This window comes from Gopherus flavomarginatus, chromosome 1, assembly GCF_025201925.1.
Source record: "Gopherus flavomarginatus isolate rGopFla2 chromosome 1, rGopFla2.mat.asm, whole genome shotgun sequence".
NCBI lineage: Eukaryota > Metazoa > Chordata > Testudines > Testudinidae > Gopherus > Gopherus flavomarginatus.
Window position 1 is genome coordinate 212,681,832 of NC_066617.1, and position 144,179 is coordinate 212,826,010.

Here is a 144,179-nt window from a genome sequence, read left to right on the forward strand (position 1 = left end):
GAGAGATGTGTTTTATTCCAGTGAACCTCAGACATCTAGCTGAAATCTCACTGTAACGGGAGATTAAAGAGACAATAGCAGAAACACCACACTTAGACAGTGAGGGTCCAGAATGCCAAATATCCTTGGCACGTTGTATGGCTTTATTCATGGTATCAAAAGGTTTATTACAGGTCAGGTGCAGATAGATTAATCATGCATGATCGTGTTGCTGTTGCCAGTCCATAGCTGGGCAATGTCCCTTCCTGACAAGAAGTCCGATCTTCAGGGCTCCAAGTGCAAGGACTTTGTTTCTGAGGTGGGCTATCTGACCAAAAAGTGCCAGCAATCTGTATTACTGATAAAATCAAACCAATTTATGCCCAGTAGTCACTACTACCAATGCATATGAAATGCCACAAGTCTCCTGATGGCTTGTTCAAGCAACATTCATATTTCAGATCCATATAAGAGGATTAGAAGTACACAGGTTTGATAAATCTGTACTTTTATATATAATTTCCTTTTTTATTTTAACTCTGACCCTATGCAGATCCTTCACAGCTGATGCTGCTAAATGATTCTCCTTAGGATGTCTGTCTGGCTGTACCAATTGGATAGATGAAATCACCCACTACTTCCACCATTTGTCTGACAACACAGATGTCTTCTATCACAACTTTTGTGCCAACACTCTAGATTTTTGTTCTTGCCCAATAAACCCTTAGCCCAAGGGCAGCTGCCATGTGCTTCTAGTGTGTCTTCAAGGTCGTTTGTTTCATCACTGAAGAGGACAACATCATCTGCATAATGCAGGTCAAGTAAATAAAACTGAACTGATATTTACACCAGTATTTGTGGAAATATGTTAAAAAAGCCAATCCTTTGCAGGGCAGAATAAGACTGGGGGAAGGATGCATCCCTACTTCACCCTAGATCTAGTGTAAAACTTGCCAGATGGTGACCTGCGTCCCTTCCCCTCCGTCCCCCTGCCCATCGCACCCATGCCCCTGACATCTTGAATTAATCTTATGAGGAGTGTCGGGAACAGAACATACTTTCACTTGAGTGTTATTGGTCAATGTCTGTATGCAATGGCAACTGGTCCTCTAGCAACACCTAAGTTAAATATAATGAGGAGACCTTGTGGCACCTTTAGAGATTAATAAATTTAGGAAAAATGGGCCACTCTCTTACCACTTCAGAAGTTATTTTTCCTCCCTTGGTATCCTGCTGTTAACTGTTTTATCTCTTTAGACTGACCTCACACTTGGTAAAGCAACCTCCATCTTTTCATGTATTTATACCTGCTCCTGTATTTTTCACTTCATGCATCCGATGAAGTGGGTTCTAGCCCATGAAAGCTTATGCCCAAATAAATTTGTTAGTCTCTAAGGTGCCACAAGTACTCCTTGTTGTTTTTGCTGATAGACTAACATGGCTGCTACTCTGAAATAAGTAAAATATGTTGATTTTTACTGAAGATAGGGAGAAGATCTGATTATAAATGTAAAGTAAACTCCTCAACATAATTTTGCAGTAAGCAAGGAGACAGATGGCTGATCCTGTCTGCACTGTAGGAAAATGTTAAGAAAAAAACAAACAAAAACACTTTGCAAGTTAGGGTTATATTGTTTCAAGAAAAGCAGGATTTAAAAATGAAGGACAGTAATGTGAAGGCATAGTTATATATTTAGAAACACCAGATCTCATCATAAAGATAAGAACAACAAAAGGCCCTAATGGATTTTGAAATCCTGGTTCTGAATTTTTTAAATTACAGTACAGCTAATAAATAAAAACATGCTAATTTAGTTTAAGATTTTTTTTCAGATGAGGTTTTGCTTTATTAAAGCTCTTTTTAAGGGAGGGTACAAAGAAATGTCCACAAGAAAATTAATTTGTGAATTGATAGGGTAATTAAAGATTTTAAAGAACGACTAGCGCTTAAAAGGAATGAAACAGAGTATTCAATGGAAAGAAAAATGAATATGGAAAATCTCACTCATAACTGACTGAGAAACCTGAGCATAATTCCAAGGTCCTGACCCCTCTGTGTTTAGTATAGAAAGTTTTGGATTAGATTGAGTACATGAGGTGGCATTCAGAATATTTAGAAAATATAGTGTGTAGTATGCAACTATAATGTAGGAAATTAGTTCAGGTCCAGCATGTGGCAGAGGTTGGCTATCTCTGTGTGTGAGAGCTTAAAATCCTCACAGGGGCACTAATACTTAATAACTAAAAGCCTAATCATCCTTCTGAGATCAGTGTGTAGCGGGGAGCATGCACGCCAGTGCAGGAGTCCCTATCTGCATGGTTCCAGAGAGTTGGAACACACTGAACAGGGGGATGGGAAGTGTGTGGAGAGGCACAGGTCCTTTGCAGAGTTATCTCTGGTCTCCACCTCATCACTGAGGATCAGCAGGGCTTTGAGGCACAACTGCTTGCTGCTTCTGAGGAAAGAGGGAACAAAAACTCAGTCGCTATGCAGAAGAATTTGGAAGGTTAATTCACTGAAGAGATCCTCCCAGAGTTGCTTTAATTGATTAACAGATTTTAAAGACAGAAGGGACTGTTGTGATCATCTAGTCTAACTTCCTGTACAGCACAGGCCATAGGACTTCCCTGAATTAATTCCTGTTTGAAATGGAGCATGTCTTTTGTAAAAACAACCTATCTCGATTTAAAAATTTACAGCAATGGAGAATTAAATTGTTCCATGATTAGTTACCCTAGCCATAACAAATATGCAACTTAGTTTTAGTGTGAATTTGCCTAGCTTCAACTTCCAGCCATTGGAGCATGTTATATCTTTGTCTATTAGAAAAAAGAGCCTCCTATTATCAAATTTCTGTTCTCTGTGAGGTATTTATAGATTGTGATCAAATCATCCCTTAATGTTCTCTTTTGCACTAAATAGATAGATTCAAGGAACTCAGTCACTATAAGGTATGGTTGCCTAGCATTTAAATCATCCTTCTGGCTCATCTGTGAACCCTCTCCAATTTGTCAACATCCTTCTTGACTTGTGGACACCAGAACTGGACACTATTCCAGCAACAGTTGCACCAGTACCCACATCTACTCAATATTCCCATATTTATTTATCCAAGGACTGCATTGGCCCTTTTGGGTACACCATCCCAAAGGGAGTGCATGTTCTTGCCTCTGGAGTTCCTCCCTGTGGATTTCTCTGTAAGAGTGGGAAACTGGGCCCAGAGTTTAGTTGCTGGTGCAATTTTTTTGTTCCTGTGACTGGCAATGAGAGAGTAAGACATTAGAATAATCATTGGAGAGATGACAGTCTAACATGCTGAGAAGTGAGACAAATGCCAAAGTGGAAATGCTTCTGATTCCAGTTCAAGATAAATAATTTAGCAACAAACTAATAATAGGTGGCAATGGCTTGTCTAAAAAAAGAGCTATCCTTCAAGACTTGGGTATAAAGTGGAAGATGTGGCTTTGGTAGTTGCTAAGCAGCAGCACCAGTATGATAAAAATGAAAGGTCGCACACTGTGAAAGCATTAGACTTAACTGAGAGGTGAAAACTGTTTCTCTGTGGGAATTTTGTGAGGCAGAGGGAGAAGAGGAGTTTATTTTGTTAATTGGATGCAAATGTATTGTTCCATCAGGAGCACAGCTCTACCCCAATACATTTTATTTAGGACAATATCAGCTTGGTAGCGGTGGCAGGCAGCAATTTCTCTGTCACTCTGTGGTTTGTTCTGCATCTTTAAACTTTACTCCTTAAATTCAAGGCTAAGACTGAGATCACCAAGGCTCTAGTGGGAGGGTGGGAAATGAAAATGGCATTACATAGCAATGAAAGCCCTGAAAGCTCTCTTCTGGCCATTGCTCATAGAACAAGAATAGTATCTCTGGATTGAAAAATTAGACATGGCTCTATCTCAGGGATTGGCAATGTCAACCTTTGGAACGCAGCCTGTCAGGGAAAGCCGCTGGCGGGCCGGGACGGTTTGTTTACCGGCAGCATCGGCAGGTTCGGCCAATCGCAGCTTCCACTGACCTCTGTTTGCTGTTCCAGCCAATGGGGACAGCAGGAAGTAGCGACCAGCACATCCCTCAGTCCGCATCGCTTACCCTGGTAGGCTGTGTGCCAAAGGTTGCTGATTCCTGCTGTATCTGAAGCTTTTCGATTTCCATTTGGCTTGCTTTCTTCCACTCTGTCCCACTTGTCCACAAAGTAGCATTCCCTTCTGCAGCACTCAGAGTTATTTTAGGCTTTTGTTACTCCTAACATTACCCATTTTTTTTCTTAATCTCCATGTCTATCCCCACCTGTGGCCTATCACATACAGCACTCCCCAGCTCCCTTTCATATGACAGAGAGATGAGAATGTGGGAAGAGCTGCAGGCTACTTGAGAGAGGACCAGCTAGGAAGCCTTCTGAAAGCAGCACTCTCACTATCTTCCCCAGTTGCCCAGCCAGTGCTGCCAACTTTTTTGGCATTGCTGTTTACTTCCTGGGCCTTCTGTGGCTGCAACCTCCCTCTCTTGATGGAGACACCTCTGTTGGAGTCTCTGCTGGTAGAAGCTGGCATAGACGCTGGGTCAACTGAGCATTTATTCTGAAACTAGTTGAAGGCAAAGGGTGGCAGTGCCAGGAACCTCTGCTGCTGGGAGAAAGCAGGATACCATGGCAGACAGCATATCTCAGGAAACTTCTTCCAATGTGATTGTGGGGCTACTCTGGAGGGAAACATGCAAAAGAGATAAAAATAATAGGAACTTGGAAACAGCAGTGACTGTGGCCAGTAAGCAGAAAGAGGGTACAGGTATATGTAGTACCCATGACAAAGGAAGAACTGAAATCCTAAACTCCAGCAAAGAAAATTATTCTCACAACATCAAACCAGCCAAGGCCCCATTTACTCCTTTCTGATTACTGGCCACAGCCACAATCATTTCCAGTTTCCTACTACTTCTATCTCTTTTGCCTAGATTTTTCTCCAAATTAGCCCATAGTCACATTTGGGGAAGTTTCCTGAAATGTGGTATCTGCCATTGGTTCCTGAAATCACCTACTGCAGAGGAATTCTAGCACTGCCATATAGATAGCTATAACAAACTGGTGGAAGTTTTAAATAATCAAATTATGGAACTGAGGGGGAAATGAGCCTGCTGATGAAAAACCGAATGATTCAGCGTGTAACATATTTGCATTTACTCACCAATCCATCCATTTTATTTTGTAGGCTGTTTTGTTGAATCTGGTCTAATGTAACTGGGATCTAACTAATATTAAAAATAGTTTGATTATTATGTGTATTACAGTAGTGCTTATAGATTCAACTGAGATTTGGGCCCATTGTTCTGGGCACTCTACAAACACATAATATGAGACAGTCCCTGCCCTGAAGAGCTAGCAATCAAAATAGACAGACAAATAAAGGGTGAGAGTAGAAACAGCTTTTGTAACCTGGAAAGTTACACACTTGTATTTATTTCATATAATATTAACAGGATCCTTATTTTGTTGACTTTTCTAATAACTAATCTGATAAATATGGACAGAGTCCTGTGGCACCTTATAGACTAACAGACGTATTGGAGCATAAGCTTTTGTGGGTGAATGCCCACTTCGTCAGATGCATGTACGAAGTGAGTATTCACCCACAAAAGCTTATGCTTCAATTCGTCTGTTAGTCTATAAGGTGCCACAGGACTCTTTGTCACTTTTTACAGATCCAGACTAACACGGCTACCCCTCTGATACCTGATAAATATGCAAACCAGTTTGTGACACAGATCATTGTATTAAAGTTCTGTGTTCTCAAGAGTTGTATGTGTTTGCATTCACTCATCACTTAATGGGCTTAAATTTAATCCTGTTGGATTTTTGCGTTTAATTAAAAACCAGTCAAATTTAACTGATATTTGGTTGATGAAATATTCAGTTTTGGCTTATTAGTTCTAGATTATATGTTAAATTCTCATATACTTGAATAAAAGTGTTCAGTATCAGCACCTAGCATCTGTATATAATAGTTTCCCTTTTGTTCCAGGTATACTGAGGACTTGGCAATGAGGTTATATTCATTTTATTGCACAATGTTGCCTTGGTGCTGGAATGTGCTTGTCAATTTTTGCTGTGATTGTTTTATTGATCTGACTTTTGAAATTATACATAATGTTCATATATATTTTGTAATATAATAAAGCATCTTTCCTCTAGCACATCTATCTACCTGAAGCAAAGCTGCGACTGACAAAACTAGACTCCCTTGGTTTCAGACTATAAAAAGACAGGGATAGTTACTATGCCTGCATAGAGATTGTCCTGGGACTGTTAGTCTTGGTCTGATGATGAAGTTTAAGCATAAAAATAACCTGTTGCCTGCAGGGGTGGCTTCAGGCACCAGCACAGCAAGCGCATGCCTGGGGCAGCAAGCTGCCGGGGGGCAGCCTACCGGTCACCTTGACGGCAGCGATTTTGGCGGCAATTTGACGGCGGGTATGCTAAAGGCACGGGACCAACGGACCTCCCACGGGTATGCTGCCGAATCTGCGTGACCAGTGGACCTCCCACAGGCATGCCGACAAAGACTGCCTGACCGCCGTACTTGGAGTGGCAAAATACATAGAGCCACCCCTGCTTGCCTGAAACTGTTAAAATCATAGAATGCAATTGTGTTTCTGGAAGACAGAGTGCCTTTAGATGTCCGTGTCTGTTCCCTTGGCTAGCATTCTCTTTTAAAAGTTTCCTTGTGTGTGTGTGATTGGTAAAAAGTATACAGCTAACTGATGAGGGAGAATTCCTTTCTATTGCTATGATTAAAAGCTATGCCAATATTTCCACTACATGCTGTTTTCTCTAAGGCAGTGGTTTTCAACCTGTGGTCCGCAAATTCCTTGGGATCTGCAGACTATGTCTAAGATGTACAAAGGGGTTTGCACTTCCATTTGATATTTTTCAGGGGTCTGCAAATGAAAAAAGGTTAAAAAACCACTGCTCAAAGGGATTTATTTCTCAGCAGTGAAAATTTGCTTCTTCGGTAGCTGAAACTTGCTCTCTGCATATAATCAACAAAGGCTGTAACACACAACAAAAGATGAAGTTTGCTGCACAAGGGACTGCCCCATAAAAAGCAGGAGCTGAGTGGATATGTGATTTTTAAATTGCTTGGTTTAAAAACATTTGAATCTTTCCATACCTAGTCAGGCAAGAAATTGAGTATTTACACAAATGTGAATGATATTCATGAATCAAGTAACTGAAATCTTCCAAAGAACCTCTGCAAATTTGGCCAATAGAATAGTTGTTTGAAATTGACTAGTCAAAATAAATTACCTACCCACCAACTTCTGAATATCTAGTCCAGAATATGAGTTCAGTATGCTTATCCACTGTCTAGTTATTTAGGCCACACTCATGATCACAATATCACAGTGCCTGGCAAAAACAAACACCTCTCCCCTCCTGGTAAGCCCTATTCAAATATTGAAAGCTCTTTGTTACTCTGGTTTCTGTATCTCCTCTCCATCATCCACCCTCCCTTTTTTCTTCTTCCACATGTTTCTTCTTTCTCTTTCCCACATTTCTCCTTTGATAGCTTGTGTTAGTTCAGTCATTCTGGTCTCTGATAGGAGATAGTTAGATAGTTGTGATCCAGCCTACAAGAAAGCCATAAATGGTTAGTAACTTGCTCTGAAAATTTGCCTTTTTCCCCGAATGGTCCTGCTGCAGCATTTTCAAGGACAGTAAATTAAATCAAATTTTTATATGAAATAGGGTATTCTTAGTGTCAAACATCTTATAGAAAGATATGGCTACAAAGTGAATCTCTGATCTATAAAAAGACATATACTGTACAATTAACTTCATCTTGTGGTTAGGATATAATATAAGTATCTATCTAAATCCAAATGCCAAAAGTTGAATATTCAGTGATTTTTGACATTCAAAAACTAAAAGCAAGTGAAGGAAAAGTCACAGGTTTTTCTCTTTCCCAGCCTGATGCCCCAGTTTCTGACAAATCTACTTGCATCATCACCCTTGAGAGGCAGCTTGGCCTTCCAGATGTTGACTTCACCCCTAACTGCCTCACTCTCCCCTTCCCACCTAAATTCTGACATCCCTTCCCCAAGTTCAAGCAAATGCTGATAATCAAAGTGAAAATAAAAAGATCAAAAGTTACAAAAGACTTTCTCTGTATGGGTATCCTGGATATTAACACTGCAGTTTAAGTACTAACTATTAACCTCTTGGTTAAAAAGTAACAAATCTATCAGGTGAGCCAAAAGAAAAACTTCTTCTATCGGAGCCCATAAGAGCTGTGCTAAACTAATCTGAGCTGGATGTTGCTCTCTATAGATTTATAGACTCTCTAGTTAATATTAAATAACCCACCTCTTCCCTTATCCTGAAATCAAAAGTTTCAGAGTTTGCCACCTGCGTGGGTTTACACTGGGAGAGCCAGTTATTTTAGTTCTCTGCTTTCTAATCTGCTCCTTCAGTTTCTGGAGGCATTCATTTATGGTGCATTTCTCTGACAGGCAAAACAGGCATCTGATGCCAATATTTTACAAGGCAAGAGAAGGAAAGTTGTAGTGCATGGTATGGAGGGGACTAGAGAAGGGTAAAAAGAGGAAAGGACAGATACAGAGAATGTCTAGGGAATGACAGAGCAAGCAGACATGGAAGGAAAGGGTGATGTGAGGAACAGGAGAAATACCCAGGTAAAGGAAAAGAGGACAGCAAGATGGTGCACCAGGGAAAGTGAAGACAACCAACGAAAAAATGGACAAGTCAGTAGCACAACTTGACTGCTGAGTTAATTAATACAGTCCCTGGGCTCATGGGGGAGGTATGTGACTTTGTAGGAGGGCTAAGAGAAAAGTTGGTTAAGTTTAATTGCAAGGGGAAGGTAATACTTATGCCATTTGAATTTCTTATATAGAAAAATCCAAGGAAAGGGCCAAATCAAAGACAATCTGCCCATCTATCCACCTTAAGTATTTCTAAAGGACCTTATCATGGTATGTGAGTGCTGAAGTATCCAGGAGTCTTTGCTAGGTGGGAGGGTGAAGCAGTGGGGTCTGCGGATCAGCTCCCACCTGCCCTTTGCAACCTGAGCCCGGAACAGGACACCCTTGGACCAGGGCAGAAGGCTGTAAGGGCCAAGAATTATCATTGATGAGGCTTTATTTGTGGCTAGACTGTAAAGGGCCCTGCATGTCCATCTCAGCTAGTGTTTTCCCCAGGAATTGAAATTGGGGTGGTGTTCGAATTTGCACGGGGGTTGTCAGGGCCGATGAGGGGTGAGATTGTAAGGGTGAAGGTGGGTTGTATGGCACCATAGTAAAAACTGAAAAATGTTTCATGACCATTTTATTAAATTTAACTCATGTTTTTAAATTATCACACAAATTAAAGTTGGCTACTCAAGCCTTCTATGAAGCACTACATCTACATCTTTCTTTGTTTCTTGTTATTATTTTGCACAACTCTGTTAATAAACTTATTGAATGCAATGCGTTCATCTTTGGTGGCTTCCCGTGGGTCTGGTAGTTCCATTCCTTCAATTGATATGCTCATTAGTTCATTTACATGATCAGGCAGAAGGCGACTTCTTTCAGAACAGAAAATTCTATTCAATGATGAAAAACAACGCTCAACTGTAGCTGTTGTGACTGGGAGTAACATGAAATGAATTCCTACCTCTTTCATCCCCGGGAAACATAGCATAAAGATTGGGTCAAACCATTAGGGATGATAAAAAAAGATGTTGAAGTCAAATCTTCATTAATTTGTCATATGATATTCCACTCTGTGTTCAAATACTCTATTCTGTCCTGAGCACACAGCAGCCCCATTGCTGGTACTGCCCCACTACACTCAACTGTCAGTGTTTTATAGGACAGGGATCTGTAAAAGCTACGTAGAGGTTGAGTAGAATTTAGAGGTTGCTGTTGTAGATCGTTAAGAATCAAGTCTCTGTACTTTTTCAGTTGTTTTAACAAACACTTCTTGTCCTCTTCACTTAAGGATTCAATATAAATGCCTTCATTAGTCAACTTCTTGATTGAAGTCTTTGCTTCTTCCAGTGCTTTTTCAATGGATAGCTCTCGGATTGATCCAAATGTAGCTTCTATTGCTGGACAAAGATCTACTACTGTTGTAGCAGATGCCTGCATGGCATTGTGTAATGACCCAAGTGGTTTCAACAGTAGACTTAAAAGAGAGAGAATGGCAATAATCTTCTCTGAACATAGTGGCAAAAGTAATCCACCAGCTTCACTACTGTCATAGTATAATTCCCAATTCTGAACCTTAGCGTCCAAAATATGGGTACTAGCATGAATTCCCCTAAGCTTAATTACCAGCTTAGATCCTGTAGTGCTGCCACCAATCAGGACTTAGAGTAGAGTGCCTGATAAACTTTGGTCTCCCCCAAAACCTTCCCTGGGGACCCCAAGACCCAAATTCCTTGAGTCTCACAAAAAAGGGGAATAAACCATTTCCCTTCCCCCTTCTTTCTTCCTCCCAGCTCCTTTCCGCCCTGGGTACGCTAGGAGATCACCGTGATTCAAACTCCTTGAATCACCACACAGAGAGGAATGATACCTTCCCCCCTCCTCTTTTCCCTTCACCCAGATGCAATCCAGATTCAAACTTCATGCATCTAAAACAAAGAGGAAATTCACTTTTCCCTTCTCCCCCCGCTCTCTTTCCCTTCTCCCCACCAATTCCCTGGTGTACACAGACTCAGTTCCTTTGAGCCTTAACTAGGAGAAAAAAAATCAGACAGGTCTTAAAGCAAAGCTTTTAATAAAAAGAAAGAAAAAAGGTAAAAGTTTCTCTCTGCAATTTAGATGGTAAAAAGTGACAGGGTCTATTAGCTTATAGAAACTAGAAAGAAGCCTCCCCCCCAGCAAAATACAATTTAAAATACTTCCAGCAAACTACACATTTGCAAATAAAGGAAAACAAATAAAAAGACTATACCGCCTTTCTATCTTTGTACTCACAAAATTGGAATAGAAGATTAGAGAGCTTGTAGATAAGTGTGGTCACTCTCAGAGCCCAGAGAGAACAAAGCAAAACCCAAAAAACACAAACAAAGGCTCCCCTCCACCGAGATTTGAAAGTATCTTGTCTCCTGATTGGTCCTGTGGTCAGGTGTTTGGTTCCCTGTTTGTTAACCCTTTACAGGTAAAAGAGACATTAACCCTTAACTATCTGTTTATGACAACTACTTAGATCCATCCCATCTTGGTAGATACTTACCAACGCCAGTAATAACGGCTGGAGTAATTTTAAGACAACAGCCAAGGATTGTTCATGAGAAAGCCAGAGGGTTTTCCCAGGTTGGACTAATTTGAACTTCAGTCCCAGTGTATCTTCTATATTTTCCAAGATATTCAGTCTTTTTGGACTCTTGCTGAAAAATATAATGAAGACATTACATTTATAGCTTTTTAAAAATGTCTTATGAAGAGTCTGCAGCTTGTATTAGTGCTAGTTGGAGTAGATGGCCTCTGCAGTATGTATAGGAGAGATTAGGGTTACACTTTTCTCTGAGCAAAGCTTGTACTCCACCATGTCTTCCAGAGAAGTTTACAGCTCTATGAAATGCACTAGCAGCCATCTGTTTGGGGTCCAATTATAGACTCATAGACTCTAGGACTGGAAGGGACCTCGAGAGGTCATCGAGTCCAGTCCCCTGCCCTCTCGGCAGGACCAAATACTGTCTAGACCATCCCTAATAGACATTTATCTAACCTACTCTTAAATATCTCCAGAGATGGAGATTCCACAACTTCCCTGGGCAATCTATTCCAGTGTTTAACTACCCTGACAGTTAGGAATTTTTTCCTAATGTCCAACCTAAATCTCCCTTGTTGCAGTTTAAGCCCATTGCTTCTTGTTCTATCATTGGAGGCTAAGGTGAACAAGTTTTCTCCCTCCTCCTGATGACACCTTTTTAGATACCTGAAAACTGCTATCATGTCCCCTCTCAGTCTTCTCTTTTCCAAACTAAACAAACCCAGTTCCTTCAGGCTTCCTTCATAGGTCATGTTCTCAAGACCTTTAATCATTCTTGTTGCTCTTCTCTGGACCCTCTCCAATTTCTCCACATCTTTCTTGAAATGCGGTGCCCAGAACTGGACACAATACTCCAGTTGAGGCCTAACCAGCGCAGAGTAAAGCGGAAGAATGACTTCTCGTGTCTTGTTTACAACACACCCGTTAATGCATCCCAGAATCACGTTTGCTTTTTTTGCAACAGTATCACACTGTTGACTCATATTAAGCTTGTGGTCTGCTATGACCCCTAGATCTCTTTCTGCCATACTCTTTCCTAGACAGTTTCTTCCCATTCTGTATCTGTGAAACTGATTGTTCCTTTCTAAGTGGAGCACTTTGCATTTATCTTTATTGAACTTCATCCTGTTTACCTCAGACCATTTCTCCAATTTGTCCAGATCATTTTGAATTTTGACCCTGTCCTCCAAAGCGGTTGCAATCCCTCCCAGTTTGGTATCGTCTGCAAACTTAATAAGCACACTTTCTATGCCAACATCTAAATCGTTGATGAAGATATTGAACAGAGCTGGTCCCAAAACAGACCCCTGCAGAACCCCACTTGATATACCTTTCCAGCAGGACTGGGAGCCATTAATAACTACTCTCTGAGTATGGTTATCCAGCCAGTTATGCACCCACCTTATAGTAGCCCCATCTAAATTGTACTTTCCTAGCTTATCTATAAGAATATCATGCGAGACCATATCAAATGCCTTACTAAAGTCTAGGTATATCACATCCACTGCTTCTCCCTTATCCACAAGGCTCGTTATCCTATCAAAGAATGCTATCAGTTTAGTTTGACACGATCTTTTCTTTACAAATCCATGCTGGCTATTCCCTTTCACCTTACCACCTTCCAAGTGTTTGCAGATGATTTCTTTAATTACCTGCTCCATTATCTTCCCTGGCACAGAAGTTAAACTAACTAGTCTGTAGTTTCCTGGGTTGTTTTTATTTCCCTTTTTATAGATGGGCACTATATTTGCCCCCTTCCAGTCTTCTGGAATCTCCCCCGTCTCCCATGATTTCCCAAAGATAATAGCTAGAGGCTCAGATACCTCCTCTATTAACTCCTTGAGTATTCTAGGATGCATTTCATCAGGCCCTGGTGACTTGCAGGCATCTAACTTTTCTAAGTGATTTTTTACTTGCTCTTTTTTTATTTTATCTTCTAAACCTACCCTCTTCCCGTAAGCATTCACTATATTGGACATTCCTTCAGACTTCTCAGTGAAGACCAAAACAAAGAAGTCATTAAGCATCTCTGCCATTTCCAAGTCTCCCGTTACTGTTTCCCCCTCCTCACTGAGCAGTGGGCCTACCCTGTCCTTGGTTTTCCTCTTGCTTCTAATGTATTGATAAAAAGTCTTCTTGTTTCCCTTTATTCCCATAGCTAGTTTGAGCTCATTTTGTGCCTTTGCCTTTCTAATCTTGCCCTTGCATTCCTGTGTTATTTGCCTATATTCGTCCTTTGTAATCTGACCTAGTTTCCATTTTTTATATGACGCCTTTTTATTTTGTAGGTCACGCAAGATCTCGTAGTTAAGCCAAGGTGGTCTTTTGCCACATTTTCTCTTTCCTAACCATTGGAATAGCTTGCTTTTGGGCCCTTAATAGCATCCCTTTGAAAAACTGCCAACTCTCCTCAGTTGTTTTTCCCCTCAGTCTTGATTCCCATAGGACCTTACCTATCAGCTCTCTGAGCTTACCAAAATCCACCTTCCTGAAATCCATTGTCTCTATTTTGCTGTACTCCCTTCTACCCTTCCTTAGAATTGCAAACTCTATGATTTCACAATCACTTTCACCCAAGCTTCCTTCTACTTTCAAATTCTCAACGAGTTCCTCCCTATTTGTTAAAATCAAGTCTAGAACAGCTTCCCCCCAGTAGCTTTTTCAACTTTCTGAAATAAAAAGTTGTCTGCAATGCAGTCCAGGAACTTATTGGATAGTCTGTGCCCCGCGGTGTTATTTTCCCAACATATATCTGGATAGTTGAAGTCCCCCATCACCACCAAATCTTGGGCTTTGGATGATTTTGTTAGTTGTTTGAAAAAAGCCTCATCCATCTCTTCCACCTGATTAGGTGGCCTGTAGTAGACTCCCAGCATGACATCACCTGTGTTTTTTACCCCTTTTAGCCTAACCCAGAGACTCTCAACACTTCCATCTCCTATGTCCATCTTCACCTCAGTCCAAGTGTGTACATTTTTAATATATAAGGCAACACCTCCTCCCTTTTTCCCGTCTATCCTTCCTGAGCAAACTATACCCATCCACACCAACATTCCAGTCGTGTATATTATCCCACCAAGTTTCAGTAATGCCAACAATGTCATAGTTGTATTTATTTATTAGCACTTCCAGTTCTTCCTGCTTATTACCCACACTTCTTGCATTTGTATATTGGCATCTAACTGACAAGCATTTAACTCTTCTAAGATGTGGGTTGTCACAGATGCAGCCGATTTGTCTTCTATAATTTGAAGATCTAGAAATGCATCTACTGGCCTACCACTTGTTAATGTGGTACAAGATAATGTACACAATGACTTAATACTTGATGCTGATTTGCTGCATTCATCAGCCAGGTATACAATTTTTTTTGAATGTTGTGAAAGAGTTCTTTACTTTTTCAACTGTTGAGTCTTTCACTGTTGCACCACATGCTTCTAGCCAGTCAGTTGAGTTTCTTGCAGAAAGATAGTGAGCATTTGCTGGTCTTGTTTGGAACCAGTGTTCAATTTCAGGATGAACAAGTGACAGTGCACTTAACATTGGCCTCCAGTTTGTAGTGTGTGCTATCCCTTGCTTAAATAGTAAGTATGATGCCCCAGCCACATTTGTTCACATGAACTGTATTGTGTCTCCAGTATTTTTAACAGCCTCATTAACACTCACCTATGTTGTTCTTGGTCAGTGGAGACTCAGAGTTCAGAGGTGCTTTCACATGAGTTTACATCCCAGGCGGGAGGTGGGGGGGGCAAGAAGACACCTTGCTCATTCCTCCAGCTGTTCGCTCTGGCCACTGTTGTTCATTATGCCACCGTTCACTTCATTGCTCTGTTGCCAATGGCTCTGTACCCTCACCTTCTGCTGCCACCTGCCACTGTGACCGCTATGAGTTGGTCTCTTGAGGTTCCACTCAGCTCTCAATGATTTCAGCTGAGCTCTTAGTGGGGGAATCTCACTGCTGGAGCAGACTGAGCCATCTCTACCACAGAAACATTGTCCCACAGCAGGTCTAAGAACTTAGACCTGATTATCAGTGATTTCAGCTGCAGTAGTCACTTAACAAAACAAAAGACTATCTATGGAGCTTAATCAGCTCTATCTTTAAACAGTGGAGAGGGGCAGGTCAAACAGTACCATCAAGCAAAACACCTGTCCCCACCCTCTCTCATGATGCCCTCAATCAGCACAGGCTAAATACAGTCCTACTGCCCTTTATTCATACAATAAGAACAACAACATTTCATTCCCCACCCGTCCCCCCTGCATTCAAGTGATTTGTAACCCAACCCCAGCCAAAATCTATCACTTGGGCAACACAGCACTGTTTGCTGGATACCTAGGTAGATGAGGTGTGAATGTAAATACAATCTAGTCCTGAAGCCTTCCCCCCGCCCCAGCCCCAGCTCATCACTAGCTGTCAGAGAGGGCTCATTTAGACTTCGCTTACAAATCATCATTTGAAATTATTAGGTTGGCCAACATCACTGAAATGAATGGACTGGCATTGTCATAAAAAACAACATCTGTATAAGGAAGCTAGTCTATGTCCATAATTTTCAAATCTATTATACTTTTTCAGATACATGTATTTTATCATACACACTTTAAAAGCAAATCAAGTGTATTAATGTTTCAATTTCAATTCAAATTTTCAAAGTCACTAAATTGGTAACACTGCATGTAACTAATTCACAAAACTGGGGGCGGGGGAAGAGGGGCGGTTGTTGGAACAATTCAGGGGGTATATACGCGGGGGGGATGTAGGGGCATCCCTGATCCCAGCTACAGCAGGTGAGGTGCCCCAGCCAAGGGACAGGACAGCAGCGTATTTCAGCCGCTTGACCATAACCCCTTAGAGAGGGGGTTGCTGGGTGGGAGTGGAGAGCGGGTGGGCTCTCACCTGCCCTTTGCAACCTGAGCCGGGGACGGGACACGCCGGTCTCGCTCTCTGCTCCCCAGCCCCGTCTTGCCCCCCCCGCGCTGCCATTGGCGGGCGGAGCCGGGGGCGCCGCTGTCAGACGCGGCCGGGCAGCCAGGGAGACGAGAGCTGGTCCGAGAGCTAGAGCCGAGGCAGCGCCATGAGCCAGAAATGCGACGTGCTCGTGGTCGGGGCCGGCATCTCAGGTCAGTGCAGCCCCGCTCCGGGCACGCCCCGGGGGATCCCAGCCCGCTCCCTTTGCGCGCGGATGTGGCTGGGAACGGGGCGAGGGCGGAGACACTGGTGCCCTGGCCGGCGGGAGGCAGGTGCCTGTGGCTGGGAGTCTGCTTTCCCGGGGTCAGCCCTGCAGGGAGAGCTGCGGCAGCGGGCAGGGAACTCTGCTTCTGTCGGTGTCATTGCGCGGCGTGGGGCTGGACACTGCCTCCCTCCGCCGCTCCTCTGGGCAGAGCTGACATTTGTCAGCTGGAGGAGCCGCTGCCTTCATCCGCACGGCTCGCCCCCGTCTGGCCTAGCTCCGCGCCACAAGTGCAAGGGGGGCGGGGGTCGACGCTGGGTAGGAGAGCACCTTGTTTAATGGCCCAGCACACGAGCTCATTACCCAAACTAATGTACTAGAATTTAGCTCATTATATGCATATCATCTGAGCACCCAAACCAGCTACAAGCACTTTCTTCATAGCTCAGCTCTTTCAATGGACTAAATTGTGCACTTTGCACAGAAACCAAACTGATTGTGTAGGAATTGCATTTCTGAAACTGGAAAGGCTTATTATTCAGGTTGGCTAGGAAAAAAAACAAGAGAAGAAATCTGGCACCAAATGTTTTCTTGTCACAGGCACCTGATGCAGCAGTGCATTCTGTCAGCAAATAGGGTGATCAGATGTCCCGATTTTACGGGGACAGTCCGAATTTTTGGGTCTTTTTCTTACATAGGCTCCTATTAGCCCCACGCCCTGTCCCGATTTTTCACATTTGCTGTCTGGTCACCCTATCAGCAAACCTAGAATACTTACACAGTTTATCACTTATTAGCTCACTAGAGCTAAGTTAATGTAAATATTACTTTTTGCAAGAATTAATACATGTAGGTAACAAAGAGTATGCTCGCTTTCTTCATGAAAGAAGTATAATTAGAAGATTCATTACCCCTGAAATGTGGCTGTGGTTGAGGTGGAGCATAGGTGAAGGGATGGGATTGCTTCTAGGTTTGCTTTGTCACTGAATTTCAGTAAATATTGCATTACAAAGGAAGTGGAGCATCCATGAGTGAGATGATGATGATGCCTAACACAAGAGCTAATCTGGTATTTATGCAGCTTTTAGTCAAGCACACTCTCACTGCAATTGCTGCAAGGCCAGCAGGATTGAGAGGTCTGCTTTGCCACAGATTTAATAATCAAATTGTTTCTTAACACTGTTATCAACTTCTAGTTACATTTTGAATCAAAATAGCACTCTCCTGTGGCAGGACTCTATAGAACTCAATAAAGAATTGAGAGTTGCCGTGAAAACCACATAGCACTTATTTCTACAAGCTGTCTAAGGAGGGTGACCATCAACTACTCTACCCTCTACCTTCCCACCCCTTCCAGGATTGCATGCTAGTGCTTCCTCATGGATCTGTAATGTGCTACATACAATTTACTTCAGACATTACCTAGGTATTTTTCTAAAAGCAGCTAGTGGCTGCCCCTGTTATGTTGATTGAAGGCGATTGGAGAGCTGTTGGCATGGATCTTATGGATTAATGAAAAACAAAGTTGAAAGTAGAGATGGATGAACTGGCTCTTATGAAATACAGAGCTGGCTCAAGGCTTCTCTTGTTTTCTCAGTCAGACATTTCAGGATTGGCAAAGGGGACCCTCTGGTCAACCTCCAGTGCTCATACCGTCTAGTAGAGACCCGCTGTGGGGTACAGCTTGTTTGACAGTTGTTAATAGACCCCAAGCAATGTTGGACTCACCTTTTGTGCACTCTGAGATGCCTCTGTCAAGGGAAGCCCTGAACATGCAAAAATGTAACTGTAGTGGTGCCCAGGGGCCAGCTAAGTGAATACCATGCTGTACCCTGCAAGGAGTTCTGAACATGAGGAGTAAAGCTTTCCTACAGCAGCAGAGTGAAACATACAGCTGAAAGGGTATTTACCATTGTTAGTATAGTCACTCCCATACTAATAATGCCTGTGTTAAATCTTCAAGCATGACCCATGTGAACTAGTTTTCTTCAGAAGCCTGAGCAGACTCAGCATGAGCCAAGTGCTCGTGCAATTAATAAAATTGTCGTGCTTTCTCTAAACAGCTTGACTTCTTAGTTTTTTCTAAATGTTACAACATAGACTATTCCTGCCTTCTTTGTTTGTTTTACTACCCAATCATGCATTTGTTGCACATGCAAAACTCCCATGTTGTCAACAGAAGTTTTATCTACATAAGGAATGCAGGATTTGTGTCTCATCCACTGATTTCAGTATTGCTGTGAGGAAGCGCAGGTCAGACAGTGCTAATTTTGAAACTTCTGGGATTTTACTTGTTTGGAGGAGTGAAAGGGAAAGTGAAAATGTGAACCGAAAGCCCTGAAAATGGGCTAAATTATTTTAAGATATTCTAAGCATTTGTCCAGAAAAGCTCCTCAGTAGTCCCATTAAAATCAATGGGATTTCTCATGTGTTGAAAGTGAAGTATAGGTTTAAGCCCTCAAATCATCCAGGAACTTATTCCATAACTAGGAATAAATAAATAAATCTGTGCACTTGTTACAAAGCAAATGAGAAAATCTAACTTTTTGTATGACATTTTTATTGCAACTACTTGCTTTTTATATCTTACCCACTTAGGATATTTTTTAACCATCATATTTAAGGGGTGTAATTTACAAATTGGGCTTCTTCCATATGTAGTGTCACTTTCAGAGGCCTTCATAAGTAGTGTTCAATTCATTTAAAAGTTATCTATTTGTACAGACTATTTTTTATGGCAGTTGGCACTAGATTCATTGAAAAAATTATCCAAAGCCAGTTCCGTGATGACTACATTTTTATTAATTATTAAAAGTTCCAAATACTTGATATGTCTGCAGCTTTCTGTTAGCTGATTTTTTTTAAACTGTCAGAAAAAAGAAACCACTAGTATTTTGTTAACTAAGAATGATTCTGAGAATTTGGCTAATTTTTAACTGATACCTTATTTCACGCTGAAAGGCTATTATAGTACATTTTACTGTAGTTTCCAAATGAAACAGATTTCAGTAGCAAGTTTTTAGACAGTGTCAGTGCTATGGGTCCCTTCTGCTTAATGAGTGGAGTTGGAGAGTTCAGCACAACATAAATAGGTTGTTTTAATATAACCTTGTTTTTCATTGTTGCCATGGGAACATTTGTGTGTAATTCCAGTACAGCTTCTGTAATAAATTCTGAAAGAGTGGTCAAAACCCAGGCAGAGACGAGGTTTATACTGTTCAAGCAACGGTTTCCTTCTTTGCTACCTGCAAACAGAAATAAATAACGGGGGTTGCAAGGAACCACTTTGCTTTGTCATAAGGATAAAGTCAGTCCCTCTTGAAAACACTCTACCTTCTCTTGGCCTAATAATGCTAGTCCTACACTCCAGGAGATGTTAGCAAAATAACACACATGCACATCCACAAAGAAAGTGGAACCAAGCAAAATATTAAACACTTCCAATCACTCATTTATCTTCAGTTATTTCCTACCAGCCATCCTCCACCTATGAGTTTTCTATCTAGTTTTGTAAATTCTTGGGGCAGTGACCTTGTGTTTATACTTGTTTGAGAAGCACCTACCACACTTTTGAATGATAAAATAATAGTTATGTCTCTATGCTCCTGTTGAGAACACCAAATAGTCATTTAGTGCCAGTTGCTATGTGGTTGTGTTGGTTCCATTGGGAAATAGAACAGATCAACTTTAAAGCAAGTCACATTACTGAGTCCAGATTTGTCCCCAGTCCAGATTGGATGGGTCATTCCTCCACAAAGGCATTGCCTTCACACTACAGGAATAGCAGCCAAGTCTCTTATTCTTTATTTTTTTCATGTCTTCTGGTGAGACCGGGATCGTTAGACCCACTGAGGCAAAATGCTCAGGAAATCGTCCGTAAAAGTTTGAACTATCCTTGATTTAGCAGTTACAGAAACCAGCAAAAAAGAAGGCAAAATACAGATGGAAATGCATCATTTGCAGTGCTGATCTAGCAATGTGAGCAAACATACAAAACAGATTCCTTCCAATGATGTTTGTTATTTAGATGCGTGCAAATGCTTTAAAAGAATGCCTGTCCATAATGCTCTAGCCACCCTTGACAAGCTGCTCCATTCGTCGTGGCTTCTTCACATCCAGATTTAGATAGGAGAGTCTCAACCTTTAGGGATGGAAAGGATCTGTTAGATCTTAGTCCACGACTTTGCCAGTTCCTTATAATTCAGAGCCATCACTGTCAGTGTCCTCTTAGTAAGGTGAGGAGATTCTAACCCAAGATGCTACTCGCCCAGTTTAATCATTTTTAGGCTCTTTTAGTATAGAAGTTTGTTAAAAAGCAAATAATAAAATGAAACAGCTGGATGATTCAGCTCCTAACTCAGTAATGAAAATCTGCTCTTCTCCATATCCTTCAGGTATAACTACAGTGCAGTGGGAAGCAAGCCTCCCAGCCAGGGTACACAGATGTGCGCTAGCTCTGGCTGAGCTACCACATTACAAAGAATAGGACAGATGTGTTGGAATAGATGGTGGCTTGGGCTTGCCGCCCAAGTCCAAAGCCTGCCTGACACCTTAAGTCTGAGTTTGGGTGGCTAGCCTGAGTCACCGCCTGTGTCACAGCGTCCACACTGCTGTTTAGTGTGTTAGTTTGGGCGAAACTAGCCTGAGTCTGCCTATCTAGCTGGGAGGCTCGTTCCCAGCTAGTGTGTGGACATACCCGTAGAGGCTAAAGAACCTATTGTTGTGGCTTGTTTGAAGATTTCAGGTCATCTCTTAATGCGATTATTAAGCCAACTAAGGAAGCAGAGGAACAGGAGGTATTAGCTCTCTGCCTGTGGGAAGAGGTAACATTCAAAATGCTATGGCTGTTCATCTTGCAGTTTTTAAGGGTAAGATTCTGTTCTGAGGGTAGAACTTCTGCTGAAGTCACTGGAGTTTCTGTGCATGGAGTGACTAAAGAAATGGGCTCTATTCAGGAAGAAACTCTCCTGAATTAAAAATGTATTTGTGAAAGCACCAGGCAGTACATTATATAATGCTGTTCAATATGAAACAAAAATTTCGCACAGGAGGTGTAAGGAAAGCTTAAACTGTCTTGGGGATAGATTTGTCTCTTACTTTAGACTCAGCTGTTTACTACCTGCTGAGAGCCTTCATTTATGTGATACCAGTGGCAATAACTACTTTGCATGTTTTTTTTAATCTCTTCAGAGTGTAACAGTTTCTCTAAATTTCCCAGTAGTGTTTTCAGAACAACCTTCCTTTGCCATTTCTCGCTGTTCAGATTGCTTTAAGAATGAAATTTAGGTGGTTTCTTGGCTTTAAAAGAGGCTGGGTTAAAAGAGATTATAAATCTTTAAGCTAACATCATGGCAGAGGCATCTTTTCTTTCTCAGCATGAGAAACCTGACATGTCCACTTTGTTTAAACCAAAAACTACTGGAAGAAAAAAAATTTAACCAAAATTTTGGATCTATAAGATAATTCTAGATATTTAGAGCATGATGGTACCATGAGACTATCCTCCTCTTTCTCCTAAGACTTGCTTACTGTTTATATGATGCTTGAAGTCATTGTGTACTTGCTATAGCTCTCACTATATCTGTGATCCAATAAAAATGTACTTTATGAAAGCAAGTCAGATGTACTAGAGGTAATATATGATGATGTTCATCCCATTTCTCAGAAGACTTCAGTAGAGGACAACCTGTCACTGTTCAAGGATAAACTAGTGTATGTTGCAGCAGGACTATAGATGATCTAGGCTTATTTACCTCTTTTGTCCTGGAAAGTAATTTAGACTTTCCTGATATCTCACTTAGTGGGGGTGGGAGGTGGGACAATGACATTTTTTGTCATCATTAAATATCTTTGAGAGCAGTATTAATGTAAATATATCCAAAGTATAAATTATAAGATATTTATGCCAGATATTTCACTATTTAAAAACATTAGGGTGGATGAAACAACCTTAAATGGGTGAAGAAGTCCCTGTGAGTGTAGTCCTTCAGAATGTCAATTAGTCCTTCAGAATGCCAATTATGTTTGCTCTGATACCCATTGATCCAGGGAATTTCTAGCATCATTATATTTAATGATTCTCCCTACATCCACATTCCCACTGCTCTCTTTCATCAAAGGTTCTTCTTTGTGTCCTCAGTTACCTTCATTTTCCCTACAAAGTGAAATGAGACTAAATATCTGGAACCTGACATTTGGCCTCTCAATGGATCCTTGTATATTCACAAATACGATGTAGTAACCAGCAATAAACCTTGACAGGAAACAAGACTATTATGTTGTATCAGGATGACTTGGTAATCATTCACATGTCAAACAGGCAAAATATGTGGGCCTGTTAGTGGATTTTGAAAAAGTTTTCCACTATAACTGCAAAAGATATAATGTCTAGAGGCCCAGTTAAATGCATCAGCAGGAAAAGCTTTTATATTATCATCATCATGAGAAAACATTCAGAATATATGACATTATTAGACAATATTCATTGACTCTGCACATAGAAAATAGAAATTACTTCACTTATGATATATTTGGCACCTACATGCTATGGTGATTGGCACTTTTTTTTTTTTTAAAAGAATAAGGTAGAAGACCTACTCTTTGTATGAAGAATTCACTGATGACTCTTTTGGATACACATACTGGAAGAGTCCACATCTTTTGTTTATAATGACTGATGCCAATGTTATGGACTGCAAAAGTGCATAAAGGTAGAGAGATTACACGTGAATTATATAAGGAGGCTTCACATCATCAACCTGTTTAGGCTAAAAGCTTTTAATCAGTCTCACTTCACTTTCAAGGATCAGATAATATAACATTTTATTAAGAATAGACAACTCATCAGTGATGTCTAACATTTATGAAATAGCGGATGAAGCACTATGTGGAATAATCCTTCACTGACAATGGGATAGATTAAATGACATAATTTTTAAATTTCTGTGTTTTTATGCTACTGCATGACAGAAAGACCTTGCATTTCTCAGGTTTAAAGCACCTTTCTGCATTCTTACATATGCTTGACTAGCCAAGTCAACATTATTACTCTGATCCAAATTTGCTAACAGAGCAGGATGGATTGCTTTAAATCAAAGCCAGTCAATAATTTTAATTGTGATTTAAATAAGCAAGCAGGAAACATTGATATAAACAGTTGATTTTATTGTTGTTTTGCAGCTGTACTTTTTAATAATGTTCCTAAAGAAAGGTTCATTCTCTTTGGTTGGTATAATCATTAAAACATGTTTATTTGCAATTCAGTTTAGCCTTTACACTATATTTGGCACTTCTTTTTGCTTACCAAGAAGTTACATTATATTTATATACATTTATTTAAGGAATTATATTGTCCAATATACATTTTATTCAGAGTCTGAATTTTTACATTTCTTACTAAGTTAGAAAATGGTGACTGTTGAATTTCTTATTTATTAGATTTTATTTTTAATTACTTCGGATTTTTGTCAAGCTGCATTTGGATGGAAATTGGCATTCAACTAAAAATGGAGAAAAACAGCATTTTAAAATTGTTTTCTATTACGGTAGTTAAATAAAGCTAGCTTAAAAGTGTTGGATCATTGAGAAGAAAGTTTATCACAATAAATTTTGCATTTAAAACTAACTGATTTATTAAACAAAGGAAATATGTATTGTAGTTGGTGAATCGATGGATTGTTTCTGGTCACCATGGGCCAGATTTTCAGAGGTTTTTGGGTGCCTAAAGATGTAGATGCCTAGTGGGAGTTTTGAAAACACCTAAGCAGGTTAGGTGCCTAACTCTCATTGATTTCAATGGGAGTAACTGATTTTTATCCACATTGAACAGAGGTCATGTGGGTTCAATAAGACCTCTGGTGGGCCATGTGGCCTTTCTATCCGATTTTTTCTTTTCCTTCATCACAATATCTACTCACCACTACAAAGTTAGTATCAGTGTACATACGTATTTTATACCACATGCTCAACTTGTTACCCCTTGGACAACAGTCTCATTCAAATCAAGCCAAGAACTAACCAGTAATATTTATTCCCGATGTTATAAGGACGCTGATCACTAGATGGAGTTTATTTTTAATATTTTCTGAAAGGACATTTTCCTTACACAGCTAAATAGCTTGCAACACGGTACTTTAGTATAATATTAAAGACACACAGTGAAATCCTTGCCATATTGAAGTCAATGGGAGCTTTGCCATTTGCTTCAATGGAAGAGGATTTCACCCACAATGTAGAACAGGAGTCAGCAACCTATGGCATGTGTGCCAAAGGCAGCACGCAAGCTGATTTTCAGTGGCACTCTGCTGCCGGCCTGGGGTCCTGGCCGCCGACCACTGGTCCCAGGGGTTCTGCTGCTGGTCTGGGGTTCCAGCCGCTAGCCTCTTGCCAGCTGGGACCCGGCTGTCTGTCCTGCTCAACCCACTGCTAGCCTGGGATACCAGCCGCCAATCCCACTCAGCTCGCTGCTGGTTTGGGGTTCCGGCCACTGGCCCCCTGCCAGCCGGGGTCCCGGCTGCCGGCCCCGCTCAGCCCGGTGCTGACCTGGGGTACTGGCTGCCAGCTCGGGGCTCTTCTTCTGGCCTCAGCCAGGCTCTCTGCAGCTGTCCCCAGCTGTGGCCCACTGGCCCCAGCCTGGGGCAGTGAGGGGTGCAGATAGGGGTAAGAGGGGGTACAGCTCAGCACCCCCACCTTAAAAATTGTTCCAGGCCACTGTGATATTTTTAAGTCCCGGTTTGTTGCTTTTATCAGGCCACGTGGAATAGTGTACTGCGTTTGACCTTGCGCGTGCCCTCTGTCACCATATTTCCTCCCACTGAGTTGAGGGGGACATTTGACAAAACGTCAGCTCCTAAGAAAGCAAAGTTAGATGTCCGTTCATTTCAGCCTTCTTGGACAGACACATTTGGATATATTCAAAAGAAGGACCGTGCAGTGTGTGATTTCTGTTGTGAAAATATTGTTTTCCGCATATCAAGTGTTCAATGACATTTTGAAACAAAGCACGAGAAAACCTTTCTTGATGAAGCAGACAAGACTGAATCGATCAAAAAGGCAGTAGCAGGATATGAAAAGCAAAGCAATGTTTTTAAATGCTTAAGCGTAAGTAAAAATCAAGCTACACAAGGAACTTACAAGATTGCACAGTGCATTTCAAAAAATGGAAAGCTGTTTACAGATGGGGAATATATAAGAAGTTTTTCTCAGCACTTCAGAGGCTTTGTTCAATGATTTGCCAGATAAAGATGCGATCATATCTAGAATAAAAGAACTGCCTGTCTGCCAGAACAGTTGAGAGATGCATAAGCGAAATGGCAGAAAACATTAACAAAAAGCAGACGGTTGTATTAAAAGACACAACAGTGTTTAGCATTGCAGTTGATGAAAGCGTGGATATAAATGACATTCCACGTTTGGCAGCTGTTGCAAGATATTGTGCTTCCGATGAAATTCAAGAGAAACTTTGTTGCCTAAAACCCCTGCATGGCACAACAAAGAGGGACAATATAGTGGAAAGTTTTGGAAACCATTCTGAAGAACGAGGAGTTGACATCAGAAAAATGTTTTGTGTGACATCAGAAGGTGCTCCTGCTATGGTCAGAAAACAGAAGGGATTTATAAAGTTACTTGAAGATCAAATTGGCCACCTGACAGTCAAATTTGACTGTATCATCCATCAAGAAAACCTGTGTGCTAAAATTTCTAATTCAGAGCTTAATAATGTGATGAATACAGTGGTGCAAATTGTGAATTTCCTTGTTGCTTGATCTGCTTTGACTCACAGACAGTTTCAAGCACTGCTAGAAGAGATGGACAGTGCTTGTAATGACATCCCACTTCACAGCAACATTCGGTGGCTAAGTCGTGGCAAGGTTTTGGTGCGCTTTGTAAACTGTTTTGATGGAATCAAGGCCTTTTTGTCAGAAAAAGGACAAAACTACCCCGAACTGGATGATGTCAAATGACTGTGTAAGCTCATGTTTCTAACTGACATCACTGCTCACCTAAACAAACTTAACCTCTGTCTCCAGGGTGCAGGGCAAATGGTTCTGGATCTTTATGAAGCCTGGAAGGCATTTGTTGTAAAACTAGCAGTTTTTTCTCAGGATATTCGAACTTCTTCTCTCTGCTACTTCCAACACATAAAAGAGCTATCGACACGTTGCACTGTCAGTGTCGATGAGATTGGAATGTGCATGCAAGAACTGGAATCAGAATTTTCTAACAGATTTCAAGACTTCCAGCAATTTGGCCCAATGCTTTCTTTTCTAATTTAAACCTGAAAAGTTCAACGAAAGAGACTTGGATTTATCTGTATTTCAGTAGATGGATGTTGAAGATTTTGAAATGCAGCTCATTCAGTTAAAAAGCTCAGAATTGTGGGCATCAAAGTTTGGAGATCTGCGGAGCGCACTTGAAGCTACTGAGAGAGATCATGGAGCCTCTATTCTGACCTGCTGGATGTCCCTGCTAGAGAAATTTAACTGTTTGAAGAAAATTGTGTTTGCCATGCTTCAGTATTTGGATCCACTTCCCTATGTGAACAGGTGTTTTCACACATGAAATCCGTCCTTTGTCCCCCTTGGAGCCGGTTAACAACTGATCACCCAGAAGCCTGTGTGCAGCTTAATGTATCCAAATACTTGCCAGACACTGGAAAACTCGGAAAGGAAAAGCAGGGGAAAGAATCACACTAAACTGATGATCTGCATTTTAATTTAATTTTAAACGAAGCTTCTTAAACATTTTAAAAACCTTGTTTACTTTACGTACAACAGTAGTTTAGTTATATAATATAGACTTATATAGTGAAACCGTCTTAAAATGTATTACCAGAACGCGAAACCTTAAATTACAGTGAATAAAGGAAGACTTGGCACACCACTTCTAAAAGGTTGCCAACCCCAGTGTAGAAGCATAAAAGTCTGCATCTTTCTAGTGACCTACACTATTTTAAATAACACTTTTAACTGGGTCTCTGCTCTGCAGTAGGCAACTATGTACAAAAAAATGTGTGCGTACATATACGCTGAGCATGTGTTGCAAAACTGGGGAAAGCTAAAACCCACATATTGGGAAATTTATCTGTCAGCCTTCAGACTATAAAAGAGCAAAGGTCAGCAAGATGTGTTCCAAATTCTAGAGCTGAGTTTTATTAGAAAGTAGAGGTAGGCAGAGGAAAGACTGTCTCAACGTTCAGCTTTTTATTTATTAAAGACCCAAATTTCAACACTAATTTTATTTCAGTAGATTTTTCAGACTCTCTGATTCAGCTCTAATTCTGGGCTTTGGTATTAAAGGTCTCCATTTGATCAAGTGGTCAGCAAGTTTGGATTCTCAGTAAAACTACCTTTATTATGGCATGTCTGTGCACAAACATCTTGCATATTTGCAGTCTTTAGAAATTCTAATTGTATTAGGGCTGACACTATGCTAAACGTTTTGGGATTTTTTTTGAGGGGTCTCAGAAATAGTCATAGGTAAATACTGTAGTAACTAATCTGAATGCTGTCTCCAGTGAGGTACATGTGAAGGCAATTTACTTTACCATCTTGGGCACAAATGAGTTCCAACATTGTCCTGTCTCCCTTTCAACTTTCTTTCTCTTCCCTGTTTTCTCTTTTTCTCTTCTCTTAGTTTTTATCAAAACCGCAGAAGTCAAGAGGTCACCAACAGATCCAGTTCTGTGCCTCTGGGAACACCGATCTCTCTTAAATTTCTGGTTAGCAACAATAATTCTGTCAACCCCACTCTTAACTCCCAGACACTTAAGCACTGTGGTTCTCTATGATGTGTTCTCTTTTTGTGTGCAGTTGTAATGCATGTTGTTATGACAGCTGCAGACATCGAGTGCTATATTTATTTATTTTATTTATTTTATATCTGGATTGTAGTAAAGTCTAGAGTTCCTAGTCAAGGTAAGGGCTCCATTTTGCTAGGTGCTGTACAAACACCCTTGCTAGGATTGCCAAAACAGATCTTGTTAGTTTGATAGTCCCCAAGATACAGCTGGTAAGTGGATAGGATGCAGTCCAAAGAGTGGAATTGTGGCCAGAAGCTGAGGTGGCTTGTTTGTTGTGCACATACAGAAAAGAAAACCTGAGCACTGCAGGTTCATGCTGCAATGATGTCTCAGCAGAAATAAACTGCCAATACTTTTATGGTACAATAAACTATTCAGGAGTTTTACATGAATAGCTAAGGATGTGTTTGCATAATTTCAGCACGAGCTAATGATTGACTTGTCATATCTTCAGGGTAACTGCACCTCTCCCTCATTCCATGACACCCCCTTAGGTCTCAAACCTCCAGCCATCATCATCTCTCTATAGACAGAGTCCCATGACTTGACTTCCAGATGGGGGATTTGCAGTCTCCCTTTTATTCACTATGATCATCCCAACAGATCTGAGCTAGCTCAGCACTTGCAGTTATCATTCTCTCAAAGGTTAAGACAGTGGTTTACCAGCGACCAAATATCCTGACACAGGGCACAGTACATTTATTTTAGGATAAAAGCATTATGCAGAAAAACATATGATAAAACAATAAAAGGTCTAATCATATGCTAAGCTTACCAGAAGTCCCCCCCTCTTCTGTATGGAAATGCAAGTAAATTCAGTCCTTTACGTCCTTCAGCAAGGTTTGCTTCCTCTCCCCTTTGGTCACAGGGGAATGTCAGTTGGATGAAAATGAGGGCCTGTTGGTGAGTTTAAGCTGACACTTTATACCAAAAATCTTTCTTTGATCCCGGTGTCTCTTGAACCAATCTGAGGTAGCATATGCAATTCATCCCAGGGGCTGGTATTTCTTTGGAGCTGACTACCTCTCCTATGATCTGCAGTAATTACCCCTTTCCCCCACTGATTTTAGTTCCTGGAAGGAGCTTGGTAGCCTTCCCCAACCAGACAGCATACAGCTCTGGCAAACCGAGGTAGAGATAATGTTTACAAAGTTTTTACATTAGTCTCAAAGCTATAACTGTGTTCGTCATATCTGGCTTAGGATTTGCAAGTGATTTCATCATAAGGTCAATGTTTCTTCTTATAAAACTACCAGAGTTTAATTACGCTGGGTGGTATTGGTCAAATTCCCATTGTCATGGTTTGGTTCTGTTGTAGTAAGCTTAAAGCTGAAAGCTGTAGTTTAATATTTCTATTTCTTAAAGATAAGATAGTGGTATTGTCCTTTCTGCCGGTTCCCTGAGTTGTAAGAATACACTTATTCTAGTATTTCATCATAGTTTTATAGTAGTTACTGTACTGAACTCACTGAACTTTGATTTTAATGGCAAAATTCCATGTTGCCTACAAAACCATTACTCAATAGCTTTACAGAACTTAAAAGTGAGCGTGACGGATGTGAGACATTGGAAGCATGGAAACTTCAAAGACTATTATTTTGAGATGTGCCAGACACTAGGGGCACATACAGTATTCGTGGAGTCTTGTATCAGTAAGCATTATACATGTCTTTGTTTTCCTGGCTCACCAGGTGGGTTTCCTGTGGAATCTTGAATAAATAGGGAGTGATTAATTAAAAGTCCCATTGCTGATTATGCAGCTACCCAGCCTTTGAAATTTTACCCCCAGAAAGCGGCATTGACTGGTTTTACCTGTTTTAAGAGCATGGGGAACAAAGGCCCCAAGTGTATAAAGTGTCAGTCACAACTGACTCCAAGATTAGGGTGACCAGATAGCAAGTGTGAAAAATCGGGATGGGGGTAGAGGTAATTGGTAACTATATAAGAAAAAGCCCCAAATATCAGGACTGTCCCTATAAAATCAGGACATCTGGTCACCCTACCCAAGATGGGTCTTCATTTGATCTATAAACTGACATGAAACTTTAACCAAAGGGTAAAATCTTGCTGGAGCGGGTTGAAGGATTTTAGAAACTTGCCAGGAGCTCCCTGTAGAAGATGGGTGACATCTGATAGGCTTAGCATTTGTGTAGACTTATTATTATGTTGTTGTAATGTTTTTGTCTGAAATATATGTTTTGTGCTTTGTAAAAGCTGGCTGGTCACTGGTAACCCTGTCATAACCCCTGGGTGTTGGAGGTGGGAGCAGAACTGCAGGCACTGGACTCTGGTCAGATCTCAGTGGGATACGCACAGTGAATTGAACAGGAACTGCAACCCTAAAATTCTGATATGGAGGGAAAGGAATGCAGGTACCTGCCCATAGAGAGGTGATGTCTGGAGGCCTGAGCCCTAAGGGGGCACCTTTGAGCAGACCATGGAAGGGGCAGAGGCGTAGTTAACCCCAGAACTGTTGACAGTATGTGAAAAACTTACTTCAATTTTACTTTGCACGGAATGTATCCTGGTGCACTCACAAGCACACAGTTAAGCTATCTGTACTGTCAGTTTATGAGCAGTGAGGATGTGCAGTGTGTGCTGGTAATGATCTAGCCATGCTGCTAAACTGATTATACAGTGTATTGTGCTTCCTGTGGCATAAAGTGGATTTTCATGTGGTGTAAACTCTTGTGCAAAACTAATAAAAAGCTAAATAACACTGAGGTCAATGAGATTGTTACCTGTATAAGGACTAAAAGATTTAGACCTTTGTGATTTAAACTGTGGACATTTAGGATTCTTTTAAATAAATTGTCCACATTTTTGTACTTTAATGGTCACAGATCATGTTGCCCAAGATTTGAAGCGTTTGTGTTGGAATTCTGCACGTGGCTCAGTGGAATGTAGAAGAATTAGCTGGGCCACTTGTAAAGACTTTAATGTCTAGAAGTTATTGTTGGGATTTTTAAAGAAGCCTAAGGGAGCTAGGACCCAAATCTCATTCACTGGAATTTTGATGCCTTAATCTCTTAGTCCATGTCTAGATTAGGAGTGCTTTACTGGTATAAGAATGCTATTATACAATACCAGCACAGTGCTCCTAGTGTGGACACAGCTATACTGGCAAAACTGTGCTTTGTTATGGTATAGTAAAACTAGCCCCCACGAGTGAGACAAAGTACACTGGTAAAAGAACAACTTTGCCAATTTAACTGCATGTGCTTCTGCTGCCCTAGGGGCACAGCTATATCAGTTGGGGAATCACATCTCTTCCCATCCCTGACTAACATAGCTACACTTGCAGAAGGCTGCAGTGTAGACATAGGATTGTGGCTCTTTTGACAAATTGAAAACACTTGGCAAGACGTCTCAGGTCGTCCCATATATCTTCACAAAGGCAGTACAAGCCTTTTTTGTGATGTCAGTTCAGACAACTTGCTTGATAATAATGTTAGTGTGTAGTTTCTGCAAAAATTGTGTTTGCTCAACAAAATTGTATCATGATTGTTTGTTTGGCACAGAATGCATTAAAGGGCAGAAAAAAAAAAAGACATGGCCTTGATAGTACTTGGTTGTCCAGAACCTGAAATCTAGCTAAAACAATGAGGAATCTTTGTAGCACCTTAGAGATTCATGAATTTATTTGGGCATAAGCTTTCATGGGCTATAACTCACTTCATCAGATGCATGAAGTGGAAAATACAGTAGACAGGTATAAAAATACAGCATATGAAAAGATAGGAGTTGCCTTACCAAGTGGGGGGTCAGTGCTAACGAGGCCAATTCAATTAAAATGGATGTGGCCCATTCCCAGCAGTTGACAAGGTGTGAGTATCAACTGAGGGAAAATTATTTTTTGTAGTGACCCATCCACTCCCAGTCTTTATTCAGGCCTGATTTGATGGTGTCAAGTTTGCAAATTAATTCCAGTTCTGCAGTTTCTCTTTGAAGTCTGTTTTTGAAGTTTTTTTGTTGAAGAATTGCCACTTTTAAGTCTGTTATTGAGTGTCCAGGGAGATTGAAGTGCTCTCCTACTGGTTTTTTAATGTTACATTGTACATTGGCCAAACTGGATAGATTCTATACCAGGGGATTTCAAGCTTGGTTCACGGCTTGTTCAGGGTAAGCCCATGGTGGGCCAGGAGATGCTTTGTTTACCTGAATGTCCGCAGGTACAGCTGCTCGCAGCTCCCAGTGGGCGAGTTTTGCTGTTTCCGGCAAATGAGAGCTGTGGGAAGTGGTGGCCCGGCCCGCGCCACTTCCCGCAGCTCCCATTGGCCGGGAATGGTGAACTGCAGCTCTGGGAGCTGTGAGCAGCTGTACCTGCGGATGCTCAGGTAAACACAGTGTCTTGTAGCCCCCCAGGGGCTTACCCTGAACAAGCCGCAAACCAAGTTTGGGAACTCCTGCTTTACACAGTATAACAATTCCATGAGGTGCAAGGCAATAGAGTGGAGAATCTGGCCGTGTAGAGGCTCTTGGTATCTCTCCACTGTTGTTGGTTGTCAGAATGATTATTGCTATTTGATTCATGTTATAATTGGGCAAAAAGTTCTGATAAGTTTTAACCAACTCGAACCCTTTTGCTCATTGTACAAATAATGTATTATTCCTCTGCTAGACAAACTTCTTCCATTATGTTGTTTAGTTCCTACCTTGTAATTCAGTTGGAAGAGATAAAAAAGATGTTTTTGCAACCTCCTGCTTGTCAGCCAGATGGTCTTTATATGCTGTTTAGACCATCGAGATCAAATATTGAATGTAGTCTGTTTAGTCCATTACACACTGTGAAAGCTGATCAAACAGCCAGTTCATGCTGTACTTTCTGACTACATAGCTTGCATATAAACTGAATGTTATGTTTGGTTTGGGGTAAATAGCTGGTTGGAACACATTAAATATTGAATCAAGATACCTCTTTTGTACACTATTAGTTTATTCTGCTTTACAAAATGACTTAACTGGTGACTTAATCAGTGGGGACTGGTACCTATGGGATGTAAATGAAGCAGGAAAGGGGTATAAGTCATGTTGGTTTATACCTGTCTGTTAGTTGCTTCTCCTGCTATATCCTATCTACTCCCTCCTTTTGCACACTACTACCAAATTGGTGCGAACTATGCTGTAACAGTTTTGATTCAATCTTTTATCCAGGGAGCCCCACCTGAGCTTTGCTGGCTGACAGATCTGTTTTTCGAATGATCAGTTTTAAGCCACGCAGCCCTATCTCAGCTAGGGAGCAACCCATCCCCACTTCTACATCGAAAACACTCCTCTTCTGAAGCAATCACTGATTAAGTATGTAAATGCATTTCCTCCCCTTCTCCCACCAAACACCTCCGTGTTTTTCCCCATGATACTATGTGAGAATGTGAAAAACTCACCGACAAAATTAATCAAACCATAACTTTATCTACCTTTAAATCCCTCTTTAAAATTAATCTCCGAGGTGATGTCTTCAGAAAACTACCATCTGAAAATGACACCGGAGGCGGCAAGCTAGGACTAATGCTAGCACATGCCTGTGGAACTCCTTGGCAGAGAATATTGTGAAGGTGAAGACTATAACAGGGTTCAAAAAAGAACTAGATAAGTTCATGGAGGATAGGTCCATTAATGGCTATTAGCCAGGATGGGCAGGGATGGTGTCCCTAGCCTCTTTTTGCCAGAAGCTGGAAATGGGCGACAGGGAATGGATCACTTGATAATTATCTGTTCTGTTCATTCCCTCTGGGGCACCTGGTATTGGCCACTGTTGGAAGACAGGATACTGAGCTAGGTGGATCTTTGGTCTGACCCAGTATGGCCATTCTTATGTAATGCTCATTGTGCTAAAATATGCTTGCTTTACTGACACCTCATCTGCCACTTCTCTTCCCTCCACCCTCTCATTTGTTTGTTTCATCCACCTCTTCTGTTCTGATGCAACCTAGATTGTGAGTTATTAGACACAGGGATTGTCTCTCTTTTTAAAATAGGTGCTAGTAGGGTGCTTAGCAAAACAGGGTCCTGGTTGGAGCCCTCAGGCACTATGATGATGATGACTACTACTACTACTAGTACAAATGTATCTTCTTTTCCCAATAGATCCTTGGGGCTCTATTCATAAGAACAAAATAGAGAGCTTTAAACTCCATTGGTGTTGGTTTTTTTTTTTTTACTTCAGCAGAACCTACAACTGATTGTGTTTGAAAAAATTGAAAATAAAAATATTCTCCTGAAGCCTTGAAGGCCCAGTTTTAACATCTGAAAATTTGCACCTGAAAATAGAAAACACAATGGAACCAATAGGAAGTCTTTACTCCACTGTTGGGCACTCCCAGAGTAACTAGATGGTCCAGTTCTGCCCTCAGCTGCCACCGCCTTGATTTTGTACGGAATTGTACCCATATAACTGGAAAGAAACTGCACCCTAAGGCCCTGATCTGCACATGTGCGCACAGTCACATCAAGTAGAGACTCACTGAAGTTGATGGAGCTCCACACAGGTGCAGTGAACTGCTTGCATGCCACAATTTGCAGGGGCCTAAGATAACATAGCTGTGCTTAAAACTGTCCAGATTCCATAATATCTAGCCTATACCCTGCTTAGAACAAATTCAGCTGGAATGATTTCAGTGACAATTGTTACCTTCCCCCCCACCCCCCATACTGCTATCTGTGCAGTACATGAATTGCATAAAAGTATTATACTAGGAGAAGAGTCATTGATAACTGTGGGCCAGATTCGATAAACCTGTCTCATGTTAAGCAATATTAACTCACAGAAGTACTCCCATTGAGGTCAATGGGAAAGTTATAGAATCAGGCCTGCTATGGACCAGACTCAGTATATGCACTAGTCTGTGAAATGTCAGCAAAAAACAAATTGTGCTTACATATCCCAGGGAGAAATTCTTTAACCCTGTACAAATATTTTAAACAAACAAGCATATTGACAGTCTATGCACCTTAGTGTTTCAGAAATTGTCACTTCTTGAAAGCTCTCACACTATTACAGAGTGATATTCATTTTAATAGCATTCAAAACTGCGTTCAGTGCATGCACTATAGTGACCAAAAGTATTGCTCTACTTCTGCAGAGCTATTTCCTGCAGAGAAGTTTATCTGCCTTAAAATTTTCTCAGGTGACTCTAACTGCAGTATCTAACCACTAACATCTAAAGTCTTTAATATAATGCAGATTTCCTGAAGAATTAAGGCTAACAAACTAGCTAACATGGCCCTCTTTTATTTGATTGAACCATCATATAAAATGGCATGATGAAAGGACTGTCCTCTTCCTAAAAGCATATGTGTTATGTGAGTGTTAGTTCAATAAATGGCATCAGATAGGGCATGGCTTCTCAGCCTCATAGTATCTAGGCCATGCTGTGGCACATCACTGAAGTTCTGAATAGCATCCTGGCTGAGACTGTACCTTGGGATTGCACTTTTGAGCAATACTGTCATCTAGAAATGCAGGAGCAACTTGGATGTTGAAACAAGCCTCTCTCTTCAGTGGTAAAAGTGGGACTGTCTATTATGTCCTCATTTGCCTTAGCAACATCACTGTCATGTGTACTGATTTTCGGCCAGTTAACTCTCCACCATCACTGTTGCTTGCGTACAGATCAGTGTGTCTACTGAAAATATAATGCACACTTGTAACATTCTTTGAAAGAGCAAAAAGCTCAACCTTTCAATAAAGTCAATAAAAATTAAACAGTGCCCGCATAACCCACTTCTCCCGTCAAATTGAAACTGGGCCAAGGTTAGGGCTTTAAAACTAATATATAATGTCTTGCCGGTGATGGTGTCACAAGCCATTATTGCCATGAAAACATTTCTGTTGACTAACAATGAGCGAGCACAGAGGTAAAGGAGATCAGTGCCAGGTTTAATCTCTCAGTTGCTGCGTGATAATTGGATTGTGTTCATTAGAGCAGTCAGCAACATAAAATCAATGTTATTAAATACCAGTTTCTAGCACAGTAATGCAATAAAGATGATGTAGGGGATTGCAAAGAAAAACAAAACATGGGAAATTGCTGCTTAGCTGTGAACAAAAAATGTGTGTTCTCTCCACTTCTCTGCCCTAGGGTCTGTTGTTTTCAATATTGTAGTGAGCTGCTCCATATATCATGCTGCTGAGACTAAACTTGGAGGGTGTTTTAAAGAAAGTGCTAAAAAGTAGGTCAGGGAGCCAAAAGTGTAACCAGGCAGACTTTGTATTTTAATTTTAGAGTAATGCAGTCTGAACAAAAGCTGCCATATTTTCCATTAGCAGAGCTAGATTTTGTAGCCTGTGAAATTATCATAGAGGGTTGGTTCCTCTGATTCATGGAGCCGTGACTGTTTTTCCCACCACCCCCACCTCACCTCTTGCTCTGTAACTTCAATTGTAATCAAATTAATTTATTCATATTGCATATATTCACTCTGTTGTCTGCTATTAGCTCCCGACTGAGAAGTAGAGTATCAGAGATTATAGATAATAAATAATGACTATTGTGGTGAAGAAGTGTATGCCTCATTGCAGTTTCTTTCCACACGTGCCGTCCTCCCTCTCCCCAGCAATGTTGACAACTCCTAATTTTATAGAAAGTCTCATATTTGGTGTTTTTTCTTAAAGTTTCAGCTCTTGAAGTTGGTTGATTTTGTGGGAATGTCAGCTTTCATTAGAAAAGAGAAAGTAAAGGATGGGCGAGTGGTTAAGGCAGTAGTCTGGGACTATGGAGACAGGAATTCGAGTTTCTGCCCTGTGACTGTGGGCTAGTCACTTAGGCTCTGTGTGCCTCAGTTTCCCATCTTACAGATGGAGATATTAACACTTCCTTACCTCGCAAGGGATTTATGAGGATAAATACATTACAGCTTGTGCCATGCTCAGATAATATGACACTGGGGGCCATCAAAGTGATTAAAATAGAATCCATGCTCCTCCTCCATGTTGCAGATCTCACCCATCTTGTGAGCTGCTGTGGCAAATGAAATCTTGGTAACCCGAGAGCTGATGTTGATGGACACAAGGGCTCCATGCAAGTGGCCTTGTTTTCCTGTGGATGCCCTGAAAATCCTCAGGTTCTGAAGAGATAATCCACTGTTTGGTCTGTGGAGGAAGAATGTGTGCATGTTGACCCCTCTTCAAATTGTCAAAATGTCCCTGTAGGAAGATCTTTTTATTTGCTTTCCCCAGGAACCCATTTCCATGGGATTTTCTGCAGAAAGAGGTAAATGAACCTGAAGAGATTTTTTTTTTAAATGATCCATTTACTCCTTCAAAGACAATGATGGTACTCAAGTATCAGAGGGGTAGCCATGTTAGTCTGAATCTGTAAAAGCAGCAAAGAATCCTGTGGCACCTTATAGACTAACAGACGTTTTGGAGCATGAGCTTTCGTGAGTGAATACCCACTTCGTCAGATGCATGTAGTGGAAATTTCCAGGGGCAGGTATATATATGCAGGCAAGCTAGAGATAATGAGGTAGTTCAATCAGGGAGGATGAGGCCCTGTTCTAGCAGTTGAGGTGTGAAAACCAAGGGAGGAGAAACTGGTTTTGTAATTGGCAAGCCATTCACAGTCTTTGTTTAATCCTGAGCTGATGGTGTCAAATCTGCAGATGAACTGAAGCTCAGCAGTTTCTCTTTGAAGTCTGGTCCTGAAGTTTTTTTGCTGCAGGATGGCCACCTTAAGGTCTGCTATAGTGTGGCCAGGGAGGTTGAAGTGTTCTCCTACAGGTTTTTGTATATTGCCATTCCTAATATCGGATTTGTGTCCGTTTATCCTTTTCCGTAGCGACTGTCCAGTTTGGCCGATGTACATAGCAGAGGGGCATTGCTGGAATATGATGGCATATATTACATTGGTGGACGTGCAGGTGAATGAACCGGTGATGGTGTGGCTGATTTGGTTAGGTCCTGTGATGGTGTCGCTGGTGTAGATATGTGGGCAGAGTTGGCATCGAGGTTTGTTGCATGGATTGGTTCCTGAGCTAGAGTTACTATGGTGCGGTGTGCAGTTACTGGTGAGAATATGTTTCAGGTTGCCTGTGGGCGAGGACTGGCCTGCCACCCAAGGCCTGTGAAAGTGTGGGATCATTGTCCAGGATGGGTTATAGATCCCTGATGATGCGTTGGAGGGGTTTTAGCTGGGGACTGTATGTGATGGCCAGCGGAGTCCTGTTGGTTTCTTTCTTGGGTTTGTCTTGCAGTGGGAGGCTTCTGGGTACACGTCTGGCTCTGTTGATCTGTTTCCTTATTTCCTCATGTGGGTATTGTAGTTTTGAGAATGCTTGTTGGAGATTTTGTAGGTGTTGGTCTCTGTCTGAGGGGTTAGAGCAGATGCGGGTGTACCTCAGTGCTTGGCTGTAGACAATGGATCGTGTGATGTGCCCAGGATGGAAGCTGGAGGCATGAAAGTAGGCATAGCGATCGGTAGGTTTTCGGTATAGGGTGTTGGTAATGTGACCATCACTTATTTGCACCATGGTGTCTAGGAAGTGGACCTCTCATGTAGATTGGTCCAGGCTGAGGTTGATGGTGGGGTGGAAGCTGTTGAAATCGTGGTGGAATTTTTCCAGAGTCTCCTTCCCATGGGTCCAAATGATGAAGATGTCATCAGTGTAGCATAGGTAGAGAAGGGGCATGAGTGGACGAGAGCTGAGGAAGCGTTGTTCCAGGTCGGCCATAAAAATATTGGCATATTGTGGGGCCATGCGGGTGCCCATAGCGGTGCCACTGATCTGGAGATATATATCGTCATCAAATTTGAAATAGTTGTGTGTGAGGATAAAGGCACAGAGCTCAGCACCCAGTTATGCTGTGGCATCATCAGGGATACTGTTCCTGACAGTTTGTATTCCATCTGTGTGTGGGATGTTCTTGTAGAGAGCCTCTACATCCATGGTGGCTAGGATGGTGTTTTCTGGAAGGTCACCAATGCACTGTAGTTTCCTCAGGAAATCAGTGGTGTCACGGAGATAGCTGGGAGCGCTGGTGGCATAGGGTCTGAGTAGAGAGTCCACATATCCAGACAGTCCTTCATTGAGAGTGCCAATGCCTGAGATGGGGCATCCAGGATTTCCGGGTTTGTGGATCTTGGGTAGTAGATAGAATAACCCTGGTCAGGGCTCTAAGGGTATGTTGATTTGTTCCGGTGTTAGTGTAGGGAGTGTCCTGAGTAGATGTTGCAGTTTCTTAGTGTATTCCTCAGTGGGATCTGAGGGAAGTGACCTGTAGAATTTGGTGTTGGAGAGTTGTCTGGCAGCCTCCTTTTGGTAGTCAGACCTGTTCACGATGACAACAGCACCTCCTTTATCAGCCTCTTTGATGATAATGTCTGGGTGGTTTCTGACGCTGTGGATGGCATTGCGTTCTGCACGACTTAGGTTATGAGGCAAGCGATGTTTTTCCACAATTTCTGCCTGTGCACATCGGCGGAAGCATTCAATGTAGAGGTCCAGACTGTCATTTCGACCCTCAGGAGGAGTCCATGTGGAGTTCTTCTTCTTGTGCTGTTGGTGGGAGGGTACCAGATCGACAGAGCCAGACGTGTACCCAGAAGCCTCCCACTGCAAGACAAACCCAAGAAAGAAACCAACAGGACTCCGCTGGCCATCACATACAGTCCCCAGCTAAAACCCCTCCAACGCATCATCAGGGATCTACAACCCATCCTGGACAATGATCCCACACTTTCACAGGCCTTGGGTGGCAGGCCAGTCCTCGCCCACAGGCAACCTGAAACATATTCTCACCAGTAACTGCACACCGCACCATAGTAACTCTAGCTCAGGAACCAATCCATGCAACAAACCTCGATGCCAACTCTGCCCACATATCTACACCCGCGACTCCATCACAGGACCTAACCAAATCAGCCACACCATCACCGGTTCATTCACCTGCACGTCCACCAATGTAATATATGCCATCATATGCCAGCAATGCCCCTCTGCTATGTACATCGGCCAAACTGGACAGTCGCTACGGAAAAGGATAAACGGACACAAATCCGATATTAGGAATGGCAATATACAAAAACCTGTAGGAGAACACTTCAACCTCCCTGGCCACACTATAGCAGACCTTAAGGTGGCCATCCTGCAGCAAAAAAACTTCAGGACCAGACTTCAAAGAGAAACTGCTGAGCTTCAGTTCATCTGCAGATTTGACACCATCAGCTCAGGATTAAACAAAGACTGTGAATGGCTTGCCAATTACAAAACCAGTTTCTCCTCCCTTGGTTTTCACACCTCAACTGCTAGAACAGGGCCTCATCCTCCCTGATTGAACTACCTCATTATCTCTAGCTTGCCTGCATATATATACCTGCCCCTGGAAATTTCCACTACATGCATCTGACGAAGTGGGTATTCACTCACGAAAGCTCATGCTCCAAAACGTCTGTTAGTCTATAAGGTGCCACAGGATTCCTTGCTGCTTTTAATGATGGTACTGGAAACTTAGTATGCTGCTGAGTTGTTGTGCTTAGTTTGAGGGAGAAAAGTCATGACTGACTTGTTGTATGCAACAGTAACAATCCTAGGAACAACAATAGGCTTTTCTCAATACGCAGAAACTATTTTGAAATGCCGCAAGTATCATTTAGAACATATTGGAGGTTCAACTTATCCTGTGTTTTGCAATACACTTGTCATAGAAATACTAAGGTTTAAAACTGAAAGAGTTTTACAATCCTAATGAAATGTATACTGGCTCTGGATAGAGTTGGGTCTGAGCTCTAAAATTTGGATCCACTTTAGAACACCCGAAATTTCAGCTTGGCCCTAGGGCTTCTTTTTATCTCAGAATACAGAGTGGGGGGGTAGTGGTGGAAAAATTTGGATCAGATCTGAGTTTGGATTCTACACTTGGACAAAGTCTGAGCCTGTCTGTATGCTTTGAACAACTGACAAAAGATCACAGCTTTTGTTGTCTCACTTATCATTCTTCTTTGTCTTATTTTAAGGAAGCTGGGAGGAGGATATTGGTGGGGAAGTTATGTTATTTAAAGCTCTATTCCAGGATGTTCAGCAGGTACACAAACAACAACAACAATGAAAAGGACTGAAATAAGCTTGGATTTTATATGAAATAATTGTTATGATTGAAGATGCTTCAGTAAAACAGTCACTTGAATGCAGATTACTGTCTGATGGAGAAACAATTTCCATAGCTTGAACTCACAGTATAAAAGCCCTTAGAAGACAATCTCATCCCAGTATCTTGAAGTGGATGCATTTTGATATCAGGTTGCCATAGTAACTTCTGAAGGCTTGCAGCTTTTCCCTTGTTTAACCTGTTCTAAGCACAACTGTATCCTCAGTCTGAAGCTTCAGATAAGACCTGTCCTCTTTGCTTCTGTATTGTTTGCATTAATTTTGTAGGTATTGATTCTCATGGAGGAATCAGAGTTAAGGCTACTGCACTGCCATGACAGCACTCAGCGTGTCTTTTTCATTATATGAATTGGACATAGATATAACTCTCTCTTTTCCTTTGAAGTAAGCAAATCTGTAATGGACACTGTACTAAATTATTGTCCTCTGAACTGGTGACAAAAGATAGCTGGTGCTTCTTTTTTCCATAGGTGAAATCTGCAGTGTTCCTTACATAGGAATGAGTGTGTGTAGAAATCTCTCCGGAAAGAATGCCATTTTGATAAAAAAATATCCTGCAGAAGAAATCTGAATGATAAGGGCAGTAATCATATTTGTTGACATATTCCTTTATGTTGATCTTGTCAGGGACTCTAACCCAGACGGCAAAGTTCGTTGTCTGACCGCAAGAGAGACAGGCAACACCAGCAAGGTCCGATCAAAAGCTCTTTATTGACAAGTGCACGCATCAATAGAGAGCAGCTCGTCTCCCGAGAGAACCAGCCCCCTCTTTACATCTTAGTATAAGCCTATATAGACAGTTCCGTCGCGTCATAAATTATTCACTGGAGCAACCCACCCCCTTCTTCTAACAACTAGAAACTAGACACCTTTAGTATACATGCATGCCTAAAGTTAGAAATGTAGGGGAGTTAAAAACAAACAAAGAACAAAACCAGGGAGTGAAAACAAGGAGGCTGGGAAACTAGGGCTCTTATCAGTTCTTCGAAGGAGCTGCCCGAACACAGCACATCTGGTACTATGCCAGGAATGCAGCTTCTCTTTTATCTCACTTTTTCCCAGCGCTTGTGAGACATGCTGCTGCTTCTCAGTGTTTTCCACTCAGGGATTACCCACAAACCTCTGTTAGCCTGACTTTGGTCAGGTTGGCATACCTGGTTTTGTCTGCTATATCTTTATTCAGGCCTAACAATCTGTTTGCCTAAACTCTAAAATCTTAGGCAAAGTTAGAGGGATTGCATTCTGTTTGCAATCCAAGAATGCAAACAGAAAGACAGGCAAACCAGCAGCTGTGCTGAAATGTGTACAGTTCTGAACTGCTGACAAGATTTCACACCATGTAAGAGCTTTTTTCCTGGACTTTGCTTTATGGAGTCAATACTTGCTTATTCTGTTCATAAGAGTTTAAAAAATAACCTCCGAGTCCCCACAAAAGGTATAATTCCCAATTTGGTCCAGGGTTACCATTTGTATGCTTTTCCTATTGCAACTCTTACTACATTTTTAAACAGCTTTCTCCCATCCCCCGCAAAATGTAGCTAACAAAATGGTGCCATGTTAATTAACTATGTTAATTTATATCATTGTCCCCAACCCTTTGGCTATAAATGTATCATTCAGGTTCTAAGTTCTCTGGGCACGGAATTGCCTCTTCATTCAGTGTTATCATTATTAATAAAATCTGGGTAATTTATATTTACCTTCTTTTGTAAAGTGCTTTGAAATCTGTTAATGAAAAGTGATCTATAAGAGCTAGGTGTAATAATTATTATAGGGGCATCTAGAGGCACCCATCATGGATTTGAGTCATGTTGTGCTAAGTATTGTACAAACACAGGAGAAAAAGATGATTCCTGCCCCAAATTGCTTAGAATCTATTTATGAGATGAGAGACAACAGGGTGGATGCAACAAGTAGATGGGGAGAGAGAAGAAGGCCACAACAGACATTACTGACAGTACATCAGCATTATAAGTGGATTAAGCTCCATTCCTAATTGGAGCTTTTGGGTGCTATTGTAATATAAATGGTTAATAATATAATTGACTCTTGCTTTGGCAGATTTAATAATGGTCTGTTATGATGGACACTGCATTTTTCAGAGCTCCAATTCCAGAAGGATCTTTAGACAGTAAAACAGTCTCTGAATGGAAAGTGTTTGACACTCTGGCAAGCATTTGAACATACTGAATATTTTTTACTCTCAAAATATGCTATTCCTGCCTTATAGTCTGCTCCTTTTATGAGAGAGGTCAGGTTTAACTGCATTTCGCAGACTCTCATTTGCTCTATTATGGGGTATGAAGAGCCCATTGTCTCAGGGTTGTTTGAAAGCTTGCTGTACTTATTGGTATGCTGAAGTGAAAAGTTGAGGTAACCTTCAGAACGGTGTGGGCAAACTTTTTGGCCCGAGAGCCACATCTGGGAATGGAAATTGTATGATGGGCCATGAATGCTCATGAAATTGGGTGTTGGGATGCTGGAGGGGGTGAGGGCTTTGTGGTGGGTTCAGAAATGAGGAGTTCAGTGTGCAGGAAGGAGCTTTGGGTTGGGGCACAGTGTTGGGGTGAGAGGGGGAGTGAGGGTTCTGGCTGGGGGTGCAGGCTCTGGGGATGAGGGTTTGGGGTGCAGGAGGGTGCTCTAGGCTGGGACCAAGGGGTTCGGCGGGCAGGAGGGGGATCAGGGCTGGCACAGGAGGTTGGAGTGTGGGAGGAGAGTGGGGTGCGGGCTCCGGGCAGGGCAGAAGCAGCGGCATGTCCCCGCTCCAGCTCCTACGTGGAGGTGTGTCCAGGCAAATCTGCATGCTGCCCCGTCCACAGGCTCTACCCCTGCAGCTCCCATTGGCCGTGGTTCCTGGCCAGTGAGAGCTGTGGGGGCAGTACTTGAGGCGGGGGTTGTGTGCAGAGCCCCTTGGCTGCCTCTACATGTAGGAGCTGTAGGGAGGACATGCCGCTGCTTCCAGGAGCCACACTGAGCCATGGGACATGTGGAGCAGGGCAGGCCCTGGACCCTGCTCCCCAACGGGTGCTCAAGGCCTGGACTAAAATGTCTGAAGGGCCAGATGCGGCACCCAGGCTGTAGTTTGCTCACCCCTGCTTCAGAAGCTACTCCACTGTGGCTGGAAGTAAACACTGTTGTGTAACAATAATTCTGAGATCTTCCATCATGCTTTTCATCAGTAGGTCTCAAAGTGCTTTACAAAGGAATTCAGTATTATTACCATTTTACAGATGAGGAAACTGAGACACAAAGGGGAAGTGACTTGCCCAAGGTTACACCACAGGCCAATGGCAGAGCTGTGAGTAGGATCCAGGTCTCCAGAGTTCCAGTAACACTCTTTTGATGTTACTGTGTAAAAGTATTCACTGTTGAATCCCTGGTGATAGTTTAACCACATGTGCTGGTTCTCGGTCAGGCCCTCTGGGGAATTCACAATGAGTTGAAGAGGGACTGCAAGCCTAAACCCCTGGTCTTGAGGGAGAGAGATGCAGGTCTCCACCTGAGAGAAGTGATGGCTTGGACGCTGAAATTTTAAATTAGTGTCCTCAAGAAATACCAATGGGAAATTACCAGCTGATAATGAGAGAGAATGAATTGTCATCAGCTCCAGCTACCAACATCACCTATACTTAAAGTTGCCTGACACTTCTTATTGGCAGGGGAGTTACCCTGTTAGGGATGTGCCTTTTGCTGTCTCCCTGAAAATTTACCCATATATGGCCAAGTTACGAGCCTCTGAAAAATCTGTTTTTACGTGGTGAGCAGAGACTTGTTAAAGTTGGCAACTAAATTCTCTGAAGATTCTGTTTGCACTAAGCATGCTTCCCCCTCCTTCACAGCTACTCCTGTATGCCAGCTGGACTGTTCATATGCCATTGCCACAGGGAGACTGGGAATGCTGAAACCTAGGGCTGCAGAAACTGAATCCCTGCAATTCCTCCTCCTGGCTGCAAGGCACCAAATCTGAGTACAAGGAGACCGTCTCTCCTGTGCTCTCGATGGTGTCTCTGCTGGTGTCCAGGCAAGAAGGAAGAGAATGAAGAAGTGGTTGTATATAATGCAGAGAGGCAAGGAATGGAACGTCTTCTATTGGTTACTCACCCTCCATTTCCCTCCTACTATTTGCCACACTCACTAGTTCGGTTTAGTTTTTGGTTAAAGTACCTTACAGCTCTTAAGGGCAGGGAACCTGCCTTCTGACTTCTTCTAAACATTTAATGGACTCTAAAATGATTTAGCTGGAAAGGAGGCAGCTTAGAGCAGGCTTGACTGAATCATTCAAAATGAGGACAGGCCTAATGTAAACTTGACTCCATCCATTTTACCTGGGGGGAAGAGTGGGGGTTAAAGAAAAGACAACACTTGCAGAAATTAGAGAACAGAATTAGAGAATAAAATTCTTCTCCTCCTACCTCCCCCAGAGAACTGCATGTGTATGTGTGTTCCGTGTACAACAAAATGACACTTTCTCTCATTGTTACCCAGCTAGGGCTGCCTTACAGAGGGTCTAAGCTCACTCTGCCCCGGTTGAAGCCAGTGGGAGCTGAAGGTGCTTGGCACAGGTGCAAATGTGACCACTATCTTGTTTTATATTTACCTTTAGTTGCCTTTGGGGATCCCCACCACCACCACCTTACAAGCTCTTTATAGTCAAAATTCATGACACCTCTTACTAAATATCTGGGAGCGCTGACTACTGACTGTCTAGAAGCCACACAGGCTACAGAATCCACTGTGTGGAGTTGTTCAGTGTTGTTTCTCATTTGTCCTCTAGGTCTGTCGGCAGCCAAATTGCTGACTGAGTCAGGGATGAGTGTTGTGGTGTTGGAAGCCCGTGACAGAGTTGGAGGAAGAACTTTCACTGCAAGGGTAATTATCCCCACAAATAGTATCTAAATTATTGCACTGATTTTTTGAGCAGAGCTGCCTGCCTACTGAAGAACCCCTCATGAGGGTAGAATTCTAGGGCGGTGGCACATAGGGAAGTCCTTGACAATGCTGAACCAGGGGCAAGAAAAAGTATGGAGTGTCTGTGGTGACACAAAATTTTTCCAGGATATTTGCAGGTTCTGGAGTTATCACACCTTCCCTCCCACCTGTTCCACATGGAAGGAAAAGATCATTATGTAGGTAGCAAAAACTGCCCTTGGAGAGATGCTCTGGATAAATGTCTCTAAAGAGAACTAATGCAGAATTTTCACTTCTGTGGCCTCCTCTTGCAGGTTTTCTCTGGGGTGGGGAGTGGGGAATCTGGCCTCAAATACTCAATTAACATAAATAGTTTCTCTAGATTACATTGTTTATCTCATGATGAATTGCAAAGGGCTTATCTTTCTTTTGTCTTTTGGGAAACCAGAATAAGCAAGTCCAGTATGTGGACCTTGGAGGAGCATATGTGGGGCCGACACAAAATCGCATCCTGCGGTTGTCTAAGGAGCTAGGAATAGAGACGTATAAAGTGAATGAAGTAGAACATCTTATTCACCATGTCAAGGTAAGGTAGAATGGATCTCTAAAACACAGCGATGTAGATGAGTGTAGATTGTTGTTGTTAGTTGCTTTCCTTTTTTATTTCTGTGGGGATGTCACTAGTTTAGAAGTACTGTATTGCCTCTTTAAAAAAATTGGTAGCAAAGTACCATAAACATGTCCTGCTAATTAATCCATTTATGAAGTTTTAATGTAACAATTTGTGCTTACATATTGTGCCTTCAGTTAAAAGATAAATGCGTTAAACTCTAAGGTCAATGTTTTTGATAGTGATCACTGACTCTAGGTGACTTTTAATTGTGCACTGGTTGGGCTGCCTGGAGCCTGACTTTCAGAAGTGCTGGAAACTCACAACTGCAGCTGAAGTTAGCAGAAGCTGTGGATGCTCAGCACTCTTGAAAATCAGGCCTAAGGGGTGTCAAGTTGGGCTCAGCTAAGAGAGTAGCTACTTTTGAAAATTTTGGACTAAGAATTAAACTTTACAAGTCAAATATTAGGCCGATTTTACCAACAGGGGAACTAAAATACAGAGTAAATAATGCTCTGATCTCACAAGGGACCGCGTGCCCTGGGACTTGAGGGTGCTCAGAAGCTTGTGCAAACACCTCCCAAATGACTTGTCCAAGATCTAAAACAAGACATCTATGTGGCAGATCTGGTAAAAGCCCAGATTTTCTGAGTCCTTGTCCTATGCTCTGACCCAAAAGAGCATCCTTCCACCTGTTAAACATGGAACAATAGTGCATCTTCCCAGAGGAGAGAATTTCCAAGTTTTGCAGCTGCTCCTGTGGGAAATAAGCTTCAAATTCAATGTTACACACATGAGTAAAACATTGTGAAAAGCTGTTGCTATACAGTCTTGTGACAGGTGAAATATGTCAGCCAGTCAAGTTTCAGGATTTCTGATGCTTAATCAAAATTTAAACAAAAATTCAAGGGACTTAAAACAGGAACTGCAACAAAAGATCTGCACTCTCATAGATTTTTCTCAGCTATTTTTCCTGCTTGCCTTTTATGAAAAATAAGCCTCTTCTCAAAGCCAATGATGCAGTTTTTTATGCTGACATTAAACAGTTGTTACTACTGAACTAGAATCCGTGAGACTGTAGGACAGAATGTACATAATGTATCTTTTATATTATAATAAGAATAAAATTGATGAGATATCAAATGCTGTCATGGGTTAAATATTTCTTTCTTTAAAAGTAAATGTTTTGATTTCACCATGATTATTTTTTTCATTCACCTCTATATTTATCCAACAATGAGAGAATATTGTTATAATATTATTGTCGCAGATTCACAGGGCAGGATCTGCCTCTGGTCTTTAAACAGTTTTTCTGGAAGTGTCTCTCTCTTGGTGATAAACCCTCGGCTTCCACTTTTCTCAAGGAAGGGTCGTGATTCTGCTACTTTGAGATTGGATCTGTGGCTTTAGCGGCACTGTGTCTCACTGTGGCTTTTTCAGCAGATCCAGAGTAGCTTGGAACCCTGTGGGAGACTTCCCCTCTTGGGATGTATGCAACCAGCAGATGTTTTCAGTGACACAGGACAACCTTTTCAAAACAAGCCATTATTAATTAGAAAACAGGAGTATGATATTTAGGCATGCTGGGTCAAGAAAGTATATCAAAGCCAAAAAGTATAACTGTCGCCTAACTTGATCGTTGATCCTTGTTTAGTTAGAAGAGTCCATCTTTGCCCTTGCAGCTAACCTTCCCCTGTCTCTGTGATTGCCAACCTGTCATTTTTTCACTAACACCCTGGAAAGTCCCTTGCAGCTCACTCAGACCCCCTCCTTTTTCTAAGGTCTTTTGAGGTTTTCTAATGTTGTAGTTTTCCCTTTGATTTCTCTGTTCTCAGCCTTGGCATAACAGCTGTGTTTCCGGGATTGGGCAGAGGAGTTGCCTCTTCAAAGCTTTGAACCCGGCTGTTGTGTTTCAATTTTTGCTGGGATGTTCCTTATTTAGACCATTGTTTTACATCTTCTGCTCAGTTTCTCTAACAATCCCTCTTGATCTAACTCCATAGTAAGTAACCCATCATAAACACACACAGAGGCATGCATCATACTCATAAAAATAATACCATTTGTCACAGTGTATAATAAATAGAAACCTTAATTACAATTAAATAGGCTGGATCCTTTACATGAGACGGAAAGCACGTGCACTGGCCAGGAGCTTCTCTGGTGCAGCTAAATCTATTTCAGAATCTTGGCTTCCTGCAACTGGATTTCTTGGTTCTTATTTATACAGCGCCTAAGTATACTCCTTACAGATCTCCTGTCTTTTACCATACAACCTGCCAAAGTGTTTATTATTATTTCAGAAGCAATGCAAGCATTGGAGGCCAGTCTAGATGGTGACAAATGGAGAATATACTTGTCTGCACCCTGGAATCTAGGTGATAATATTGAAACTTTTGACTGGAGTTCTATCCTGTAAGCTCAACTCCAAAAGTTGAAAGTGTCCAAAAGTCTGTCAGCTCTAAGTGGGTTCAGATCCAAATACTAACCCAGACTTTGTAGTGCAGGCCAAATCTACTCAAATTCTGGAAGATGTGTCTCTTGAGAAATGGAAGAAATCTAATTTTTTCGATTCCCTTTCCAGTATTCTAGCAAGGATCCCTGTGCATCTTTTAAAATCTACTACTGCCTTTACATATACCCAAGAGCAAAATCAAGCCTTTTAAAGTCAATTTAATTCATTTCAGATGCTTTTTAAATTCAAATAATGTATGGGTCTTCCTTTGTACTACAAAATGAAAAGACTGGGTCTTGTTTATCTCTGATTGAGTCCCTCCTCATTAGGCTTTGCCATCTAGATTGGCTTCTATGTTTATTTCTCTTTAATCTTTTTTAAGTGCCCAGATCTACTGCAGGATTTTTTTTCCTCCTTGCTTTTGCATTGCTTATGATATCTTCCTAGAAGTTTGAAAATAATAATTCTTGCCCTGCATATTTTGTTTTGGTGAAAAGTGACCTCTGTCTTCACTAGTCTTCTAAAGGAGATTATATCAACATATTTGTTTTTGCTTGCTGTTGTGTCAGCCTTACTGAGAAAAATAATCACAGCTCTGGGACTAGTGTTTGTTAATTTAACTGCTGCAAAAAGCCAGAACAAGCAATGTGTACTTGTAGGCCAAAATTTTCAAACATGCATGCCTAAATACATGCTTTTTATTTAGCTGTTTAAATAACTGGATTTTCAGAGGTTCTAGGCACATGCAGATCCCATTAACTTGAGCTGTGGGAGTTAAGCACTTCTTAAAATCAAACCATTTTTATTTAGGAGCCTAAATATGGATTTAAGAAAATTTTGTCCAGAGGTTTTATTTGCCTTACCAAAGTGTTGGCTGTTGTGTTCTACTGTTGGTCAAATGTTGGATTTAAAAAAAAAAAAAACCCAGAAAAGATATTTATAATCTAGATAATATTTACCACCTGATTACATCACTGTTAATTTATATCAAATATGGGACCTAAACCATTTAAGTATCCCTTTATAGTAATGTAATTATGGATGTGGGTTTACCATTTGTCAGGATCAAATTATCAACAGATCAGCCTATTTATTTAACTATTGTATTCCAGACTTGGTCTAATCCTATTATCGATGCCATTATGATCATGAAGATTTGGTGTTTAAAACACAGTTCTGCAATTTTTATCGTGTACAAAATAGAAATTGATTTGTCAAGTGTAATGTCTGGAATTAGGAGGCTGTGCTACATAAAAATCCATGTAAACATTCTATGTGTTTGAAAGTAATCATCCTCCAACTTTGAATTTAAAAATGTGCTTCTTTCATGTAGAAAGAGAACAGTCTACCCTTGCACCAATGCGTCTCACACCAGCTGCACTTGCTCATGTCTGTGGCCTTGTCTTTCCCATTCTCACCTGCAGAGAATTTCCTGATGTACTCACCAGAATCACAACATTCCATTTACACTTGGTTTTTCAGCAGCCTGACGGATCTCACTTCTCTAAGTCCATCCATGAGACTGGGGTGGACTCACTAGTGCTATTTTTATGTTTCAAACTCATGTGCCTTACCACAATCAGAGCTTTTCATAATATCATATTTCTCATTTTGCCCCAGACCCGGACGTCATCAATATAAGTGGAACAACATATCTATTCCTTTTAAACTTTCTACTGTCTTATTTTGGTGTACTGAAAATACCAAGCAGTAACCACTGAAAATGGTATCTGTCTATCTGTTCTGAAATATACTGTACCTGGAACTTTCCTCATGCAGTGACAATTGCCAAAATCGCACTGGATGTTTCCAAAACACTAAAGGCTGGACAGGCCATGTCCTACACAAGTTCATGGAAGGCCATCAATAGAACAAGGAGCATCCCCTTCACAGGGTTGGGACAGATTCTTGAGAGCAAGTACAGTTCCTGTTCCTCTTTAGCACCCTCACAGGAGCTATGTGCCTGACAGAGAGGGGGATGGAGCTCTGACCCCACCTATGTATTAGCCAACGGTGCTGGCCGGTTGTGGATCAGGTAGTGTGTTGCATCCTATTCAAGACTGAGCCAGCAGTAACAGTGGTGTGCACAGCCTGGGAACTCCTAGGAGGAATTCCAGGTGAGCCACATTGTCTGGCGTGTCCCTGAAATCGCTAGATGGTGAATATTTACTTTTGTCTACATAAACCTTTCACTGAAACCACCAATCTGCGTTAATGAGAATGCTCATCTCTATCTGTGTAGAAAATCTTTGCAGTCCTCCTGGGTGTCATTCATTTCTGATATTATCGTGGAACTGACGGTGTTATTAAAATGCAGTTTGCTATGGTCTTGTTTATGAATTATAGATGTGATACCACTGTTGTACTGGGGATTTAATTGGCAATGGGATAAATGATTTCTGTATCCCTAGGTACATAGTTCAGTGGTGTTTGAGTATTTCTGTGGTATCAGTGATATATGTACGTACATTAGAGTTAAGGAATATGATTTATTTAAGTCTGTGACCTGCTTTACAAAAATTAATGGCAGTTTCTGATAGCATATCTTAGAGTATAATGGCTTAAATGGATTTTAAATGACTAGATGAAATTGAAGCAATTTTTCTTAGTGCATATCTTCTTTCTCTGAATGCATTGTAATTAAAGTATGTGAGACTCTTAGTTGCTGTTGGTGATAGGTGACTCAAAATGTCATCATCCCTCCTTCCCCTAGCCTTATTTATTGGGGATTGTTTAATTCAAAAACTGATAGCTGTGTGCAAGTGTGAATTAGACCACTGAATAGAATCAATTTGTATCTTTTCAGAAGTTGAGTCTCTCATGGTTTGGAAATGAAGTCAAATTTAAAGTCACTTTTTAAATTACATGATCACAGAGGGACTTGGTTGAATATGTTGGTAATGAGGTATGGAACTTTTTGACTTCTAGGTCATCAGCTCACATTTTTCCCAGCTATAAAATGATCTCAAGAGTGGGGAGAGGTAGCAGTCCACATCATGAAAAACATCCTTGTACAGTCAGCCTCATTGACATTCTCAAAAGAGAGGCCAAAGACTGAATGGGGAGAGAGATGAAAATATGGTCTGATCTCCAGGCTTGATTCTCTCCGTGTTGTAGCTGAAGTAGCAATCAGTGATGGGCATGTGAAGAAAGCTTGCTCTTGTGCTGTCTCCTTTGGCCCTGCCCTGTGGATAAATGGACATCTTCACTTCCGAGAGCTGGCTATCTGGCAATGATTGCAAAGGGTGAATTCACAGTTAGATTTTTTTTAACAAATGAAATTATTATAGCAGAGGTAAAAGATGCTACGTGATGTACAGACAAAATTGCAAAAGCAAAGTTGTACAGTACGTGGTCACTTCTCCCAGCGCTGTCTGTAGAGCAGGTCTGGTCAGAGATGCTAAATATCAATGAAGTTCACTTGAACTCTGGCAACTGTGCCCTTATGGTTTGTATGTGGATGGAAGGAATAAGAAAAAATTACATGATCAAGCAAGGTTTTTTGATTAATTAGAATTGGCAGATGAATGGAAGGAACCTTTCCGAGTCCTTTCCTTCTGTTTCCTAGGAGATAAGGATAAGCAGCCATAGTACCCACTCAGCTTGTTTAATCCAGCCTGCTTGGAGCAAAGCCTAAATTGCACTCGATTGTAATAACTGTTTTTTTTCCTTATATTGCTGATTGAGAATCATCATAGAAATGGAAACTAGACAAATGTGTATTTCATACAGGAACAGCTGCTTGATTCCCATGAGTTTCACACATGCCTGTTGGAGCCAGTCTGGTGTCATGCATCACTTTTAAATAACAAATTTCAGCCTGGAGAATCATAAAAATTCGAGTGATCCCAACATTCTCTTCTGTTTTAAATAAAATATATTTTCTGGTTTTGCACAGTGGCCCTATCTCTTTACCAGTGAGTCAAACCTGGATGACTTTTTCCGCAAGCTGAAACTCCTCTCCCCCACATTTTTTTTTCTTTAAAAGAACAGAAACGAGAAAAAAAATCCCAAAACACTCTCAAAGGTTTTTATGGAATGAAATAGCAAACATTTTTAATGGGTTTAATTTTGTAAGCATTTTTATTCAAGTATAGAAAGGCGCAAAAAGGAAGGCTTGCAATTCCAGATGCAGTGATTTGTAGTAACACTTCTTCCACTGATTGGTATTAATTCTCTGCACTTCAAAAAGCTTATTATAAAGCAAGGCCCCATAATCCTACCGTAGGAGGCAGGCAAATATCCTTTCCCCTACTCCACTTTTGCAGATGAGATTAACCAAGGATCTGAGAGATAGCACAACAGGGAATGGAACTCAGGTCTATAATATGACAGACCCTAGTTTAAGCCGCTTAACTCCACTGCCTTTCAGAATGATTGTTCCAAGTGTGTGTGCTTGGTTATGTTGCATGTAGAATGGAGATATTCCTGCATATCACCATTTACAAAACACTGACAATCATGGTGGACTAGAATTAATATCATTTGATCAAGTAATTAAAAGCTGTTCTAATGCATAGGTGCAAGAGGGCCAAAGTAAGGTTGCATAGACGACCTTATTTCCTACCTGAATGCTTGACTTCGCAACTTCAGTGGTCTTTGTGGTTCATATTTTTATATGGAATTTATATATATATATATTACTCCAGCTGTATATTTATAATATACAGATGAGTATGGTAACTAATTATCTCAACATATGGAGTCCAGAACAAGAAGAGAGAGAATGGAGCTTGTAGTTCAAACTGGCCTTTTTCTAATAAGAAATAAAATTCTTTGACAACTCTAATACGATTGTATATGTAGGTCTAGTTGTTCATCACAGCAGTAGATGGCTTGGTTTGCTAGCCAGCATGCTTTAATAAGAGTTATGTTTGCAAAGGAATTAAGTGACAAATTCTGCACAATTCTAGGTGTCTTACTCATTGTGTAAGAGAGTGCAAATCTCCAGATATATTCTGTAGAGCTGCAGCTGAGAAACAGTGTGGTTTTTATATAGATTAAATTTCATACTGACATAGCTCTTTACCATGTCTCTCTTGCACCTTGTTCCTTGCTGTATCAGACATCACTCATTTTTAAGCAGGGAAGAGAACTGGTATGATTGTGCACGTGTTGTAAATCAGTACAGGGCACCACATACTTACAAACATACATAGCAATGAATCAATTTATAGGGTGACATTTGTGGTGGGATTAGAACCTATGTCTCCAGTGTTGAGACGGTTTAGCTAAAAGAATAACTATGGTAGCATGATGCAGAGAATGTTTTGCACATTACATGCAATTTCTTAGAGCTGTGGTTTTCAACCTTTTTTTCATTTGGGGACCCCTAAAACATTCCAAATGGAGATACAGACCCCTTTTGGAAATCCTGGAGGTAGTCTATGAACCCCCTTGGTCCGCAGACCACAGGTTGAAAACCGCTGTCTTAAAATAAGAACAGATTATTTTTATTTAAGATAAATGGGTATGGTGTTTTACAGACGAATGGGACACATGGTTTCCACTTCTAATATCTTACAGACAAAGGGCTGCTTCATCATTTTTTAACACTCTACTCTTGGTAGGGGTGGTGCATAAGCACCCGGAGGCATTGTGCCTCAGAGATGCATAGTTTCATTTGGGGTCCCCTAGCTGCTGGCAGGACTGGCTCCAGGGGTTTGGCCGCCCCAAGCAGCCAAAAAAAAGAAAAAAGCCGTGATTGTGATCTGCAGCAATTCAGCGGGAGGTCCTTCGCTCCGAGCGGGAGCGAGGGACCCTCCGAACTGCCGCCGAATACGTGAAAGTGCCGCCCCTCTCTGGAATTGCCGCCCCAAGCACCTGCTTGATAAGCTGGTGCCTGGAGCCGGCCCTGGCAGCTGGAAGGGGACAGTAATAAGCAACACCGCTTTGTGGGGTGCAATAGAAAACCCTCCCATTACTCTCCCTTGTAACCTGCAAGCTCTGCTGGTTGGCATGTGGGGGAAAGGGCAGACTCATGGCGTCCTTCTTCTTCCTGCTCCATGCTCGCGCTCTCTCTCTCTCTCTCTCTCTCTCTTCCCGTTTGCTCCCAGGAGAAAGCACTTGGAACACAACCTCTGCACCCCCAGTTCAGGCACCCCCCGTGTCTGTGCTACATTTCTATGGTTCTATCATGACTACAATTTTCTCTTTGTGCTATGAGTTTAATATAATCTAAGAATGGGTGTGCACAGGAGGCTGACACCTATAGCCCTTATATTAGCTAAGCAAGGCATTATTTGTAATGGTATTTTCCAAAGCAGATGCATGGAATAATTTCCTTTTAGAGCCCCAGTTGGGGTTGTAATATCTGGTGAGACTTTACCTTAAGCTCTTTGGTGCTCTTTTTGTTTGTGTCTAAGTTTGATGGTTTGCCTGGTTTTGTTACATCAATTTGCCCTTTGTACAGTCAGCCTCTTCAACATCCTCTATACTGTATAACATGGCATCAACCTTTCAGAGCAGCCAAGAGCCCTATACTGAAGCAGGTCCAGCTTCTGCTATTCTCTCCAGGGCTCCATTTTTGGCAAAATCACAAGTGAAGTTACGAATAAAATGCCTTTGAAGATCCATGCCCTTGGGCATTTTGGTACTGATATTGAGAAGTGAAATTAAATATGCAGCTGGAGTAACATTTAAAGTTATATTTCTGATGCCAGTCTGACTTGATCATATGGTTATATATAAAGAAATGGAAAGAGGTAAAAAGTTTGCACATCCTGGCACATGATTTTCATCTGTGGGCCTGGCCTTTCTTTGGAAAGCCTTTGGCATCAGTAGTCATGGCCCTACATGGTAAGGTAAAACTAGAATGACTATAGCAGTGCACGTGTAATGCTGACACCCCTGGGTGGGTTGTTGGCAGCAGGGTTCAAACCTAGGACCTCTTAATCTTAATGCATAAGCCCCTACTGCCAGAGCTAGAAGATGCATTGCTCTTAGCCAGGGCTGTAACAGTCTCAGCAATCTCTCTATCTGGCCTAGCCACTACTAGACGGAGGCAGAGTGTCACACTGAGCGGGCATGGCTTACACATACGTTTACATAGCTTGCATCCAAGGCATCTTTAGTTCTAGAATTGTTGTTCTTTATCCAGACTGGAAGACCCTTGTGCTATATGAGAAATCAGGCATCAGTTTTCTGCACAGGAGACACATCTGAGTTCTCCCTTTGTGCAGTTCAAATGCAATAAAAGAGTAGAAGAATACCAAAACAAGAATATTTTAAGTGTATTGTTAGTCAACAGAAGCATTATAGGGAACTCATGAGACTTGAGTTAATTCAGAGGGGATAACTCAGAAATGCCTCAGGTGGAGAAGGAAGCACAGAACAAAATCAGTTAGAATAAAGAGAATGCTGTCTGCTTCTGTCTTCGGTTTTTTTTTGAGCACAGCATGCATGTGTGTTTCATGCTTGTAGGCCCGGAAAATGTAAGGTACTTGAAACAAAACAGTTTTACACTTTCTTAGGGAAGACTGGTACAAGATTTACACTTGTGAAATGTAGCCCCACCATTCCAAAATCGTTTAGGCTCACGGTCAAGTTTGTCTTCGTTACTGTGAAAATTATTTGTTAATAGCCATAATGCTTGGCATTAGCCTTTCCTGAAAGGCTAAAAGAAATTGTCAACATGTTTCAAATGCAGCTTCTTTTGGATGAAAAGCGTTATCTAGTGTCACTGAGCACCTCTGCTGGAACGCCCTCCTGCTGCAGGCTGCAGCATAGGTACGCCTGCCTCAGTTTCCCTCCTTCAGATTCCCCAGAAATAATCCAAAGCATCTTTTCAAGTATAAATATAGTTCTTGTTGGGTTCATTTATTACAAGAGTCCTGTGCACACAAGTCATAATGAAAGTCCCATAGTCCAGAATTCCTCCAGCATAAGCCAAACAATACATGCAACACACCACCTTAGCATCTCTCACCACACTCTGGCTCTTCAGTGCAGTCCTCTCCTGTCCTTGTCCCATGAAAATCACCCCAGCCATCCAGCTGGAGGGCAACCCTGCTCTTTCCAGTAGGAACTTGCCTGGGGAGCATCCATTACTCCCCCAGGTCATCTTACAGTTCCTAAGGATCCCGCTCTCCAAATCTGGCAATGTCAGTGGGTAAGCGCCTCTGCTGCTCCCCTGCCTTCAGAACTCTCTGGCCCTTAGCTCTGGCTTAGAGCCAGCAGGCAGTTCCCTTCGCTCTTCCTGCCTTCAGTCCCCCAGCCCTGGCTCTCTGGCTTGGGGATGCAAGCTAGCAAACTCCTCTTGCTGCCTTCACCCTTCTTGCAGGAACTACCTTCTGCTTCTTTCTGGGACTTCTCCAGTCCCCTGCTCTCTGGCAACTCTCACCAGCCCCTGACTGAGCCAGTCTGCTCTGAGTCACTGGACATCCTCTCGTTGCATCTCTTCCTCATCCTTCATAGCCCACAGCGTCTGTCCCACCCTCTCAATTGGCCAAACAGGGGATACTTGTTCTGGCACAAGGGAACTGGACCTAGTTCATTTACAGGGGCCAGCCACCCTGTGACACCTAGTTTATGTAATAGTGCAACTTTCTTGTAGCTGTGCTAATTTTCCTGCAAAACTCAAAGATGTTTCCCACCTCAAAGGAACAATTAACAATTGTAGCAGTATAGACCAAAGGTCCATCTAATTCTGGATCTTGTGTCTGGCCAATGGTGGATTTTTAAAAAAAAATGCATGAACTTACTGTGATGCTCTGTACCTCGGGGGAACACCCTACACACCCATGTTCATCTTTATAAAATGATTGTGTGGCATCCAATGCAAAGTTTGTCATGTTGGGTGTCTTTGGAAGGCTCATAATGCACTGAGCATGGCTGTTATAGTAATTGTTACAGTGATGTTATAGTAAGGTTATAGATTATAATTTCATGTATATAGTTAGGAGACTGAAAACGTGTCCGCATGGCTTAAAGCAAGCCCATGCCAAAAACAACACTTTATGGAGAACACACTTCTCAGTAGTCTCCTCTTTGTTAAACTTGCAGGAGGTTTGATTGCAACTGCAACATTTTACAACGGGATAGGAGCCTCCCTAAATCCTGGAAAGATTTGATAATCTAAGGGCAGACTTTTTCAATGAAGGGCAAGGTGATAGTGAGAGTTTGATCTTCCAAGTGTTTCCCTCTTGAGCATCATCTCATTCTTGCCCAGGTTCATCTTCAGCCAATTACGGTGCAGAAAGAAAACAAATGTTGAAACCTCAAAGATTACCACAAAATGGAATTGTTGTCCTCCAGTCACCACCAAAATTTATTTTATTTCCCTTTGGAATAAAATCAAAACCTTTTAAAATGTTTTCATGAAATAAAACGGCATTGAAATAGTAGTTGTCAGGTTGAAAAGGTCAAGTTTTCCATCTGTGTGTCTCTTTTTTTCTGGAAGTGAGTGGACAATCCACCTTGGAGCTCAGAAACCTTTTTAACACACACTTCATCAAAACTGACATGTCTTTGCAAAACATTTTGGCTTTGAGGAAACAGCATTTTTTGACAACAAATTCCCCACATGCAAGTTACTGTGAAAGGACATGATGTTCTCAGGCATCCCTAGTAATAACTGTTATGTCCATATGTAAAATAAAATAAAAATACCCAAAACTCCTTCCACTGCTTTCCTCCTATTTGTATTGCTTTGGTTTTGCTTACAAGCCTTCCCAGCTGTCTTCCACTAGGCTACCTGTGTCCTTACAAACACTATACTGAAAACAGTCTCTCTTTCATCTTATCCAAAATGGCATTGTGTCTTTTTTGTTGTTCTATCTCATTACAAATTGATTTGCAATTTGCTATTACTATCACCCTTTGGTTTGTTTTTGACATTACTACTGCTTTCTAAGTAGCTCCCTCTCTTTGAATTAGATTTCCTCAAAGGTTGTTAGCTTGTTTTTTTTCAAGGTTGTATTTCACTTTATTTCCATCCCACTTTTCTAATCTCTCAAGATCCCTTTGTGTTGTGTTGCATTGCTGCACCCTCTGGTGTCTGCAACAGCTGCAGATTTAACTAATTTGCATCTAATCCCCTCTTCCGGACTGCTGATAAAGAGGTTAAATAAAACCAGGCCTAAGACTGCTGCATACAACAGTCCAATAGACGCTTCTCAACATGATACATTGTTGTTTGTTATCCATTTCTTAACATTTTAATCATGTTATTATGCTTATATACAAGCTGATTTGAATTTGTTTCCAGTAATCATTTTGTAGGACACTGTATGAAATGTTTATTACAATTTAATATTATATCCATTGTATTCCTGTTGCTGCAATACCATCTTAAATGCATGAGAGTGATTTTTTTCCCCACCAAGGCTGTATATTCTTGCAACATTAAATAACCTGTAGTGTTCTTACCAGAGAATATTCTCAGTAGGCCCTGGAATGTGTTTTTTGCGAAAGGAATAACTAAGGGCAGTGACTTTTAGTAGCTTCACAAAGCTATCAAGTCTGCCAGCCACAAAAACAATCAGGGAAATCCCCTGCAAACAAAATAGTACCTACAAATTAGCCATCTTCTCACTCCTTCCATGAAGCCAGACTTCCTTAATTCATAGTAATAACTACATGCAAAATCAAATACTGATATAGCCAATGACATAATGACTTCCATACTGGTTAGCCTATCTCCATGAAACGTATATATACCAAAAATATTGTGGAAAATATGGATGGCTAATAAAGATTAATGATTCACAAATGTTACCTTTCTAATTAGTCTTTTTGAAACTATAAATTGTTGTTTGTTTCAGGAAAACCTCTAAGCTATGGCCAAGATAGTCTTCCTATCACAGTCACTTTGCTTTTTAAAATGAATAACAATATAGTATCTTCCAGTCTCATTTAGGAAAGAAAATGTAATCAAATGTAAATATTCAGTACAAAACTGATCACCCCAAATAAATGCCAACACTCCAAAGCTGCCTGCTTATTGTGTTGATCTTAACCTTACTTTTTGTCTTGGTTGGAGGTGTCAGTTTAAAACCTACTTACTCAGCTTTTAAAGATACAAGGTTATAGCATTCTTATCATTTGTTCTTCCTATTAATTCTACTCTCATGTGCAGCGGATTAACTAATCTGTCACATGATTACTGTTATGTGTACTGGTTGGAAATATCTGGTGACTGTTTAAGTCTTGGGTATTAACTTGCGTACATTGAGGTTGTGGTCATTCAAGTGAATTAGTAGTTTTAAAAATTGTATTCTGGTTATGCTTTTTTTTTTTCTTTTAGGGTAAAAGTTATCCCTTTAAGGGTGCATTTCCTACTATGTGGAACCCTTTTGTCATCTTAGATTTCAACAATCTATGGAGGACGATGGATGAAATGGGAAAGGAGGTGTGTAGAGACTCAGCTGTCCAATTCAGTTAGCCCTTGTATGAGATTCAAAGGTGTGATGTTAGCACATGTTAAATGACACATACTAACTAGCATGTCTTAATAGCCCTGTGTAGGCAAGGCACACTGCCTTTAACATATGCTAAACTCCTTCCCCAGAGGCTTTAACTAACTTCACCAGCTAAGTATGTGTTAAAGGTGATGTACACTGGTTCTTACTATACTGTTGAGCTAGGAGTGTTTAAAAAGGAAAGTGCAGGTTCTTCAAAACATAAACAGGGGAGCTATAGATTCATAGATTCTAGGGTCAGAAGGGACCAATGTGATCATCTAGTCCGACCCCCTGCACAAAGCAGGCCACAGAATCCTACCCATCCACTTCTATAACAAACCCCTAACCTATGCCTGAGTTATTGAAGTCTTCAAATTGTGGTCTGAAGACCTCAAGCTGCAGAGAATCCACCAGCAAGTGACCCATGCCCCACACTGCAGGGGAAGGCGAAAAACCTCCAGGGCCTCTACCAATTTGCCCTGGAGGAAAATTCCTTCCTGACACCAAATATGGTGATCAGCTAAACCCTGAGTATGTGGGCAAGACTAACCAGCCAGCACTCAGGAAAGAATTATCTGCAGTAACTCAGATCCCATCCCATCACCAACCACTGGGCATACTTATCTGGCGATAATCAAAGATCAATTGCCAAAATTAGGCTCTCCCATCATACCAGTTTATCTTGGCACATTACCTATTCCTATCTCCCCTCTCCAGTCACACACTGCACATGTACTGCTCTGCTCACAGACTGGAAGGATGGATATATTTGAGATTTTTGCTACGAGATATGAGTTGCAGTGTTTGCTAAAGGAACTGAAACCACTAGATGAATGGCCCGCCAACAGCATGGACAGAATTGCACACTTCGCTCCAGCACAACATTTTACCTCACTAGACAACGTTTTAGTCTATTTTTTTAAATCTTCTGCTAAATCCACTTTATTTCTGTTTAGAAATTGTGTAAATTTCTAGCAAGAACATTTAGCAGCATTCTGTAGTGCAGGTGAGCTTGTAACTGTGGTCTTGCATTGTTATGATTGAAACTGAATTAGTGCCCCCAAAATAATACATGTTTTTATTACTCGGTTTCTAAGACTGACTCTCTTTTCAGATAGATTTTTCTACCCATAAGAGTTGCTCTCTTGCCTTTAAAACCCCCCTCAATATGTTTATAGAATAAATACTAAAAATAATAGCAAAAATTTGTACTGATCAGAGAAAATTATTCAAATATGTCTTTTCTTTAAACTATTTGTTTTAAAAAAGAGTCTTAAATCAGTCTGTATCTTCTAATTTTAATGTGAAATCAACTGACAGTTAAAAATTAGTCTGTGTTAAGAGACAAGGGAGAAGGGCTGGTTTTTTTTTTTTTTCCAGACAAGCAGAATTTTGTGCTAAGTGTTCTCTCTGAAAATGTATGTAAGAATTCTGCCTATAAAGTTAAAATAGAAGTAGTCTTATCTGGAATAGAAAGCTCAGGTAAGTGCTGAGACGAAACCTTTTGTCCCAATGAAAATGATTGGTATAAATCTGGGAAACCATAATTTCTGGATCACTTTTCTAGTCCCGTCCTTTATACCATTAAGACAATTCCTGAAGAAAAATCATAGTGTGTTGATAGAAGAATGCATCCATTCAGGGAGGTCGTGTTCCTGCACAAATAGAAAAATCCTTTCTGTCCGTGTGTGCTGCGTCTACGCTATGGGGTTGTGCCAGCATAGCTGCACAGTGTAGCTGTGCCAGTCTAGTGTATGTAGTGAAGACATGTCCACAGTGTGCAATTTTATTACTGAACATTTGCTGTTCTTATTTTGTCATAGATTCCTAATGAAGCCCCATGGAAGGCACCACATGCAGAAGAATGGGACAAAATGTCTATGCAAGATTTCATCGACAAAGTTTGTTGGACAAAGTAAGAATCACTTTAATATTAAAGTGTATAAGAGGTTATAGTTAGATAGTGCTGCAGGCAGAACTGTGCAGAGTACAGCTAATACAGGCAGTGAGGAATACAATGGCCCATTGAAAGTGCCAGGGGTAATTGGAGTAGGTGGATTCTAATTATCTCCACTGAAATTTGACCACAGCTAACACTGCTTTTGCAGAAATATGCTAAGAGGTTTAATGACCACAGATGAACAGGATATTGGTTTTACATCTTAATCTGAAAGACAAAACTTCCAGCAATACAGAGTTCACTGACATTATGATGGGGCTTTGAATCAGTGCTGACTCAGAGAGAGAGAGAGAGAGAGAGAGACCTACCAAATCACCAATAGCACTTCTTGCAGCACTTGATGTTTTTCTCTGGAGGCGTCCCATCCAAATACTGTCTTGGCTTGACACTTACGCTTGAATGTCCATGGCTCATCCTCATTAATATGACCTTCAAAGTTCTCTTCACTGGGAAGAAAAGCAGAGGATTCTAAATAGTGATCAGGTTTGATAACTATAATAACTGAGCAAATACACAGTGCATCCCATTATTTTCCATACGTTATTTTAACCCAAATAAAGGTCAGATGAAAACGTAACGTTTGCTAGCATTGAAACCATGGGTAACGTCTCTGCTTGTTATATACTAATTTATTTCATTTGCTGATGACCTGCTTATAACTGGATTCAGCTGTCTCTGTATCAGGCCTGTTTGGACGAACTGAAAAATATCTGCAAAAAGAACAGGAGAACTTGTAGCACCTTAGAGACTAACAAATTTATTGTAGCATAAGCTTTCATGGGCTACAGCTCACTTCCAAAAGCTTATGCTACAATAAATTTGTTAGTCCTCTGAGGTGCCACAAGTACTCCTGTTCTTTTTGCAGATACAGACTAACACGGCTACTACTCAGGAACCTGAAAAATATCTGCTTGCCTCACGCACTAAACTTGGAAATTATGTTTTATGTATCTTGGGCATTCCAGAAATCAGAGATAGTTATGTTCTCAGAAACGTAGTTTTTAGATATCTATTGATAGCTAGCAGCACCCTTAAATTCTGGAATTTAATCTGGCAGCATAGCATCTAGGGATACTGTAGTTTTAAGAGCAAACAAACAGCACAAAGGAGTTATAGGCTTGAATCTTCATAGTGGTATTGCTTCATGGTGGCAGATTTGTAGCTTTTCTGTTATTCTTGTAAACAGCTTTTGTGGACTAAAAGATTATTTGCTTTTTGGTTAGTCTAGTGTAATGCTTCCAGGTCAGGTGACAGGAGATTTAATAAAAAGAACAGGAGTACTTGTGGCACCTTAGAGACTAACAAATTTATTGTAGCATTTGTTAGTCTCTAAGGTGCTACAAGTACGCCTGTTCTTTTTGCGGATACAGACTAACACGGCTGCTACTCTGAAACAGGAGATTTAACAAGACTCTGATTTTGTAATTGGTTTACTCAGAAGTTCTGAATGTTTGGCAGTAAAACAGGTATGCTCTGGTATAGCTAGGTTCCTGTACTGAACTTTTGATGAGATATTGCCTTCAATTATTTAGTGTTAGGCCAGCTGATTTTCTACAGTCACTATAAGAATTCAGTATACAGTCCTGAGACTGCGACTGAATTACCTGAACACCTAAGTGGCCCTTTTGTTAACACTGTACCGTATATAGCACAGAGGTACTGACAATACTGCCTGTTGTTATGCATACATCACATGAATTTTTATTTTGCCTGTAACTCAAGAACAGTTTGACTAGATTTTGTCATACATAAGAAAATTACAGCGCGGTGCTGCCATTTCTAGAAGTACACTCAGAATTACTAAATAAACTACACCCAGGAGCTAGAACCAGGATGAGCCTACAGCTCTAGAAACACAGACCTGTGCCTGCTTAAGCTAGAGGAAGTGATTTGCTACCTTTCACCTATAAAATGAACACTTAATGTTCCTTCTAAGCTTCAGCCAGCCACTAGTGGCCACGTGCTCACTGTGAATGGGTGGAATTCCTACCCTAGTCTTCCACACAATACAGTTGCAACAGGCTGTTGTCCAAAACCTTCCTATGGTTTTTGCCTTTATTTATGCCTTTGGAAATGTAACATTGTCATAACATTTTTTCCCAGATCTGGACCTTAGCGTCCAAAATATGGGTGTTAGCATGAAAACCTCCAAGCTTAGTTACCAGCTTGGACGTGATAACGCTGCCACAAGCCAGGGATTTATACAGTGCCTAGCTCACTGTGGTCTCCCCAAAACCTTCCCTGGGAGACCCCAAGACTCAGATTCCTTGAGTCTCACAACAAAGGGGAATAAACCATTTCCCTTCCCCCTCCTCCCCTCCAGGTGTTCCCTCCCTGGGTTCCTGGAGAGATATACAGAAGCAAGCTCCATGAATCTAAACAGAGGGACTCCACCCTCTCTGTTTCCAGTCCCGGAAACACAAGTACCGAGAGAGCTAATCTCTCTTCCCCCCCTCACCCAGAGGGTTTGCAAAGTCAGGCTTAGTAAATCTAACACAAAGAGATTTTCCCCCTGACTTCTTCCTCCCACCAATTCCCTGATGAGCTGCAGACTCAATTCCCTGGAGTCCCCACTAAAGAAAAACTCCAACAGGTCTTAAAAAGAAAGAAAAAATACATTAAAAATAGTCTCTGTATAAGGTGAAAATATACAGGGTCAATTGCTTAAGAAAAAAATGTGAATAAACAGCCTTATCCAAAAAGAATACAATTCAAAACACTCCAGCAACTACACACATGTAAATATCAAAAAAAAAAAAAAACAATATAAACCTATTGTCTTACTATCTTTGTACTTACAACTTGGAAACAGAAGATTAGAAAGGCAGGAGATAGAGAGAGATCACTCTCAGAGCCGAGAGGGCACAGACACAAGACAAAGAACTCACACCCCAAAACTTCCCTCCACTCAGATTTGAAAAAGTGTTGTTTCCTGATTGGTTCTCTGGTCAGGTGTTTCAGGTTACTCCTTTCCAGGTGAAAGAGACATTAACCCTTAGCTATCTGTTTATGACAAACATAAATAACAAAATCCTAAGGTGTCTAACTGTACTGCAATCAGTTATCCATAGACCTTGCTAAAGGAAGTCCCGAAGGGAAAGATCCCTGGGAATAAACCATTTAAGACAAATTCTATGGAGAACAAGTTTGAGCAACAATAGTAAATGCTACTGACTTAAGTGTGTATGCACTGTCTGTAAGAAAAGCATTCAGGTATCCAGTAGAGTATACTATGGCATAAAGGCCTTCAGAGAGTTTCTCATTGGCATCATCATCCATGACAACTGAAACAGAATAAGAATGAATGAAATGTTACCTTGAATTGGGCAATGTGCATTTTCAAAATCTTTGGTAGGTAACTTCAGCATAGTGTTTGTTAATGCATGGTGTAGCTCAGCCATCTTTGATATACATAGTTATAGGTGATCCAGCCTCTTAAGTTGGAAATGAGACCCTGTACAATCTTGCACAATATCGCACAGCGCCAGGCAAGGAGAGTCACATCTTTCTAATCTGTGATGGAATATGACTTGACATTTTACCTGAATTTTGACGTAATTGTCAGCCTGTCTTAATTCCAAGATGCTTTTCAGATTTCATTGTGCATCTAAACTTGATCTGTCATGTGCAATCAAAAGTTAGGTTACATGCCACAGCAGTTTTCCGATCCCTAGAATGCAATGGTCCAGAAGATTAATCCTCCATTCTTTCCTTTTGTCTGACAGATTGTGCAGATTTGCTTTAGTTTGGCATTTCATGCTGAAATAGCATTGTGTGCTAATGATTGAAACCAAACAGCCATTTCCATGTGAAATAATAGATGACGTGGCGCTGAAATACCAAAAATAATGGGAAAGTGGGAAAATATTATGGAAACATTAGATCATTACCTAAAAGTATTATATGTCTGTAAAATATTAATATACATGTATTTATTCCTCCACTAAATATAATAAAACCTCTTTCAGAGCTGATCATATTTACAATATATGTAAATAAGAACTGAATAAACGCCTGTTTCATTATAGCCTTTTTATGGCTCTAAAGGAAGAGAGGTAGAATCTTTATAGGCACAGATTGCATGCAATTTCTCAGTGGCTAACAGAGAGGAAATAGCATGAAGCCACTAAACATGCACACATGTGGTAGTATCACATTAGCAAGGGTGACCAATCATTACTTCAAAGAGCTTCAGAGTCCAACACTCCCAGTTTACATCTAATCTTCTCAGAGCTATATAGTAACTGATTATAATAAAGGATTATAACAATACTGGCACAAGGAATCTTTCTACTAAACTGAAATGCTGGGTTTCATCTTCGTTGAATTGCTGCCTCCAGAAATGGCTTTCTTTTCAATGACATGGATATATCATGGACAAGTAACTAATCAATAGCTTAAAATATCACATAGCACTAAAAAAATCCCCCACTCGTCCCTACAGGATTAGTTCTTTTATTGCTTCCTTTATTGGCGAGCGCTGGGCACCCAGTTAAGATGCTGGTAAATAGCTGAAATATGGTGATCAAAACATGCAAATGATCCAGCATATCAAATTATAGTGTTGCTGTTGCAGCGATTGCTCAAATACAAATATTCCCGAGCGGTCAAGGACATTCATAAAAGCAGATCAAAGGTTAAGCCTCCCTGGAGGGCAACTAGGTTCTTAGCCTTTTGCTTCCATGGAAATGTCTGTTCATTAAGCAGATAAAGAAGATGCTGTTTCTGTGAAGAATTAAAACTCTGAAGAATTGAATTTAAACTTGCTTAAATGCTTTTATTTTTTTAAAAGCCTTTTTTGCTTTACAAAATGTTTGACTAAACAAAAGAGAAAATAGTTTAAAACCAGGACTTCTTACTGACTTTGGAGGCTATTTGCTGGGAGGCAGTTGACAAAAGCAGTAACCGCAGAAACCCATTTGGTGTTACGCAGCTAAAATGAGCATCTTCTGCTTGGAAGACATGGGACTTCCTTCCTATGGCTTTAATACACCTATATAGATGTGCAATGTGAGGATAGAGGGAGTAACTGAAGTTCAGTGAAAGAATGTTTGTTTACTCCTGCCTGTATTCACACTTCTTTTAACCCATCGTGAAACCTTGTACAGATCTTTCATCTGTAATAGTTCTCAGTAGATTTGTCATCTCTTAAATCAAAGCACAAAGAGTAAGAGAGAAAACAACTATCAAACTTCAGACACAGCCCACTTTTAGGTGTGACACTTTTTCTACATGTATGCTCGTCAGCAGAGGCCACTGCCCATGGCCAGGGTCTGATGCACAACATAATAACATGGCTGTGCAAATGGCATCACGATTTCTCCTTTATTGTCAATCTGCCTCATAAATCTGTACCAGTTCTGCTCAAGGCCTGCTTGCCATTCTGCTTTTTTTCCCGACTCCTCCCCAGGCTGTTTCTTTGTTCTGTGTGTCCCCATAAAGGGGAATTCTGACTGATTTCCTGCATGCTGCTACTCTTAAAAGGACAGAGGAGGAGGCAGCTTGATGGTAATCCATCCAAAATGTGGACAGAACAAGGATGAGAATGATCACACCCTCCTGGACCTTCTCTCACAGTCTCTGTTGAGCTTTATTGTCCTCATAAACTCCCCTACTCCTGAAGGGTTCTGAAGCTTATACAGCGGAGGAGACTGTGGCTGGCTGAAGGAGTGGGGAGACAGGTACCAGTCTGCAGCAGAAAGGACTGTAGGTCTCATGGGTGACACAGTGCGGGGGGTAGGGGAAGGATTGGAGGAGTAGGTAGGTGACGTGCAGAGCTTCAAAACCCATTAGAGCTGTCTGGCCTTGCTCCATTGTTCCCAGAATCTTGAATGTCTGATAATTGTCTCCAAATGTTAGCAGAAGAAAATATAATCTCCTGCGGAGTGTGTCACCCAGAAAGGTCACTTAGCCACTTTAAAACAGGGATAATACTAACCTCACTGGGATGTTGTAGGGCTTAATTTTTGGCAAGCTCTTTTGAAATTATCCTATGTAAAGCACTATATAAGAGCAATTATTTTAATTACCACTGGCCATTCCTGGTCCCACTGAAGTTGAGGGCAAAATACCTGTTAACATCACTGGCAGAGGAGGATTGCGAGGCTCCTTTCTTTCGCTGTTGCTAGAGAACAGGACTAGGTGATGGATATCATCTTACTGCTTTTATAGTAACATACTATCTTTACTTTGATCCCATGTGCAGTGCTAGTAAGAGGTTTGCAACACTGTTTGTGAATGTGGATGTCACCTCTGAGCCTCACGAGGTCTCTGCTCTCTGGTTCCTGTGGTACGTGAAGCAGTGCGGGGGGACAGGCAGGATATTCTCCACCACCAACGGTGGGCAGGTACAGTAAGCCATCAGCTCTTATTTTTGGAAGAACACAGCACACTTCTTGGCAGAAGCCCTTTAACTCATTTATTTTGTTTGTTTTTAAAAGGAAGGACAAGAATCATATAGACACTGTTCACTGCTGCATTAATGGGCAGCCAAACTCCCATAGTTTTTACTTTATATAGAAACAATAGGTGCCATTGATTTCAGTATTAATAGGGTTCAGGTTGTATCAGTGTGGAAGGCCATTCTTGTGGTTCAGGCACTGGACTGGGGATCAGGAGATTTGGGTTCAGTTCCTGACTCTAACTTCAGGCAGATCAGACCCTTTCGCTTAGTTCATCCTCTGAAAAATGAGAGTATTAGTAATACTTCCTGTCCTCACAGGCTAAATATATGAGAGGTACTTAAGTAGTGTAAGGTGATGGGAATTGCAAAAGTGCCTAGATAGATACAGACTAATATTTGAAACACAACTACCAATAGCTGGGTAACTAAAATCAAATCTTTCCTATGTCTGTAGTTCATAAGACTGTCAGAGCAATCTGATGAAGATAAATCCCTGTATTTATGTGTTATATAACCCTAAAATGTGTGCAAAGTGATATATTTAATGCAAGTAACACACACGAAGAAAAGGAAGAATCGGCTAATGTTCTTGCATGAAATGAATATACATTTAATTGCACTCTACTATATTGAAATGAACCTATTTGGCTCACCTCTGATATGTGTGAGAGAGGGTTTTTAAAAAATTTCTAGTTATAATTAATACTACTGGCAGGTTTCAGGACCATGCTACTTGTTTTTTATAGCTTGTTTATGTATAATTATGGCAATCGTTGTTACTATTACTGGTGGGCAGACCTCCAAAAAGGATGAGACTGACTTCAGCTGAGCATTCACAAGTTTGAATGCTTATCCAAACCTGACTTCAGCTGAGCATTCACAAGTTTGAATGCTTATCCAAACCTTAGCTGAACCTCTGGGATCTCCAGAATTGGTTTGGAAGTCACATGAGAACAGCTTTCTCATGAGATTTCTGGCACGTTTTGTCCCATTGGTAAACAGACCTAGCAAGCTCAGAGGTCTCTTCTCTCAAAAGGGTAAGAAATAATAGGTATACGATCTCCAAATTAAGTCACCTAACTTTCCAAAAGGTCAAAAAGGAGTTGGGTTTATCTTGAGTGTTGAGAACAAAAGTTCTGTATGATTCTTATTTTATCCAAACCAAGTTTGTCCATTTCACATTGTTGAACTGTCTCTTTTTCTCTTCCAGGAGAGGAAGTTTGTTGGAGGTTCTGGTCAGATTAGTGAGAAGTTAATGGAACTCTTGGGAGGCCGAGTGAAGCTAGAGAAACCTGTAGTCCGCATTGATCAATCAGGTGAAAATGTCATTGTGGAGACCTTAGACCATGAATCATATGAGGTAATTCAATACCTTACATTAGAGCAAATATTTGTAGGGGTGCGTTTTTAAACCTTTAATTGCTCCACTCGTCTTCTCAATAAGCCTGTAACACAGAGACACAGTGTAACAAAGAAGAGAGCCACAATAACCAGGAATCACATTTTCTGCTATTCCCTAAGTAATACCAATGACACAGCTTGGGATGGGCACCGGAGAAGCAAAGAATTCTAGGATGTGTATTTGTGTCATCCCTTTACTATTTCTACTCCTTTGCATTCAGTTAGCTTCAGAATAAAAGAATATCTCCAGGGACAATGATAGAAATTCAATGCAAGAAAAACATTTTGCAGAAACATTTCAGAGTTAGCTTCCAAGCCACAAAATGGAAGGTCAATCAAAAAGAAGCCAAGTGTAAGAGGAATGGTCTTCTGACCAGTTAGAAAAGAATAGTTGCCCAACTGGATGGTCATTTATACAGTAGTTGTTGTCATTTTACAGTTTCCACAACCAAGACATCCTGAGAGGTCTGCTTTGTAACTTGCATGTTATGGGTCAAACTTTCTTTGCTTCGGAAGATATTACTGTCAGCACACATACTGTAAAGCTTCCCCAGCTGTAATAGAGAGAGGCTCAAATACTGGATAATGTATTTCGTTTATGTACTATTTCTTTTCCAGGCCAAGTATGTTGTTAGTGCCATTCCCCCAGTTCTTAATTTGAAGATTCATTTCAACCCACCATTACCACCAATGAGAAACCAGCTGATCAGCCGGGTTCCCATGGGCTCAGTCATCAAGTGCATGGTATACTACAAAGAACCTTTCTGGAGGAAAAAGGGTATTACATTTTAATCCAGGGTTTTCTTTTGTATTGTATTATGCTAATACAAGCGTCCACATTAGAAGGGGATTTCATCTCTTTTCAGCTACTTCTCTGAGAGTCCTAAAAAGGGGGAGGGGGGGAAGAGTGAGTCTAGAGAGTATATAGGACATGAGGGAAGAAGTTGGGATACATTAACTCTTGTTCCTTGTTGTTCTCCTTACCCCAGTCCACCATTTTTCTTCAGTGGCATCTTAGAATGAGATCTATATCTGTCATTACTTACCTAAACATAATGGTGGAGTTGGGGCATAATGGGGAGCGATTTTATGCCATATACTGCATGACTGCGACAATTTTGTCTGGAGAATAGTTTGTAACTAAAAACATATAGCCATATGTCTTGGCCAGCTAGAGATCCTAAGAGTGTGGAAGTTGAAATATTGCCCAAACCGTTTAAAGTGACAGCACTGAACACAGTGCCTCTTTAATTCTTGCAGGAGTACACCATACAGTCTTTGTTTGCCTTTAAGCTTTTGGGTGGATTTGCAACAGGTGACTGTAAAGCTGTCCAGAGTGCTCTGGAAAAACTGGTGCTTTGAGAGCCATCTTTTTAATAACAATTGTACTCTGTGTTTCCAGAACATTTAGTACAAGTATCCTGACATCTTTTATATCTGGCATATGCCTGTCATAAAAACCTAGTGTGCTTGCCAAAATATTAAACACCGGCAATACTCAAGAACAGTGTGTTTCTGTGCAATTATTTGGTACCCCAGTCATGTTGGTTATAACACCATCTTTTTGGTCATAAATTCAGTTATATGAAAATACTTTCATTGTCCCTGCTTTTTAAAGATGCCTGGAACAGGTTGCTAAGAGTCTCAGGAGCCCATATCTAAAATATCTCACCAAGGTAGAAAATAGTACTTCCCAGAGCCCGAGAAACAGGGCACACAATCTCTGGCAGAACAATTGCGTGGAGCAAGAGAGTGGTGTCATATTCTTTGTCACACCACGCTGGTGGTTTCACCTCTTTCTCTCTCATAGTTCTCCAAAGTACCTGGATTAATAAAATCTGTTTTTTTTTCTCCTGTCTGGTTTCTAGACTACTGTGGTACCATGCTCATTGAAGATGAGGAAGCTGTCATTGGAATGACACTTGATGATACCAAACCCAGTTGCAGTGTTCCTGCCATAATGGGGTAAAACAGAAGAGGGACGATTGCCCATTAATTTTTGTGGGCCTGGGGTTTGAGGAGACATGGAAACCTACCATTGGGGGAAAATATCTGAAAATATTAACAAAAAAGTAGAGCTGGTCAAAAAGTGATGAATTATTTTATTTCACATAATATATTCAACATTTTTCTCCCCAAATTTTGTCTTTAAAAATTTTTCACCTTTTTTATTTTTTTTTTCTTTTTTTGAAATTTTCAACTGTTTTGGTGTGGACAAAACTGGAAAAAGATGTTTGTTTTATTTCTGTTTCCCTCCCTGCCCCTGTCCCTTTTGTCCCTGGCCTCCCCAACGTCAAAATAAGAAAAGGAAAAGGGGAGAGAGAGGAGGAAAAAATGTGAAGTGAGTTGCTGGTGGCCAGGGGAAATCCTCCAAAATCAAAAACATTTAAAAAAAATTTTTTTTCTACAATCCCTCCCTCCCGTTGTTTTGAATGAAAATTTTCAGCCAACCCTATTAAAAGGGATTTCCTTCCAATAAATGTGTTTTTCCTCCTTGCCCCCAATAATCAGAAATGAAATGCAACATTTCCTTATATAAGGCTATTGAGCCATACCACCTAATTCCACTCTAGTCTTGGTAATTTGCTATTACTATACCAAATTCTACAGCTGTCATGAGCGGGTTTACTATGCCATGAAAACAGCTGCTATGAATCTTCTGACCCTTACCAGAGTGTAGGTCCCTGCATGCAGGGACCAAAGCAAGAGGTCTGTACATCGCCAATGCCATGGCACACACTTGTGGAGGAGGTGTTTGGGGATGAGCCTGGAGCGGGGCTTAATTTATAATAAAAAAGGTGCCAGGGGGCTTAAGTAATTTTTTTACATTCATAACTTTGCAGAAAACCCAGAGGTGCTGGGGCTATGAACTGCCAAGTTACAGGTGCCAGGGTTCTGCCCTGTCAAGCCCTGGCACAAATTAAGCCTTGGCCTGGAGAAAAGTGACTTCATAGATCCAGCCAGCCAGTCTGTCCCTGACGCCCTCCCCACAGGAGAAAGAGTGCACCAGATGCAGTGGCTACTGTTGCCCTGTGGCTATTTTCCCCTCTGCTTCATGGGAAAGGATGTTTCCTCTTTTTCCATTAGTGTAACCCTAGTAAATGTCTCCAGCAGACAGCCTGAGATAAAGATTTGATCTTTAGAAACTTTCTGAAAGCTGAGCTTAAATCCTGCAAAACTGAAGAGAAGTGTATAGCCACATTTCTCAGTAAGAATTGAAAGGGTTGGAAAGTGGCCACCAGGTAAAGACTTAAAGACCTAAAGATAAGAGACAAATGTTAGAAGCTGGCATCATCAAGCCACCAACCGATAGCATTTTAAAGGGCACTATATATATAATGGATGCCATCATTCCTTTTGTGTGTGTGTGGTTTTCTTTTTTCAGTTTTATTCTCGCTCGGAAGTGTAGAAGACTGACACATCTCACAAAGGAAGAAAGGTAAAAACAAAGTTCCATAGTTTACACAGGATCTAATTTAAGTTTTTGTTTTAAATTCTCAGTCTCTCTCTTTATGTATCAGACAAAACATTTCCTGCTTGCAATAATTACAGGGATGTTGGGTATTAACTAAGCATGGTTCGCAGTGCTATCACGTCAAACGTGGAACACTTAAATTTTGTTTCCTTAGGAGCCATGTGAAGCCTTTATCCAAAATGGCAGTAATCATGGCAGCGTCTACCTGTCCTTTGTAAAGCCAAGTCCTCAAGCTCCCATTTGACTGCTTTGAGCTGTTCAGGCAGTGGAAAGCATCCAGAAAGCTTCACTTAGTGGGCAACTGGGGATTCCTCTTGTATTCGGGAGTGCCTGGGTAGCATAAAGCCAGAATAGCCAGCTCCATGCTCCTCACTGCTGCTCCTCTGTCCCCACACAGTGGAGTGGGTGTGTTCAGAGAGTGCCAGAAGTGGGAGCGGCTGAGCCAGAGTGCTCAGCACCCTAGTGGTTTTGGATCAGACCCTAGAGAGCTATCTCAGCCTTTGTAAGTTAGCGCAGCCTTGAGGCTGCTCCAGTTTGTCATGGGATGAACCAGCCCTAAGGAGTAGGGGGTAGAAAAGTGACAGAAAGCTACCTTTGACCCTGTGCTCAGAGGTCAACACACTTGAAGATCTAGTCCACTATTTTGTTATAGCAGTCTCCTCCCTGCTATTGTTTAAAAATAGGTTTTAAAGGGTAGTAGAGTTTTGCCCTCAAAAATATATTCCCAGCATTTCACTGGACTAATCAACAAAGCTAAAGTTATATGGCAAGGTTGAGGGGGGGAGACCTTTTGTTTAAATGGGGACATGGTATTTTCAAAATTAAAAACGTGGGATGCAAACACTTGGAAGGTGGTAAGGTGATAGGGAACAGCCAGCATGGATTTGTAAAGAACAAATCGTGTCAAACTAATCTGATAACTTTCTTTGATAGGATAACGAGCCTTGTGGATAAGGGAGAAGCGGTAGATGTGAAATACCTAGACTTTAGTATGGCATTTGATACGGTCTCGCATGATATCCTTATCGATAAACTAGGCAAATACAATTTAGATGGGGCTACTATAAGGTGGGTGCATAACTGGCTGGATAACCGTACTCAGAGAGTAGTTGTTAATGGCTCCCAATCCTGCTGGAAAGGTATAACAAGTGGGGTTCCGCAGGTGTCTGTTTTGGGACCGGCTGTGTTCAATATCTTCATCAACGATTTAGATGTTGGCATAGAAAGTACGCTTATTAAGTTTGCGGACGATACCAAACTGGGAGAGATTGCAACTGCTTTGGAGGACAGGGTCAAAATTCAAAATGATCTGGACAAATTGGAGAAATGGTCTGAGGTAAACAGGATGAAGTTCAATAAAGATAAATGCAAAGTGCTCCACTTAGGAAGGAACAATCAGTTTCACACATACAGAATGGGAAGAGATTGTCTAGGAAGGAGTATGGCAGAAAGAGATCTAGGGGTCATAGTAGACCACAAGCTTAATGTGAGTCAACAGTGTGATACTGTTGCAAAAAAAGCAAATGTGATTCTGGGATGCATTAACAGGTGTGTTGTAAACAAGACACGAGAAGTCATTCTTCCGCTTTACTCTGCGCTGGTTAGGCCTCAACTGGAGTATTGTGTCCAGTTCTGGGCACGGCATTTCAAGAAAGATGTGGAGAAATTGGAGAGGGTCCAGAGAAGAGCAACAAGAATGATTAAAGGTCTTGAGAACATGACCTATGAAGGAAGGCTGAAGGAATTGGGTTTGTTTAGTTTGGAAAAGAGAAGACTGAGAGGGGACATGATAGCAGTTTTCAGGTATCTAAAAGGGTGTCATCAGGAGGAGGGAGAAAACTTGTTCACCTTAGCCTCCAATGATAGAACAAGAAGCAATGGGCTTAAACTGCAGCCAGGGAGATTTAGGTTGGACATTAGGAAAAAGTTCCTAACTGTCAGGGTAGTTAAACACTGGAATAGATTGCCTAGGGAAGTTGTGGAATCTCCATCTCTGGAGATATTTAAGAGTAGGTTAAATAAATGTCTATTAGGGATGGTCTAGACAGTATTTGGTCCTGCCGAGAGGGCAGGGGACTGGACTCGATGACCTCTCGAGGTCCCTTCCAGTCCTAGAGTCTGAGTCTATGCTCTATGTTCAGGTATACATTTTAACAGTGATGGTCAGCCCAATTAGAGACGATATTGGTGTCCTCAAATCAGCGATATGTGAGCTCTCGCAGCTTTTGTAAAGTGGGATCATGTGCAGCATTACTCCACCAGCTCTTAGAGCAGCAGCGCTGTTCCACCGAGCCTCTTTAGTTTTTCAGGAATAGACCAGATATTCTCCGTCTGCATTTAAGCTTTGGGCTGGAACTACAAGAGGTGATTGTCACAACAAAAGCTGGGCAAGCTTGAAGTCCATTGTGTTCAGCATTTCAGGCTATCATTAACACCAAATGCCATGTTTCACCGTGTGTCAGCATATTAAGTGCAATTGAACATTTGCAGCACTTGAAAACAGCTTATGTTTCTGTGCAATAAAAGGACACCTTTGTTATTTATAAGGGTGCCATAAAAGACAGACCAATTTATCAATCAGTATCAAAAGCATTAACATGTTTATCTGACTCTTGAGATTAATTTTTATACAATGGGACTTGGAATATTTATTGAATGAACATTACACTATTGATGACTCTCAGTGGTAAAGAATTGTTCTGACATACACTGTGCTTAATGTAGTATATTACGTACAAGGAGAAATCCATCCCATGCACTCAATTTAAGCCTCACTTTAGTTCTACGCAGGGAAAAGGGGCAGGCTGAGTGACTGGCCAGGAGGCGTCTCCACACCAACTGTAAGCTAGTGAGGCAGATACACCGAGTATCTGATGTTGGGACTGAGTTTCCAAGGATCCAGAAACTGTGTTCCAGGGGTTGCATGCAGGGCCAGCTTTAGGAAGTGCGGGGCCCAATTCGAACATTTTTGACAGGGCCCTGGCAGGGATGACTTTTTTTTAAAAAAACAAACACGTAAAAAAACCCTTTCATTTCTTCCATGTATTATTTACTTTCCATAACTATATAAATAATAACAAAATTATATATTACGTACATTGCGTAATGTATGCGGATGCATGTTAACCCCACCTAAAGTTCTTGACGCCCCCCTGGGACCCCTGCCCCATCCAACCACCCCTTCTCTCTGTCCCCAACTGCCCCTGGAACCCCTGCTCCTGACTGCCCACCCACCGCCCCATCCAACCCCTGCTCCTTCCTGACTGCCCCCCCAGGACCCTTGCCCCCATTCAATCCCCTTGTTCCCTGCTCTCTGACTGCCATGACCCTTATCCACCCCCTACACAACCCCCTAAACTCCCCTGCCCTCTTCCAACACCCTCTCCCTGCCCCCTTACTGCGCTGCCTGGAGCTGCTCAGCTGGGGCTGGGGCCAGGGATGGGCCGGAGCCACTCGGCCAGGACCAGGGCCGGCACTACAGGGCCCGAGCCAGCACCGCTTGGCCGAGGCCAGGGCTGAGCTGGGGCTGGGGGCGTTCAGCCGGAGGGCCAGGCTGGGGTTGGGGGGCCAGGCTGGAGGGATCGGGGCTGGAGCCAGGCCGGAGGGAGCCGCTCAGCCGGGGCTGGACTGGGCCGCGTCGCGCCTCCCTGGAGCCCTCCTCGCGCCCCCCACCCCAGCTTACCTGCTCTTGCTTGTTTCCAGGCTTCCTGCGAACACCTGATTCACTGGAAGCAGGGGAGGGAGAGAAAAAGGGGGTGGAGCGTTCAGTAGAGGAGAGGAAAGTGAGCTGGGGGTGGGGTGGGGTGGACAGCTGCAGGGCCCTCTTCAGCACGGGGACCAATTCAGAGGAATCGGTTGAATCGGCCTAAAGCCGGCCTGGGTTGCATGTAGGGGCTATGGGCACTACACTACCCCATTGACTGGAACAGGAGTCACAGTGCAGCAGTGCTGCAGCTGCCCACCTGTTGTGTGAGTGAAACCCATCTCCACCTACTACCTGAGATTCCCCTAGACAAAGACCAATCACTAATGACAATGGGTTAGATTGTGGCCCAGCTTGCACAGCCACTCAGTGGGGCATCTGGTGCTCCCTTTTGCCAGTGGTCCAGACTGAGTATTAGTGCAGGGAAGAGAACAGCCTCCATTGACTGCGACAGTGCCACCCCTATCTCCTGTGGAGTGCAACAGGGGCAATACAATACCTGCTGGTAAGCAGAGCTACACTGTGCACTGGGGAAGTACCCTGCAGCAGGTACTTCCTCCACAGAGCAGAGGGAATCCAGGACGATGCTTAGAGTCACAATATGCTTCCTTGGCTGCGTCTGGAGCTATGCAGTAACACGGTCCCTTTGTTCAAGGCTTGTGGGAAACCATGATTGAGCACAGGGCCTGGAGATGAGGATTTTGCCCACAGCGCATGTAGCTGTATGGTATGCTCTGGACAGAGTATTAGCAATAGGCCATTTAAATAAAATACTAAACCATTCCAGGACAAAAGGCACACCTGTGTGAGCAACAGGCACATCTGCAAAGGTTCACCCTTGTTGTGGGGCCACTCAGATAAATCTCTTCAATAAAATGTTGTCACCGACCCCATTCAGCCATTTTGAAACGGCATATTTGTTATTGAGAATTAAAGCTATATAATGCCCTCCTATGCATTTATTTGCTTGGCTGTCTGAAAATGCCATTTTCAGATTAATACACCTCTACCACGATATAACGCAGTCCTCGGGAGACAAAAAATCTCACCTCATTATAGGTAAGGCCATGTTCCCTGACTGCCTCCTCCAGAGACACCCCCCTCCCCGCTAATCATCCCCAGGGCCTCACCCCCTACTCAACCCCCCTGTCCCCTGACTGCTCCGACCCCTATCCACCACCTCGCCCCCTGACAGGCACTCACCAGCAGCGGGGCCTCCAAAAGTGCCCTCCCACAGCTCGTGCCCCCCAAACCCTGGGGGGGGGAGCCTCTGACTGCCCCCAAGACCTTCTGCCCCTTATCAAACCCCTTGGCCTCGGCCTGATCTGGCACCCTTAACACGCGGCTCAGAGCAGTGTTTCAGAGCTTTACCGTGTTGTGTGCAAACCCGTGTTATATCGGGGTAGAGGTGTATTTACTTTTACTTTTGCAAAGTCATTTTGTCTTTGCAATTTAGTTATCAAATAGTGGCGCTTACAGCTTCTCAGAACCAATTACTCTCTTCCCGCAAGGACCTCCACCTGCCCTCAGCAAAGTTGGTTACCTCTGCTACGCAATTTGCCTTCCTAGGACCCTGCAGTGAGCTCTCTGGAGGTTCTGTGATCCACATCGGGGAAGAAGGCAGAGCAGACCCGGGCTGGGTTTAGAGGGAGGCTAATTATTCCTACCACAATTCTGTGAGGAACAGTCAGGACAGTTAATACAGCCTGAGGTTGTATTAACTTTTCTGTGGAGCTCCTCTGTGTGATGGAGCCACCCAGGATGAGTCCAGGAACATCTGCAGGGTGAGCTGTCTATGGCCATATGGTCCAATGGACTGCAGTGTTAGAGAGCTGCGGGGGTAGGGAGCAGAGTGTCCTATGCATAGTCCAGTGGCCTGTGACTTTTGGAGATTCCTGAGAACCCCGGGCTTTCAGGGCTGACCTCCTGCTGTTTTCGCAAGGTTGGAAACCCAGCCTCCAGTGGAAGAATGCAGCGTCCTCTGGCACTTTTCTGTGAATTGCCTTGCTAGAGCACCTGAGCTGGGCCTTTGTCTGAGATGAATAGAAGGGACTTTCTTTAGGGCAGATAAAAGAAGAGGTAAAAGCAAAGAGGTCTTCTTCTAATCATTGTCACTGGCTCCCTTTCTCTGTCAACTGCAGTGTGACTCCCACATTGAGTTTTTGCAGCTTTCTGAGCTCCCCCTAGTGTTACTTAGGGCTGCTTGGCATGTCTGTGGACTTGAATTGACAAGGGTTTGGAAGAGCTTGTGTTTTGGCTCACGGTATGTGACAGCACAATATTAAACTGAATCAGCACAGTCAGTGTGTGACACACACACACACACCCCGTAATGGGCACAGATCCAGCAAGTATTCGGAAGCCACAGGCACTTACTTGAACCCAACTCTGAAAATCCTGTGAGAACAGTGAAACTCGCAGTCTGTCACATTAAGCATTTCTGCTTCCAGAACAGGTGATTCCTCAAAGGGCAGAAAGGAGAGGAAATATAACAAAGGACCAAATCTTTCCTCCCTGTCAGAAGCCCAGGTAGCTGGGCTAGGCACGGCAGGGTCCTGCGATGGTGGAGCGGGATAGAAATCCTCCTCTGGGCACAGACCAACAGCCCAGTCACTCCATGGCTGCTCTGGATGTGTAGTAGTCGCCAATCCTTGCTGTTTCCACATTATGCAGCATGGAATAGGCTGTGGAGCTGCATAGCGGGGCATCCTCTGTCTCCACGTTTCCCCAGCTCACTGCTGCAGCACCCCTGAAATCTGCTGCACAGGGAAGTAGCTGAACTGCCACAAACCTGGGCTCCCTAATACCTGGAGGTTGTGGTCCACTTTTGTAGATTCCCTGTATACTCTGCACTCCTGTATTTCTGCTGTGTCTGGGGCCCTACATTTCTTCTATGAATGGGACAGGATTTGCATCCAAAATGGATTGAACATGGGTTTGTTTTTCCTTTTTGGTTCTTAACTGGTGCACTTGTCTCATTCTGATATTTTTCTTTTGGGAAATGGTGGGATATGTCTGGTACTAGACAACAAGGGACAGAAAATCACTGGGAAGTGGGAACAGACTCCATTACTATTGCTTTGTTACCAAAGGAAGTACAGGTCCATACAAATAAAGTGAAAAAGGAAGAAGGACTTTTAAAATTCATACTTCGTTCCCTGAGATCATAAGCAGCAGTGTCTGTTGCCCTCATCGAAATTCAGCACAGGCTGTCTGCCAGGAGACAAAAGTACAAAACTTCACTTCTCTCTTTCTCTGGCAGATTAAATGACTTTTGGATAATATACAAATTTGAGATGATAGAGATCAGTGTCTTAGGGAGTGATTTGCAAAACTGCTCGTAAAGTTAGCTCATATAAAACAGAGCATGTCAGTACATTGATCAAGTTTATTGACTCATTTCTGAAGTACAACTCCTGGCCTCTAAACTCTCAGTAATCAGAATAAAACCAAAAGAGCTGAAACCTCCAATTTAGACACAGAATAATCTTTGTTCTCTCAAAATAAGAACATATCAGCTGTGTATTGTTTTCTTTCTTGTCTTTAAATCTTTGTTGCATTTCTCCCCTAGGAAGAAGAGGATCTGCGAGCTCTATGCGAAGGTTTTGGGATCAGAGGAAGCCTTACATGTAAGAACATAACTTACAACATAGCACATCCTGCCGATCTCATTGTTGTAGTTGGGAGGCACGGGGTGAAGTTGGAAAATAGCAGTAAAATCAGTGTTCTTGGCCCTGTGTCCCACGTTTAATCAGGATTAGTGTTCTTCACCATGCTTATTAGTTCGTACAGAAGAGAGATGAAAAATACTGACGTGCTTTACATCCCATTTGAGAGTGATTAACACGTGGTTGTGTGAAGCAGTTAAAAATACAGGAGCTCATTTTAAAATGAGCCATTAAAGCCTCAGTGCGGAGTGTTACCTTCATTATTATTATATGCTAAATCTTGGCCATTTTCAGCTGCTGCGCCACGGCTTGCCTCCCCATCCAGCCTAGGCCCGGGATAGTGTTCCGTTTTGTCTCATGATTGCTCCCTCCCATAGCAACATCTGCTTTTGTTTCTTTCTGTTTTTCCCTTCCTAGTAAGGGAAAGTGGCTGTTAGGATTTGCATGCTCTCTCAGTTTCTGAAAACTTTTGCTTTATATTATAAACATTCTTTATTTTATTGAAGACAATTTTAGGTGGTTGAAATGTTTAGATATGAATCACAATAGCATGCCATTTTACATATGGCTCCCACATACTGTATTGCTACAAAAGTGGCATACTTTACAGACTCACTGTATAAGGACATAAGAACGGCCATACTGGGTCTGACTAGTGGCCCATCTAGCCCAGTGTCCTGTCTTTCAACAGTGGCCAATGTCAGGTGCCCCAGAGGGAATGAACAGAACAAAGCAATTATTGAGTAATGTATATAAGTAAGGATGGCTTATGGGGGTCCTTTCCAGTCGTGATTTTGGGGCCATAGGCAGCCTGGGAGTAAGCAGGTGCAATTTATACTGAACACAATGGGAAATTACACCTGCTTACACCAGGGCTGAATTTGACTCCATGTTGTCTCTGCTGCCTGAAGCACAAGTCTACATAAACAAGAGAATTAGGAGGATCCAGTTCTACAGTGTCCAAATTAACCAGTGAAAAAAGCCAGCAGTGTCTGAAGTTAAGGCTTATGTCTCATCCACGTTGCATTAAGAGACTTGTTAAATGTGCTCATCTATAGTCAAGCATTGTAAAGTGATATAATAAATCATAAGCTGTTCTTCACTGCTGTTTTCTCAGTTCTTGTAATAGGTTCATCCTTAGGGGTTTTCCCCCCTTCTGAGGTTTCATTAACTCTGTTTACAGCCAGTGCATTATGAAGAGAAGAACTGGTGTGAGGAGCAGTATTCTGGCGGGTGCTACACAGCTTACTTCCCACCAGGGATAATGACACAGTTCGGAAGGTACAGTATCTCACGAAGGGACTCAACAACAGAAAGATAAGAATGACCAGATAAATATCCTTTGTAAGGGCTGTAAGTCCTCTGTGAACAAATTTTCTTTATACCTGGAGTATTGCTTAGGGAATAATTCAAACAGCCTTGTGAAATTTTACTTCCCCACTTGCCTGGATTAGGTAGTTTTGATAGATGAGTCTCATTATTAATATTTTCACTTTCATCATTGACTACAGGGAAGAGTAGGTGAGTAGATTGCTTGATTGTTGGGTGGGAGGGGGAAGGCGGGGTGGGGGGGGTTGGTGGTTATATTTTGTGTGCCCGAACTGGTAAATTTTCATGACAATTTTGCTTTTCAGATTTGGGATTGGTATTACCATTTCCTTTGTGTTTTTTAATATATTTTATTGGTATTTTAAAAATAAAGTAAAAAGGCCTGATCCTGTAAATATTTATGAACATGAGTAACTTCAGTGGACTATTCCTATTAGCAGACAGGGCCTAATGCAGTAACTACTGTGCCACCATGTATTGTCCTCCCCGATTCAGGTTTTTGAATGAAAACAAGAGTGACCCTAAAAAGCAGCAGCGGCCAACCTGGCTGTTGCTGTTCAGTTATGTTCAGTTAAGTGCTCTGGATCCTTTTTGAAATGTAAATTTCTGCAATTCTAAAATAGCGAAGAGCACTAAAGAAATCCTGATTTATGACTATATAGTGCCTTCAGTTTTTAAAGTAGACAGAGCTTACCTTAAAGTAGATGATTGCAGATCCCAGCAAAGCTGTATGAGCCAGGAAAGTGTTATGAGGGCTACAGCATGCCATTCAGAGTGCTAGCAACTCCATCTTTCATCTAGAGTCTTGGCTATGCTAACAAGTGAGAACAAGCCTTGTCTCAGTCTAGTTCTCATTTAGATGTCCATGAGCCCCAGAATCACTCTCAGAAATAGCATTAGCAGGATTGCAGTAATACTTTCTGAGCCTTTAGAAAACATAAGGAGTACCAGGAAGTGTTTAAGGTAAGAAATGTAATGAAAGGCTGAGTATCCTAATAGCCTGCTGCATTGCTAACTCTTAAGTGTTGATTGATATTTAAAGCACCCTTCTCCTGTGTTTTACCCAAGGAATTTTGTCATGCTTTCCTGATCTTGCTGATACGACCTATTTTTGTCCATTTTAAAGGATCATTCGCCAGCCAGTGGGTAGGATCTACTTTGCTGGCACAGAGACAGCTACAGAATGGAGTGGGTACATGGAGGGGGCTGTGCAGGCTGGAGAGAGAGCAGCTAGAGAGGTACAGCCCCACACTTACGGCATGCTGCATGGGGAGAACATTTAAGTGTGTTTTGCAAAATCAAGGCTGAGATTCTCAAAGCTATGTAAGGGATTTAGATGCCCAGTGGGAATTAGTGTTAAGGAAAATTCAGTATTGCCAATCTCAAGCATTTAAAAATGAGATTGGATTAAAAATGAGATTTGAAAAAAATTAAAATTGGGTTCTTTTTATTTGCAATTCCATTTTTGAGCCTTTCAGAGCACCTAGGTCATGCTTTCAAGCTTTCCTCTGCAACTGTGAGGGCTAGACATCTAATTTTTTAAAGCTGAGATTCTTACCTAATCACATGTCTCTAGGAACTGGAGCTGTGAGCTAAACATCAAATACTGTCAGACCTGCAATAAAAGGACAGGAATTGGCAACAATGGTGTCCAAATCCCATAGACAGCTTTGAAAAGCTCAGCCCCAAAGTTTATTTTCAAGAATGATAGTTGTGCTGCGGGCCTGGAGAACAAGTTAGGCCTCGTGCTCAGTTGTTTCTGAATAAAGATAATTCATAGGAACATACACACTTCATTGTCTGTAAAAATGCCATTTTCCTAGCTATTTTTATAAGCATTGTGGTTTATGGGCAGATACACTTCAACAAAATAAATCTCATATTTGTTTCATAAGAGGCTACAGCAGGGGTCCCCAATGCGGTGCCCGTGGGCGCCATGGCGCCCATAGGTGCATCTAAATGCACCCGCGTCCTGGCCCAGAGTCAAGCATCTGCCGAAATGCTGCCGAATTTCTGCAGCATTTCAGCGGCGATGCCTCTAGATGATGCTGCTTGCCACCGACAAGCGCCGTCATTGATAGGCGTCGCCGCTGAAATGCTGCAGAAATTCGGCAGCATTTCTGCAGATGCTTGACCGCCACAACAGTCCTTCATCTGGTGCCTGCCAGATGAAAAGGTTGGGGACCACTGGGTTAAGGGGTCAGCTTTGGGATCTCATATGAGGGAGGTAATCAATAAAGTATCATCATGTGTCAAGTGATGCAAGCATTAAAGCAGAACCTCTAGAGATCTCTGCCCAAGACAAAGCTGAAGAGCTTAGATGTTGGGCAACAGGAAAGAGTTGTATCCTGGGAGTGATGTATACTTAAGAACTAATCCCCATAACACTGTTAATTATGCAAACTCATAGATAGACCTGGCCAGTCATCTTAGGGCTATCTGAAATGGGACCACATCTCAGGAGACATCAGATGTTGTTAACTCTGCAAAGGACTGGGATAGAATAACAAGAAATTAAGATATCCACATCATATTTCGGAAACATATGCATTAAAAGAATATGACCTTACTGTCATACTCTTCTCCTTGTTTCATATAATCCTAGCACTTATGTCCCCAATAGACACCAACTAATTTTTTAAACATATATTTTGCATTTCTAGCACTGAACCCTAGGCTCTGCCTCCCTCACATGACCTCAATCCTATTCCTGTGTTGGGGCAACATTTTTCAAAATTAGCTTCCGATACATTTTCCATGCACCTTTTTTACATCTACACGTCTTGTGTGCACTACTTTGATGTCAATGTTATGGGCTATAGCCCACAGATTTGTGGTTAATATGAGGCCCTAGTTCAACAAGATCTTTAAGACTGTGCTTAATTTTCAGCCTGACTGACTTCAGCGGGACTACTCACATATGAAATTAGGGATGTGCTGAAGTACCTTGCTGAGTTAGGGTCTGAATGAGTTAAGAAGGCTTCTTCCACTCCTTCATCCTGAACCATTATCTTTCTTTCATAGAAAAACCACCATCTCTCACACAGGAGTGATTACATAGCTAGGAAGGAGGTGCTTCTCTGGGAGTATGTCAGTAAATAACAGCCCCTCCCAGCAAACTGATGTGCAAATATCAGATTTTCTGTTAAATCTGAATACACACAATCTTATTTGCTAAGCCCTTATCTTGATTATAGCAGCATCAGCTTAGACCAAAAACTGAACGTCAAATGTTTTGCCCTTTAAAAGAATGAATGGAATTGATCAGTTCTTTATTTTCAGATACTGTGTTCTATGGGGAAAATCTCAGAAGGTGAAATTTGGAAGTCAGAACCAGAATCAGTTGTAAGTTTTCCTTCAGTACCTGTGAACTTTCCTTTGATATTAATGATGAGATAAAATATGTATTGCCTTTACGTTCATAAACTACAGCTACAATTACTATTCGACTGCCTGCCAAAACTGTCCATGGATAACTGGGAACATGACAGGTACCCAGAGAGGGGTGAGGGTGTCTAAATACTCTGTAAACGTGGCACGGGAAAGAGTATTCAACTTTTAATAAGGTTAAAAATCCGTACAGATATCTTTTACAATGCTTACCTTACATTGGTGAGAACGCTTTGGGCCTTGTATTTTTTCACAACCTATTGTAGTTTTGGAAGCTTTTCAAGCTCAGGTATATTCATTGCTCACAGCCACCTTTAATTGTGCTGGCTGCATTTTTTTTTTTCAATTTGGATAAAAAAATTGCTAAAATTTTGATGAGAAAAATAAGGAACAATCTGAGTAAATTTTGGCAAAAAATGTTTCCTGCCTTTTAAACAGCTCTTCTTTTTACTGAAGTGAGTACAAGGGAATGCAAATGACCAGTCTTGGTCTCTTTCTTTAAGAAATGTTAATTTCAGGTTTTAGGGACCCTCAACAAACATGTCCTGTTTAATTTGTTTTCTCAAGTAGAAGCTATCTACCCTGTTCTGGTTGTTTCCTGATTCATCAACAGGGCATTAATAGCAACAGAGTGCCAGACCTTGCCTGAATATACTATACTTCTGTTTAAAAGAGAAAATATGCATCTGAAGAAGTGAGTTTTTTACCCACGAAAGCTGATGCCCAAATAAATTTGTTAGTCTTTAAGGTGCCACCAGACTCCTTGTTGTTTTTGTTGATATTTCTATTCTCCTTTCATAGCGGAGGTGATCCTGCACTAATACTGAATGTTCTCCCATCCAGGATGTCCCAGCCCAGCCAATCACTACTACCTTTTGGGAGAGGAACTTGCCGTCTGTACCAGGACTGCTAAGGCTGGTTGGATTTTCCACTTTCTTCACTTCAGTGGCTGCTGTTGGGCTGTTTGCCTACAAAAAGGGGCTGCTAGTTCGAAACTGAGAAAGGTGCCAGCACAAAGCTGCATACTTGTTGTGTTCTTTTTCCAAAGTTTGTTTTGACGTGCACTTACCTGTCTTCAAAAGCAGATCAGGACTGGTAACGGGGGTGGGGGAAAGTAGAGATGCACCTTTAGAGTGAGGATGAGTGGAGGGGTTCGGATAAGGTAAGGACCCCCTGAATATTGACCTATTTTTAGCACCAGTTCAGATAAGGTAAGGACCCCCTGAATGTTGACCTACTTTAAGCACCATTATTTGAGGTTCTGAGACAATGGTGGGCAACCTGCAGCCCGTAGGCCTCATGCGGCCGATCAGGGTAATCCGCTAGTGGACCGCCAGACAGTTTATAGTCTGTGGCTGCGGTTCACTGTTCCCGGCCAATAGGAGCTGCAGGAAGTAGCGTGGGCCACACAGATGTGCTGGCCGCTGCTTCCTGCAGCTGCCATTGGCTGAGAAGGGCGAACTGCAGCCCCTGGGAGCCACAGGCAGCTGTGCAAATTTAAACAAACTGTCTGGTGGCCCACCAGCGGATTACCCAGACGAACTGCAGGTTGCCCACCACTATTCTGAGATGTTCCACTATGTGTTACTTCACTTTGAGTTTCTATCCAGGTCTGCAAATAAAAATGCCAAAATACTGTGAGAAAGCCCTTTTGTACACTTGTATCTGACCCAACCTGAACTCTGAACATTTAAAGGCACGCCCGTCCCTAATTATAAGTGGAATATTGCCACACTCAATTTCTGGAGATCTAAAAGACTTAAAATAATTTCTGAATAAATGCAAATTGCAGGTGAGGGTCTTTTGATATATTTTTTCCCAAAATGCCTCGAGCCCAAACAGCACTTACAAAAAAATGTAAGGCTAAATTTTGAAATTTTGTTCCAAACTGTGCAAGTGCTCATGAGTTTGTCAAGAGTATAATTCCTCACTTTACATTTCCAATCGCATGTTATAGACTATGGGCCCAGTGGCACAAGAGGCTATAAAGCTGGCTTAAGTGGCCTCCTGAGGATTCCCCCTGTCTAGCAGCTCTACAGCACCCTTATCCCAGCTGGGTTCCATAAGTCTGCTATAGGTAGTACCAGGGATCAAATTAACCCTCCTGCTGACCCCAGGGAGCCATGAAGTAACTTTTACAGCACTTACTTTTCTGCACCCTTGTCTAAGCTTTTTGGGGTAGGGGCTCTCTCTCACCTTGTTTGTAGGGTACAGTGGGCCCTAGATCTCAGCTGAAGCCTACAGGCACTACCATAATAAGTAATAACTTTATCCAGTGTTGAAAACAGCTTATCTGGGCCAGAGAATCTGAGCTAATGTCTACACATTTTCCCAACAATTAGTCCTTGAAATATAAATGGAAATCTCCAAATAACATTTCAATGTGTATTCCTTGGAATTTATGTTGTGTTGAGGAGTGCACCAAGAACTGCGAGGGTGATTTCTCTTAAGTTCTTCTGCTCTACAAAAATAAAAAAAGCCCCTGCTCAGCTTTGCTTCTTGAGTCATATCACTCTAAATTGGACTCTTTTATATGCACAATTAATAGAGTTTTCTCCAGCACACCTATAGTCATCTAAGATGTGATCTGCCTCTCAGTCCTCTGTATTCACTTAGGAGGAAAGGTTATTGCGGTTCTGCTGTTTTGAATATAATTTCCAGAAGAAAGGAATCTTACTACTTTACCTTCGCACCATCAGTCATCATTGTTTTTTGTAAAAAAGAAGACAAGGCAAGAGAAGAGCTTGAAAATCCTTCCAAATCACTATAAAGCTCTGGTGTTAGTGAAAAGTATCCAATCCTTGTATGTACCAAAGGCCCAGAACAATGGAATTCAGTGTAAGTGACAGCAGCATGGTTTCCAGGGCTGTATAATCTTCTTGTCCCTCAGTTCTTTTCTGGACTGTAATTGCTTCCAAGGAGAAGTAGTTTCTACTTTCTGAGAGTGAGAGCAGCCAAACTGTGCTTGTTAGTCAGCCATTCTTTGACAAGATCTTGTCTTAAGCTTTCGGGTCTGAGTTTCAGCCTGCTAGCAAAATGGAGTACAATTTTTTTCTACCACATCTCTAGTCAGATCTAGTTTTCGCCTTTTGTGTACCTTTGAAAACTATATTATTAAAAAATGTACAATCCTGTAGTGGGAGTTTTGGATGTCCTATGAGCAAATTCTCTGCTGCTGTAAATGGACACGGCACTACTGACATGAGTGAAACGCTGAGCTACCAACATTACAATATTTTCAATTGTTCTTTTCTATTCAACCTTCAGTCAAAGACTTTCTGGCTTTACACTAGTTAATATGAAGCTATTATTCCATGCTACATTGAATGCCATTCTAACTATGCTCCATAAAGTCTTCTCTTGGTGACATTTCACACTGCTTGGCTCGCAGTTTTATGAGAAGGTGTGAATGATTAAGCACAAGATCGTTGCTTGCCCTACATGCTTGCACAAAGGAATGAGGGGGCATCAAATATCTTGCACAGGCTACCTGCATTGCAGCTCTCAATGCAGAAAGGAGAGCGGCCTCTAAGGAGTCACTACTCCTCCTCCCGCTCAGGTGTGCAGAATGGGGATGGGAAAGGTGGAGCCCTGACTAAGCCCCACAGCAAACCAGTCAGCATAGCTGAGGCAACATGAAGAGAGGGAAGTAATCTGTATGTGGTTAAAGACTGGGGCAGATTACTTCTCACTGGAGTAAGGGAGGAGCAGGGGACTGAATTGTGACTTTCAACATTTGTCCCTGGGGCAGTGCAGCTTGCACATGGTAGACTGCTAAGCAACAACCTAGTCCTATGCTATCACCTCCAAATCCATATGTCTGGTGGGAGACTTCATGATCTAGCTAGTTAAGATTTTGTAGGATCTTTAAAACAACCCCCCTGAAATCAAGATTCGGAGGACAGCTCATCAGCAGGGTGTTAACTGTAAAAGGGTCAATTGCTAAACTATGCAAAATGCAATCAGCTCTTCCACATCAGTAGGAATGCAGTACAAGTCGAACTGACGTTCCCAAGATCTTAGTAACTATTCAGGGGGTTGAATCACAAAGAGATCAAATGGAGCCCTTAAGCTTAAGCATGCACCGGTGCTTCTGTCCTCCCTGTTTTGGGGCCTTTGAAACAATGTACACAAGAATGAAAAAAAATTGTTGTCTGTTATACACAGAGTGTCACAGTTCGGGTCAACTGCACCTCTATTTCCTCTTATTGGTTCAGCAAGTGTACCCACTCTTCGGCTTCCTTTCCCCTAGCCATTGCCTTTCTTGGGTGGATAGCTGTCTCTCTCTCTCTCTCCTGACTGGGGTATTTCCAGGTTGAACAGTTCCCTGCCTTCACTGTGATATTCCCAGCAAACAGCAGTCTGCCCAGACAGGCCTGCTTGCTTTCTCTTCAGAGACTAATAATACAGTGATTGCCAACAGCTAGAAGTTACTACACAGCATGTCCTATGCAAGTCTCTTTTACTCTTAAGGTAAAAGCACTTCAGAAAAAACACATTAAAACAATACAAATCTCCATGCATATTATATGATATTACCAGAGATCCTCTCCTCCAATTGTCTCCAGCATGATTTCTAGCAAGTGAGTCTTTTACACCCCTCAAATGAGTCTCTTTTTTGGGCACAAGTTCACAACAGCCTCAGCTCAGAACTAGCACACTCATGTGGTTGGAGGTCTTTGAATTGGAGTTTTCAGAAGCAGGTAATCCAGTATACAATTGGTTTCTCTCTCCAGGACATAGTTTCAAAAGGATGGATTTGAGGTGGGTCTCATAGACTCATAGACTTTAAGGTCAGAAGGGACCATTATGATCATCTAGTCTGACCTCCTGCACAATGCAGGCCACAGAATCTCACCCCCCATTCTATTGCAACAGAGTCTTTTCTTCCTTTACCAGCATTCCATCTACCTTACACTCATGAAGCCCCACAGATGGCAACCCTCTTCCCAGCATCATTGGCCCCTGCACACAAGTTCCAGTGCATTCTAATTCATAGCCAGGGCTCCCTGAATTGAGGAAGCCTTTCTTTCGGTGCAGAATACAGGGAGCATTGCTCCCTCTCCCTACACTCTTCCCTCAGTGGTTCTGTTTGAGAACAAAATACTCACAAGAGGTTCTGTAGGGCCTTACACACAAACGGGTCCTTGCATTCTCCTTGCCCCCCAGGTATTTCCTAGGAAATCCATTTAACATGTATTGTCCCCGAAATCCTTTGAAATTCCTGATATATCTAAGAGATTACCTTAATCCCATTTTCCTGCTAAAAGAGTTCCATACAACCCACATTAGTACACAAACATTTGCATTTTTAATAGAATGAACTCCAGAGCTTAATTCAGTTACATTTGTCCAGGACATTGCCTAAGTGTCACACAGAGTACATTGCACCAAATTCTTCTCTCCTTCTCCTTTCAGTGGAAAGTCATAGGTGTAATTGAGAGCACAATTTAGTCCAGTGCACATAGAATTCTAAGAGATCTAAACTGATCAGCCAGCTGGAACTATTTTCAGCCTATTTGTACTTTTTGCTCCAGTTGACAATGATTTAAACTAACTGCAATTGCACTGCAGTAAAACATGGAGCGAGGCAAGCAAACAGTGATCTCAATCAGCAGCTGGGGCATATGTAAGGCAGAGAAATTGTATAATCAGCTTCATGTAGATCTTCAATGCCGGAGTCTGATGCCCTGGGCTCACATTCTGCTCGTGGTCCCATTGAACTACTCATGGAGTTGTTGTCATTGTGAATAAGGGTATCAGAATCTGGCTCTTAGATTTCATTCTGTGTCTTTGAATTGGATGCACCAGACAGAAAGCCTTTTGTGATAAAATCCAAGCTGCTGCTACAAGTGTGTGTTCTCACATCAGCCTTTAAACTAAATAGGAGAATTCTTCAGATGCCAAGTTCTTGAAGTCAGAGGAACGGGGTACAGTAGTAGATGTGACCTTTCTCACTTTGTCACACAGAGAAGCAGTTTGATAGGGTACCTTTAAGACCTATTCTTCTAGACTGATTTGTAATCTATCCCATCACTCCCCTTCTTTGACCAATTCATGTCTCCGGGAATTGATGGGGGTGTCGGTCTACCAAAATGAAATTATGTTGGCCTTTGGCTTGATAGCTTTTGCTGGCTCCTCCTGCTTTATATTCTAATCTTCTTTACCTGGGCACACTGGCCTGGTTTTTCATTCTTGACAGTCAGACTCCCTGGAAGGCACAGCAGAGAGCAAGTTTGGTTTTTCTTCTTGGCTTTTAACAGCTAGCTATTCACAAGTCCATTCTGGCACCCAGTGACTTTTCAGTATCTCTTATGAATTTACTCAGATCACAGTCTTTCTCTTTCTCCCCACCCTAAAGTTGGCAGTCCTCTCAGGCTCACAGGCAGCTCACTGGAAGATTTTTTTCCCTAAAAAGGACAGGACTGAGCTGAGCAATGTGAGCCATGCAGACACAGCAAGCTTAAGAGAAAATTACATCAATGAGAGCAGTTTGTTGTAAATAGCTTATCTTCAGTGTTATACAATCTGAAAGAGGCTAAACCCAGTTGTACTTTGTTAGTAACTGATGGCTCAGATTTTTTTTTCCAAAAGGGAGCAGTAGGATACTCAGCATTTGTGAAAATCAGACCTCTTATGTAGGGGCCTAAATACAGACAGACAAGCTTTATTTTAGGCACCCATTTTTAAAAATCTTGGCCTGATACTTATAAGTTTGACCATGAAAACATACTTAACACACAGTATACTGCTACATTTGTGGAATAATAACAGTGCCCCATTCTTTCCATCAGTAGATCTCAAAGTGCTTTACAAAGGTCAGTCTCAGTAGGGCTGAATGATTTTGCTGACAAAGGTGTTTGGGGTATGAGTGTTGGTGCTATCCTAGAAACATTTGGAAGGACTGGATAGGGGAACTACTAGTGAGGCTCATACAGGCAAATAGCTTTTCTTCATGTCCAAAAGTTATCCAGCTTTTTCTCATGCGCTGGCTAGAAATTTCCTAGTCAAACCAGCTTGTGTTGTGTCTCATAGAAGCAGAGCAGTGAAGTGAGGGAGAACTAGTTTGAATATAATTAGAACTGGTCTGAACCATCACCAACACTTCAACCCAGCTCTGACTTTTCATGAGCATGATTAACTTTTTGCAAATAATTATTTTTCACTGCTCTTAAATTCTTGGTTTCCATGGAGGGTGAAAATTGAAATACTAAAAGACAACTCTCCTGATCCTTCTGGCCCAATCAGAAGTAGAAAGCACTTGATATCTCATGATAAAACTGGATTCCATGACATTTCTGTCTCCATTCTGCAGACTTATGGTGTTTAGAATGATATGTTTGTATAAACAGTTGAAGTTTTGGAGTTTTTTTTTTTTCATTCTCAAACCTCTCAGGCTTTTGAAATATACTAGTTGCCGCTACAAATTATTCTTGTTATGAATAAGTTGTGTATCCTAAGAACACTGTGTGATTAAAGATAAGTACAGTCAGTTGTCCTTTTTGTTTATTAAATATTTTATAAATTGTGACATTGTGTATGTATGTACGTCATGATGTCCTCAATAAATTGATCAGATGTGGTTACAGAATCCATGCCCCTTTGCACACATGGAAGGAACTTAGCACTAACTTACCTCTTTACACTCATTCTAACAGACTGTTAAAGGAAAGAAATTTGAAAATCAGGTTTGAAATGGGATTATCAGTGTAGTATTCTTAACTGATCGATGTCTAATAGGAAATATGCCCCATGAAAAATCCTTCACTGTACTGATCTAATCAAATGTATTGTATGAACTGTGATGTTCATAATTTGTATTCTCACATATATTTTTGATGATCTTAAGGTCTGTTTTTAAAGTCAGTGTACTTGTTTGTGTACTGTATCTATAATTATGTATTAATGGGACTGGTTTCAAAACATGATATGTAAATCTGCTCATGGCAACCACACTATTTGGCAGTGATAAAACTAAAAGCCAATTATACATGTTACTCAACAGCACAGTAAAGTGAACAGTGAGAGAAAGCACAAGATTTCAGTTCTTTAACTGGTTCATTACTTCTCAACACAGACCCAGATTCAAGAAAGCACCTTATTGAGAATAGCACTTAAGCAAGTACTTAAGGTTAAGCAAGTGTTTTCCTGATTTAGGGCCTAAAAGCTGGAGGACAAGCTAGTGACTTTTATTACATTAATCATGGTATCTCCTAGATGGGACAGTGATGTTAATTAAGGCAGAAATTATAGAGGTCCAAAATTCTTACCATTTTATTTTCTCAGATGAAAGCAAATATTTACATGTGAGAAAGAAAGTACTATATACCTCCACCAAATGTTTGTGCTCAAAAGGAAATTGGAAAGAAATCACAGCAGAAGTGCCAGTACCTCTAGGCAACAACGAACAGTGCAGTTCAAATGTAGATTAGAGTGCCCACAAAATAGACTAGGCCTGTGATTAGAGAGAGTAGCATTCCCTCTAGCATCTCCACCTCAAGACCATCTTGATTCTGCAACCCTCCCTCTGATGAAGCTAAAAGTAAAATAGCCAAAGTAATTTTGTTTTCAGAGTATCCCCACAGTCAAATAGTTTTCACAGTTTATAGTTTGTCTCCTGTGGTCACATGCAGGACAGCGTCAGTTGTGTCTGTCTCTGGGGTCTGAAAATAAAAATGACTTCCCTTTGCAGGAATATTGATCCTGTGCGCGTGATTCATTTGTGCCTTAACTACTGGTAGCATTTTCTAAAGTGCCTCTGTGTTGGCTGTCTCACTTGGTTCCCTTCTTACGTTCCGCTTTCAATAGGCTTGTCAGATATTTTTATCTATCAGCTGTGAACCTTTCTTTTTAAACATAATCTAGAATCAATAAATATTGTTCATGTCAAACTTGTGTGTGTGCATTTCTTTTGTGACTCCAGAATCATGTTTTTGATCTCTGTGTGATCTTGATTATTTTGTGGTAACACAATATTTCATACTAACATTTGTGAGAACTTTGACATTTGAGAACTTTGTAATGCTGTTGCAAAAAAAGCAAACATCATTCTGGGATGTATTAGCAGGAGTATTGTAAGCAAGACACGAAAAGTAATTCTTGCACTCTACTCCGCACTGATTAGGCCTCAGCTGGAGTGTTGTGTCCAGTTCTGGGTGCCACATTTCAGGAAAGATGTGGACATATTGGAGAAGGTCCAGAGAAGAGCAATAAAAATGATTAAATGTCTAGAAAATATGACCTGTGAGGGAAGATTTGAAAAGATTGGGGTTGTTTAGTCTGGAGAAGAGAAGACCAAGAGGGGACATAACAGTTTTCAAGTATATAAAAGGTTGTTAGAAAGAAGATGGGGAAAAATTGTTCTTCTCAACCTCTAAGGATAGGACAAGAAGCAATGGGCTTAAATTGCAGTAAGGGCAGTTTAGGTTGGACATTAGGAAAAACTTCTTAACGGTCAGAGTGGTTAAGCACTGGAATAAATTGCCCAGGGAGGTTGTGGAATCTCCATCATTGGGGATTTTTAAGAGCAAACTGGACAAACACCTGCCAGGGATGGTCTAGATTAGGGGTCGGCAACCTTTCAGAAGTGGTGTGCCGAGTCTTCATTTATTCACTCTAATTTAAGGTTTCGCGTGCCAGTTACACATTTTAACGTTTTTAGAAGATCTCTTTCTATAAGTCTATAATATATAACTAAACTATTGTTGTATGTAAAGTAAATAAAGTTTTTAAAATGTTTAAGAAGCTTCATTTAAAATTAAATTAAAATGCAGAGCCCCCCAGACCGGTGGCCAGGACCCAGGCAGTGAGTGCCCCTGAAAAACAGCTCACGTGCTGCCTTCGGCACATGTGCCATAGGTTGCCTACCCCTGGTCTAGATAATACATAGTCCTGTCTTGATTGCAGGGGACTGGACTAGATGATCTCTCAAAGTCACTTCCAGTTCTATGATTCTATGATTTCTAACAAAATGCAGCCGCGTAGAGCAGAAAATAGCATATGGGGAAGACTTGCTCTGAAAAAGGAGGTGACCTATTTTTTAAAATGTAAGAACTGGTCAAAAATTAGGAATATTTCAACTATTTGTATTCATTATTTTATTATTACTTATTTATTAATATGTTTTTTTATTATGGCTGTGTTTAGAGGGTCCTACTGATATCAGGGCTCTATTTTGCATGTGGTAAGAGAGATTGCTTGCCCCAAAATGCTTACAGTATAAATAGACAGGACACACAAGGGGCTCAGGAAGCGAGGCACAGAGAGGTGAAATGTCTTGCACAAGGTCACACAGAGCAGGTTGGTTGCAAAGCTGGAGAAGGTCTCGTGAGTCTCCATCATGTTGGATTTACCAGACTGTGATTAATGGACCAAATTATTTTCTTCTCATATGTAGGTCAGAAGCAGTGGAGCTGCCTGGGTATGAGTGAAGGCAGAATGGGGTCAGAGGGAACATTTGTTTCCCGTAAGTACAACCTATTAACATTTGAGTTGTTATAAAGCTGCATATGGAAATGCATCACATGGATACAATACTGCTTTTACATACATACCATTCAGTAGTTCAGTGTTTCATATAGTTTGAAAAGAAACACGTGCCATGAATGCGGATGATATGCTCAACCAGGGCCGGCCCACAACATTTTGCCACCTGAGGCGAGGAGCTCAAATGTTGCCCCCATGCTCCTTCACTTGGGCCAAAACTTTGTAAGGTCTCAATTCTGCCTTCTTGCTGCTCTACTCCTGTCACGGTACTGCTCTGCTACCTACCCCAATAAAGGAGAACTAACAACTTAAAATGCCTTGTTCAAACATTTTAAGTAACACTTAACTTTCAAACGCCTGAACAGCAAATGTAACTTTTCTTGTCTGCATCGTAAACACTGGCATTTTTATCTGTTTGAATACTCAAAGTGGTGCTTTCTGTGCCTTGGTTGAAAAGATTCTGGACCTTCAGGAAGCAGTTCAAATCTGGGCCAGCTCATGCTCTATTGAGATGGTTGCAAGGCCAACCAGCCTCTCCTGTGTCATTGTGGAGCACAGATGTGTTTTTATTAACTTCAGCTTGGAGCAGCTGCGTTCTCCACTGGCAACTGTTACAGGAAGCGTTAGAAGTATGAGCAGAGCAACAAAAGCATTTGGAAATAGGGTGATCATCTTATTTGTGCACATATATTCCAGAACAGCCTTTGGAGCCGATCCTGCTGAAATGTATCTTGAAAACGCTTTCAGTTCATCACCTAAATCACTCACATCAATATCGCGCATGTCATCATGTGTCAACACTGCCTCTAGTGCCCTGCATTGCTGGTGTAGGTCGTCATCAGGTATAGTGAGGAGTTTTGGAATATCATACAACATCCCAAATATACTGCTGTGTTCCTTGAGCTGCATGAAACATTCTTCAGCTGACTGTATTGCACAATCTAGCATCTAGTTAAAGAATTCAACTTTGAATTGTTGTTTGGGGTCTCTTATGGGATTATGCCTTGGCTCATAATCAAAATGTCTTCTTCTTCAGTGACTCTTGTATTCTTGAATGGGTGGGAAAATAACTTTAATGTGAAGTTCCTCTGCCAATTTCTGTGCACTCTTCAGAACATTTTGAAATCCCTCATCTGACCGGTAAGACTGTAGTTCTGACTTTGCTTTGTCCAGTTGTTCCATTTCTCCAGATACATCAAGGTGAATGCCTTGGAGTCTCTTGTTTACAATATTTATTTCAAACAGTATGTCATGCCACAACACTAAGCCAAACGGAAATTTGAAGTTATGTATGTTTCTGGTGATTCCATTTCCTTCTGCCACTGTTCTCCCACGAACAGTTTCTGTCATAGCATTATCTTCCATAATGGCAACTATGGCATCATCTATCTTCCCAGTTTGGTGTTTGATAGGCTTTATCGCTTCCACTTGACTTTCCCATCGTGTGGCACTCAGTGGTTTCAGTGTCAGAGAGGATGTTCCCAGATGTTGCTTCAAAATTTGCCATCGATGAGTTGATGCAGAGAAAAATATATAGATGCTTTGAATTACATTAAAAAATTCAGCAGCCTCACTAGAAGCTGATGCTACATCACTGACTACCAAGTTCAATGAATGAGAACTGCATGGGACAAAAAAAGCTTGAGGGTTTAACTCTCGGATCCATGTCTGCACTCCTCTGTTCTTTCCTCTCATGTTGGCACCATCATCATAGACCTGACCTCTCATGTCAGCTATCGCAATTTCCCTATCTTCCAGCTTTTTAAGAAGGACATTTGTCATACCAGCTCCTGTAGTATCATCAGTGTCAATAAATTCTAGAAAATGTTCTCTGACAGTCACCATTGCAGGGACATTTTCACTAGGTCGTCTTGTTGTTACAAAACACACCATTAAAATAATTTGTTCCATGTGGCTGATGTCAGGTGTGCAGTCCAGAATAACAGAGTAATATCTTGCTGACTTCAGATCTGCCCCAATCTTCTGTTTGACTTTTGTTGCCAGAAACTGTATGATCTCATTTTGAATTGTTTTTCCAAGGTAGGAGTGTGTGTACATTTCTTGGGTGGTGACTCTTCTTAGATGCTCCTGGAGTACAGGATCAAACTCAGCCATCAGCTCCACAATTTTAAGGAAGTTTCCATTGTTTGGCACATAGAGCTGATCTGAAATGCCACGCAGTGCTAGGTTTTGGGTAGCAAGCATTCTCACAATGGCAATGAGCCTTTTCAGAACATTTTGCCAGTAAAGAGACTCTAATCCAATCTTCTCTCAATGCTGATCATCTATGGTGGTCTTTAACCTTAGTCTCATCTTAAGCTCTTTCCACTTATGGAATGTTCTCTGGTGATTTGCTGCCTTCTCCTGGCATGCCAGATTTCTAGCCAGATTTTTCCAGTTCTTTGTTCCTGTAGAACCCAATGTGGCTAGAACATTAGACTGGAAGAGTTTGCAACAAAAACAGTATGCTGCATTCTGGGCTTTTGAGTACATAAGCCATGGCCTCTCCACTTTGTCACCATTGGGGATTTCACACCAGTAATGTGTTGACTGGAAACTTCTATTTTCATTGTCTTTGGGGAACAGGAAGTTTTTCACTTGCTGTGGCCCTTGCAGTACAAGGAAGTCCCTCAGGCTACTGCTCAAGTGGGTCCACAGTCCTGGATCATCTAGACTTAAGGAACTAAACTCAGCAGCAGCTGTTCCTTGCGCCTCCACCACACTCTTCTCTGATCTACACTTTTCTTCAGGAATGTGCATGGTTACATCCATTTGAGATGGAGATATGGATGCCAGGTCACCTGCACTCTGACTAACTGGAAGATCAGGCATCTCCTCACCACTCTCATCCTCAATGGGTCCGGAAGGCTCACTGAGAACATTTATGTTTGTGTATCTCAGGAGAGCTCCTTCCTGCTTAGATAGAAAAGCTTCCTTTGCTTTCTTCTGTTTTCTGAATGCTGCCCCAGAGGGGTGTTTTCTTCTTTCACTCATGACTGCTGTTCTGTGCCAGCTCTAGTGGCTCTCAACACTCAATTGAAGGGGACAAATAAGCAGGCTGGTAACAGGGCCTGAGTGAGGGAAGATATCAACGTCTTAAGGGCCTAATTGGCTCCTACTACTTCAGTTGACTGCCTGTCCTCCTCAAGAGGGTTCAGGGAAGCAGCAGGAAACAGGAAGCTCCCTGAGAAGCTGGTGTTAATCAGTCCTGGCTCCTGGGATGCTAAAGGGGTTCATAAGAGGCTCCTCCTCCTCTCTCTCCGTGCAGCTCCTGCTGCTTTGTTATTCCCTCTCACCTTTTCTCCTGCCTGCCTGTTATGTCTCTTGTGCCCTCCTTCCTCCAGCACAGCACTCCACCATCTCTGTGCCTCTAGAGCAGAGAGAATACATATGCACCAGCAGCAGACACAATTTTCTACACTCCGAGTCCTAGTGGATCTGGGTCCCCCCACACACAGTCTGGTACCTGAGGTGGCTACCTCAGTTTGCCTCATGGTAAGGCCAGCCCTGTGCTCAACTGAGCTAATGAATGCCATAAAAATTTGTGTCCACCAAGACTACAACTGAGCCTGTCAACACATTTCACACAGGCTCCAAAATAGTTAAGAAATGGTTCTGACTTTCAAGCATTATACTCTTGGGTTGGCTTACAGCCACCTCTTTAACCCAGTATCAAACCCCAGAGGCAGCCTGTCCTACCAAATTGTTACTTAAATATTTCATTTTTATTTAAACATCAACATGTAAGTCAAGGAGACACTGTTAGTGGGCATGTCACTGAATAGTATTCAATAGAAAGAGCTGCTGAAAATAATGAAGTGTAGGAAAAATTGCCCTGGATGCTATAATACAGTAGAATAGAGGCCTGCACGGAACTATTTTGTTCATCACGCTCCCAACCTGCCCCTCAATTCCCACCCACTCCCACATTGTTTCTTGCAGGGTCCCCGGGATCCCAGTCCCGCTGCAGGGCTGTACAGTAGAACTCTATTTTGTATAGCATCAGTAGAAGGATAACTAGCCATTTCCTGAGAAACCAATTAACAAGCCTTCTCAAGGTTGAGGGGAAGCTGCAACATCTGCATGTTTTGTAAATTATGCTAGTAAAGACACCTGTAAACCTATCTGGAGAGTGAGAATGAAGGCCATTCTCCACCTTGTGGGTCATAATTATCCCAAGCTGCCAAAGTTATGCCTTTTAAAACAAATTCCTAAAACATGTAGGGGGCTGATTCTGTTCTTAGGATTAATTTCCCTGAAGCAAGCGAAGTTAGACCAGTATAAAAGCTGAGTAAAGGAGAAGAGAAACTGGCCCATAGTTTTAGAGAAAGCAGTGTAAACCAAAACATTGGCCAGAGACAGAACAAAGCCATAAGTAAAAGTCCACTGAAGTCAATGGGTGACTTTCCATGCATTTCATTTGCCTTTGAATCAGCCACTTAAAGAGAGAGCCCTGTAAGAACCTGGCACCCAATCCTACAAACTCTTATTTGTCCGCTTAATGTTAAATATATGAGAAGTCCAATTCCGAACTGGGACAAGGAGGAGAACTAGGCTCTTGTGGACCACTAACAAGTACTCAGCAGATCTTGGTTTGTGAACAGCTTATTTAAGGTGGCAGTGGCTTATTTTAAATTTATGATTTTTTACTTGATAGTGGCCCTGTCAAGGTATGATTCCCCACTCTGAACCTTAATGTCCAAAAGATGGGGTACCTTAATTACTAGCTTAGAAATGATAGAGCTGCCACCACCCAAAAATATATTGTTTTGGGACACTTCCTGGCCCCCAAACCCTTCCCTGGGGACCCCAAGACCCAAAACCCCTTGGGTCTCACAACAAAGGGAAATAAACCAGTCCCCCCACTTTCTTCCTCCCAGATTCTCCCCTCCCTGGGTAACACTGGGAGATCCCTGTGATTCAACTCCTTGAATCTTAACACGGAGAGGAAATTCACCTTTCCCCTCCCCCTTCTCTCCCCCTCCCAACTTCTCCCTGAGAGAGAGACAGTGATCCTAACACAGAGAGAAATCAGGCTTTTCCTCCTCCCTTCTCTCCTTTCTCCCACCAATTCCCTGGTGAGTGCAGACCCCTTCCCCTTGGGTCTTACATCAGAATAAAAAAAATCAATCAGGTTCTTAAAAAGAAAAGCTTTTAATAAAAGAAATAAAAAAAAAGGAAAAATTGTCTTTGTAAAATCAAGATGGAAAATGTTACAGGGTCTTTCAGCTTATAGACACCAGAGAGAATCCTCTCCCCAGCACAAATACAAGTTGCAGCAAACAGAGATACAATCCTTCCAGCAAAATACACATTTGCAAATAAAGAAAACAATCAAAAGACTAAACCGCCTTTCTAACTGGTACTTACTAAATTGAACAGAAGAGGCTGTTTCAGAAAATTGGAGAGTCTGTATACATGTCTGGACCCTCTCAGAACACAGAAAGAACAAAGAAAAACCCCAAAAAGCACAGACAAAGGCTTCCCTCCACTGAGATTTGAAAGTATCTTGTCTCCTGATTGGTCCTCTGGTCAAGTGTTCCAGGTTTAGTGAGCTAGTTAACCCTTTACAGGTAAAAGAGACATTAACCCTTAACCATCTGTTTATGACATGCCCCCCAAATCGCAAACAGTGGGGAACCTCACTGGCGGTGATTTCTTCCTAGAACTTTAAAATAAACAGATTAATACAACACATGCACCTTTACATATACTACTGAGTATGTAAACTACAAGACTTTACATTTGAAGGACAATTTTTAACCAGTTGATTCTGGGAAACTCTCCCAGGAGAGTGCATCAGCTACTTTGTTAGAAGCTCCTGAAATGTGCTGAATTTCAAAATCAAAATCTTGGAGAGCTAAACTCCATTGAAGCAGTTTTTTGTTGTTTCCCTTGGCAGTATGAAGCCATTTTAGTGCAGCATGGTCGGTTTGTAGCTGGAACCGCCGTCCCCAGACTTATGGGCGTAGCTTTTCCAGGGCATACACAATGACGTAGCATTCCTTTTCACTGACTGACCAGTGACTTTCCCTCTCAGACAGTTTTTTGCGGAGAAACACGACAGGATGGAAGTTGTGATCCGGTCCTTCCTGCATTAGAACTGCTCCTACACCACGCTCAGATGCATCTGTGGTTACTAGGAATGGTTTGTCAAAGTCCAGGGCCCTTAGCGCAGGGTCAGACATGAGCATCGCCTTAAGCTGGGTAAAGGCCTTCTGACACTCATCAGTCTACTTAACTGCATTCGGCTGGGTCTTTTTGGTCAGGTCGGTCAGTGGGGCAGCAATTTGGTTGTAGTGTGGTACAAATCGCCTGTAATACCCGGCCAAGCCTAAGAAGGATTGGACTTGTTTCTTTGACTTTGGGACAGGCCACTTTTGGATAGCATCCACCTTGGCCTGTAGGGGGTTTATGGTTCCTCGATCCACCTGGTGTCCCAGGTAAGTCACTCTGTTTTGGCCTATTTGACACTTTTTAGCCTTAACAGTTAGTCCTGTCTGCCTGATGCGTTCAAAGACTTTTTCTAGGTGTTCGGGCCATGAATCAGAAAAAATGGCCACATCATCGAGGTAGGCAGCTGCATGTTCTCCCAGTCCTGCTAGTAGACCATCTACCAGCCTTTGGAAGGTGTATTTTGCAGCCCGAAAGGAAGCACATTAAATTCATACACCCCCGCATAGGTGATGAATGCTGACCTCTCTTTGGCAGGTTCATCTAGCGGTACTTGCCAGTACCCCTTGGTTAAGTCTATTGTAGAGATGAACTGGGCACGTCCCAACTTCTCCAATAGCTCATCAGTGTGTGGCATTGGATAGTTGTCTGGACGAGTTACCGCATTTAGCTTACGGTAGTCCACGCAAAAGCGTATTTCCCCATCTGGTTTGGGTACCAGAACCACTGGAGATGCCGATGCACTGGTAGATGAGTGGATTATAACCATCTGTAGCATGTTTTGGATCTCCCGTTCTATAGCAACTTGGGCATGAGGAGACACCCGGTAGGGTGGGGTTCTAATTGGGTGAGCATTACCTGTGTCAATGGAGTGGTATGCCTGTTCAGTCTGTCCTGGGGTGGCTGAGAACAATGGGGTGAAGCTAGTGCACAGCTCCTTGATCTGTTGCCGCTGCAGATGTTCCAGGGTTGTGGAGAGGTTCACTTCTTCCACACCACCGTCACTTTTTCCTTCATAGTAGACACCTTCAGGCCACTCAGCGTCATCTCCTCCCTGGGCTGTAAACTGACAAACCTGTAAGTCTCTGGAATAAAAGGGCTTGAGAGAATTAACATGGTACACTCTGGGCTTTAGGGAGGAATTGGGAAATGCTATGAGGTAGTTAACAGCTCCCAGGCGCCCTTGGACCATGCATGGCCCTTCCCATGAGGCTTCCATCTTATGGGCCTGTTGCACCTTCAAGACCATAACCCGGTCTCCTACCTTGAAGGAACGCTCTCTGGTATGTCTATCATATCAGGCCTTTTGCTCTTTTTGAGCATCCTTTAGGTTTTCTTTAGCAAGGGCTAAAGAGTGTCGGAGGGTGCTTTGTAGGTTGCTTACAAAGTCCAGAATGTTAGTTCCAGGAGAAGGCATAAATCCCTCCCATTGCTGTTTCACCAGGCCCCTTAACCTAGTGGCCATACACAAGTTCAAACTGTGAAAACCCTAAACTGGGATGTGGTACAGCCCTGTAGACAAAGAGCAATTGCTGCAACACTAGGTCCCAGTCATTGGAGTATTCATTCACAAATTTACGTACCATGGCCCCAAAAGTTCCATTAAACCTCTCCACCAAGCCATTGGTTTGATGGTGGTACGGGGTGGCAACCAAGTGATTCACCCCATGAGTTTCCCACAGATCTTTCCTGCCAGGAAATTAGATCCTGAATCTGTAAGGATGTCGGAGGGCCAACCTACCCTGGCAAAAATGTCTGTTAGGGCCTGGCACACAGTGTTAGCCCTGGTCTTGCTTAGAGCTACTGCTTCTGGCCATTGGGTAGCAAAGTCCACAAAAGTCAGTATGTACTGCTTTCCTTTGGGGGTCTTTTTTGGGAAAGGATCCAGGATATCCACAGCTACTCGCTGAAATGGGACCTCAATTATGGGGAGTGGTTGGAGAGGGGCCTTGACCTGGCACACCTCACAAGACCAGACATACTTGGCAACGTCCTTGCCCGTCCCCTCCCAGTGGAAGGACTTTCCCAACCTGTCTTTGGTTCTGTTTACCCCATCATGGCCACTGGGGTGATCATGGGCTAAGCTTAAGAGCTTCCTCCGGTACTTAGTTGGAACCACCAACTGTTTTTGCGGATGCCAGTCTTCCTGGTGTTCAGCAGAAAGAGTCTCCTTGTATAAAAGTCCTTGTTCTACAACAAAACAGGATCGATTAGAAGAGCTGAGAGGCGGTGGGGTGCTCCGTGCCACCACCCAAGCTTTCTGAAGGCTGTCATCTGCTTCCTGCTCAGTCTGGAACTGTTCCCTTGAGGCTGGAGACACCAGTTCCTCCTTAGACTGTGGACTTGGGCTTGGTCCCTCTGGAAGCTATGTAGGTGATGGGGTTGTTTTCGTGGTTGGTGAACCGCTCTCCGCTGGTGCACCAGGTGGTATTTTAGGCTCTGGCTGAGCCTCTTGGGTATGGTTGTCTGCTGCTTCTGCCCATTCAGGCCCGCTGGCACCCTCTGGCGTTGGGGTTGAAGGTGGGTTTGCAAGCACTGGCATCAGTGCTGGCAACGGTTCTGGTGCTGGTTGCTTTTCCATTTCTGGGTCTTGAACTGGAGGCACTGTGGCTGTTGCCGTCATTGGCACGGGATCCAGGTCCACCACCTCTGTCTGGGTCTCTGGTAAAACACAGACGGGGCCCCTGTGGATGGTTCAGGAACAGGAATGGGTCTGGAAGCTTGCCTGGCTTGGCTGCATGTAACCATTCCCACCCTCTTGGCCCACTTTGCCTGGTTGGCCAAGTCTTCCCCCAGTAGCATGGGAATGGAATAATTGTCATAGACTGCAAAAGTCCACCTTCCTGACCAGCCTTTGTACTGGACAGGCAGTTCAGCTGTAGGCAAGTCTACAGCTTTTGACATGAAGGGATAAATTGTCACTTGGGCCTTTGGGTTGATGAATTTGGGGTCCACTAAGGACTGGTGGATAGCTGACACTTGTGCCCCCGTGTCTCTCCACGCGATAACCTTCTTTCCGCCCACTCTCAAAATTTCCCTTCGCTCCGAGGGTATTTGAGAGGCATCTGGGCCTAGGGATCGTTGGTGTGATGGTGGTGTAATGAACTGCACTCGGTTGGGGTTCTTGGGGCAGTTGGCCTTTATATGTCCCAGTTCATTACATTTAAAGCATCTCCCAGCTGACTGGTCACTGGGCCGAGGTGGGTTACTGGAGACTGATGAAGTGGGAGAATAGGGAGTCTGGGGCTTTCCTTGGGTTGTAGGTGGGGTCTTGGGTTGCCCTCGGGTATAGGGTTTATTGTCGGTGTGCCCCCTGTGATATTCACTCCCCTTGACAGTAGCTTTTTTCTTTTCTGCCACTTCTACCCATCTGGCTCCAATCTCCCCAAGCTCGGTTCCCGTTTTGGGCTTCCTATCTAGGATGTACCTTTCTATTTCCTCAGGGACACCCTCTAAGAACTGCTCCAATTGTATTAGGAGGAGCATCTCGTCCAGAGATTTAACATTGGCCCCTGATATCCAGGCATCATAATTCTTTCCAATGTGGTAGGCGTGTCGGGTGAATGACACATCTGGTTTCCACCTTAGGGCTCTGAACCTCTGACGGGCATGCTCAGGTGTTAGCCCCATTCTGATTCTGGCCTTGGTTTGAAAAAGTTTATAATTGTTCATGTGTTCCTTAGGCATTTCAGCCGATACCTCTGCTAGGGGTCCACTGAGCTGTGGCCTCAGCTCTATCATGTACTGGTCTTCAGAGATGCTGTACCCATGGCAGGTCCTTTCAAAATTTTCTAAGAAGGCCTCAGTGCCATCACCTGCCTTGTAGGTGGGAAATTTCTTCGGATGTGGAACAATAACTGGAGAAGGGTTGTTAGGATTGGCTGGAACATCTGGCTTATTCTTTGCTAAGTCCAGTTCATGCTTTCTATCTTTTTCCCTCTCTTCTCTCTCTTTTTCTTTTATCACCAGCTCCTTTTGTTGCTTTTCCATCTCTCGTTTGTGGCTTGTTCTTCTCTTTCTCTTAGTTCTATCTCTTGTTGTTTTATCTTCATCTCCTTTTCTTTTAGTTCTATTTCTTGTTGTTTTATCTTCATCGCCTTTTCTTTTATTTCTATTTCTTTTTGTTTCTTCTCCATATCTTGCTTATGGTCGGCTTCTTTGATTTGTCCCTCTGCATCCACTCTTGTCCGTTCCTTGGAACTCATTGCTTCTGCTTTCTTATGCTGGGTGCGCTCTCTGCTTCTCAGTGCCTGGAATGCTGCAGCTCAGGGTTGCTTAGCAACAGAGACTTCTAACTATTACTATACCCGTAGAGTTAGAAAGAAAAAAAAACAATTGATTTGCAAATGTCTTTTGCTGGTTGTCTGCTGTTCACGGCTGGAGTCCCTTTGTTTAACAAAGATCCTTGTTAAACCCTAATGCCTTTGCCTTCAGGCTGTCTTTCTGAGCCAGAAAGGAGAAAAGGAAAAAAAATTGTTTTTCTGGCTGTAGTTTTAAAACCCCCCTCCTGCCTGCTTACCAACGGCTAGCAGAGAGAAAAGAAAAAAAATAATTCTACTGGCTTTTGCTTTTAAACTTACTGGCTTTTGGATTCTATCTTTCCCACATGCTACACACCATGTCAAGGTATGATTCCTCACTCTGAACCTTAGTGTCCAAAAGATGGGATACCTGCATGAACCCCTCTAAGCTTAATTACTAGCTTAGAAATGATAGAGCTGCCACCACCCAAAAATATATTGTTTTGGGACACTTTCTGGACCCCAAACCCTTCCCTGGGGACCCCAAGACCCAAAACCTTGGGTCTCACAACAAAGGGAAATAAACCAGTCCCCTCTCCTTTCTTCCTCCCAGATTCTCCCCTCCCTGGGTAACACTGGGAGATCCCTGTGATTCAAACTCCTTGAATCTTAACACAGAGAGGAAATTCACATTCCCTCCCTTCTCTCCCCCTCCCAGACTCTCCCTGAGAGAGAGACAGTGATCCTTGAATCTTAACACAGAGAGAAATCAGGCTTTTCCTCCCCCCCTTCTCTCCTTTCGCCCACCAATTCCCTGATGAATGCAGACCCCCTCCCCTTGGGTCTTACACCAGAATAAAAAAAATCAATCAGGTTGAAAAGCTTTTAATAAAAGAAAGATAAAAAGTAAAAATTGTCTCTGTAAAATCAAGATGGAAAATGTTACAGGGTCTTTCAGCTTATAGACACCAGAGAGAATCCTCCCCCCCAGCACAAATACAAGTTGCAGCAAACAGAGATACAATCCTTCCAGCAAAATACACATTTGCAAATAAAGAAAACAATCAAAAGACTAAACCGCCTTTCTAACTGGTACTTACTAAATTGAACAGAAGAGGCTGTTTCAGAAAATTGGAGAGTCTGTATACATGTCTGGTCTCTCTCAGAACCCAGAGAGAACAAAGAAAAAATCCAAAAAGCACAGACAAAGGCTTCCCTCCACCGAGATTTGAAAGTATCTTGTCTCCTGATTGGTCCTCTGGTCAAGTGTTCCAGGTTTAGTGAGCTAGTTAACCCTTTACAGGTAAAAGAGACATTAACCCTTAACCATTTGTTTATGACAGGCCCTTTAAAAATACCTTCAAATTCTTCTATAAGTGCCACAAAATTAATAGTAGAATAATTCCAATAATTAACCTTTCAGTTGTGTTATGTAGTGTGCCTTCCGTGAGGCCATGCTGGTGTTGTACAGTGTACCTTCTCTGATGGAAGACATTTCTGTGCTATACCTAGGGACCTACCAAATTCACAGTCCATTTTAGTCAATTTCATGGTCATAGGATTCTAAAAATCGTAACTTTCATGATTGCAACTATTTAAATATGAAATTTCACAGTGTTGTAATTATAGAAGTTGTGGGGTGGAGGGTGGCAAGGTTATTTTAGGGGGGTTGTGGTACTGCTACCCTTACTTCTGCGCTGCTGCTGGTGATAGCGCTGCCTTCAGAGCTGGGCAGTTGGAGAGCAGTGGCTGCTGGTCAGGAGCCCAGTTCTGAAGGCAGAACCACTGCCAGCAGCAGCAGAAATAAGGATAACATGGTATGGTACTGTGCTGCTGCCTGCAGAGCTAGGTCATTAGTCAGCAGCTGCCACTCTCCAGCCACCCAGCTCTGAAGGCAGCAGCACAGAAGTAAGGGTAGTATGGTATGGTATTGCCACCCTCACTTCTGCGCTGCTGCTCCTGGCTGGGCAACCGACCAACAACCGCCACTCTCCGGCTGCCCAGCTCTGAAGGCAGAGCAGAAGTAAGGGTGACAATACCACAACCCCCCCTAAAATAAATTTTCTACACCCCTGCAACTCTCTTTTGGATCAGGACCCCCCCAGTTTGAGAAACTCTGGTCTCCCCCCATGAAATCTGGTCTTTTGTGTGCTTTTCCCCAGATTTCATGGGGCTGAGACCAGATTTTATGGTCCGTGAGATGTTTTTTTTATGGCCATGAATTTGGTAGGGGCCTAGCTATACAGCGTATCTGCTCTGTGGGAGGGCACATCAATGCTATTTAGAATACTTGCTCTGATGGAGGATATGTCTATGCTACATCACTTACCTGTGGGCGGCGGTGTCTGTGCTATGTATTACACCTGCTGTGAGGAGATGTAGCTGTCTCTGAGCCCTTCAGTCTCCAGAGCTGTCATGCTGGAAGCTTTAGCCACTCTTAAAATCTTTCATTCTTTCTTTCATTATTTTGTAAAGACCCTGGGAAGATTTTCACCCACTGTGTTTTATTAACTTCTTGTCCTCAAATATTTTAACAACTACTGGGATTTTCAAAGGGACCCGAGGAAGATAGCTATGCAATTCCCATTGAATTTCACTGAGATTTAGGCTCTAAATCCCTTTGGTCATCAATGTCATTTCCTTTTAGATGAGTAGACCCTTGTTTGCACAAAGAGTGACGCATTTGTCTGACCTATGCCAAGAAAGAGTTTGAGTAAATACATGTCAACTTCATTTGCTTAGAAACTTTATTTCATTGAACTTTAATATTAACTCTGTGTGTGGGCTGGTAAACACAATTTCCACACGGCAAATGAAAAGCTGTTAAAGAAATAATGGAGCCAGGGAGTGGCTATGCAGCAGGACACCCAACTTCCAGGTGATCAGGTTTGTCAAGTGGATCTGCAAGTCCTGTGTTCTGATACCATTAGTTGCTGCACCTTGGATGTAGTTTAATGGTAAGAGGAGGGAAAAAAATCTAAGAATATTCATAATGCACTAAGGCAGTCCTGTCAGCTGTCATGCTGCTGGCTTTCAATTTGCATGGCTCTAAATTGTAAGAAAACACTTTTCACAGCAGTGGTGCACTTAGCAGAAATGACATTATAATTTTGGATGTGGAAGTTAACGTTACAGAGCTGAAGCATTCAAATGTCCCAATAGATTGTACAGTCGTTATTCTAAACACTTGAAATGCATGATCATGCTTCAACAAAACCAAGTGTGACAGCTACTCTAGCTTATGCTTCCCAGTTCAGTCCAGAGGATAATGAAAATATTAAACTAAAATAGAAAGCGTGTTATTTCCTACATATTTCTTTAATAAGTAGCAGAGAGCGGAAGCTGGGCGAGTCCCAGTTTTGTAAGAGGTGGCGTACTCAGGCAGAAAGGTCTGTCTGTTCCTGTAACTCAAACATGACATCAGAAGAACTCCTCTCCCACAAGAGGGTACAGTTAATCCACATGAAGGGCCTGATGCTCATTTCCATTCTGACTGTTTTATATTGCTCCAGTGGTGTACAGCAGCTAGAAAGGTGGCTTAATTGTCTGCAAGTGGATTCCTCTGATGTAAGGGGAATCCTTGAGTGGCATAGAGATGGCACAGCAGCTTTTGAGCTGCTCTAGCTTGCACCAGAGACCAGCTGGTCCCAGAACTCAATGGTTGCAAAGGTGGTGTACAGCTACCCTTTCCCCCCCTCGATTTACCCAGGCTGTACTGGATGTACCTGGGACCCAGCTCTGATTTAGGGCCTGAGATGCCAGTCTAGCTCTCCTGCTTCCAACAATTTGCTGCTTTGAACCTACAGTTTCTGTTTGTTCTAATTTTATAGGTAGATAGTTTGGATACACAGGAAGGCTGTGAGAACTAGCTCCCCAGGAGCCAGCAGGGAGGTGGGGGGTCACTGTTGTGGTCATCTGAGCTCTCAGCCTTGCTGGGGTTTTGTCAGTGAGCTGGCGAGATGATATTGTCAATTAGCCAGGACACGGTACTTTTATTTCTGTGGCAGACTCAGCTGTGCTGTGTTTTTAGAAGGAAGTGGGTCTGCAAGAACTGTTTAGTCACAGCTGCTGTAGCTGTGACAAGCATATAAAGAACAGGCTCTTTTGAATTCTAGGTGCTGCCTTTCATTATTCAGCTGGACAGCACAGGTTTAGTCAATATTTTTGACCAAGCTGACTATGCCTGAGCTGTAATCCAAGGAAATAGGTCCCAAGATGAGGGTCTGACTGGCCAGGTCCAAGCCCTAGCAACAGCAATAATTAAGTCCATTGCTTCACTTTCAATATTATTTTGAATGGAAGCCACTGGAACACATTCTGAGTGAATCAGCTGAGGTCACCGTCCGTATTTTAAGAAAATAAAGGATACCTGTATTAAAACTACAGGCCAAAGCTTATATTTAAGGGAGAGCATCCCACGTGCTTTATGCTCGATAAAAATAATATAAAATGCAAAATTATACATCTGCGTGCCAGTGTTGTGTCATTTGCATGCTTACTGCTGGAATACTAGACAGAGTGCATCCCATCGCACCAAATAAGAGAATCCTATTAAAACAGAGGCTGGATAGTCATTTTAAGACATGGCTGACTTTTTCAATGCCTCAGTAAATTGCAGGTGTACCCTGCTTGAAACTACCTGTCAGTATTGTCATGTTCTCTTACTCATTAATAAAATACTCCAGCTTTTGGTGACCTTTTCCTCTTACTCTGGTTGTGTTAGATGGGGGTAGGAAAACATGAAGTAGAACAGAAACTAAAAAAGTGAAGTGGTCTGAGTAACAGAGCAGAATGGCAAATACAACCAAAGGCAGGAAAGCCAAGATAAATAGTACAAAGTTGAGGAACTGTGTGAAAAAAAAAATTGTAGGGGTCACATTTATGTGCCCTTCCTATTTTCCACTAAATTGAAACTTGGCTTTTGCAGGCAGAAGACGATAATTTTTGCATCAAGTATTTGCAAAGCCAAAGACCAGTCATTGTGTACAGCTGAACAGAGGAGAACTGGGGAGGGCGGAGGGGAAATGCCACCACAAAACCAAAGTTGATTCCTGTTTCCCTCACTTGTATATTTTTGCTGCTGTTATAGAGCTTTATTTATTTTGTCCTCTCTCCCAGGATCCAGGTAATGGAAAATGACAGCAGCAACAGAAATGCTCCAACCCCCACACACTTTATTTTTGGCATGGTTTCCTGGCTACAGAACAACACTTACATGGTAGTGGCTCGAGCATAGGAATCAGGAGCCTTGAGTGCTAGCTTTTGGTCTGCCACGGACCGGCTGGGTGACTTGGCTCAAGTCACTCCATCTCTCTCTGCTCTTTGTTTCTTCTTTCTAAATTTGGGTATGTCTACACTGCAGTCAAAGGGGTGATTGCAGCATGTGTGGCCATATGTGAGCTAGCGGCGATCTAGCTAGCACAAGTACCCATAGCAGTGAAGCTGGAGTAGCATGGACTTCAATGTGGGATAGCCACCCGCATGAGTATCCAGGGTCATGGGTGGGTTTGTATGATCCGCACTGAAGCCTGTGCTGTGCTTCTGTGCTATTGGTACTCGTGCTATCTAGATTAAACCTAGTTCAGGTGTGTCTGCATGTGTTGCAATCACACCTCTGAAGTACAGACCTGCTCATTGTCTGTCTTGCCTATTTAAATTGAAAGCTCTGCAGGGCAGGGACTGTTTCTCACAATGTGTTCATACAGTGCTGAGGTCAATGGGACTTTGAAGTCAATGGGTTTATGATAAAGATGAATTTGACCCTGTGACGTTACACCCCATAATGCTCTATGAAAATATGCTTATGAATGTATATATGACATAATTAGAATATGTTATATGCTACATATGCCATGTAACATATCTCTGTGAAGATTATGACCTACTGAATATATTCATCCTATTTGTATGCATGTATCATTTTTATATTCAAAGTTATGTATATTGGCTGTGTACATGTTTCATTTTAAGTAGCCTTAGTAAGGCATTTGGCCACCTTCTTAAGAAAGGAATTTGCATATTAAGAGCCCAATCAAGAAACACTTAACGGACAATGGAACCTTGGAAGACTCCAGTCCACATAACAAATCTACCTGGGGATGTTCAAGGTAGCATGTGAACAATGGCTGCCACCTGTAAATGCATGGACATGTGACTTGCTCATGTGACTCCAAAACTCCATCTTGTAGATGGGTTTCTACACAGGGGGGAGGGACGGGTGTCCACCCACAAGTGAGGAACTATATGAAGTCCTGGGAGACCCCTCCATTTTGTCTTCAGCTGGCTCTCCACCCCAAGGATACCTGAAAGAAACTGGAACAAAGGACAGTGACTACAGGGGTGTGAGTGATTGCTGGAGCTAGACTAGAAGGAGGTTAGTCTGTAAAAGAGACTTACTGGAATATCTCTGAGGATGAGATTTCATCTGTATTCAGCTTCTTATCGTAGACTTGTGTGTTTTATTTTATTTTGGTTGGTAATTCACTTTGTTCTGTCTGTTATTACTTGGAACCACTTAAATCCTACTTTCTGTATTTAATAAAATCACTTTTTACTTATTATTTAATCCAGAGTATGTATTAATACCTGGGGGGTGGGGGCAAACAGCTGTGCATATCTCTCTATCAGTGTTACAGACGGCAATCAATTTATGAGTTTATCCTGTATAAGTTTTATACATGGTAAAATGGATTTATTTGGGGTTTGGACCCCATTGGCAACTGGGAATCTGGGTGTTGGAGACAGGAACATTTCTTAAACTGTTTTCAGTTAAGCCTGCAGCTTTTGGGGAACCTAGTTCTGATCTGGGTCTGTGTTTGTAGCAGGCAAGTGTGTCTGGCTCAAATCAGGCAGGGCACTGAAGTCCCAAGCTGGCAGGGGAAACAAGTTCAGAGGTAGTCTAAGCACATCAGGTGGCAGTCCCAAAGGGGGTTTCTGATCCAACCCGTCACAGACCCTTTGGGAAGTGACTAGTAAAGTGAAATCAAAAGTTAGAGAGCACAGCCTGAAAACATTAATAAAGTTTAGAAAGAATTATGGATAAAAATATTTAAACACAAATAGTTAACAAGATGCTAATAAGCAATTCAAAAAGTTTGTTTCAGTCTATAGTATTTGGGGTGGACGTGGCCATATTTCTTTATTGTGCAATGAAAATTAAACAATATAAGATGGATGTGATAATTTGGGGGATCTATGTAGAACAAGAAGCAATGGGCTTAAACTGCAGCAAGAGAAGTTTAGGTTGGACATTAGGAAAAAGTTCCTGTCAGGGTGGTTAAACACTGGAATAAATTGCCTAGGGAGGTTGTGGAATCTCCATCTCTGGAGATATTTAAGAGTATATTAGATAAATGTCTATCAGGGATGGTCTAGACAGTATTTGGTCCTGCCATGAGGGCAGGGGACTGGACTCGATGACCTCTCGAGGTCCCTTCCAGTCCTAGAATCTATGAATCTACAGTTTATGACTTCTGTCTGAGATTATGAATGCTCTGTATATGTCTTTATGAAGCTTCTTCCTAATGTCCAACCAATTTGATTGTAAGGCTGGTCTTTGCTTTCCTGCCTCCTTTACCTCCATATTGGACTAAAATACCGAGGGTTGATGGCACAAGGCTTACAGTGGAAGGTCATTCAACTTTGATCATCCATTAAATGGAGTACCTTTGGACAAAAAAGAGCTGGCTGCCATGCAAGGAAAAGCAATTTTTCAAGTCTCAAGTTAACTCTAGGGGGTGGTGACTAAGCAACAGGTCCCCGATAGGGTATTTTGCTCACCTGATGAGGCTGATCAGGGAGTCAGCTGACAAGGGGGCTGGTAGTTATAACCAGCCATTTTACTTTTTACAAAAAGCTTGAACAGGCAAGAGCTGGAGGAAAGACCAGAGAGATGCCATGTTCTGGAAGTGATGACGTGTTGGAGAGCAGGAAGGCTCCTGAACTCTTTAGAGGACTCAGACTGAAGCCCAAAGAATATGTCAGAATGGTGAGAAAACTGAGGCAGGGAAATGCATGTAGATGTTTCTATGATGTTTGTCTGGCTCCGTGTATCTGCTGTGCTATCTGAGGAAAGAGTAATGTGTTTAGAAACCTTTGTATAGCCTATAGGTGTCTGCTTGCTTCACATATCATATGTCCCTGAAGAGTTAAACTGTAAACCCAGAATATCCATAAGATTGGAGCTGTGGGCAGGGTGTGCTTAGGCCACTGGGAAATCTGAGGGGTCAGCACAGGTCCAGAGGATTGTGGGGCTCTGCTTCTGTGAAGGGGTTACAGACAGTCCATGCTTAGGAAATATGGCAGAGAGCTCAAGGAGAGAGACACAATGCTGCAGCCTACTCAGACCCATGGAAGCTAGTAAGCACGTGGGTCTAGTGAACGGGGACCAAAACACAGGAGCCTGGTGAATGTCGAGCAGAGAACTGTGTGTGACAGGTGGCTGTCCCTTGTACAAGGGTGCTGTTTGCCCCTCCAGGCTTTAAATTAGGATGAATTTGAATTAACCTCTGTCAGGTGCAACCCAGCACAGGTTCAGACCTCAACCCCAACACAGGTTCAGATCTTTGAGCACTGGTTATCTTGTAATGTCTGAACCCTTTATGCAAACTAAAAGTGAAGGATAGAGCAATAGCTTGGAACTTGGAAGCCACAGGTCCCAGGCTGTGCCACAGACTGCCTGTTAGACTTCAGGAAAGTCACTTTGTCCCTTGGGGCCTCAATGCCCCTCCTCTAAAATGGGGCTAAGAGCCCTTTCCTACCCCACAGGGCTGTTGTGTGGATAAATATGTTAAAGATTGTGAGGCTCTCAGGTCCTACGGTTATGGTATCTTAGATAGACAATAAAAGAGATGTTAGGGGTCTGCAGCACATTCTTCTCTTTATACTGTCTGGACATTTTGACTACGCTCTTATTTGATTTCATTGATCTGTAGCTTTTTCTTCTCGCATTTGTTCCCCAAATCCGTGTTTGCTCTGATCTCTGTTTTACTTCAACACATCAAATATCAGTCTTTCCCCTTGATTTCCCTCCCCTATACTTTTAAATTGGATTTTAACCTTAACTGCCCCCTCTTTGGAGATTTTATTTCCCCCTTTTCTCTTAGTCTCTCCTTCACTAGCCCTTATTTCCCTGTGGTGAGCCCTTAGCATTCCCTGCCTTTACAAGAGTCTAGGGGCTTGTTCCATCATCTCCCACAGGGGGCTGGACTGTGTGGTGTGTAGTCCGAGCTAAGTGATAATGCAGAGACACTTGGCCTTGCCGACTGAGTCAGCTTAGTCTTCTACAAAGACAAGCCTCACTCCGGCCATTCTGAGGGACCTAGCGTCAGGCTTAGTGAGTCACTCCATGCTGGTAACTTGATACTGTATTTGTCCTTAAAGACAGCACACTGTGGAACTAGCTGTGGGGTTAACTGTTGAGTGTTTCCTTGGGCTTTCCCAGCGGGTTAGAACATTGTCTCCTTTCTTTTAATCAGGAGATTATATCCCTGGAGAACTATAGGTCACTCCTGTTACCCGTGCATTCCCTAATTCAGTACAATAAACTCATTCCACCCCTCCTTATTGCAGCACTCTTGGGCCAGGGAGTGTTCTGGGGTGGCCTGAGGGAAAAGGTATTGGAGGGAGTGTGGCTGTTCTGAGGCTCTGCACTGGTAATGGGGTGCAAAGTAGGGCAGCTCTGAGGCTGCTGTAGTCTGTGGCAGGGGACCACATCAGTACCTGGCAGTCCCTGACTAGAGAAGACACAATCCATTTCCCTTCTTTTGTAGTACTGATGCTTGCATTAGAGCAGGGATGAATCTGGCTCAATCTGTTCAGGGGTTTGGGCCTGCAAGATGCTGAGCACTCCAGCTAAATCCATTGCAGACCTTAAGCACATGCTTCATTTTAAGCATCCATTGACTTCCTAGCCTTAAAGTCAAACAATGACTAGGTGCATTACTGAAATGGGTAAGGATGCTCAGTGAGAGCCTCTGGTGAGGGGATAGTTGCACAGGTGAGTCAGTGCAAGGAAGCCTGTGTTACTACTGCTTGCCTGTGCTTATCTGCTCCTCTTGGCAAACTGACAACCCTGAAGAGTGAAGCCCTCTTTTGACACATCTTTCATGAGCGCTAAAGTCATGTGTCAAAATAGTAACAAGACATAACTGAGTATGCATGGCCAACTTCTGATAAAAGGCTCTCAGTGGAAGGAGGTGCTTCCACTTTTGTTTTAACAGTAGTGCTTGTAACGATGGGAATGGCTCAATTTGAGCCCAGGCAGAGATGATAAACTCCATCCTATTCTATCTTAAAATTGGTTTCAGAAAGAACTTGGCTGTTTAATATTAAAACCAAATGTTTAAACAGTAAAGTTGTACTGATTGTCAAAAGGGTATTTTACCAGTTTCTCTTCTGCTTCATAATCTCTGCCCCAACCCCAACCGCTGTCCTTTTTCAGCAGCACCATGGTGCCTCAAGGCAGCAGGAGATTCTAAAATGCCAATTTTTAATCAAACACTTTCATTTCAAATACCATTTACAGTCTCCACGGGAGTGAGGGGCACTTTTCACTGTGCTGTTTTGGAGCACTCACTGGGTGATGTTAAATTATTCAGGACAGGTTCTGCTGAATTATTCCATCACTGTAGCACTGAAATACATTGCAAGCATTGCCTGTGTTTAGCTGGAAAAGCTAGAAAAGAATAATACTGGTGTCTCTTTGCTTTAGTCCCACTTTAGCTATGGGTATCGTTGGCTTATTTCCCTTCACTTCCAACTGGTGAATGTATTTCAGTGGCTACATATATAATGTATTAAGTCAGGGAAATATTCAACCGCTGGTGCAACTTAGAGCAGCTCAGGGGTGCTTTAGGTTATGCCTGCCTGCAGCGGCCCACAGGGCCATTCCTGCAGCTAGGGGTTGCCAAAGTGTGGCACCACTCTGCCCATATTCCCTTCCCCTGGCCGCGCCCCTGACATGTTGCCCCTGTGAGGCGTGGTGGCATAGGATTTCTTTGCTGCTTCTGTACTACCTTGCATTGCTGGGAATCCTCAGCTGGCCATTGCTGGAGTGGTTTAAGAAGACTTACCCATGTCTGGCAAATAACATGGGTAGCTGCTCTTTTTCCTTTGTCGAACTAAGCAGAACTGAATTCCCAAATGCTCCATTTTAAAATACTTTCTGCAGAGAGACTGCCACAAACTCCCTTTGAATAAGAGTGTCGCACTGCCACTGAACATAAGAACGGCCATACTGGGTCAGACCAAAGATCCATCTAGCTCAGTATCCTGTCTATCGACAGTGGCCAGTGTCAAGTGCCCCAGAAGGGGTAAGCAAGTGATCCATCCCCTGTCACCCATTCCCAGCTTCTAGTAAACAGGAGCTAGGAACACCATCCCTACCCATCCTGGCTAATAGCCACTGATAGACCTATCCTACATGAACTTATCTAGTTCTTTTGAGTGTATTAAAAATCCAACATTTCCAAGGGGTTTCCTTGCTGGTATTATTGTGTCTTTCCCTCAGGAGTGGTGCCAGGGTTTCTGATGACCTAGGTGGACGGCCATTTCGCTGTCCCCCGCGGGTCCAGTGGACCTACTGCAGTCATGCCAGCGGACGGTCCGCTGCTGGAAAGGCTCCGGTGGAGCTGCTGCAGTGATGCCGGCGGGCAGTCCGCTGGTCTAAAGGCTCCAGTGTACCTGCCACAGGCATGACTGCAGTAGGTCTGCCGGAGCCTTTAGACCAGCGCGCGGTCCGCCGAAATGACTGCGGCAGCTCCACCGGAGCCTTTCCAGCAGCGGACCGTCCGCCGGCATGACTGCGGTAGGTCCACTGGACCCACGTGCCGCCCCCCCGGCAAAATAGCGCCCCCCAAAAATTCTGGCGCCCTAGGCCATTGCCTAGGTCGCCTAAATGGTAGCGCCGGCCCTGCCTTCCCCAACAACTAAATTCAAGATAGAGAGAATGTGTGCACGCGTCAAATGGATAGGGAAGTTGAAGATGAAAACTCTCCGGATCATCTTATAAAAAATTGGCTGGTTTCTGAAAAAAATGGTGCAGCCTGGATGATTCTCATGCAATGGGTTTGAGTGAAGAGGTAAATAGTTTGGTGCTCTCTACTGGAGACGGTACCTTTCTGACTGTGGCAGTTGTGATCAGCTGAGTGCTGGCACTAACAGTGCCCACTTTTTATTGGAAGGGGACTGGTGCCAAGCTGTCTCAATGAAGTGTCCTTCGCTTTGGAAGTAGCTTCCTGCCTTGGTTCACCAGAGCCTACACTGAGTTTACTCCAGGATGAACTACATTCATGTGTTCTCTAAGGATTGGGAGAGAGGTCACATGGGTTGAGAAGATTTCTTTCTCTGGTGATTAAGATCAATTGGAGGCGTTTTGGCTTTATTGTATGCGATGTACCGAGAGTTTTAACATAGGTGCAGACGGCAAAGTCTAAAATATGTAGAAGCACTGGGCAAACTCACAAAAATGATGCAAGTAAAAGAATCTGAAGAAAGCTTTACAAAATGGATCCTTTTATCAAGATTTGAGGACTATTGAAAGGCACATTTCACTACTGTTGAATTACAATGGAATTCCTGGACATACATACAATATCCACATTTTTAAAAGCAGTTCATAACAATGGCACATTTTGAATGCATATATTCCATTTCAGTTAATAACAGTGATTATTTGGTTAATACTTTTAGAGAACACACCACACTAACTATAGCCCAGCACCAGCAGAAAACAAGTTGTAAACACCAAATTAATTTAATCAGTGGACACACTCTGGCTTCTCTGAACTCATCATTTAGCATGAGAGAACTGCAGAATGCAGCTGAGTGGTTTTATGCATCCCAGGATATAAGATGACAGCCTTGATTCAGTTTTGCTGAGAGGTGCAGATTCATGTTCATTCAGGGCCTGCATCTGTTCCCCTGGATATCAGTGAATCATAGAATATCAAGGTTGGAAGGGACCTCAGGAGGTCATCTAGTTCAACCCTCTGCTCAAAGCAGGACCAATCCCCAGACAGATTTTTACCCCAGTTCCCTAAGTGGCCCCCCAAGGACTGAACTCACAACCCTGGGTTTAGCAGGCCAATGCTCAAACCACTAAGCTATCCCTCCCACCCAGTGGCTTCTGTGATGTCAGGATCAGGCCTTAAGCACTATTAAATCATACTCTAAATTAACATGCTGAAAAATGTTTATTTGGAAAACAAACAAACACTCTAAAGTTCCAAGTATAAGAAGCATTCTTGGAATGTAGCAATAAATGCTTCCTGTACAACAGTGGGACAGGCAGAAGCATCCAATTAATGGCATTTACAAGGCAGTAATTCCAGCCCCACATGTATTTCCCTTGACAGTAAGAAGGCAGTACAGATTATACGTGAAGGGAAACAGCAAATTAATAGGGAGCCAGGAAACTGCTAACACTCTGAAAACAGTGTCTTTACTATCCTAGGTCAGTTGGTCTATAACTTCGCTAATTCACGTCTGTCAATTTTAATAGTAGGCCAAGCAGCATTACATGTGTATGGGATAGAAGGTGACAGATCCATAATGTGTCCACATGATCCACAGCAAATGGACAACTGAGATACAGATCTCCACTGTTAGACAAGTGTGGCCAGTTGTTCAATAACATACAGTCAAAAAGTTCACCTGCATTCCTTTTTTCTGGGTGTATTGAACTAGTCTGGCCAGGATGCTAATTATCTTTATTCCTTCAGCTCATGGCTAAGTTCTGTATCTAGCTATAATTAATCAAATATGTTTTAATTAATTTTTTGCTATTGTAAATCAGATTGGCTTGTCAGTCTTCCGCGCAGAAGGGATTTTACAGAAGAGCCCTCTAACCTACTCAGCCTCTGCACAGAGATGGATTTAAAACAAAGATAGATATTAATTTCACTTAAAAAAATAAAAATAAAACAGCAAATGGAAGAAAACATTATCGAAAAGGCATCTTGCCCTTTGCAAAGTTTCTGCTCTGGATTGTCCCCTCCAGATGTTAGGAAATATATGCAATTGATTTTATGCTGTCAATCAAGACAAATTAATGTAGAAGGAAATTAGAAATGCCACTTTTTTCACCACAATTGATCTTTGTTGTTGTTGAACTGACCCTGGTTTGAATGGTTTAGGTGTGTTAATGCAGGTATTCAAAGGAACGTTTAAAGAAGGTCTCTTGCCCTTTCCAGCCTTCCGTGTGACTCCTCTCCAAAGATAACCCTTGGATTGGGAAGGGGAAAGCAGCAAGTGTGCAATTTCCCATGGACACTCTTTAGTTTTGAGCTAACAGCCCCTTTTTGTAGGCATACAGCCCAATGGCAGCCACTGAAGTGAAGAAAGTGGAAAATCCAACCAGCTTCAGCAGTCCTGGTACAGACGGCAAGTTTCTCTCCCAAAAGGTAGTAGTGATTGGCCGGGCTGGGACATCCTGGAGGAGCAAACGTTCAGTATTAGGTCACCTCTGCCATGAGAGGAGAGTACAGAGCTCACTGGTGTATTATATAAATCATAGGCTTCTCTTTCTTTCTAACTAAACCTTCTGTTGTAATTTGGTCACAATATGGAAAAGGCTGAGAACCACTGACGTAAATCAGACAAGAGGCTAGGCAAGAAGGGTGGTCTTATGGTTAAGGACCTGGACTGGGCGTCAGCAGAACCAGGTTCATTTCCTGGCTATTCCAAGACTCCCAGTAGTGCCCTGGGCAATTAAATCAATCATTCTCTGTGGGCCTTAGTTACCCATGTGCAAAACAGCAAACAAAAATTTCCTCCCTCACAGGAGTGTTGGGAAGATGAATTCATGCATAACGTCAGGTGATTCGAAGCATTCATGTGGCTATAAGAACTTAGCTAGGGCTAGCAACCAGAATACTGTGTTTAGCTATTGCTCTACAAATACATAGGAGATAAAGCTTGCCTCTGACTCTGGTTCAGGCATCCAGATTTCACCCTTTGAGATCTTTCCCATCTCGAACAGTATCTGGAAGAAAAATGACACCACATGAACATTCAGGTTTTATTTAATAAGCACAGGCTGGTAACATTAAGTAACATCAAGAAAATGAAAAAAAACTTATTTTTTTTATAAGCTAAACATCAAAGAGACTTGTGCAGCTTTCCCACTTGAGACAGTTGTCATAGGTTTCATCCCACCAGGCAGGGGCGAAAAGGTTCCCAGACAGCCCATTACCCAGCCTGAGAAATATTAAAGTAAATTTAATCTTGCGTCGCTCATGAGATTGAAAATCTCTTGGCAGTGATGCTGATTGGACTGCCGATCACAGGGATGGGGTGTAAATTTGTACCTCTGAAGGTTCTTAATTGTGGAGTTATCCCTTGGCTTTTTGGGGAATATAAAAAAATCAGTGTTTTAAAAACAACAAAAAACCAAAGTGCTGTAACAAGGGCAGAGGTTTGCAAGGGCATAAAGTGTCTGCAGCACAAATAGGTAAATGTCTTTGTAGCCACCACTGCTAAGGTGTGTAGAGGGAAAGAGAAGGAAGGGTGATCTGAAACGCTTGTGATAGTATAATGTTTTAATAATCATATCAAATTGAAGCCATGGACCCGATTCTCAGTCCCACTAAGCCTCCTTTACACTGCTTTGCCAGAGTAAAGGAACAGTGGGGATAAAAATATAATCTGTGCCCACTTGCAGGTCCTTTTATCCTGCACTTGTCCACACTGCTGCTGTAAGCCAGGCTTCCAGTCTGGGGAGACAGACTCATGCTAGCTCTGCTCTAGCTATCACACTAAAAATAGCAGTGAGGATGCTGTGACAGGGATGATGGCCTGGGCTCGCTGGCTAAGCCCAGACCCAGGGGGTCAGGTAGACTGGGGACTCGAGTGGCTAGTCCGTGCTGCCACTCATGCTGCAGGGTCCACACTGCTATTGTTAGTGCATTAGCTCAAGCAGAGTTAGCGGGAGTCCATCTATCTGGGCTGGGAGGCTTGCTCCCAGCTGCCGTGCCGGTCTGACTGAGAAGCAAGTCCTGGATGTGCTATTTGTTTAAAAAAAACCAAACAAACCAAAAAACCCACCAAGCAAACAGTCTGTGTTGCCCATGATGGATCGACAGAATTTAGCTAAGTGTCCTCTGTCAGAGAGAAGAAGAAGGGAGTGATCACTTGTACTAAAAAAAAGGTCAGATTTTACGGGTCTATAACTGGAAATAATAGCTAGTGCAACACATACATAACGAGCTAAACCAAATAATGGACTCTGCTGGAAGTTGTATGGGCCTATCTGAGGGCAGAGTTGGGCTTGAGGTGTTTATTTTTATTCAGAAGACAGATTGAACAGGCTTGGATTTAATACTTCAGTGATGAATTTGGTAACATTCTGATTTGTCTGAGACTTTAACTTGTAATATCTCAAAGGATTTCATAATATACAGAATATAGTTAAACTTTGGCTCGTGGTGTTTTGGAATCTGTTCATTTTGGGAGCCCTCTTTCATTAGTACAGTTATCATAGCTAACACTCCCAGGGTATGTCTACACTTTGAGCTGGGCATATGATTCCCAACTCAAGGAGACACACTTGTGCTAGCTCTCAGTGAGGGAGTAGGCTAAAAATGAAAAGTAGCTGCAGCAGCATGAGTGGTGGGAGGGGCTGCTAGCCCTGAGTATGCACCTAGGGTCTCTGACGGGCATGTACTTGGGGTGGCCCTGTCACTCACGTCAGGACAGCTACATTCTATTTTCAGTGCATTAGCCTCACGATGGCTAGCGTGGATGTGTCTCCTCCAGCTGGGAATCTCAGCCCCAGCCCCAAATGCAGACATACTCCAAGTCAGATATTAAGATTGAAACTTCCATGAAACATCTGGCCTCTTTTGGTCTTCAGTAGCCATGATCAAGGAAAAGTGGTTATCCGTACCTCTCTTGCTGCTCTCTCTCCTGCCTGCACAGCCCCCTCCATGTACCCGCTCCATTGGGTAGCTGTCTCCGTGCCAGCAAAGTAGATCCTGCCGAGGGGCTGGCGAATGGTTCTTTAAAACAAATGTAAAATGTCAAAGGCCACTAACTGAAGGCTGGCAATCATTTTAAAAGCAATTGTTGCCCTTGACACTAGAGCTTGTTAAGTTCCTCAAAATTCCTACAGGGCTGGTATGGAGAGGGAAAGAAATACATTAGGTTTTCCCTTAGGTTAGCATCTTACCTGCTGCTATGTACAACATGTTAACTTTAGTCAAGCCAGAAAATCAGAGAAAATCAAAGACATAAACTGATCTCTCAGAAGATGTCTCCTTTTAGTGCTTAAATAGTGAACAATCCTAAGAGGCTCCAGAAATGCACTGTGGTTAAATGAACTTATTTCCCCTGTATGGCTGCTTTGCTTTTATTCTTCCATTACAACTGGATATGAATAATGCCTTTGCAGGGATGGGTTGCTCTTATATTTTGAGATTCAGCAGAACTCTTCCCCTTTAGCATGCAGCCCTACAAGTGGGGGAGAGAGAGAGAGAGAGAGAGAGAGAGAGAGAGAGAGAGAGAGAGAGAGAGATGCCTCTGGATGAAGAAGGAAAAGCTGCATCTCCCCCTTCAGGACCCTGCGCTGCTATAGTTCAGATGCTAGCTCCATAAGCTTCTTGGGCAACACAGCCACAGGAATTGCACTCCCTTTTCACAGAGGGAGAGTCTCTAGTGGTCACAGAGAAAACACTGGGTTAGACTTTAAACGGCTGCCGGAGATTAGCTCAGACTGTGGGCAAAAGCCGTAAACCTCCCCCATCACTCCATGGCACTCAGGCTAATAAAATATAGCACCCACATGCTCAGGGATTCCGCAGCATCCTGAAACATGGCCAGGGTATTCCCCAGACAACTGGCAGCCAGCTTGAGAAAAATCTTAAAAGGGCCACAGTGTGCCCCTGCCAAGGAAGTATGGGTTGGGTTGTTCCCATTATGTGCAGGAAGGACTATCATGTTCGCTGCAAGTACTTCAGTAACAGAACTACACTTTTAATCCCTAACAGCTGAAGTGGACCATATGGAACAGCAATTTTCCTGTGCTGCTAGTTAGGTGTAAGAACTGCTTGGTGTTGTTTGTGGGTTTATATATACGAATTTTACTTATATCCCTATTTATGCCTTCCCTGTGACTATTGCTGAATTAACTCTGCCTGAGCCTGACCTTGCAGGTATTGACTTAATGGCAACTTTCTCATTGACTTCAGTGGCCACAGCATCACTTTTTCAGAAAGCACTGAAGGAACATATTAAACATTTTAAGCAGCAAAAATCAGGCAGTGACCTAGTGAGAAGAAGTCTTGTATTGCTGACATAGGTCCATGAGCCTGGGTGTTCTGTTTCACTGAAGATTGTGGATGAAATCCTGCTTCCACTGTAGTCAACTGCAAAACTCATGTTGACTTCAGTGGGGCCAGGATTTCACCCATATGCTGTATGTTCAATGTGTTTTGTATGGGAAGAATATTGTAACAATTACAAAGACATTACAAAAAAAATAGCACAATGTTATCTAGTTTACCTTCCATATTGAGACATGATGCCTGGTGGGAAGTAGGCTGTGTAACATCCCCCCGAATACTGTTCTTCACTCCAGTTCTTTTCTTCATAATGCACTGGCTGAAATAGTTAATGAGACATGAAAGAAAGAACAAGCCCTTCGCTAGGATATTGGAAATAAAATAAGTAAATATTAGGAAACAAAACTAGATTTTTTTCCCCCACACAATGCTGATACAGGACTGCCACTGCATTCTGTTAATACTATCCAACAGCACAAAATGAGCAGGTTTCTGTTTCTCTGGAGCATTGCTCTCCCATATAATATAGACAACCTTTGACAATTCTTATCCTCTTTTCTGGTATAGAGACTGTTCTTGTCTCCCTCTTGTGTTTAGGGTTCACCAGCAGCTGGGGAAGTGGGTATCATATGGCATAACATGCATTGCTTTTGAGAACTAAAATGTAAATGTTGTCCTTGCTTCACCATTCAGAAGAAACAAGTAGCACTACCACAAGGTAAATAAAAGAACAGGCAGTGGTTTCTCACATGTAAAGCCTCTTCTGAGCCCATCACTTTGGCATACAGTTCACAGATTTTTCTCTTCCTAAACACAAATGTAAATTGATCAGAAAACAAACGAAAAAGAACCTCATTCTTTGCTGCTGTTCTTAACGTTAAAATCTGTTTCAATACATGTTAAAGTTATTTTTGTATGTGCAACAGTTTCCAAGTTCATACTCTTAGGCCAAATTTTCAAACACCAATGCCTAAGTGTAAAAGCCTGATATCACATTTGGGAGGCTCATGTTGGACTGCGTGCCATTAAATAAATGTTTGTACAGTTATTTGAGAATGCAGAGTCAAATTATACTCAGGTTCACCGGTATAAGTCTGGAATACTTCCAATGAAGTCAATGGAATCAGTCCAGATTTACAACAGGGTAGCTGAGAGCAGATTTTGACCTGTAAAATACTTAATGGTATTTTATGTATTATGAATAACAGAACAGGCTTCAAACTGGCCTCTTCTTTCATATATGGTTGTGGAAATAGTACTGTTGTAGACACAGATGTTTATACATTTATGTAAATAATAATAAATGTTGGAATATTTCTGTCTGGCGTGTAGGGGAAGGACACCAAAGGTTATGTACCTCAGCACTCCCTTCATTTCACTAATGGATCAGCTATGTGAAAATGGTCAAGAAGGAAGAAAGCATTTTGGAATCTTTGCAGTAACCAGCAGTTGTCACAGACCAAAACAGTGCCCCAAGACTATCTGTGAAAGATAATGTGCTAGTGATAACATGAAAAAACAGATAGCATGTGGACACTTTAAAATATCCTTAAACTGGAATCACTGGGGGCTGTGCCTGCTTACGCAAGCTGAGTTTAGACCTTGGAGTTTGGGGAATACTATTATCTGTAGTTGCTCTATGTGTATATAAAATTACTCGGTGAAGCATCCTAAAGAACAACTCTATGAAATTCGTAAGTTCTTACCTCTCTTCTTTGCTGACACGTGCAAGTCTATAGGCTTTTCTTGTAAGGATAAAACTAAAGAAAAAGAGGACAAGTATTGTGCAGTGTCAATACAGTCTGATTTACAAAGCATGGGCATAAAGTCTTTGCTTAAAAAGACTTTACAATGAGTGAGACAAACCCACTACTGGTAAGTAATTCTTTTATCATATAAAAAGCTTAATTATCACAGAATACATTTATCCATATTCAGTAGCTTCTTGCATTATATCCAGAAATGATCAGCTTGTACAGAGAGCGCAGGAGTAAAGTGCCCCTTGCAGGAAGCTAACAAAACTGATTACCATGTGCTGTGCTAGCTGAAGCTGCCTAGTGAGTTGTAGATGTAGCCCCAGGTACAGCGTATTACAGCAATTCAGTCTTAAGGTGAGGGAGGCATGGACTACTGACAAGGGAGAGTCTGGGGAGATCTCAGAAAGGGGCCGAGCCCTTTGAAAGCAACTTCATCTACCCGTTAGGATCTGCACAGGGGTCAATAGTACCCTATGATAACTGGTATCAAAGAGAGCTCCCAGTTCTAGAAGAATCAATAGACACCTCTGTGGTGGAATTTTCAAAATTGCTTTGTATTGGCCTAATTCTCCTCCCACTAAAGTGAGCGGGACAATGCCCACTGACTTCAGTGGGAACAGAATTAGGCAACACCCTGATCTTCATCCAGAGTGAGGAGAGAATCAACTAACACAACACGTGCAGCCTCTCTTTCCATATCGAGATCTAAATCCAAAATTGGCTAAGATCGAGACCTGAGTTTCCTTGAACTGGGCTTTAGTTTTCTTGTCCCTCTAAGTTCCCAGGTAGCTGCCCCTCCCACAAAGCCAATACAATTTATTTTATTAAAAGATCCATGACTAGGTCAGCTGCAGGGGAGTGAGGCTACCGTAGGCACAACATATATTTTATGACAAGCAGTTTAGAAGGCTACAGTCACATTCCTATCAGTAATTGCTAGAATCAAATTGATTCCTGGAATAATTCCATTGACTTCAATGGGATTGCACCTCGGGTAAATTTGGCTCCTGGAATCCTTTATAAAGTTGTGCATACTAGCAAAGAGATGATCCCAACTTGATTTTAGTAGCAAGAAAAAACATTTACATTCCTGTTGTTGGCAGTAACTTGAGAGGAATGTTAGGGGGTTTCATGGTGTCCAGAATAAGGATATTTTAGAACTGTGTGTCCACAATGTTTCTCTGTATGGTCCTGCACATGCAATTATTTGGTGTACACACACACACACACACACACACACACACACACACACACACACACACACACACACACACACACACACACACACACTGTTTTTTCAGCTGATTTGGAAGGTTCACCTTGGATTTAAAATGGAAACATTCTGTAAAGTGTTTTTTTTATTTATATTCACTTAATTCACTCTTTTCAAATGCCACTAAATGCTGTTACACATTTTCCAGCTCCCTTCCAAAATGAAATGCTAAATACTTGGCAGTTTCTCCAGAATTCTAAATCTGTCACCAAACAGCTGTGCTTTGACTGAATTACAAGATGCTGTGAGGGAATAGTCCTTCATCTCTTCAGTGCAATGCAGATTCAAGACAAACAATGGCCTCTGTCAACTGCATTTTCAGTATTCAGCATGGCCAAAAGAGAAGCTCCCGTGTAGCTGGAGCAAGATGCTTGGTAAATCTGAGTAAGGGGTTTAATTTCTATGGGCCCAAGTCAGCAAAACCCTTAAATATGTGCTTAACTTCAACCAGGGGAATAGACACATTGGACAATGTACCTCCCTTCCCACCAACCTCCACTGCACTAGCCTACTTACAAGCTGGTGCAAAGCCTCGCTCTAAGGAATGCAGAGGCTTGAAGGGGCTGCATAGCTACTTTATCCCACACAAGCTACTTTATCCCACACAAGAGGATGCCAAAAGACTGCAGTTGGCCAAGAGTGCCTTGCATGTATCCTCATAATGGATGAATATCCCCTATAGTGATTTGCATGCTTTCCAATCCCCTCCGCAAGTCCTTTCACAAGCATCTATAAATCTAGGAACACGGACTAGGGGTGCTTTACCCTATAATGGCAGGCACCGATCCATCAGGTTTGGAATCATCTAAGGTTATTGAAATTGGCGCTTCTTCGTCCTCAATAAGCATGCTGGCACAGTAGTCTGACAGGAGAAAGGAAACAGATATAGTAACTGCTGAGTGCTATGTACTGGTAGTAATGAAAAAAACTTCACTGAAAAGTAAACGCATAGCTGTTCTTCATTCACTGATAATACCTAGAAATCTGGAACCTTCTTCTAGCATTCTCTCTCTCCCTGTCAGTAGTTTCCCAAACTGCGTGTATACACACATACTAATTTGTTTTTAAATGGGGACTTTGTTGCTTTGTATGAATTTATTTGTGACTCACAGAAAGTTATGGAGACTTACTCTTACCAAATAACAGGAACTACAAAAAAAAATGCAGACTAGTAGAAATATAGTATATTTGTTCCTCAAGTAGCTTGCCTAAAACACCAGAACCCTATTCTTGGCAAGTCTAATCTATTCTTGGTAAGTCTAGTCAATCTTGTACTTCTTGTGGAATTCTCAACGGGCATTACACAGAAGTAGGGTAGAAACAGAAGGGGTAGGACATAACATAGGATTTGCCATAGTGGATCGAACCCCTGGTCCACTCAGTCTAGTATCTTGCCTCTAACAGTGATCAGATGCTTCAGAGGTAGGTGCAAGAAACCCTGTAGTGGACAACAGTGGGATGACTTAGTGGCTAGCTGAAGAGAGAGAAATCCTCATAACATGAAAAAAAATCCACCTGTTTAATGCAATGGTGGCTGTTCTGATGTTGGAAATGAAGCATCCTCACACATAGTTTTGGAAACAATTTTTTTTTGCACATTCTCCAACACTTAAAGATGATAAACCCATGACTTTGAAGTTAGTGTAGCACTAAATTCCCAAGTTCTTCATTTTCCCCCGTAGTTGATACCCACGTACCCATCTTCTTCCAGAAGGCCTCTTTATAGTACATCATACATTTAATGACAGAACCCATCGGAAGACGGTGAATTAACTGGTTTCTCTCTGATGGTAGTTCTGGGTTGAAATGGATCTTTGTAGTCAGGCCTGGGGGGATGGCACTAATCACATAACTGGCCTGAAACATAAGGCACTGATATATAACACACACACACAAACCTGCAATCTTAGATATGAACAGAAATATTATTTTCCTTTATTTAAGATGACCTTTGTGGGTGCTATTATATAAAATAACACAATAAAATAAAGCAGAGAGAAGGTAGACTAATGTCAGGAGCCAATTAACAATACACTAATATAAGACCCTGTCATAAATAAATCAGCAAAGTAGATTTCAAAGACTTTCAGGGGAGTCTGAGAAACAGAGACACACAAATGCATGGTGCTGATTACATTTGGCTAAGAGCTGCCGCAGACATTCCCTCCTCTCCGCCCCACACCACACTAAATGCAAATTACTATATTTTTATTGAATTACCTCATATATCTCATGATTTAGAGTCTCCACAATGACATTATCACCTGACTGATCAATGCGAACTACAGGCCTCTCCAGTTTAACTCTGCCTTGGAGGCGTTCCATTATCTTTTCAGTAATCTGACCAGAACCCCCAACAAACTTCCGCTCCTGGAAACAAAAAACCCCACCAAGAAATCATCATGAGAGTAGAGTTTATAATAAATTCTGTTAACACATGAGAAGATCATGGTCAGATTTTCAAGTGCACAGAGCCCACAAAAAAGGCCAGATTTTCAAGAGTTGTTTTGAGTTAACTAATCAAGTTATCCAAGAACACTTTTACTACACTTTAGTTTGAAGTACACTTGCTTTGTATGCTTGAAGGGCACTCATACATTCAATGATAAGTGACTATGGAAACCAAAGTGGCAGATATTACAACAGCAGAAAAAACAAACAAACAAAAAAACCTATATGTTGAAGAGACTGGGGAGGGAAATTAAATAAATTGTCCTGATTTAACTTGAGGCCTAGATCGATTAGATGTCACATTGTACAGAGCTCCCATAGATGATAATTTGACACCTTCAAACACATATTGAACACTTTGCACTGTGTAAACTGATTATTCATCTTTTCATTAACTGCAGAGAATGTGTTAAGTTTGTGGAAAGGAACATCACACTTGTTCATTACAGTCTCAAGAAAGGAAACATATGACATTCTGTACCTGCCCCCCATTGGTTACGGAAAATATCCTGGTTGTCCCCCCACACAGCTTCACGTACCACAGGAACCAGAGAGCAGAGACCTCATGTGGCTCAGAGGTGACATTGATGTTCACAAAGAGAGTAGCAAACTCTCTGGCAGCTCTGTATGCAAAATAAAAGCACAGACAACAGGGTTAGGAGGTAGATATTAGAGCTGGGTAAAAGTTTTTGGATAATTAGTACATTCACCAAAAATGCATTTTTCAGGACCCTGAACCAAATCACAAATTCAGGTTGAACTTAATAGTTTCAGCTAAAAAAAAAAAAAGGGAACTTTTTTTTACAAATGTCAAAATGTTTTGGCTTTGACATTTTGTTTTGAAACTACACTTTCAAAATGAAATATGATTTCAAAACAATATTTAAAATATTTCATTGCGCCTGAACAAAATGTCTGTATTTTTTTTGTTTTGGTAAGAAAAACCATAACAATTCTGTTTTGGTTCAGAACAGGTTTTGTTTTTGTTGTTAGCCAGTGAACTTAAATTCAATTATTCACTAAGCTCTAATAAATATTACTTTGCTGTTGGCTATTATTAGTTTTTCATTATTCTCTTTGAACAAGGTTATTAGCCAAAAGCACACAGATCATTTTTTGCTCAGTTCAATTTTTGGCCTGTAAAAAGGACTATTTGAATATGTTTATATGAACCTCCCTACCATTTACCTATTCTTATTTATCCTGCTTCTTAACTAGTTTCCCAGTTGCCACTACTGCCACAAAACAAATATTTTCTCAACAGGAGATGCATTTGATAGCCAGTTAGCGGAAATCTTCCTTTCTCCTCCATGGGGAGCTCATCAAGTACACCACTCACACGGTTTGATACATCCCTGGTAGCTTAAGGAGTACATTTCCAAGGCCACTCCTTACTCTCCCACCTGTCACTGCAATAAATTGTATTGCCTAGTCAAATTTAAGTTCTACAATGTACAGCAACGGCAGCAATCATAGTAAATATATATACACACGGGGCCAAATTCCCTGCTGGTGTAACACCGCTGAACACAACAGTGTTACACCACCAGAGCATTAGAGCATTCACCTGTATTTCACTTGTGATTTGTTAATTAGTATATACTAAGTTCGATCATTTATGAAAAAGAGTCAAAGTGCTTCCAGATAAAGTTTCATTAACAGAGAGAATCTCTATTGATTTGCTGAGGTAACCAACTTAGCAAGCTATCTCTGATGGAATATGTAACTTGTGAACTTTTACAGCTTTTTCTTACTTTGGTTCTGAGGGTAGATTTATTTTCTTAGCCATGAACTTTACTTGCCTTTACAAGTTATTGGTGTGGATCTGAAAGCACCCAGCATGCAGAAAGATCAGTTTCCTACTTGTAATACTACCATTCTGAGCAGCAGCTAGGAAACTTTGATTGGTTTGAAGGGAATAAAACAGAGAGAGTTTTGAGTTTTTCAGCATATCTCAGCTCAGCATCCCTATTAAGATTACAAGACTCAGCAATAGAATCAGTTTTGTTCACATTGCACAGAAGCACCGTAGCATACAGATTATTATAAATCTAGTACTGCTTATACATCTGTGAGTTATTGACTTAGAAGCAAGTCCATGTGGTGTAGAAAGAGTTGCTCAGAATTACTTGCATAGACTACAACAGTGGTTCGCAACCTATTACCATTGTGGGCCGCATAAGCAGCTCTCTGTGTGTTATGTGGGCTGCATCCACATGTCTATATATACTACCTGTATGGCCCTGAGGATGTCACATGGGCCGCAGCTGTGTGCTGATTGGGCTGGGGGTTGAGAACCACTGGACTACATGCATGGGCAGACAAGTGGCTTATAAAATTAACTGTATGGAAAATATTGTGCAATAATGATCAGGACAGAAACCTAGTGGCCATATTCTGTAAGACTTCGAGAAAGGAGAAGGATTCGGAGAAGCACAACACCTTGAGGGAGAAATAGTCTGAAATCTTTGATACAGTGCTAAAAAGTAGTAAGAAAGAAAAGGCAAACAATGCTGAGCTGCCTAAATAAAAGGTACTATATTAAATGTAGAGGTGGAAGCTATTCTAGTACAGTGTAAGGAAATGGCACAGCCAGCTAGGATATGTTTAATACAGTCTACCTGGTTCTGTTTGCCTTAGTATAGTGAGGATTCTATGAGATGGGGAAGGAAGAGCAGACCACAACTGGAGGTACTGACTCCACATCCATGCAGTGGTGTTTTAATTCACATAGCACCTGGAATGTGCATAGCACTTTATAGACAAGGAAAAGACAATGCCCATTCCCACAGAAGCTTACAATCTAAGACCCTGGTGCTGCCAGGTGCCGAACAGGAGAACTGCTCAGTTCTCATAGGAGACGCTCAGCTCCTTGCATGTTCAACTCTCTTAACCTGCCCTCATAGACCATCTGCTGTAAAACCCATATATCATTTTTATTTATGATGTTTGGGCTTGCTCTAATTTGTCAATTTTTTTATATACTACACTGCCAAAACTAACCCTAGTTGTGGCCTCACTAATGCTGAATAAAAAGAAACAATCATTTAACTTGTTTTATACGGGGACTTCCGTTGAGACAGTCTAGTATCACATTTGCTGCCTTTGTGACAGCATAGCACTGTTAATGCGTTCAATTTATCATCCACTATACCTTTATAACCTTCCCTCTTCCTACTGTCTACCCAATTATCCTCTATTCTTTGCTTGAGCATTCAATTATTTCTTCATACATTAGCCACCTTGCATTTGTCCTTACTGAATCTCATTTCAGTGATTTCAGAAACTTCTAATTTGTCAGGTTCATTCTATACTTTTAACTCTCTCCTCTTAAGTGATTACAATCCCTTTTCGTCATCTGCAAAACTGAAGTCTGACCTGACCCACTTGAAGTCAATAGGAGCATGATCAAGACCTCTGTAAGTGCACTTTACACCCCATCATATAATGTGCCAAGGAAGGCTAGAGGATTTTAAAGTTAATAAAATGTTATCTACTTGGTCCAGCAAATTTTGTCAGTCAACTCTTTCATTGTCATTTTGTCCCATTCTGCAGCATGTGGGGCCGCCCAGGGTGCATCAGCAGGGATCTACAAATGAAGTCAAAATATTAAACTTAGTTCACAGTATATTACTACCTAGTCATATTTAGTTTGCAGTCCCAGGCCTGCTAATATAGTGGGTCAAATCTGCTCCCACCTACTGGTACACCGGTGTAAATCTGGCCTCTCTGTTTCATCAATAGATACACTCGTGAAAACCCAGAGTATAACTGAGGGCACAATCTGGCCTTTTATGTACACTGTAAAACTGAACAACACATTTAACGACGATCTGCTGCCTACAAGTCTCAATACAGGAATGCACTACTGTTTATTTGAATCTTGTCAAAAAAAAAAGGTAACATCAGAGATTTCTGGGAGAAAGCATTCAGTGTAGGTACATCATAATGCAGTACCTGATCCTGAAAAACCTTACACATGTGAGTAACTTGTCCTTGTGTGAGGAAAGTTATTGATGTGTGTAAGTCTTTGCCAGATTGGTCCCCAGTTCAGTAGTAGGGTTATGGAACAGTTGACAAATATTTGAAAGTTTGGAATCCTCTGCAGGGATTTTTTTTGTACAGTGGATGGTCAAGAATTTTTAAAGTTCCATTTCTGAAGCATTTACAAATTTTTATTTTAAAAATAACATCACTGTGAACTAGCCTGTAGTCCATCTTACACAGCTGCCCATGAACATCAATATCATCATAACAGGTATTTCTAGGGAGAGATAGTAAGCCCTCACTTCTCCCTCCCCCCCAACTCCTGGCATGGCCTTCCTGGACCTTCAGTAGGGGTAAGCAAGTGCTAAGCACATCCGCTGCTTTGCCCCATCCTTGAGCACGTGGGCAGAGTCTAGACTTTGCCTCTTTCCCAATACATTGGACAGCACAGCTGTGCCACCACAGGAGGTAGTATGCTCCTACTGGTCTGGATTAGTAACATATTGCTATTCTCAAGCCAGGCAGGAATCTTACCTCTGTGACATACACTGCTTTTCCTGGGGCCCTGCAGCTATACCCTTTATAAAGAGTAGACTGTCTAAACACAGTCTACTCCTCCATGGTCCAGGATTTGACATTTTTAAAAGTCCTTTAGTAAAATAGCACATTTCAGCCTCCAATCTTTAGCCATAAAAATCATTTCTACCCTTTCAGTGTATGTGCCCTGATATCATTCAGTGTTTGTGGTGGTTGTCTGACACTCCATATGGGAATTCTGAAATGGTTTTTCTGAACCTTCATATTAAAAAGCCTATTCCCTATGATACCAAGATCAATGGTGTAATCTCATAATAGATATATATGCAGTCTGCATTTATATCATACCTCTTTCCCCATTTCATTCATTGTCCTCCACAGATTGTTATAATCCAGGTAAACTATGGGATTCCATACTGGAGGGAATGCACCCCGGAATGGGTAGGACTTCCCCTGAAATGCACAAATAAAGGTTACCAACTGAGATACAACACACAAAATGGACCAAGGCTTCACGGCAGCACAAAGTAAACAGAAATTGCAATTACCAAAGCATTATAATAATTAACTTTCAACCAAAAATTCTTTGTAAATGAATCCTGGGCAAATTTCTGCTGTGTGAAATGCAGATCAACAAGTAGGCCAGGTGACAAACAAGAAAATCAAGTTGTCTTAATTGGATCCCAAAATTCAGTTTTTGTAGCATCTGGTTTCAGATAATAGAGCAGATTTCAGCCATGCCTGAGGGCTTGTCTACACATAAAAATAAATCTGGAATAAGGTAGAGTGTGACTTTAAAATAGATTATTGATTCCTGATTAATTCCATGTATGGATGCTCTTATTCCCGAATAAGAATGTCTTAATGCACAAAATATCCACACACAGGAAATAGCTATTCTGGAATAACTCCTCAGGAAGACAAGTCCTAAATGTTAAGTATTCCTTGCTGCTAAGCCTGTTACTGATGGTTGAAACTGAGATGATTTGGTGGTTCACACTGAGCAAGCAACCAAAAGTTTGGATAAACTCTAAATAGGCTTCAGAACTATCTGAATATTTTTGACTGCAGTCACCAATCATCAGTCACTAGGCGTAGAAACTTGGCCATATTCCTTTGTGATATGATGCATCCTGAGAACACTAGCATCAAAAAAATTCTATACTAAAAACAAACCAATACAAAAAAACACCCTTCCAGATGTTTTTGGCTTCAGAAAATAATTCTTGTTATGAATATGCCAGGAAACTGCTGCAGCTATACAGGCTACTTACGATGACCCTGGGAAATAATTAAAAAGAAGTACATACAAGAAATGACATACATCTGAACAGCTGGTTCTCTTGACAGCTCTTAGCTGGAGCTGGATCAACAGTCAAGATTTTTTCCTCACCAAATCATTTAGAACCTGCTCCTGCTCCTATTGAAATCAATGGCCAAATTCCCACTGACTTTGTGTTGTATGGGTGTGCCCTATTAAGTTTCTTCTGACTGGCTTTCTGCAAAGATCCTAACACCAAAAGCCTACAAAAGGGCATTTCACCATCCGAGTTGGTGAGACTAGTCAAGAAGCCAAACCTCAAGATTCAGGGTCAAATTATGGCTTTCCTAGTGTAGATGTGCTGAGATGGGAGGGTATAGGAGGCAGTCATAGTACTGCACAGGGAGGGTGAGGTGGGCTCTCCTGGCATAGCCAGTACCATTTGATCCCTCAGTAAGGTGTAGTCACGATCCTTCTATTTCCACACAATGACCTGAGGCCAAAGGGCTGCTCCGGGATGGGATGGGGAATGTGGGCTATACCTTTGTCCCAACTGTAGCAAGAGCTGGTTAGTGAATGTGCACTCACAGCAAATCTAGGAGGTACCGTGCCAGCTCCTGGCCCAGCTAGGTATAATGCCTGGAGCCACTGTCACCTCCTCCCACTCTCAGTCCTGCTCAGGTTCCAAAAGTCCTTAAGGCTTTTTTTTCTTTTTTCCCCCCGAATTATGTTGAGCAGTTGAAACAGGGCTCCCTCCCTCTGGGTACTGATAAGAAGCTTGTTTAGCTCAGCGTTGTTTTGTACACATTCTCAACCATCCAGGCCACAATTTCTCTCCCATCTTTTTCTAGGAGAGGGTGCGGTGGGAATGGCTACCCATAATCTTTTCTCCACATCCTTCCAATGTGGCTGCACTATGTGCACTTGCTGCTACTAAAATATCATGAATGCTCCCATCAGGGGTGGCTCCAGGCATTTTGCCGCCCCAAGCACGGCAGGAAGGCTGCCTTTGGCGGCTTGCCTGCGGAGGGTCCGCTGGTCCCGCGGCTTCGGCGGCGTGCCTGCGGGAGGTCCGTCGAAGCCGCGGGACCAGCGGACCTTCTGCACACAAGCCACCGAAGGCAGCCTGCCTGCAGCCCTCATGGCGCCGGCAGAGCGCTCCCCGCAGCTTGCTGCCCCAAGCATGCGCTTGGCGTGCTGGGGTCTGGAGCCGCCCCTGGCTCTCATGAACCAGCTGCAAGGTAGTTATCTGGATCAAGACAAACTGCTTCCTCGTTCTCTTTGGGCAGCAGCTCTAAAGTGGAATTTGGAAGAGAACAAGCTGTGCTGTAGGGTGGAGCAGATACAAATGGATGGAAGCTGAATCATAATCTATTGGCTAGTACAGCAGAAGTCCTAGCTTGGTAAACTGATACTATTCATAATGGATAAAAGCTATAGGAAGTACCAAATTATTTGTTTTTTTTTTTAAATCTTTCTTACTGCTTTGTTTAAAAAAAAGTTATCATATACTGTATTTGTGAAGCTTAATTATTATTAATCAGGACTCTAGTTGCCTCTCACACACACTCTCTCACCATAAAACAAAGTGAATGCCACTGAAAAGCAAAGGGCAAGGTTTAAGTTCACCATCTCATTGCCTTAAAGATTAATTATTACTGAGGCTACAAAGCCAGGTATTGCAACGCAGAGGTCACAGCGTGGGAACGAGCAGAAATAAACTCTCCCTTCAGAATGAATGACAATATGAAAACTTTCCACAGCTCTATCTGCTGCACAAATAAAAGGTGGAACAAACCTTACCCAACTCTTAGCTACAGAAAGCCAAGATAGAGACAAGGAGGAGGTACTTTCTCTTTGAAAGAAGCTCGGTTTCTGTTTACTGTGTAATAAAGACCTTCCTTCACACAACCAAGCAATATGGGTACTGAACTTCCATTGGGAATGGACTAACTAACATACAACACTTCACATTTTAAGCCTATTTTACTCAATCCCAGAAAGTGTTTATTTTTTTTTAAGTGGTAGAATCACTTTTGTGAAAGTGATAATTTATTTTCAAAATAAATCCCTCCCATCGCTTATTTAATCGGTGTCCACTGCAAGAGCCAGATAATACTAGCTCACAGTAACTCTAGTATAGGACTTTTCCCAAAGCAGTTCTGCCAATGTAAGCTGTTGATTTAATTGAATTAGGCAGCAAAATGCTCAGATACTCCAAAAACTCTGCTCTGATTTACTGCAGTTAACGCTGAATGTGATAGACAGAATCAGCACACTCTCTAGGCTGCGTCTACACTAGTGTTCTCCTCATGTTTCCCACTGATGCACTAGCCCCGGTTCAGCTCCATGGGTAGGCACACTGGTGTTAGAGCTAGTGCAGACCAGCTGCTAGTATTTTAGCCACCATGTAATGTAAGCCTACTCAGAGCAAATCTAGAAATGTTTGGCGTTATTTCTGACACTAATTTCTTCTTTTATTTACTATTCTTGGTATTGCAGTATAGCACCTAGGAGCCTCCGTCTCAGACCAGGACCCCACTGTGCTAGGTACTCTTCATACACAGAACAAAAGGGCAGCCCCTGTCTCAAAGAGCTCACAATCCAAATATTGAAATTATTGGACTTTTATTTATTTTCTGTAGCTAATCTGAGGCAATAACACTGGCTTGATATTTAACAGCTTTTGGTAACTGATTGGAATTTTAATGGTATTTAGGGGGCCAAATCCTGGGCCCTACGAAATCATTGACAACATTTCTATTGACATTGCTGGGCCGAGGATTAGACTTTGGCTGAGGTGTTTGATCAGCAGCTCTGAAGACCAACTTCTTCTGCTGACCAACAGCACTGAGAGCCTGAGCAAGGAGGACCAGCTGCATCAGCACAACTAACACATACGGTGTGTGAGACTTGTCTTTGAATCCAGACAGAGCTCTGGCACACAAGGAATGCTTCCATGCCCCACGCCGGATGTGACAAACCGGCTCTGTAAAGAAAGAAGCAGAAAGGATCACTGGGGTCCTTTATTTACTTCCTTTCACCTGCTAAACTCTAGAGATTCTAATCACAGGGGCTGGATCTTTCCCTCAGAATTACTCCCTTGTCCCCCACAAAGAAAGGTAGAGGTGTGGGGGGTATGTGTGGTGCGGGTGATTTCTACAGCAATAACCTTCCTGGCCGGCCTGGACTCTGTGGAGAGACCTCAGTGAAGTCTGGGATCTGTAGATGGTGAAATGATGTGCTGTGTTCAGGAGCAGAGAAGAATCAAGCGGGATGCACCTTTTACTCCCATCAAACCAATGAATTAGAACAGTGGACAATTAATACAGCATGAGGCTGCGTTAACTTCTATGTAGTTCTTCTGTGCCAGGGAAAGTAACTTCAGGAGGACTGGGATCGTGGAGGAAGCAGCAGCTGGGGAAGTCCTTGACTACATGGCTCCAATGGAGCCACGCTGCCAGGAAGACAGTGGGCTGGGATTAGAGGTCCCTAAATCTGGCATGTAGACACAGAACCTCCACACAGATGGCCTGGGCCTACTGGAGACCTCAGGAGATCTGTGGAGCATGTGGGACGGGGGGAGGGAAGCTGCTACTTCAACCCAAAGGACAGATACACCCCTACCCCGATATAACGCTGTCCTTGGGAGCCAAAAAAAATCTTACTGCATTATAGATGAAACCGTGTTATATCAAACTTGCTTTGATCTGCCAGAGCGTGCAGCCCTGTCCCCCAGAGTGTTGCTTTACCGCGTTATATCCGATCATGTTATATCAGGGTAGAGGTGTACTAGGAAAGCTCCAAGGGGAAATAATTGATCTATCTATGCAGATGCTTATCCTGGTGCCCAACACTGTAGTTTCTGTACACCTTTCATCCCCATGCCACCTTCTTGCATGCGTGTTTCCAGGGGAGGGGGGAATCCAGGCCAAGGGGTTATTGGCCCAAGAGTTTACATAACTGCTTTTAAAATTTTCAACATCCCAAGCAGGACATCAGCGGAGTCTTTGTTCTTTACAGAGGGGTTAATTGCAGTGAGCAAGGGTTGAAATCATCTCATTTTTATACTAGTTATAATGTTCTGGGTGGATTATCTTGAACTACTGATTCCTTAACTGAAAAGCAAATAACCTTCTGGCTCCGCTCCTGTGCTAACAGCCTGGCTGCCTGACTAACCCACAGAGTTTATTTAATTTTTCTTTCCCTAGGGTGTTGAGCACTTTCCTACTGACTTTTAATCCTGCTGCCTGCCTGCCTTAGTTACCTCACACCAAACAAAAGAAAACAATCTGATGCTCCACAGCTCAGAGCTTAGCAAAAGAAATTTGGAGAGAAGGTCTCTGTTAGAGCTGCACTGTGCACATACAGGGCTAAATGGTGGCATTTAGTCCTAGGTAGGATGCACTTTGGAGCCATTCCACCCCAAGCAAAGTTCAGGGAGATGCAATCCCACCCTGAGCTTCAAAACGTGCAAGGGAAGTGCACAGTTGCACCCACCTACTCCTGTCTGCTGATCTTGGGGGGGCAAGTGTGTGTGTGTGTGTGTGTGTGTGTGTGTGTGTGCGTGTTTTGAAACCTGTCTCCTCCCCCATGCCTCCTTTGGGGCAATGTACACCACGGTGGTACCTAGAAGGAGCAGCCCCTGTGCTCCCCTGAATGCAGGGACTGAGACTGTCCTTGGGCCTTGCACAACGCAAACAGTTGGGAATTGAGAGGTAGATCCTTATGCCATCATGCCCTTCTTCCCAAGTGCTCGTGCATAAAGGACAAGGACATTCAGATTTAGAATGTCTGTTGTTCCCCTTATTGGAGCTGATTCTGCAGTTCACAAATCTCTACACCGACTTGCTCACACCCTCGCTGGCTGCACTTTCATCTTTTATTCTTAAGGTACATCCACACCGGTAGCATGCGTCCTCGTGTATGGAAACAGACATGCTAGTTCTGCTTGAGCTACTGCACTAAAAAGTAGCTAGGGGCAGTTTGGGCTAGCTACCGAAGTATGTACCCAAAAGGTCTGGGAGGGTTTGTATTCAGGCAGCTAGCCTGAGCTGCCAGCCATGCTACCCCTAGCTACACCGCTATTTTTAAATGTGCTAGCTTGAGCAGAGCTAGTGTGTGTCTGCGTACTAGCATGCTCCCAGCTGCAGTATAGACGTATCCTTAGTGTGGAGGAAAAAGCTCTATATAAGACACCACGCTTTACATACAAATGATTGCCATTTGCCAGAAGTTCATATGCCTTGAAAATGCTGAGTAAATGCAGCACAACCAAAATTAAAAAAAAATAAATCCCTGATTTTGTATATCAGTGTGAATGCTGCAGACAGACACAAATAGGTTGCACATTTTGTAAGAGGAGCTTCATTTAACACCACAGCAAGGCACCAACAGCTATGATTTCTAGAGGCTCTTGTTCAACTGACATGAAAGTGAAAACAGAGGATAATGGGACTTTCGAGGAAAGTAACAGATATCAGATGAAAAAAGACCCCAACACTGTTAACCAAATCTGTGAAGGAAGAAGTTCCCTTATTCCCCCTCATTCCTAAAACACTCTTAATGGCCATGGGGGACAATAAATAAAGAACAAGCTTGCTGGAAAGATAGCCTAGCAGCTAAGCAAAATCTACATGCCAAAAGCAAATATATGTAGTGTTTCAGGATATGAACTAGCTTTTGGTGGTTGACATGGTAACAAGTGGTGTTCTTTCTATAGAAAAAGGGAGAACAAAAAAAATGGGAAAAGACAGACAGCAGGTTTGGATTTGGATTTTTCAGGTACACCATGGCTGCAAAGGAAATCAATCTACCAGTGAAAGCTCATGGTTCTTTAAAAGTGCAATTAGTATAATACACTTGAAAAATTCCTTCCCCAATGAGAAGTTCACAGAATATCTTGGAGTACTTTAAATCCCTTTAGTTGCTTCCTAGCTAAATTCCCTTGCTTCTAAATTAAATGATTCCAAGCGTTATCCTAGAGCAAAGCCTCCTGACTCATGTGGGAAACTACTGAATAAAAAATCTCTGTGAATCTGTGGTAGGCATGAATGGTTGAAACTGTCACAGAAAAGTCTAAAGCTGGCTTGGGCTTCTTGAACAATCTGTCCATTCCCCTCTCTGATCTCAGCACAGCTGGAATGTGAACTTCAGAGACAAGCACTTGGGAATGGACCTTTCTGTTTAACCACAGCTAAACAAACAGTATGATAACCCTTAGCTGAGAGAGATACTATATTATAGTTAAAGAGAAATGTTTTCCATTTTTCCTCTGAGTGCTTTCCGTTCAAACATGGAACTCGGTAGCAAACCCACAACTGACAATTAATTAACCTGGAAATTTACATAGCAAATATTTTCTAGATGAATAAAGGCATTTCATGCCCATAATCCCATGTATCAAATAGTCTGCTGACCAACTCTACACTCATGAAGACTCAACCCCTACCCTGAAGAGCTCATAATTTAAGAAGCCAAGAAACATATGAATGGGAGGAAGAGATAAAACATACAAACTATATATATATAGAGAGAGAGAGAGATTGCCCTGAATGCCCCTCAACCTAGTCAATATTAGGTAGCTAACTTCTTGTATGCATCACAGTAGAAGTGGATCTTGAGAATTAATTCAAAGGGAGAGAGTGTAGTTGCCAACTGAGAATGTGATATAACACAAAATCCCAAGGGAATGAAGAAAGAGATTAATGGAGTCCCAGGGGAAAAAAGCAAACAGTTGAGGGCTGGAATTACGGGGAGGGAGAGAGAAATAGACCATGCTGTCAGGTTCTGTCCTAGTGTTTATGTGCCTCCCACAAAGACAAAGGGGATATCTGAGATTGATGTGTCAACTCTTGGAGCTTGGGGTACAATTCCCAGCTCGAGGAGACATACTTGCACTAGCAGTCACTGAGCTAGTACACTAAAAAAAAAGAATGTAACCACCGCAGTGCAAGTGGCAGGAGGGGCTAGCCACCCTGATTACGTGCCTGTCAGAAATTCATGGTATGTACTTGGGGTAACTAGCCCATCTTGCCACTCTCACAGCCACTGCTACGGTCTATTGTTAGCACACTAGCTCGATGAGAGCTAGCACAAGTACGTCTCCTTGAGCTGGGAATCACACTCCCAGCTCCCAGTGTAGATAAACTCAAGGTTACATGAGACAACCAGTGATGGTGGGATCTTTGTGCTACATTGCAACACCGAACGGTGATACACTAAAGGAGGACGAAGAGGAAGGGGAACCGCTGATAGAGAAAAGAAGCAGCTTCTGATTGCTATTCCAGGGGCTGGAAAGAAGAACAATCTTACTGGAGAAAGGGAGGCTTTTTTTATTTAGCACCTAAGGCAGTCAGTATGTTAAGAGCTTAATCTGCTTTCTGTTGCTCTGTTCTGAGATTTCAGGAGCCCCACAAACAGCAGAAAGGTAGCTCAGCAGGACTGCAAGGCCAACTCCAGGACTAGCCCACATGATGTAGGATAGTTGACAAGCTTGTAATTCTGCTTCTTATTCAGGAACACACTTCTACAACAAAGGAAGCTTATGGGAGAAGCACGGTCATCAGCTAAAGCACGGATAATGAAACCCGGGACAAAAATCTGGATCTACAGTGTCAAAATGGATTTAAGGTCTGAATTCATGTATCCGATTAGAGGCTCTTAGCACACAGAGGACAG

At 42.2% G+C, this 144,179-nt stretch overlaps 2 protein-coding genes across 5 annotated transcripts in view; one reads left to right on the top strand and one right to left on the bottom strand.

Moving 5' to 3' along the window:
- Window positions 1–16,325: 16,325 nt before the first annotated feature.
- MAOB (monoamine oxidase B) lies at window positions 16,326–87,696 on the top strand. Of its 4 annotated transcripts, none has more exons than XR_007772113.1 (16): window positions 16,326–16,397; window positions 46,126–46,220; window positions 46,708–46,845; window positions 60,570–60,674; window positions 62,550–62,641; window positions 68,892–69,033; window positions 70,300–70,449; window positions 71,109–71,268; window positions 72,359–72,455; window positions 73,876–73,929; window positions 81,240–81,297; window positions 82,520–82,617; window positions 83,792–83,903; window positions 85,948–86,010; window positions 86,899–87,283; window positions 87,604–87,696. XR_007772113.1 is itself a non-coding variant. In XM_050936608.1 (15 exons), exons 1-15 carry the CDS (start codon window positions 16,352–16,354, stop codon window positions 87,052–87,054), a joined length of 1,566 nt encoding a protein of 521 aa, XP_050792565.1. In that variant the 5' UTR covers window positions 16,326–16,351; the 3' UTR covers window positions 87,055–87,393. The 4 variants fall into 4 exon arrangements, 2 of the variants coding, with proteins under 2 accessions (XP_050792565.1, XP_050792566.1); XR_007772112.1 differs by lacking the exon at window positions 87,604–87,696 and having other exon boundaries at window positions 86,899–87,217; window positions 87,267–87,393; XM_050936608.1 differs by lacking the exon at window positions 87,604–87,696 and having other exon boundaries at window positions 86,899–87,393.
- A 31,750-nt stretch (window positions 87,697–119,446) lies between these two features.
- MAOA (monoamine oxidase A) overlaps window positions 119,447–144,179 on the bottom strand; it is a 51,641-nt gene continuing 26,908 nt past the window's right edge. The window contains exons 4-15 of the mRNA XM_050936607.1: window positions 135,587–135,691; window positions 134,212–134,303; window positions 131,196–131,337; window positions 130,484–130,633; window positions 129,961–130,120; window positions 129,029–129,125; window positions 126,940–126,993; window positions 125,983–126,040; window positions 125,455–125,552; window positions 123,841–123,952; window positions 121,876–121,938; window positions 119,447–121,386 (exon numbers count right to left, since the gene is read on the bottom strand). Coding sequence (XP_050792564.1) covers window positions 121,231–121,386; window positions 121,876–121,938; window positions 123,841–123,952; window positions 125,455–125,552; window positions 125,983–126,040; window positions 126,940–126,993; window positions 129,029–129,125; window positions 129,961–130,120; window positions 130,484–130,633; window positions 131,196–131,337; window positions 134,212–134,303; window positions 135,587–135,691 — 1,287 coding nt within the window. The 3' untranslated portion in view covers window positions 119,447–121,230. The remainder of the gene's footprint in view (window positions 121,387–121,875; window positions 121,939–123,840; window positions 123,953–125,454; window positions 125,553–125,982; window positions 126,041–126,939; window positions 126,994–129,028; window positions 129,126–129,960; window positions 130,121–130,483; window positions 130,634–131,195; window positions 131,338–134,211; window positions 134,304–135,586; window positions 135,692–144,179) is intronic.

Excerpts from the sequence above, each read along its gene's own strand:
- MAOB (XM_050936608.1), top strand. The coding sequence starts at position 16,352 with ATGAGCCAGAAATGCGACGTGCTCGTGGTCGGGGCCGGCATCTCAG. Across the intron at positions 16,398-46,125 it reads GGTCGGGGCCGGCATCTCAG|GTCTGTCGGCAGCCAAATTG; the intron begins GTCAGTGCAGCC and ends TTTGTCCTCTAG. Across the intron at positions 82,618-83,791 it reads ATAATGACACAGTTCGGAAG|GATCATTCGCCAGCCAGTGG; the intron begins GTACAGTATCTC and ends TCCATTTTAAAG.